The following is a 144179-nucleotide window of genomic DNA, read 5'->3' as shown; positions in this document are numbered from 1 at the left end:
CGTTGACTTCAGCATGTGCCGCGTGTAAGTCTGTACTGCAGGGTCAGGACTTTACAGTGGCGACGAGTTATGGAATCACAGAATCCACAGAATGGCTACCAACGGCTCAGATGAGAAATATAATGCTGGAGACAATTGGGAGGACTTTATAGAAAGGCTCCAGCAAAGCTTTGTAATCAAAGACTGGTTGGCTGATGATAAGGCAGACGAGAGAAGAGCCCATCTCTTGACCAGCTGTGGGTCGAAAACATACGCCTTAATGAAGGACCTGCTGGTACCCGAGAAACCAGCAAGCAAGTCGTTTGAGGAGTTGAGCACACTGGTGAGAGACCACCTGAATCCAGCGAGCAGCCTACACATGGCCAGACACAGTTTCTACAACTACAGATGCTGTGTGGGCCAGAGCATACCCAACTTTGTGGCGGAACTTGGAGGCTGGCTAGTTTATGTGAGTTCTCCGATGAACAAAGGAAAGAAGTACTGAGATACTTTTTTATTGAAGGAATAGGCCATGTAGGCATATTCCGAAAGCTTATAGAGACCAAGAACTTGACCCTAGAGGCAGCAACACTAGTCGCACAGACATTCTTGGCAGGAGAAGAAGAAACGAGGTTGATCTACACTGTGGGTACGACAACTAACGAAACATCGGAACAAGGGGTTCACAGCGTGAAACAAGCCGCTATCCCCACACACAAAGGCAGGAGAGCAGGCCTTCAACAGCAGGCAGTGGTGCCAGAAGCCATCAAGGGCCACATGAACGGCCGTTCACACCTCATCAACCCACAATGCGAGCAATCAACTACAGACTGAGAGAAGCTCGAGAGATCAGCCAGACGCAGCTCATTCCTCGGAAACAATGGAAGCGGTCTGTGCTGGAGATGTGGGGGAAGGCACTCAACAAGGGGATGTCGATTTAAGCATACGATTTGCAGAAACTGCAACTATACAGGGCATCTGGCTCGCATGTGCAGAAAAACAGCAGTTCGGCTGGTATACGAATCGGAAGGGTCGGAAAGTGGACCAGAAGACGGTTGGAACAGTGCCCGGGACACCGAGGTACAGTGGGTCAACACAATCAATGTCCACCGTTCTTACAATAAGACGCCTCCAATAATGATGAGGGTCCTACTCAACGGGATACCAGTCAACATGGAACTGGACACGGGAGCTAGTCAACCTCTCATGAGCGTCCAACAATTTGAACAGCTGTGGCCGCACAAAAGCAACAGACCAAAACTCACAAGGATCGACTCCAAACTAAGGAGCTATACCAAAGAAATCGTCCCAATCCTTGGCAGCGCCATGCTCTGTCACACACAAAGGGACGGTGAACCGACTTCCTCTGTGGATTGTCCCCGGAGATCTCCCAGCACTGTTGGGGAGAAGCTGGCTGGCAAAACTAAATTGGAAATGGGATGATGTTCACGCCATGTCGTCAGAGGAACGGACCTCCTGCTCAACAGTTCTAAGTCATTTTGAACACCACTTTCAGCCAGGTGTGGGCACCTTCAAAGGGGCTGAAGTTAAAATCTACATCACACAGGATGCCAGACCGGTCCATCACAAGGCTAGAGATGTGCCTATGTGATGAGGGAAAAGATTGAACACGAACTGGACCGGTTTCTGCGGGAAGGCATTATCTCACCCGTGGAATTTAGCGACTGGGCAAGTCCCATCGTCCCGTCATGAAGCCTGATGGATTCGTACGAATCTGTGGGGATTACAAGTCTACCATAAACAGAGTCTCCCTACATGACCAATACCCGCTGCCCAGAGCAGAGGACCTATTTGCCACATTGGCTGGAGGAAAACTTTTCTCGAAACTTGACCTCACATCTGCATATACGACGCAAGAACTGACCGAAGAGTCGAAGCTACTCACCACCATCAACACATATCGAGGCCTATTATGTACAATCGATGCCCATTCGGCATCAGGTCGGCAGCTGCTATATTCCAGCGCAACATGGAGAATCCGCTCAAGTCCATCCCGGGGACGGTTGTGTTTCAAGATGCCATACTCATCACGGACAGGGACACCGACTCCCATCTCCGCAATTTGGAGGAAGTACGAAGTCGATTGGATCGGGTAGGCCTAAGAATTAAGAAATCCAAGTGTCTGTTTCTCGCACCCGAGGTTGAATTTTTGGGCAGAAGGATTGCCGCTGATGGAATCCACCACCGAAGCAATTCGTCTGGCACCCAGGCCCCGGAATGTCTCGGAACTGCGCGCCTTTCTCGGGCTACTCAATTACTTTGGGAACTTTATGCAGAACTTGAGCATGCTGGTGGAGCCTCTCCATGTGCTACTCAGAAAGGGGTGCGATTGGTTTTGGGGGGACGCCCAAGAACACGCCTTCAATAAGGCACGCAACCTTCTATTTTCCAACAGTGTTTTAGCCTTTTTTGACCCAGGTAAAAAGCTAGTTCTTACATGTGATGTGTCAGCGCACGGTGTCGGGTGCGTTTTACAGCATGTCAATGATGCGGGTAAATTACAACCCATTGCTTATGCCTCCAGGTCACTTTCGCGGGCGGAGCGCAGGTACGGTATGGTTGAGAAGGAGGCGCTCGCGTGTGTGTGCAGTGTCAAAAAGATGCACCAATACCTTTTCGGGGCCAAGTTCGCGTGAGAAACCGACCACAAACCCCTCACGTCCCTGCTATCCGAGTGCAAGGCAATAAACGCCAACGCCTCGGCGCGCATTCAGCGGTGGGCACTCATGCTGGCGTCTTACAACTACACAATAAGGCACAGATCAGGCATAGACAACTGTGCCGACACGCTTAGCAGGCTACCCCTGGCGACCACGGAAGGGTCCGACGAACAGGACTGTGAGATGGTCATGGCGATCAATGCCTTTGAATCCACAGGTTCGCCCATGACGGCTCGCCAAATCAGAGCCTGGATGACCAGCGACCCCACGTTATCCTTCGTCAAAAGATATGTTTTAACTGGTGACTGGGCAGAGGCTCGCGATGCCTGCCCCGAGGAGATCAAACCTTTCCATAGGCGCATGCATGAACTATCACTCCAGGCAGATTGCCTGATGTGGGGCAGCCAAGTAATTATGTCCTTGCGAGGCAGAGAGGCATTTGTCCGGGAGCTCCACCGCGAGCATCCGGGGATCGTCCTTATGGAGGCCATAGCCAGATCCCACGTCTGGTGGCCTGGCATTGACGCGTACTTGGAGCTCTTTTGTGCCCAACTCAGTAATGCCCCCAGGGAGGCTCCACTAAGCCCCTGGCCCTGGCCCACCAAACCATGGTCGCGAGTGCATGTAGACTATGCGGGCCCATTCATGGGCAAAATGTTCCTCGTAGTCGTCGATGCATTTTCAAAGTGAATCGAGTGCATCATATTAAACTCGAGCACCACCTCCACCACTGTGGAGAGCCTTAGAACCATGTTTGCAACGCACGGAATTCCTGACATATTGGTCAGTGATTATGGTCCGTGCTTCACCAGCGCAGAATTTCAAGATTTTATAGTTGACCACGGCATAAATCACGTTATGACGGCACCGTTCAAGCCGGCCTCCAATGGCCAGGTGAAGCGAGCAGTGCAAATTGTTAAACAAGGTATGCTAAAAATCCAAGGTCCCACGCTGCAGAGCCGCCTGTCGCGACTGCTGCTGGCATACCGATCTCGTCCGCATTCGTTGACTGGGGTTCCCCCCGCGCAACTATTGATGAAACGGACCTTAAAGACTAGGCTCTCATTAATCCTCCCAGACATGCATGAAATTTTTGAGGCAAAGCGCCGGAAGCTAACTGAGTACCATGACCGAAATTCGAGGGGGAGGTGGAATGAGATAGGGGACAAAGTTTTTGTGCTAAACTATGGCAGGGGTCCCAAATGGCTTGCAGGGACAGTAACGGGCAAGGAAGGAAACAGGCTACTGGCAGTACAAATGGACAATGGCAAAACCTGCCGGAGGCATGTAGACCAAGTAAAAATAGATTCACCAACAACACTGCAGAACCAGAGGCAGACTACAATGTGGAACTCACACCACACCTGGTGGACAGACAGAGGGAACAACCTGAGGAAAGAGCAGTCTCAACAGACAGTCCAGGCGAGATACCAGCAATCATACTGAATGAAACAGACAGCCCAGGCGAGATACAAGCAATCACACCGAAAGAAAAACAGGCACCAAGGCAAACAACTGAACCACAACTAAGATGCTTCACGCGAGAGCATAGCCACCTGAGACTGAATCTATAAAGACAATAAGACCTTGGGGGAGGGTGATGTCATGTATCTCACACTACTGTATATAACTATCTTACCATGCTATACATGACTGTAACTAGATATGACCTGTAACCACAAGCATACTTTACCACCAGGGGTGCACTTGCAGGAGACACTGCATACCTATTCCACACAGGTATATAAAGGCAGGTCTCAGGCAAGTGTGGCACTCGAGAGCTGTGAAATAAAGGTGCAGGACCAGAGTGATGTTGACTTCAGCATGTGCCTCGTATAAGTCTGTACTGCAGGGTCAGGACTTTACAGAAATAGCCTTGGGTTCCTTCGTTAAACAGGAGGTATTGAGACCAATAGCTACCCATGTGAACTCTCCATTGTGGCCAGTTAAGAAACCGGACAACTCCTGGAGAGCCACGGTGGGCTATCGAGTACTCAACCGTAACATCCCCGCCTGTGCACCCACTGTTGCTGCTGTCGTCGACCTCATTGGAAGTATCCCAGCCTCCTCGACCACCTTCACGGTGCTGGATATTTACAACGGGTTCTGGTCCATACCTTTAAGAAGGGAAGATCAGTATAAGTTTGCTTTTACCTTTAAAGCACAGCAATATACTTGAAACCGTCTCCCTCAGAGCTTCCACAACAGCCCCAGTATTTTCCATCAGTGTATGGCCACTGTTTAAAGAGTTTCAGCAGACCCCAGCAACTAGCACAGTATGTGGAGGACCTGCTCCTGTTCACCAATGAGGGGGGAGGAGCATGGCCCACTGCTGGCTGAGCTGCTGGAACTGCTGAAAGAAGAAGGATTTAAAGTAAACCCCAAGAAGGCACAGATCGGCCTGAAGGAAGTAAAATTTCTGGGACTGACTGTGCGCGCTGGGGAGAGAGCCAGACAAAGCTAGAAGGGAAGCAGTGCAGAAGTTACCCGCCCCCAACACAGTAACAGGAGTAAGATCTTTTCCAGGGCTAACCGGGTATTGCAGAGATTTCATTGAGGATTATGCAGCCACAGCAGTTCCTCTGCTCCGACTCCTACACAAGGAAGTGGAGTGGGAATGGGACGAAAGTTGCGAGGCAGCATTTGTCAAACTCAAGAAAGACCTGTAGACTGCACCAACTCTAGGGGCCATAGATGGGAGTAAAGAGTTTTTCCTGGAGGTAGCAGCCAGTCGGGACAGCCTGAGCACAGTACTGCTCCAAGAGCGGCACGGCCGGCTGAGACCAGTGGTCTACTCCGCCAGGATACTTATGGATGTGGAGAAGGGATACTCCAACTGTGAGCGGCACCTCCTAGCCACTCACTGGGCTGTGAAAAGATCACTGATCTTCACAGGGGGATCCCCTATCACACTCCTTGCCAACCATACGCCCACCGAAATGCTCCTGGACAGGAGAATTAAGGACAGGATAGTGAGCAGTGCCCGCATTGCTCGCTGGACCCTGTTCCTCTCCCAAATGGACCTAAGGGTAAAAGGTCTCTGCGAGCCAAGACTCGCAGCCAACATGATTTATCCAGGGACAGCCCACCGGTGTTCCACAGAAGGGATATGGGAAATTAACATAGGCTTTTGGGCTGGGTTCCACCCCACAGGCCGAGAGATCTACATGGACGGTTCAAGCACAGTATCTGCGGGTGAACGACTCACAGGCTGTGGAGTTTATGACCCCGAGGCAGGCATTGCCCTGGCGATTAAACTCTCCAGTACTATGAGCGTCCAGCACGCTGAACTGTCTGCGGTGGTGTACATAAGTCTTACACCCCGAAGAATTCCCTACCCCATACACAATTCGCTCCGACAGTATGTTCACATGCAATTCATGTACGGAGTACCTGGCTGTCTGGTCCCGCTGCGGATACACATCCGCAGACGGGAGACCCCTGGCATGACCCACAGGGGATGTGGCAGACCCACAGACTGCACCTAGAGGAGCAGTGGACTGTGTTACTGGAGGAGCTGTCTCCCAATCATTTGGGACTCGGACACACCCCCAGCAGCCGGAGCCTTAAGAAGGACTCCCTGCACACCGCAGCCAAAGACACCGTGGTCACCAGCGCTCCAATTTGAATGGTTCAGCCCTGGGAAAGGGAACAGCCGCAAAAGGGCACCTAAGGTCAGAGACCAGCCCGCGAGCAGTGACACCCAGCCGGTAGCCTCGGGCAACAAGGGACCCCCAGAAGAGATAGCGGTAGAACAGCCACCAAGTGAGAGTCCCCAGCCCGTAGCCCTCAGCCAGGCAGAACCCCCAGGGGAAGAAAGGAACCAGGCAGCCACCCGCAAAGGAGCGGTATGCTGCAGCACCGGAGGGTACATTCCCCCCGATAGTGTGGGACTCAAACCCACATCCGGTCAGGGTACTTAGGGTTAGACGGTGCAGACTGATCAATTACCGACCTCGCTGAACACCCAGCAGAAGAAGAAAAAGAGAAGGCAGGAATTAACCTGGCCACCCGGAGATGGTGGCAGATGTACATATATAGCGATGTGAATTTAAGGATGTTTAGCAATATCAATTTAAAGTATGTTTAGTGAATAAGTTTAGAATAGTGTAAGGTTTATTTGTGTAATGTTAAGTATATATGTGTTAGTTAACTGGGGTAAGGAAAATAATCTACCTGTGCTGCTATTAAAAGAAGCACAGGCTGGGTAATAACCGGGAGTAAGAAGAATCTGCCGGTATGGCTATTAAGGAAACACCAGTAAGATAACAAGCAGGACGACTGTGAGATAAAAGTAAAAGCAGACATCAGTCCAGAAGGAACTAAATAAGACAGCCAGTCAACTAAAGACTATGAGCCCAATTTAGAACTCGGTCACCTTTGTCAAGCCAGAGAACTTTCTCAGGGCAAGACAATCTGTTTTATGTGCCCTACAGGAGAGAGAGCAGCATGAGAAGGATCCTGTTCCTGCTCACCCTGATAAGGATGAGCAGCAGTGACTGAGGAGACGTGGAAGAATCCCTCATTTACAGGTGTTCAGGAGGAAGAGCACCGATCGTAACTGCCGGAGGTAGCCCCCGCGACGTGGAAGAACTCGCCGTTTACGCCCAAGAGGGAAGATGGCCAGGGTGGCTGGGATCTAATTCTACGCGCTACTCCAGCCAGGAAGGTTTTACCTACAGGGAGGCCTCAGTTCCATGCCCCTGGAAGCGGATCAACGCTGCCCGAGTCAGTGTTACAGAGGGAAAACGTGTATGTTTGACTTGCAAAGGGAACATTCATCTGGGAAGATGGTGGTGGCTCAGAAAACTCAGCAAGATGGGGCCAGGAATCGGACTGGGAAAGACTCGGTAATGATACGTACCACACCATCACGGGGACACGGAGAGGAGTAAAAGTGTGTTGGGACAAATGGTGGGAAGCCGAACAAGGAATTTATGTTTGCATGTGGGGATCAGAGAATAGTTGTCCCGCAGGCATATCGATCGCCTTCGCCAGGCAATGGCAAGATGAAGGGGGAAGGAATGGGGTGGGATTCTAGCCGACACGGGTGTGCGGTCCCACACTCCCTACTCCCAATTAACGCCACCGAACTAAGAGCACACATTAAAAAATCCCTGCCCACAACCCCGCCAATACGCATAGTAATAGAAAGGTGTTCTATCACCACCAAGGGACCTGGGAATGGATTAGTATTGGTACCGACCGAAAAGGTGTTATATCAGGGGGGTACATTATGCAGTAGCTTCAGTAATATTTAACCTTACCGAGGTACACCTGCCTGCATGGTGTCCAAAGGAAACAGAGCTGCTATACCAGGCCTTACTTAGAGACATGTTCAAGAAATTTTTATGAGTTAGACTTTGGAAATGTAGACAAAGCAGACCTATACACCCTAAATGCTAGGGACACCATGGGCTCAGGGAGACCTAGAAGGGGAATCATAAACAACGTTTTCACTACCTACAATACAGCATCCTCTGTGATAAATAGCCTAGATGATATCGAGCTGCAAACAGATAAACAGTTTAAAGACCCAATTGAGAAAAATCCTGAAACAGGAGAATACCATAGTAGGATCAGAACTACACGAGGACCAGGCTCGGACTGTCCATTTAAAAGAAATAGTGGCCGAGCTGGAAAAACATGCACAGACAGTGAGTGCAGTTATACGGGAGGATAGAAATGCTTCTGACCAGGCTGCACAGAACGAGGTGTGCGTACTACATGGGGCATGGTTGTTGGGCGAGGGCTGAAACAACCTGGAGGATTTAAAACAAGGTGTAGTCCCCTCTTGATCAGGAACAAGCACCTCGCAGCCCTCCACCCGTACAGCAACTCACTAAGCCCATGCCAGCTTCGCCTAGCCTCTGAAGCCTACCCTGTCCCAGTAGACTGTGGGAAATCTAACCACACTATTATGGGGATAGTATTAAAGATGCCGGTCATGGATGGGACAGCCTGATCCGCACCAGTATACCGGGTGGAAAACATTGGAGTTATTCAGGGAGGTGCACACATTCTTTTCACCGTGGTCTCACCTTATGTCAAAGTGGGAGCACGCTGTAACGGGTACTGACCTCTCTGGGTGCCAGAGCTGGGGTACACACGTAATACTGTGTACCCAGTACTTAAGTGCCCATTCTAAGTCACAGTGTGGGTTTAAAGCTGCTGGTGCACAGCCTATTAACTGCACCATGGAGGTAATGGCACAAGACCAAGTCCCTCCACAGGTAACATACATAGGGGGTGGGACATATTGTGTCACCACCAGTGCACCCCACTACCAACATGGACACTTCTAGTGTCCGATAAGTGACAGCAGTTTTTGCTTCAAACCTGAGGCATCAGTTCAAGTGGCCCGGGAACGGATTGTCCCCATTCCTGAACCCTCCACTGTCCACCTCACTGTGAAGGAAAACATTACAAACCTGCAGGATTATGTTGTACATTTTGGCTATGCAATTCCCCTTCTACCCGAACATCTTACCGCTCTGCTAAAAGCTGTAATTATCTCACAAAAACATTTATATACTGTAGAACAGAAAATCATTGAGATAGGGAAAAAGATCCTTGAGATCAGCATTCCACCTTGGTGGGACCTTTTCAGAAATATAGAGGTCCCAGTCTGGATCCAAATCGCTTCCCCCACATTAGTTAGTTGTCAACTCGCGATTATACTTTACTTATGGTGTCCCACTTGCCGAGTGAAACGCAGAGGGCGTCAGGTCAGGCACCAAAGTGTGCTATACGCTCCTTGGTCGAACTTGGGAATCGCACAGGGAGGGGTGACACCATACTACCTTGTTTAATTTGTGTTTGATTTTACCTGCTGTAAACCGCAACATCGCGAGTGTTGTAAGATTATTTCTTAAATGTTTTGACTATGTACCTTTATTTTACTGAACTTAAAACGTGTTTGACTGTGGACCTTTATGCTATTTGAGAATGTGTTACTATGTGTTTTTATTTTACTCGACTTAAAGTTGTGTATGACTGTAAAAGAGGGACATCATACCCCCTTCTATGCTATAACTGAATTGTAATGACTGTATTCGCCTGTATATTGCATTGCATTTCAACGGGGATGCAGGGTAATGTTTAGCTAGTATAAATGCAGGGAAGGTTGACTCTCGGGAGCAGGAATTTTGCTTCCCTTGATTGACATTCAAGGAGTGTAGTGTGTCAACAGGGGGGACTGCAGAGAGCAAAATTCACCAGAACCCCCCCGCCCCCCGCCCCCCGCCCTGTGTTTGGGCTCATACGAAAGGAAATTTAATTTGGAAATATCTACCGAAAAGTTTGGAACTCTAAAGTGCTTATGGAAGAAACTATGAACTTTAATAGAATTATGAACTTTTACAAGACAAATTCAAGCCTGTGGGCGGACCTCGGGAACAAAGGAAGCCCACTTGATTATTGGAACTGTCTGGTTGAGAGGAATGAGGTAACCTGTCTGGAAGAATGAGTATTTGGAAATCTTCCTCCACAAGAGATATTACCATCACAAATCACCCAGAGGTGGCTCCCCATCAACATGGGTCTGGACAAACCATTTTCAGCATATACATCACAAAGAGGCCCAATCCAGCCTGTATGCGAAAGACTAAGCACAAAAGGACATTGCAGTTACCAAACTAATTTTTCCATCAGGAAACAGTTTTTCGAAGATCAACCCACCCAAGACATATCAACTTTAATGAGCCCGACAAAATATTACAAAGAAGAACCAAACCCGCCAAAACTATACAAAGGATTGTGAAGAGATTTGGTGGCAAGATTAGAACACTGAAATTGTATAACTGGCCACTGTTTTCAACAGAGGTTAGACAAGGTTAGAGAGACAAGGAGAAAAACCAACGTGACAGTTGTAAAACTAACTTCTCCAGCCTCGAAGTCTTGAAGTCCCGAAGGAAGAAAGAACATCACCATCTACCATTCACTATTAAAAGGATTGGTAAGCATATATCCCTGCCGCCCTGGAGTCTAACCTAACTAGAATTAGGTATTGGGAGGTGGGAGGTATAATTTTACTGCAACCCCCTTTGAATGTGTAGTATATGGTACTTTATTAGATTGATTTTAAGTTTGACCTTGTACCTTTCCTTGTATTGTTCTTTATTAGAGTGATTTTAAGTTTGGCCGTGTATTTTCTTATGAGAGTAATACGCCTGTATTGCCTTGAATGTAATAAAAGCAAAGTTCTTTGCATCAAACCAGCGTCCTCTGCACTTTTGTCACACCCCCCAAATAAATCCAGAGTACAGAACACAAGGGAGGGGGAGCAATTCGAAACCACTCAAGTTGGCCAAAAGGGAACCTGACCCCCTCAGAGACCCACACACCAAGCAACCCACCCCCCCACCACCACCTTACATTACAGTCTGCCAATCCGAAAATTATCCGTTTATTCCTACTCTCTGATTTCTGTCTGTTAACCCATCCTCAATCCATGCTTGTATATTACCCACAATCCCATGAGCACTAATTTTGTTTAATAACCTCTTGTGTGACACTTTATAGAATGCCTTCTAAAAATCCAAATACATCACATCCACTGGTTCCCCCTTATCCATTTCGTTAGATCTAAACTCAAATCATCAAACATGATTTCCCTTTCATAAATCCGTGTTGACTTTGCCCAATCCTATTATTATTTTCTAAGTGCCCCATTACCATGTCCTTAATAATAGATTCTAACATTTTCCCTACTACTGATGTCAGGCTAACTAGTCTGTAGTTCCCCGTTTTCCCTCTTTTTTTTTAACCTTCTAATACATGGGAACTGTTCTAGAATCTATGGAATGGTGGAAGATGACAACCAATGCATCTACTATCCCTATACTACCTCTTTCAAAACCTTAGGATGTAGGCCATCCGGTCAAAGGGATTGGTCAGCTTTCAGTCCCATTAATGACTCCAGTACTATTTTTCTACTAATACAAATTTTTTTCAGTTCCTTGTTAGACCCTTGGTTCTCCATGATTGCCGGCAAGTTTGTTGCATCCTCTTCCGTGAAGACAGACGCAAACTATTGGTTTAATTTGCTACCATTTCCTTATTCCCCATTATAATTTCTCCTGTCTCAGCCTGTAAGGGACCCACATTTACTTTAGCTAATCTTTTCCTTTTTACATCCTCAAAAAATTCTAGAAGATTTGTCAAGTATGATTTCCCTTTCATAAATCCATGCTGACTTGGACTGATCCTGTCACTGCTTTCCAAATGCGCTGCGATTTCGTCTTTAATAATTGATTCCAACATTTTCCCCACCACCAATGTCAGGGTAACCAGTCTATAATTCCCCGTTTTCTCTCTCCCTCCTTTTTTAAAAAGTGGTGTTAAATTAGCTACCCTCCAATCCATAGGAACTGATCTAGAGTCTATAGACTGTTGGAAAATTATCACCAATACATCCACTATTTCTAGGGCCATTTCCTTAAGTACTCTGGCATGCAGATTATCAGGCCCTGGGGATTTAATGGCCTTCAATCCCAGCAATTTCCCTAACACAATTTCCTGACTAATAAGGGTTTCCTTCAGTTCCTCCTTTTTGCTCGAACTTCGGTCCCATAGTATTGCCGGAAGGTTATTTGTGTCTTCCTTCGTGAAGACAGACCAAAGTATTTGTTCAATTGGTCTGCCATTTCTTTGTTCCCCAATATAAATTCACCTGATTCGGACTGCAAGGGACCTACATTTGTCTTCATGAATCTTTTTCTCTTCACATATCCACAGCCAGATAGGGAATGGAAGACCAACAGGAAGAGCAGTGCAAGGAACGTAGTGCAGGGTCCCCTGCGGTCATTCCCTTGCAAAACAGATACATCGCTTTGAGTACTGTTGAGGGGGATGACTCATCAGGGGAGGGCAGCAGCAGCCAAGTTCATGGCACCGTGGCTGGCTCTGCTGCATAGGAGGGCAGGAAAAAGAGTGGGAGAGCGATAGTGATAGGGGATTCAATTGTAAGGGGAATAGATAGGCGTTTCTGCGGTCGCAACCGAGACTCCAGGATGGTATGTTGCCTTTCTGGTGCAAGGGTCAAGGATGTCTCGGAGCGGGTGCAGGGCATTCTGAAAAGGGAGGGTGAACAGCCAGTTGTCGTGGTGCACATAGATGCCAATGACAGATAAAAAACGGGATGAGGTCATAGAAAACATAGAAAATAGGTGCAGGAGTCGGCCATTCGAGCCTGCACCGCCATTCAATGAGTTCATGGCTGAACATGCAACTTCAGTACCTCATTCCTCCTACATGATGAATTTAGGAAGCTAAGAGTTAAATTAAAAAGTAGGACCTCAAAAGTAGTAATCACAGGATTGCTACCATGCCACGTGCTAGTCAAGAGTAGGAATTGCAGGATAGCTCAGATGAATACGTGGCTTGAGAAGTGGTGCATAAGGGAGGGATTCAAATTCCTGGTACATTGGAACCGGTTCTGAGGGAGGTGGGACCAGTACAAACCAGACGGTGTGCACCTGGGCAGGATGGGAACCAATGTCCGAGGGGGAGTGTTTGCTAGTGCTGTTGGGGAGGAGTTAAACTAATGTGGCAGGGGGATGGGAACCTATGCAGGGAGACAGAGGGAAATGAAATGGAGTCAGAAGTAAAATATAGAAAGGATAATAGTAAAAGTGTAGGGCAAAGAAACACAGGCAAAAAACAAAAAGGGCCATATTACAACAAAATTCGAAAGGGGCAAAGTGTGTTAAAAAGACAAGCCTGAAGGCTCTGTGCCTCAATGCGAGGAGTATTTGGAATAAGGTGGATTTGGAATAAGGTGGATGAATTAACTGCGCAGATAGCAGTTAGCGGATACGATGTGATTGGCATCACGGAGACATGGCTCCAGGGTGACCAAGGCTGGGAACTCAACATCCAAGTGTTTTCAGCATTTAGGAAAGATAGACAGAAAGGAAAAGGAGGCGGGGTGGCGTTGCTGGTTAAAGAAGAAATCAATGCAATTGTAAGGAAGGACATTAAGCCTGGATGCTGTGAAATCGGTATGGATGGAGCAGCGGAATTCCAAAGGGCAGAAAACGCTAGTGGGAGTTGTGTATAGACCACCAAATAGTAGTAGTGAGGTTGGGGACAGCATCAAACAAGAAATAAGGGATGTGTGCAATAAAGATACAGCAGTAATCATGGGCGACTTTAATCTACATATTGATTGGGCTAACCTAACTGGTAGCAATGCGGTGGAGGAGGATTTCCTGGAGTGTATTAGGGATGGTTTTCCAGACCAATATATCGAGGAACCAACCAGGGAGCTGGCCATCCTCGATTGGGTGATGTGTAATGAGAAAGGACTAATTAGCAATCTTGTTGTGCGAGGCTCCTTGGGGAAAAGTGACCATAATATGGTAGAATTCCTTATTAAGATGGAGTGACAAAGCTAATTCGGAAACTAGCGTCCTGAACTTAAGGAAAGGTAACTTCGACGGTATGAGGTGTGAATTGGCTAGAATAGACTGGCAAAGAATACTTAAAGGGTTGACGGTGGATAAGCAATGGCAAACATTTAAAGATCACATGGATGAACTTCAGCAATTGTACATCCTTGTCTGGAGTAAAAATAAAACTGGGAAGGTGGCTCAACCATGGCTAACAAAGGAAATTAAGGATAGTGTTAAAGCCAAGTAAGAGGCATATAAATTGGCTAGAAAAAGCAACAAACCTGAGGACTGGGAGAAATTTAGAATTCAACAGGAGGACTAAGGGTTTAATTAGGAGGGGGAAAATAGAGTATGAGAGGAAGCTTGCAGGGAACATAAAAACTGACTGCAAAAGCTTCTATAAAAATGTGAAGAGTAAAAGATTAGTAAAGACAAACATAGGTCCCTTGCAGTCGGATTCAGGTGAATTTATAATGGTGAACAAAGAGATGGCAGACCAACTGAACCAAAACTTCGGTTCTGTCTTCACGAAGGCAGATACAAATATCCTTCCGAAGATACTAGGGGACAGTGGGTCTAGTAAGGAGGAGGAATTGAAGGATATTCTTATTAGGCGGGAAATTGTGTTAGGGAAATTGATGGGATTGAAGGCCAATAAATCCCCGGGGCCTGATAGTCTGCATCCCAGAGTACTCAAAGAAGTGGCCCTCGAAATAGTGGATGCATTAGTGATCATTTTCCAACAGTCTATCGACTCTTGATCAGTTCCTATGGACTGGAGGGTAACTAATGTAACACCACTTTTCAAAAAAGGAGGGAGAGAGAAAACAGGTAATTATAGACTGGTTAGCCTGACATCAGTAGTGGGGAAAATGTTGGAATCAATCATTAAGGATGAAATAGCAGCACGTTTGGAAAGCAGTGACAGGATCGGACCAAGTCAGCATGGATTTATGAAAGGGAAATCATGCTTGACAAATATTCTAGAGTTTTTTGAGGATGTAACTAGCAGAGTGGACAAGGGAGAACCAGTGGATGTGGTGTATTTGGACTTTCAAAAGGCTTTTAACAAGGTCCCGCACAAGAGGTTGGTGTACAAAATCAAAGCGCATGGTATCGGGGGTAATGTACTGACGTGGATAGAGAACTGGTTGGCAGACAGGAAGCAGATGGTCGGGATAAATGGGTCCTTTTCAGAATGGCAGGCAGTGACTCGTAAAGTGCTGCAGGGCTCAGTGCTGGGACCCCAGCTCTTTACAATATACATTAACGATTTAGATGAAGAATAGAATGTAATATCTCCAAGTTTGCGGATGACACTAAACTGGGTGAGCTGTGAGGAGGACGCTAAGAGGTTGCAGGGTGACTTGGACAGGTTACGTGAGTGGTCAAATGCATGGCAGATGCAATATAATGTGGATAAATGTGAGGTTATCCATTTTGGGGGCAAAAACATGAAGACAGAATATTATCTGAATGGCGGCAGATTAGGAAAAGGGGAGGTGCAACGGGACCTGAGTGTCATGGTTCATCAGTCACTGAAAGTGGGCACACAGGTACAGTAGGCGGTAAAGAAGGCAAATGGTATGTTGGCCTTCATAGCTTGGGGATTTGAGTTATAGGAGCAGGGAGGTCTTAATACAGTTGAACAGGGCCTTAGTGAGGCCTCACCTGGAATATTGTGTTCAGTTTTGGTCTCCTAGTCTGAGGAAGGACGTTCTTGCTTTTGAGGGAGTGCAGCGAAGGTTCACCAGACTGATTCCAGGGATGGCTGGGCTGTCATATGAGGAGAGACTGGATCAATTGGGCCTTTATTCACTGGAGTTTAGAAGGATGAGAGGGGATCTCATAGAAACGTAGAAGATTCTGACAGGATTGGACAGGATAGATGCGGGAAGAATGTTCCCGATGTTGGGGAAGTCCAGAACCAGGGTACATAGTCTTAGGATAAGGGGTAGGTCATTTAGGACTGAGATGAGGAGAAACTTCTTCACTCAGAGAGTTGTTAACCTGTGTAATTCCCTACCGCAGAGAGTTGTTGAGGCCAGTTCATTGGATATATTCAATAGAGAGTTAGATATGGCCCTTACAGCTAAAGGGATCAAGGGGAGAGAAAGCAGGAAAGGGGTACTGAAGGAATGATCAGCCATGATCTTATTGAATGGTGGTGCAGGCTCGAAGGGCCGAATGGCCTACTCCTGCACCTATTTTCTATGTTTCTATCTATAGAAGCTTTTGCAGTCAGTTTTTCTGTTCACAGCAAGCTTCCTCTCATACTCTATTTCCCCCCTCCTAATTAAACCCTTTGGCCTCTGCTGAATTCTAAATTTCTCCCAATCCTTAGGTTTGCTGCTTTTTCTGGCCAATTTATATGCCTCTTTCTTGGATTTAACACTATCCCTAATTTCCCTTGTTAGCCATGGTTGAGCCACCTTCCCCGTTTTATTTTTACTCCAGACAGGGATGTACAATTGTTGAAGTTCATCCATGTGATCTTTAAATGTCTGCCATTGCCTATCCACCGTCAACCCTTTAAGTATCATTCGCCAGTCTATTCTAGCCAATTCACGCGTAGTTTGCTTTGTTTACATTTAAGACCCTAGTTTTGGATTTCACAAAATCATTTTCAAACTCAATATGAAATTCTATCATATTATCACTCTTCCCTAAAGCCCCCTTTACTGAATGGTTATTAATTAACCCTTTCTCATTGCAAAATAGCCTGTTCCCTAGTTGGTTCTTCAACTTACTGATCTAGAAAACTAACTTGTATACATTTCCATACCTCGGGAGCCTACTATCAGCAAGGGCAGACATCAACAACGCGGTCCAACACCATCTCCAGTGTGCCAGCACAGCCTTCGGTCATCTGAGGAAGAGTGGTTGAAGACCAGGACGTCAAATCTGGCACCAAGTTTATGATCTTAGAGGGCAGTAGTGATACACGCCCTCCTATATGGCTCAGAAACATGGACCATATACAGTAGACACCTCTATTACTGTCTCTGCAAGATCCTACAAATCCCTTAGGAGGATAGACACACCAACATCAGTGTTCTCGATCAGGCCAACATCCCCAACATCGAAGCACTGACCACACTCGACCAGCTCCGTTGCGCGGACCACATTGTCCGCATGCCCGACATGAGACTCCCAAAACGCTGTACTCGGAACTCCCACACGGCAAGCAAGCCCCAGGTCGGCAGAGGAAACATTTCAAGGTCACCCTCAAAGCCTCCTTGATAAAAGTGCAACATCCCCACCGGCACCTGGGAATCCCTGGCCCAAGACGGCCCTAAGTGGAGGAAGAACATCCAGGAGGGCAATGAGCACCGTATCTCGTTGCCAGGAGCATGCAGAAACCAAACGCAGACAGTGGAAGGAGGGTGCGGAAAACCAGACTACTCACCCACACTTTCCTTAACAACTGTCTGTCCCACCTGTGACCGAGACTGTCAGTCTTGGACTGTAGTCACCTGAGAACCCAGATTTCGAGGGACTGCCTCTGATGATGATTACCCTTGTTACATGCGCCTGTAATTTCCTGATTTATTCTCTTACATTACAACTAATATTTGAGGGCCTATAAACAATCCCCACCAATGTTTTCTGCCCCTTGCTGTTTCTTAATTCCACCCAAACTGATTCGACTTCTTGATTTTCAGAGCCAAGTTCCTTTCTCCCTACTGTCTTTATCCCATCCTTTATCAGAGCTATGCCTCCTTCTTTTCCATTTTGCCTATCTCTTCTAAAAGTTAAGTATCCTGGAATATTTAGTTCCCAACCTTGGCCACTTTGCACCACGTCTCCGTAATGGCTATCAGATTAAACCTACTAATTTCTATTTATGCTATTAATTCAGTTATTTTGTTGCGAATGCTTCATGTATTCACATGTAGACCCAGAAATTGGTGGCCCTCCCGTCCACTGCCGCCGGTGTTGCCTCTGTGCCAGTTTCCATTCAGGCTGCAGCCGGCGGGAGGGGAGTACTGGCGGGAACCGCCCGCTGACAGCCAAGTAGCGCAAGGGTCCTCCCGCCCACCGAGCTGCCAGTTTGGTACGGGCAGGTGTCGGCGGCAGCAGGGGGAAGGACTGCTGCATGGAGGCAGGTCTCACCCCAACGGTAAGTACAAAGACCTGCAAAAAAAAGGCTAGTGAACATCTTTTAATTATTTTTTATTTATTTGTGTTTATTTTATTTATTTAAGCAGCGTTTTACCTGTATGGGCTCTCCTTAAGGTTCTCCGGTGGATTTTTTTGGTGATTATTTTCATTTTCAGGTCTTTCACCCTCCTTGGGCAGCAATCGCATTTGCCGCCGAGATTGAGAGCTCCCACCTGCTGCCGCCCAGATTGACGGTGTAAGCAGTTATTTGGCCGCTGGATTGTACTGTCACCTCTCTTAGAGGAACCTTCCTGACAAAGTACCACTCGGTCGCTCGGCGGCCATCGGTGGTCCTTTGGGCGGCACTTGGCCTTCAACAATTTCAGGCCCATAGTGCCTTTAGCTTCGACTTATTTCTATTTTTCCCTGATGTCACCGTCGTCACTGATGCCTTATTACCTTTGTTTCTCTGTCCCTTCCTGACCCACTCTGCTTATTTTTACCCACATCACGGCTCTGCTCCAGAGCCTTGACATTTCTCTGGCTGTTTTAAATTTACTCTTTCCTGAATCCTCCCACCCCACTTCATTAGTTTAAAGCTCCATCTGCTGCCCTAGTTATTCAGTTCACCAGGACACTGGTCCCAGCCCAGTTTAAGTGGAGCCTGTCCCAACGGAACAGCTCCCTCTTTCCCAGTGGTCCATGAACTGAAACCTCTTCCTCCCACACCACTCTAAGCCAAGCATTTAAACCTCTAATCGGTTTGTCCCTATTCCAATTTGCAAGTAGCTCAGGTAACAATCCAGAGCTCATTACCTTTGAGGTTCTGCTTTTTAATTTGGATCCTAGCGCTTCAAACTCCCTCAGCAGAACATAATTTCCGGTTCTACCTATGTTGTTGGTTGCTACATGAACCAAGTAAACTGGATCTTCCTCCTCCCCCTTCCACTTCAAGTGGGAGATATCCTTAACCCTGGCACCGGGCTGGTAACACAACCTCCGGAACTCCCCGTCACTGCTGCAGAGAACAGTATATTTCCCCCTGACTAGACTGTCGCCTACCACTACCACATTCCCTTTTACTCCCCCTACTTGAATAGCCGTGGTTAGTTTGCCCATCCTCCCATCAGTCCTTGTTCAAATCCATACAGGCAGCAATAACCTTGTACCTGTTGGTAAGGTCAAGGGCTGAGGCTCCTCTATCACTATATCCGGGATCGCCATACCTTCCTGACTCGCAATTACACCCTCCTGTCCCTGACAATTAGAAACATATAAAATAGGTGCAGGAGTAGGGCATTCGGCCCTTCGACCCTGCACCACCATTCAATAAGATCATGGCTGATCATTCAACCTCAGTACCCCTTTCCTGCTTTCTCTCCATACCCGCTGATCCCTTTAGCCGTAAGGGCCATATCTAACTCCCTCTTGAATATATCTAGCGAACTGGCATCAACAACTTTCTACGGTAGAGAATTCCACAGGTTAACAACTCTCTGAGTGAAGAAGTTTCTCCTCATCTCGGTCCTAAATGGCTTACCCCTTATTCTTAAGACTGTGACCCCTAGTTCTGGACTTCCCCAGCATAGCCAACATTCTTCCTGCCTCTAACCTGTCCAATCCCGTCAGAATTTTATATGTTTCTTTGAGATCCTCTCTCATTCTTCTAAACTCCAGTGAATACAAACCCAGTCGATCCAGTCTCTTCTCATATATGTCAGTCCTGCCATCCCGGCAATCGGTCTGGTGAATTTTCGCTGCACTCCCTCAATAGCAAGAACGTCCTTCCCCAGATTAGGAGACCAAAACTGAACACAATATTCCAGGTGTGGCCTCACCAAGGCCCTGTGCAACTGCAGTAAGACCTCCCTGCTCCTATACTCAAATGCTCTAGCTATGAAGGCCAACATGCCATTTGCCTTCTTCACTGCCTGCTGTACCTGCTTGCCAACTTTCAATGACTGATGTACCATGACACCCAGGTCTCGTTGCACCACCCCTTTTCCTAATCTGTCACCATTCAGATAATATTCTGCCTTACTGTTTTTGACACAAAAGTGGATAACCTCACATTTATCCACATTATACTGCATCAACCATGCATTTGCCCACTCACTTAACCTGTCCAAGTCAACCTGCAGCCTCTTAGCATCCTCCTCACAGCTCACACCGCCAAGCAGCTTAGTTTCATCTGCAAACTTGGAGATATTACATTCAATTCCTTCATCTAAATCATTAATGTATATTGTAACAGCTGGGGTCCCAGCACTGAACCCTGCGGCACCCCACTAGTCACTGCCTGCCATTCTGAAAAGGACCCATTTATTCCTACTCTGTTTCCTGTCTGCTAACGAGTTCTCTATCCACGTCAATACATTACCCCCAATACCATGTGCTTTAATTTTGCACACTAATCTCTTGTGTGGGACCTTGTCAAAAGCCTTTTGAAAGTGTAAGGGTGAAAAACCTTAATTAGGGGTAAAGTAATTCGGTGTAATTAAAATGAAGAAAGACTAAGAGTAAGGTTTAAAATGCGTTCATGGTAGAATAGCTGAATTAGACAGAAAAACTGTCAGAGAAATTCTCGTAGGAGATAAGAACACCCACAAGATTTACGTAGACAGCTCACAGAAATAATGAGAAGGCCACGATGTTCCAGACACAGGAGATAAGAGGATGAAAAGCCTCTTTAAAGCAGAGTGTAACCAGACTCTGGCAAAGATAACAAGCCTGGGAAGACGTTCCCAGGAAAGTACACATAACCTGCAGGGGCTGTTCCCTAGCAACAGCTGTCAGAACTGAATGTACCAATAGAATCATTAGAAATTACTGTAAGCAATGAAATTGCCTGCAACCTGTATCAACCAATGTATTAGTAGTAGGTGGGTGGTCGGTGGGCAAATAACCAATGGAACACTTGCCCGCCTAGTTTCTGTATTTCGACTCCATAAACATGTAATTGCACCACCTGTCCTGTGAGATTGGCGTGGAGAGCACTCCGTAACGGTACTGATGCGGCCAGATCTCCCTTGATGAATCAGGTTTTAATAAATAACTCTTTTCTCTATAAAAGACCTTTCGTGTGGGTTATATTTTTAATACTCCTCAACATAAGTCCAAATACACCACATCCACTGGTTCTCCTTTGTCCACTCTACTAGTTACATCCTCAAAATACTCTCGAAGATTTGTCAAGCATGATTTCCCTTTCATAAATCCATCTGACTTGAACCGATCCGGTCACTGCTTTCCAAAAGCGCTGCTATTGCATCTTTAATAATTGATTCCAACATTTTCCCCACCACCGATGTCAGGCTAACAGGTCTATAATTTGCCTGTTTTCTGTTTGCCTCCTTTTTTAAAAAGTGGTGTTACATTAGCTACCCTCCAGTCCATAGGAACTGATCCAGAGTCAATAGACTGTTGGAAAATGATCACCAATGCATCCATTATTTCTAGGGCCACTTTCTGAAGTACTCTGGGATGCAGCTTATCAGGCCCTGGGGATGTATCGGCCTTCAATCCCATCAATTTCCCTAACACAATTTCCTGACTAATAAGGATTCCCTTCAGTTCCTCCTTCTCGCTAGACCCTCGGATCGCTAGTATTTCCGTAAAGTTATTTGTGTCTTCCTTAATGAAGACAGAACCAAAGTATTTGTTCAATTGGTCTGCCATTTCTTTGTTCCCCATTATAAATTCACCCGATTCTGACTGCAAGGGACCTACGTTTGTCTTCATTAACCTTTTTCTCTTCACATATCTATCGAAGCTTTTGCAGTCAGTTTTTATGTTCCCAGCAAGCTTCCTCTCATACTCTATTTTCCCCCCATCTAATTTAAACCGTGTCCTCCTCTGCTGAATTCTAAATTTCGCCCAGTCCTCAGGTTTGTTGCTTTTTCCGGCCAATTTATATGCCTCTTCCTTGGATTTAACACTATCCCTAATTTCCCTCGTTAGCCACGGTTGAGCCATCTTCCCCGTTTTATTTTTACTCGAGACACTGATGTACAATTGTTGAAGTTCACCCATGTAATCTACAAATGTCCGCCATTGCCTATCCACCGTCAACCCTTTAAGTATCATTTGCCAGTCTATCCTAGCCAATTCACGTCTCATTCCATCGAAGTTTCATTTTCTTAAGTTCAGGACTCTAGTCTCTGAATTAACTGTGTCACTCTGCAGCTTAATAAAGAATTCTACCATATTATGGTCACTGTTCCCCAAGGGGCCTAGCACAATAAGATTGCTAATTCGTCCTCTCTCATTACACAACACCCAGTCTAGGATGGCCAGCTCTCGAGTTGATTCCTCGACATATTGGTCTAGAAAACTATCCCTAATACACTCCAGGAAATCGTCCTCCATCGTATTACCACCAGTTTGGTTAGCCCAATCTTTCTGTAGATTAAAGTCGCCCATGATAACTGCTGGACCTTTATTGCACGCATCCCTAATTTCTTGTTTGATGCCATCCCCAACCTCACTACTACTGTTTGGTAGTCTGTACACAACTTCCACTAGCGTTTTCTGTCCTTTGGTATTCCGCAGTTCTACCCATATAGATTCCACATCATCCAAGCTAATGTCCTTCCTTACTATTGCGTTAATTTCCTCTTTAACCAGCAACGCTACCCCATCTCCTTTTCCTTTCTGTCTATCTTTCCTGAATGTTGAATACCCCTGGATGTTGAGTTCCCAGCCTTGGTCACCCTCGAGCCATGTCTCCATAATCCCAATTATATCATATTCGTTAATAGTTGCCTGCGCAGTTAATTGTCCACCTTATTACGAATACTCCTTGCATTGAGACAAAGAGCCTTCAGGCTTGTCTTTTTAACATGCTTTTTAACATTCTTTGTCCCTTTAGAATTATGCTGTAATGTGGCCCTTTTTGATTTTTACCTTGGATTTCTCTGTCCTCCACTTTTACTTTTCTCCTTTCTATCTTTTGCTTCTGTCCCCATTTTACTTCGCTCTGACTCCCTGCATAGATTCCCATTTCTGCTGCCATATTAGTTTAACCCCTCCCCAACAGCACTAGCAAACACTCCCCCCTAGGACATCGGTTCTGGTCCTGCCCAGGTGCAGACTGTCTGTTTTGTACTGGTCCCACCTCCCCCAGAACAGGTTCCAATGTCTCAGGAATTTGAATCCCTCAGTCTTGCACCATTCCTCAAGCCACATATTCATTTTAACTATCCCGCTATTTCTACTCTGACTAGCACTGGTAGCAATTCTGGGATTACTACCTTTGAGGTCCTACTTTTAAATTGATGAATTCTAACGTACTGCTTAACCTAAGGGGTGTGACTGCCTCCTGGAACATAGCATCGAAGTAATTCTCCCTCTTCCTGATGCATCGCAATGTCTGCAGCTCAGACTCCAGCTCAACCACTCTGAGCTGAAGTTCCTCAATCTGCAGGCATTTATCACAGATGTGGTTGCTCGGAATCTCATTGATCTCCACCAGCTCTCACATCATCATCATCATAGGCAGTCCCTCAAAATCGAGGAAGAGTTGCTTCCACTCCAAAAGTGAGTCCTCAGGTGACTGAACAGTCCAATACGGGAATTACAGTCTCTGATGCAGTTGGAACAGTCGTTGGAGGAAAGGGTGGATAGGGAGTCTGGTTCCGCTGCCTGCGCTTGTTTTCTGCATGCTCTCGGCGACGAGACTCGAGGTGCTCATCGCCCTCCCGGTAGCTCTTCCTCCACTTCGGGCAGCCCTTGGCCAGGAACTCCAGGGTGTCGGTGGGGATGTTGCACTTTATCAAGGAGGCTTTGAGGGTGTGCTTGAAATGTTTCCTCTGCCCACCTGGGGCTCACATGCCATGTAGGATTTCCGAGTAGAGTGCTTGCTTTGGGAATCTTGTCGGGTATGCAAACAACCTGGCCCGCCCAATGAAGCTGGTTGAGTGTGGTCAGTGCTTCGATGCTGGGGATGTCGGCCTGAAGAGAACATTGACGTTGGTGTGTCTATCCTCTCAGTGGAGCTGATCAAGTGTGGTCAGTGCTTCAATACTGGGGATGTTGGCCTAGTCGAGGACGCTCACATTGGTGCGACTATCCTCCCAGGGGATTTGCAGGAACTTGCGGAGACATCGTTGGTGGTATTTCTCCAGCAATTTTAGGTATCTGCTGTATATGGTCCATGTCTCTGAGCCATACAGGAGTGTGGGTATCACTACAGCCCTGTAGACCATAAGCTTGGCGCCATATTGCAGGGTCTGATCTTCGAGCACTCTCTTCCTCAGGCGCACTGGAAGCGGTGTTGAATCTCGTTGTTGATGTCTGCCCTTGATAGTAGGCTCCCGAGGTATGGAAAGTGGTCCACTTTGTCCAAGGCCAAGCTCTGGATCTTAATGACTGGGAGGGGGGGGGGGGGGCAGGCAGGGCAGTGCTGTGTGGCGGGGTCAGGTTGGTGGAGTACCTTTGTCTTATGGATATTTAGTGTAAGGCGCATGCTTTCGTACGCCTCGGTGAAGATGTTGACGATGGCTTGGAGTTCAGCCTCTGAATGTGCGCAGATGCAAGCGTCGTCCGCGTACTGTAGTTCAACAACAGAGGATGGGACGGTCTTGGATCTAGCCTGGAGGCGACAAAGATTGAGGCTGAGATTGAGGTTTCCACTGGTTCTATAGTTTAGCTCCACTCCAGTGGGGAGCTTGTTGAGCGTGAGGTGGAGCATTGCAACGAGGAAGGTCGCGAAGAGAATTGGCGCAATAAAGCAGCCCTGCTTGACCCCGGTCCGGACGTGAATTGGGTCTGTAGTGGATCCGTTGGTCAAGATCACTGCTTGCATGTCATTGTGGAGCAGGCGGGGGATGGCGACAGCTCCCACATGCTGCAGTTATGAAACACCACCTGCACTGCCATCGCTTTCAGAAGAACATAAGAAATAGGAGCAGAAGTAAGCCATTTTGCCCCTTGAGCCTGCTCCACCATGTAATGAGATCATGGCTGATCTGATCATGGACTCAGCTCTACTTCCCTGCCCACTCCTCATAACCCTTTATTCCCTTATCGCTCAAAAATCCACCCATCTCCGCCTTAAATATATTCAATGACCCAGCCCCCACAGCTCTCTGGGGCAGAGAATTACATGGATTTACAACCCTCATAAGAAATTCCTCATCTCAGTTTTAAATGGGCGACCCCTTATTCTGGGACTATGCCCCCTAATTTTAGTTACTCCTATGAGTGGAAATATCCTCTCTGCATCCACCTTGTCAAGCCCCCTCATTATCTTTTATGTTTCAATAAGATCACCTCTCATTTTTCTGAACTGCAATGAGTACAGGCCCAACCTATCTTCATAAGTCAACCCCGTTCTTGCTATTGAGGGAGTGCAGCGAAGGTTTACCAGACTGATTCCAGTGATGGCTGGACTGACATATGAGGAGAGACTGGATCAACTGGGCCTTTATTCACTGGAGTTTAGAAGGATGAGACGGGATCTCATAGAAACGTAGAAGATTCTGACGGGACTGGACAGGTTAGATGCGGGAAGAATGTTCCCAATGTTGGGGAAGTCCAGAACCAGGGGACACAGTCTTCGGATAAGGGGGAGGCCATTTAGGACTGAGAGGAGGAGAAACTTCTTCACTCAGAGAGTTGTTAACCTGTGGAGTTCCCTGCCGCAGAGTTGTTGATGCCAGTTCATTGGATATATTCAAGAGGGAGTTAGATATGGCCCTTACGGCTAAAGGGATCAAGGGGTATGGAGAGAAAGCAGAAAAGGGGTACTGAGGGAATGATCAGCCATGATCTTATTGAACGGTGGTGCAGGCTCGAAGGGCCGAATGGCCTATTTTCTATGTTTCTATCATTGGAATCAACCTAATGAACCTTCTCTAAACAGCCTCCAATGCAAGTATATCCTTCCATAAATACGGAGATCAAAACTCAAGCAGTACTCTAGGTGTGGCCTCACCAATACCCTATACAGTTGTAGTAGGACTTCTCTGCTTTTAGACTCTACCCCCCTTGCAATAAAGGTCAACATTCCATGTGCCTTCCTGATTAATTGCTATTCCTGCATACTAACTTTTTGTGTTTCATGCACAAGGACCCCCAGGTCCCTCGTTATTGCAGCACTTTGCAATTTTTCTCTATTTAAATTATAATTTGCTTTTCTATTTTATCTGCCAAAGTAGATAACCTCACATTTTGCCACATTATACTGCATCTGCCAAATTTTTGACCACTCACTTAACCTGTCTATATCCCTTTGCAGATTTTGTGTGTCCTCCTCACAGTTTGCTTTCCCACCCATCTTTGTATCATCAGCAAACTTGGCTACATTACACTCGATCCCTATTAATATAGGCTGTAAATAGTTGAGGACCCAGCATCGATCCCTGCGGCACCCTACTAGTCACTGTTTGCCAATCGGAAAATGACTCATTTATCCTGACTCTCTGTTTTCTGTTAGTTAGCCAATCTTCTATCCATGCTAATATATTACCTCCAACCCAGTGAGCTTTTAGCTTGTGCAGTAACCTTTTATGTGGCACCTTATCGAATGCCTTCTGGAAATCCAAATACACCACATCCACTGTTCCCTCTTATCCACCCTGCTCGTTACATCCTCAAAGAACTCCAGCAAATTTGTCAAATATGATTTCTCTTGCATAAAACCATGCTGGCTCTGCTTGATTGAATTATGCTTTTCCAAATGTCGTTATTTTATTTATATGATTAGTTACAGTATTGTTAATTTTACTTTTAATTTGTATTTAAGTCGTTAATTTCATTTATGTTATTAATTCAATAAAGTTATAGTAGTTCATACGCTCCGAGTTCTGAATTTAATCCGCTTACCTAACCTAGAGAGCAAAAGAGCTATAATAATCACCTACCTGCTGTCCTGTGATACCAGTCCTTGTTTTCTGTTTTTTTTAAAACTAGCTGTTCAGCTCTCTTTATGCTGCCGCCGCTCCCGTATAAGTCCGCCTGAACAAGTAATAAAACACATGCATAGCTACGTCCAAAGATCTCCAACGCAACAGTAAGAAAATAATGAAATGGGTGCAGCATATTAAAACATTGTGCAAACTAGAAGCGAGATTCTGAAAAAAATCCTTGGGCCATCTTGAGGCTGGAATGCTCAAAATAAAGCAAGCACACTGCTCCACATAGCTACTCAAAACAGGACAATGTCTTGCCTAAAGAATCTCCATAAACTGGCCCGAGAAATAGCCACACACCAAATAGAATGGTCTCTAATCCAAGGTTTTCTTTTCATCCTGGAAATCTAATTGGCTAAGTGAAACTTCAATTATCAAAAAGGTGATAATTTCTTTTAACAAATTCAAATTAAGCCTGTCAAATACATATATTTAGGGTCATACAAACGCACAAGTTCCAAATAAATTGACGTGACGTTGTTCAAGACCAGATTCAAATTCCAATGGAAGCTTAAATTTCTCTTTTTACTTTCCTGAAGCTGTTGACTTACAGGAAAATATTCAGGAAAATATTCTATTAAGTCTAGAGAGGGCATGGCCTTCCTTATAATTTCACTCATCCAATTAGAAAAAAATTAAGACCATCAGTTATAATTCACTTCCCTTTCCACTCTAAAGAAAGAAAAAAATCTTGATTGTGCACAGTACTGTATCAAGAGCTGTAAGTGAGTGACATTACTGCTTTGTATAGGAGAAATTGGAGACCTTTCTCAGATACAGGCTGTTGTCGACTATATCCAGTCTTTTTAGCTGTTGGGTATAACCTATCCCAAGTATGAAAGAAAAGCCATTTCCCTCGATTGTGGACACCTCTCAACAAACACTGGTCTCTTAGGCATATCAGGAATATCACACTAAAAGGGCAAGTAATGCCAAGAATTACAGTGGGTTTTACACATTAACCCACTTTAAAGAGGGCTCCATGTCAAACCAAAGTACCTTTACCCAACTTCCCCCTTCCCTTTCTGACTCTGAACAGACTAAATAATAGAAATTCTGTGGTGCTGGAATTACTTCACCCACAGACAAATGCTGATCTCTGTAAAGTATTGGTGACTTTCATAGGCAGATGCTACTAGATAAATGTCACTTCTCGTCAAATTCTACAGGATTATAATTTCATGTCTTTCAGGACTACAAATGGGTGTACAACAAATCTCTAAATAATAAGCACACATATCTTCATCAAGTCATTGTATTTATCTTTCAAAAGAAAGACAATTCACAGTACATAATTTAAAAAAGGATGCCAAAAATACTTGGCCAGCATAGTACAAACCTACATTCTTTTCAGAGTTAACAGTCAGAGCATTGGTTTATACCACTGTGTTGTATTTCCTGGCTAATGCCAGGAAATCATATAAAACTAACAATTTTTGGTTTGAAGTAGATAAAAATGTTCTTGTTACAATATAAATAATAGAACAAAAAACCGAACACAAATACAATTTAAACAGACAACCAATGATAAGATTAAACTGATAGACGATTTCACATCTTGGAAACTACAAGAAACTACTTCAAATGCGTGGCTTTGATATCGTGGTGCATACATGAAACTTTTTCAGTAGGTGGGCATCGCTTCCCCAAACACTTCTGGGTATGCCGCAAGTTTGAGAAAGGGCACACACCATAAAATGGATTTTCATATCATAAGGTAGTTTGCTTTATTAACAATTATTCTGAAATAAATTTACATTTCAAATAAACCATTATTTCCAGAGAGGTCAGCCCAACACAAAGTGTGAAAATGATGCACCAACCTACATTTTGCATTCTCTACAATGCATCGGTGAGCTGAGAGTGGTGGTGATGGTCACCTGATTCAGACACAACTGTTTTTTCATAGTAGCATCCACTAAAGTATATTAAAAAATTAATTACAAACATAAGCAAATGTTTTCTTTGAAAAAAAAAGGACAGAATAAGAGGACAGTATAAACAGGACACACACCAAAGAGCAGGAGTTTATAAACAAAATAAATCAGCAAGTAAAGGAAATTCTACAATATATACTTTCACCTCGTGGGAATGGGGTGATGCTGGCATGCATACCCTGGAGATTGCAAGTATGACCGGTTTATAGCACTGAAAAGTAAAGGATGAAACCACGAATCATGTGTTACAATGTAAATCCAACTATAATCACTAATACACAACAGAAAAGTTCTCATTCAGTTTCCATCACATTGGTGAGGACTTTATTTAATCTTCACATAAAATGAACTTTACAACGATTATAGCCGATTTACTTTACTAAGAGTTATTGAAGTAGATAAAAACATGAATATAAAGTTTTTTGTCATTCTGTAATGTGCAGATGTGCTTTAGCACTGTCTGCACCCGACACCACTATACACAAGATATTTACAATTTGGTTTCTAAACACATATATAAAGTTTATTGTAAATGATCAATTTCCATCCAAGTTTGAAATTGACCATGATATGAAAGTGGGTCGGCCACTACAGGTTTATAGTCACCACTACACACTCCAATATGGTGGTGCAGTAGGATGCCTTTAACTTACAGTATAACACACTGCAATATGTGGTCTATTCCATGACTTACAGAAGATACCAACCAGCTGGTTGTCACCGTCAGTTTCAGCAGTTAATACTTACTCGCCATGAAGATACCACATGGCCCACAGCTTTTTCTTTCTTTCTGGCAATTATGGTCTTATACTTGGCTGGGATGTGGCAGCAATTCAAGGAATAGGAATTAATTTAAAAAAGGAAATGAGAATGAATCTCAAGTTAATTTTAGCATTGTATTTACCAGAAATAGCCAAGGAAATCAGACTAAAAGTGCGCGCAATTGTTGGCAAACATATGCAGCACTTGGACTGAATGCAATCCTAATGGACTTCTGATCAAAGTGCCTGATCATTGTGCAATTGATTTGCTGTATGAAAGCAGCACTACACCACAAGTGATTAGATGGTCACACAAGCTGAAGACAAGCTCAATTAGTCCCATGCGCTGATTCAAAATGGTAACTGTAACTTTTCATTTTCAAGATGTAGCGGTTCCATATTTGCTCATCATTTCCAACCTCAGTACATTGACAATACTGGATTTTCAGGTCATAACCAAGTTATTTGTGATTAACACTGGCACTCTATGCAACAGATAATAGTTATCAGAAATGTGTGCTCCCAGCAGACTGACAAGTTTGGTGCCAAAAGTTGCTTTTAAAAAAAAGATGATTGTTAAAATAGGGGAACTTGCACTTCTGAGTTTGGTGCTGTCATTAGGGAGAAATAGAGCTTTTAATAGGGACAAAAATGCTGAAGTAAGGCTTTCATTATGACTATACATCACTTACTGATAATGGGCTGATTGCCACTACCTAGTAGTATTAAAGTAAGCACCAATGCAGCTGTCTGCATACAATTAATTACAGTGCTATTAGCCTCAAGTCATATTTCTTTATAATATACAAATTTGGGCTTTCATTTACTGTTGTCAAAAAATCTAGCAGGCTAAGATACCTGGAAGACAGACAAAAAAGGGTCCGAATATTTTCCTTCAAGGTTAATTTGAAATGCTACTTTTACTGGAGACCACAGAATTTCTAGCGCCCTATAACCGCTACACCATTTCAGCGAGCTTCATAATGAGGCGTATTTATGTACTTAACCAGGAGAACAGGCTGCATACTCTAACCTAGGTGTCAGTTTTGAATATAACGATAAAGACTCATCTCACCACCCCCTCAATTTTTTTCCAATTCTACAAATGCACATCCAAGTATCTCAGAATTGGAGCTGGGAAAAGAATCTGCGACAATCACATGACTTATTCTCCCAGTTTATTACAGAAAACCTATTGTTGATGTTACTCATTTAGTCTTTGCTGTATTGCTGAATCGCGTAGCAAGAGATAACTTTGTCTACTGGCCACCTTTACTGAACGTCTCACGAGACATTCCCAGGACAGCACTTACTACACATCTCTCGCCACAGGGGACTAGGTAAAGCTACTCCTTCATGGCAGTGCAAAATTTGAGATGTTAAATATTTTATTTGATCTTTATGCTGGCTGATTTCACTTAGAATTACGAGTACGATATTCTCCTAAAAGTCAGTTCCATAATAGTTCACGGGTACAAGAGATACATTTCACCTTTTGTAAGTGCCATGAAATGTGTCTGCCCTGTCTTACTGTCACTTCGATAGACAAAAAAAATCCTATTCCACATTTCATCTGACTCTTTCCCACAAAAAAACATTTAGGAAAATCAATTGTCCAACTTTAAAATTCTGTGTTATTGGATTCTACTGAAATTCAGACTTGCTCCACTGGTGTCAGCACTATTGACAAACAATTTCTCACAATGACCATAAAGCACAATAAACCAACCCAAGAGATAATTGTGCCACCCAGTTAGAAACGTGCACTTCTTCTGGCTAAGGCACTGGTTGTGGATGACATCACAGCAAGTTGTTTATACATCACAGCAAATTGCTTAGGGTTGGGACAGCAGGCCGATACCCATTACAGTAAGGAATGTGTTAACTGCGGGACAATTCCAGTTTTCGATAGGCAAGAGTGTGATGCCTTCTTCAATGAGCTGTATTTGGACCCTTTTTCAGGCTAAAGTTAGACCAGTTTACAGAGACCTTTGGCCTTGTCTGTTTGGCAGAATCAAGGCAAAACCTACAAAAAAGAAAGAAAATAAATGTGTCAGAACATCATAAGGAAGGAAAGAATGTCAGGATCACTGTCAAGTCATTGCTTTGTTACACGAATCTGATGTCCACAAATGGGTTTCTGAAATAGCTCAGCTTGCTGTATACTACAAGATAAAAATGCGTGCATATAAAAATGGACAATGAAAGGTAGAGCTTGGTTGTTTTCAACCAAATAAAGTGTAAAACGATTATCTGAATAAAGGGAGAAACTTAAGCCATGAAAGCAGAAATGAGTAAGAGTAACAACGTTCTAACATGACTTGTACTCAATAGCGATCAATCATGACTTCAATTTATATTTGCAATGGATATGGTGTTTTTTGTTAAATATTACTTTCAACTTGTAACTAAATTGTTTGATTTAAAAGATGTGGCTCCATTCTAGATTCATAGTATATGGTTAATAGCAGCCCTGTTGACATACAGATCATTGTACACATTTTAAAATTCCTCTGCCCTGTGCAAGCATGAGCGAGAGCAAGTGTGTGCAACTCAGTACCAGCACAAGGAAAAGGCAGTCAACGGGCAGGAGTGTGAGGGCAAGCAAACAGGCACGAGATAGTAGGAAAGAGAGGAAGAACAAGAGCAAGCAAGCATGCGTGCGACGGGAAGAGCACGTACCTGAGGGAGAAAGTGAGTGAGCACGTGGAAGAGGTGGGGTGGGGGGCGGAAAAGAGAGGGAGAATGTATATGAGATAGTACATGCGCAGGAGAGAGAGACTGCATGAGGGGCAATGAAGACAGCACATGCGCAAAGGGGTTTGAAGCGAGCAGGAAAGAGACAGGGAGACTGAGAGCAAGAGACCCAGAGAGAGAAAGAGTGCAGGCAATGGAAAGAGTGAGAGAGAGAGACTAAGTGAATGAAAGCAAACGGATGCTTGAGAGGGAGAGATAATGAGCACGTGCATGTGGGGAGTGCACGAAAGTGAACGAATTTGAGATATTGAAGAGAAAAAGCACGAGAGAATGAGAAAGAAAGCGAGAGTGCACACTCACACAGTGCGCTTGAGCAACGGAATAAAAGAGCGCATGAGGGACAGAGTAAACACAAAGGGAAAAAATGAGAGAGGTACACACAGAAACTGAAGACAGCTCAGTACAAGCACTGCATTTCTGCAAAGAAAAATGCAGTGGACAAGAATGGTCTCCCATCAGCAAAGCAAAAATGGGTACAGGTCACCAACAGGGATTTTGTTCTGTTCTCCCACAGGAGAATGATCATCTCTCCACTTCAGGATTGTAGGCAGGTATGATTCCTGAAAAATGTTGATTTTTCACATTAAAACTAGCGTATTCTGGTGAATTTAAAATAGTTAAGATTTAACAACTGATCATTTTTAATCTAACAAATTATAGTAGAAGTATATGGATTCCTAACCAAACCATCACTTTCCCAGAAACTACCTAAACAGTCACTCTCCCCTTTACAGAAGGATTTCCTTCACTCCTTCAGCCCCCAATCCACAGAAGCAGTTTATCCCCAACCCCATTCAATTCACAGAAGCACTCTCCCCTTCCAACCCACAGCACAATCCACAAAGTTGCTCTAAGCACTTCCAGTACCACCCCCATCAGATTATACTCTCCTTCCTTTGACGATCTTCCTACAGCTGTGCCTCGCTGCTGTCCAAAAAGCTGCTGCTTCACTCAGGGAACAGATTCTCCACTGTGGGTAGGAATTCCAAAACTCTCAAGACCAGAACTTCTCACTATCAGCTTGCAACATAAAGCCCAGCAAGAAGATTATCAAGGAGTACTGCAGCAATTGCTTTCCACCCAGACCTCTTGCAGCAGAGCTCACCATTTTACTGCTCCTGGCCAAAGACGACCCTAAGTGGAGGAAGAGCATCTGGAAGGGCGCTGAGCACATTGAGTCTCGCTGCTGAGAGCATGTAGAAAACAAGCACAGGGAGCGTGCGGCAAACCAGTCCCACCCACCCTTTCCTTCGGCGACTGTCTGTCCCACCTGTGACAGAGACAGTAATTCCCGTATTGGACTGTACAGTCACCTGAGAACTCACTTTTAGAGTGGAAGCAAGTCTTCCTTGATTTCGACGGACTGCCTATGATGATGATGATGCTCCGAGAATAAAAGTTATACCGATCTGTGTACAGTGTGTACACTTGGCCATGCTTCTGGAAGGAAGCACTTGGCGAGTCTGGAAAACCTGTGCCGCATGGGCCAGGGGGGAAAAGGAAGAAAAAAAAAAAGAGGGCTGAGAATAGGAGTTTGTGCTTCACACACCTTCACCCTGCTTTACCAGGCTCAGAGTTGGGCGTCCCGCTTTGAGTACAAAGATGCCCTCCCAACCCACTCTCAATTTAAATTCAGTGGGGGAGAAATTGGGCTCCTTCGCGTCTCCGGTCGGTGATAATGTGGCACAAATGGGTTTGCGACTGGGCGCAGCAAGATCAGCGATTCCCGCTAAGTCCAGCAGGAATTTTGCGACGGCGGCGGCACAACATTGCACCTGATCTCCTTCGCCCGGAGATCGCAATGTCATCACCATGCATAAACCCGGACCCAAACTTGCGTTCCGCCCCCGGGCAAAAACACCGACAACTGCAGGAGATGCCCATTGGGAGGCCGGTTGCTTCGGAGGCAATGCTTAACGGCGAATTGGCCGAGGTAAGTAAAAAAAAATTGCAAATCTCTCTTTCCAATTTTTTTTTACCTTGTTTCCTGCCCATGATCGATCAGCACTCTGCTGCAGTGCATCGGGCTGAATGGACCGGATAGCAGCTGCCGTCGGGGAGAAGTTAAGTCTTCTTTTGCAGAGCCTGCAGCGATGGCCCTTCCCTTAAGGGAGGGAAGGAGTCTTCCAACACAGCAGCACTGCACGGCCCATTGTGCAGCACTGCACACCTACCGCCCCGCCTGCTGCCTCTTGCACTCCAGGAAGGAAGTGGAGCGCTTGATTTAGTGCTCCACTTCCTTTCTGGAGTGGAACCGCCGAATATTAAAAAAATGTGAAAACATTAGCGCCTGCCGCTAACTTTTCAAACTTTTAATAGTTAGCACCCCGTCCCCAATTTCTCTCCCAGTGTATCTTATATCTTCTCATCCTAAAACGTTCCTTAATAAATCTGGTAATCATTGCATCAAACCAGATTAAAGAAGTCTGCGGTATTTACTTCTCATCTTCAAGTAGTCCCCTTGCCCACCACACCACAGCCCCAAACACACCCAATCTGGTTCAGGTCCAGACTAGGTCCTTGCATGAGTTTGAACAGAGAGAGACAGACAGGATGAGAGAGAGAGAGAGAGAGAGAGAGAGAGAGAACGCAAGAAATAGGAGCAGAAGGAGGCCATTCTGCCCCACGAGCCTGCTCCACCATTCAATAAGATCATGGCTGATCTTCAACCTCAACTCCACTTTCCTGCACTATCACCATAACCCTTGATTCCCTTAATATCCAAAAATCTATCGATCTCTGTCTTGAATATACTCAAAACCTGAGGCTCCACAGCCCTCTGGGGTAGAGAATTCCAAAGATTCACTACCCTCTGAGGGAAGAAGTTTGTCCTCAACTCAGTCCAAAATGGCCAACTCTACAGCCAGGGGAAACATCCTCCCTGCATCTACCCAGAGAAGCCCTGTAAGAATTTTGTATGTTTCAATGAGATCACCTCTCATTCTTCTAATCTCTAGAGAATATAGGCCTAGTCGACTCAATCTCGCCTCATAGGACAATCTCCCCATCCCAGGAATCAGTATGATGAACCTTCATTGCATTCCCTCTGTGGCAAGTATATCCTTCCTTAGGTAAGGAGACCAAAACTGTAGACAATAATCCAGGTGTGGTCTCACCAGAACACTATATAATTGCAGTAAGACATCTTTAGTCCTATACTCAAATCCTCTTATAATAAAGGCCAACATACCATTTGCGTTTCTAATTGCTTGCTGTACCTGCATGTTAACTTTCAGATTCGTGTACGAAGACACCTCGGTCCCTCTGAACACCAACAGTTCCCAATCTCTCACCATTTAAAAAATACTCTGCTTTTCTATTTTTTCCACCAAAGTGGATAACTTCATATTTCTCCACATTCTATTCCATTTGCCATGTTCTTGCCCACTCACTTAGCCTGTGTATATCCCCTTGAAGTTTATTTGCAACCTCCTCACAACTTACATTCCCACCTAGTTTTGTATCATCAGCAAACTTGGATATATTACATTTGGTCCCCTCATCCAAATCATTGATAGAGATTGTGAATAGCTAAGGCCCAAACACCGATCCTCGCAGCAACCCCACTAGTTACATCATGCCAACCCGAAAATGACCTGTTTATTCCTACTCTCTGTTTACTGTCCATGAACCAATCTTCAATCCATGCTAGTATATTATCCCCAATCCCATGAGCTTTAATTTTGTTTAATAACCTCTTGTGTGGCACCTTATCGAATGCCTTCTGAAAATCCAAATATACACATCCACTGTTCCCCCTTATCTATTCTGCTAGATACCTCAAAAAACATTTAACAGATTTGTCAAACATGATTTCCCTTTCAAAGATCCATGTTGACTCTGCTCAATTCTATTATTATTTTCTAAGTGCCCTGTTACCACATCTTTAATAATAAATTCTATCATTTGAACTACTACTGATGTCAGAAAGAGACCGAAAGAGAGCAAAAGAATGTCAAATAACGAGCAAGAGACAGACAGTGACAGAAAAACACAGCAACAGAACACAAGTGAGGGCAAGACAGAGAACGAGGCAGTGCAAGCAAGAGCTCGAGCCAAAGCAACAAAGCGAGAGAATGAGAAAGAAAAAAAAAACAAGAGATGGAAAGATGCGAGAGTGGAAAGGCAGTTACAAGAACAGACATTTTTTTTTAAATCGGTGAACAATGCCACAAGATACCAACTGATGAAGTGTCAGATTAATTGGAAGTTTCTGGTAACTAGGAAAGCAGCAATGGATTTTTCCGTTCTCACCTGCAGAACACCAGGATCAAGTTTGGCCCTGTCCTAATCTCTGTTGAAGTACTCATGCTGATCAGTTTGCCCTCTCTTCACTTACCTCTTAAAATGTTCCACCTCACGGTCTGTCTCATCCATCTCCACGCTGTCAAGATCAATGTCTTTGGGAAGAAATACATCATCTGAGCGACAGAAAGAAAAAAGCTGCTGAGTACGATTACACAGCTCAAATGATAAATAAGCTCCATAATAAAATGTTATTAGCACACTTAAATTTTAACTTGACTAGTATAACATGCACTAGTTAAAATGACCAGAATTCAGGAACTTATTACAATCCTATAATGCTGGTGGTGTGTTAGCTTAAGTAAGGATACAGACAACAAAAGCAAATCCCAGTGTTCACAGACTTAATTTACATAGCTGTGAAACTATCAATGTGGGGCCTAGTTATTCAGCAGCCGTGGAAATTTGTTAATCCAAGTTAATCTTTTCATAAAAATGGGCAACTGTTCAGTCATTAAGATACTGGGAAGGTTGTTTTTCTTTTAAATACACAAAAATAACAGTCAAAGACATTGAGAAACTCCTGTTATCGGCGACTGCTTACCACTATGTTTGGGTCTTGGAGTACCAGAGGATGCCGGCACATTGTCCTGCCCTTCAGCATTTTCATCAGTTCTCAGTACTAGGGATAAAGAAAGAAAGACTTACATTTATATAGCACCTTTCACAACCACCGGAGGTCTCAAAGTGCTTCACAGCCAATGAAGTATTTTTGGAATGCAGTCACTGTTATGATGTGGGAAACGTGGCAGCCAATTTGCGCACAGCAAGCTCCCACAAACAGCAATGTGATAATGACCAGATAATCTGTTTTTGTTATGTTGATTGAGGAATAAATATTGGCCAGGACACCGGGAATAACTCCCCTGCTCTTCTTCGAAATAGTGCAAGAGGATCTTTTACGTCCACCTGAGAGGGCAGAGAAGGCCTCGGTTTAACGTCTCATCCGAAAGACAGCACCTCTGACAGTGCAGTACTCCATCAGCACTGCACTGGACTGTCAGCCTAGACTTATGTGCTCAAGTCCCTATAGTGGGACTTGAACCCACAACCTTCTGACTCAGAGGCGAGAGTGCTACCCACTGAGCCACAGCTGAGAGTCATTAAAACAGTAAAAAAATGAATTACAGGAAATATCATTGTAATTCACTTCATGAAATCACGACAACTTTTGTTAACATGCTACTTTGGTTATGTTAACAGGTGAATTCATAATGAGGAATAAAGAAATGGCAGACCAATTGAACAAATATTTTGGTTATGTCTTCACGCAAAAAGACACAAATAATCTCCCGAAAATACTAGGGGACTGAGGGTCTAGCGAGAAGGAAGAACTGAGGGAACTGAGGGAAATCCTTATTAGTCAGGAAATGGTGTTAGGGAAATTGATGGGATTGAAGGCCGATAAATCCCCAGGGCCGGTGAGTCTGCATCCCAGAGTACTTAAGGAAGTGGCCCTAGAAATAGTAGATGCATTGGTGGTCATTTTCCAACATTCCATCGACTCTGGATCAGTTCCTATGGATTGGAGGGTAGCTAATGTAACTGCACTTTTTAAAAAAAGGAGGGAGAGAGAAAACAGAATTATAGGCCGGTTAGCCTGACATCGGTAGTGGGGAAAATACTGGAATCAATTATTAAAGATTTAATAGCAACGCATTTGGAAAGCAGTGACAGGATCGGTCCAAGTCAGCATGGATTTATGAAAGGGAAATCATGCTTGACAAATCTTCTAGAATTTTTTGAGGATGTAACTAGTAAGAGTGGATAAGGGAGAACCAGTGGATGTGGTGTATTTGGACTTTCAAAAGGCTTTTGACAAGGTCCCACATAAAACAGATTAGCGTGCAAAATTAAGGCACATGGGATTGGGGGTATTGTATTGACGTGGATAGAGAACTGGTTGGCAGACAGAAAACAAAGTGTAGGAATAAACAGGTCCTTTTAAGAATGGCAGGCAGTGACGAGTGGGGTACCGCAAGGTTCAGTGTTGAGACCCCAGCTATTTACAATATATATTAATGATTTGGACGAAGGAATTGAATGTAATATCTCCAAGTTTGCAGATGACACTAAATCTGGGTGGCAGTTTGAGCTGTGAGGAGGATGCTAAGAGGCTGCAGGGTGACTTGGACAGGTTAGGTGAGTGGGCAAATGCATGGCAGATGCAGTATAACGTGGATAAATGTGAGGTTATCCACTTCGGTGGCAAAAACAGGAAGGCAGATTATTATCTGAATGGTAACAGATTAGTAAAAGGGGAGGTGCAACGAGACCTGGATGTCATGGTACATCAGTCATCGAAAGTAGGCATGCAGGTACAGCAGACAGTTAAGAAAGCAAATGGCATGTTGGCCTTCATAGCGAGAGGATGTGTGTATAGGAGCAGGGAGGTCTTGGTGAGACTACACCTGGAGTATTGTGTGCAGTTTTGGTCTCCTAATGTGAGGAAGGATATTGAGGGCGTGCAGCGAAGGTTCACCAGACTGATTCCCGAGATGTCAGGACTGACATATCAAGAAAGACTGGATCGACTCGGCTTATATTCACTGGAATTTAGAAGAATGACAGGGGATCTCATAGAAGCATATAAAATTCTGACGGGATTGGACAGGTTAGATGCAGGAAGAATGTTCCCGTTATTGGGGAAGTCCAGAACCAGGGGTCACAGTCTAAGGATAAGGATAAGCCATATAGGACCGAGATGAGGAAAACATTTTTCACCGAGAATTGTGAATCTATGGAAAGTTGTTGAGTCCAGTTCACTGGATATATTCAAAAGAGAGTTAGATGTGGCCCTTACGGTTAAAGGGATCAGGGGGTATGGAGAGAAGGCCGGAGTGGGGTACTGAAGCTGCATGATCAGCCATGATCATATTGAATGGTGGTGCAGGCTCAAAGGGCCGAATGGCCTGCTCCTGCACCTATTTTCTATGTTATATCCCTGCATTTGTCACTTTTAAAGACGGGCTGCAAGTAGGCCCATGCTTTCACAAATGTGACGTTATATACAGCCTCCGGGAGACACAGACCTCCAATTGGGATAAACAGTTCTCCAACTTTATTCTCTCCTTGTGGTTAAGTATCAAACAGCACCAGACTGTTCAAATCACATATTTTGTTTTAGATTACAAAGGAAAAGATCAAATATCTATTCCCATTGGACAACAGGTCTGAAGTGTGAATCTCAGCCAATTGTGCTGAAATTTCAATTTTCTCAGTCATGAACCTTGCACCATTGCTCATTCAAGTGACCAGATACTGCAGCTGTTTATATTAAAACAAATATTATTATACTGTATTCTACCTGGTTATTCACAGCTCTTTGTGCATGGTGCAGCAATAAGTTTTCAGACAGCATGACTGTAGATTCTGTAGCTTCAGTTTGGTTACATTGAGAGCTTAAGGCTCTCCTCGTCTCCACTATATCACATTTTCAAATTCCCACTTTGCATGTCTCATTGGCAAAAACAGAATGACTACATTTAGGTTGAAGAAACATGTATTACGATTCAACCATAAAGTTCCACAAGTATATGCACCCTCTCCCTCAAATGAGGAGTCAAATCCAGTAGAGGGTGCTTCCACGAGTCCAGCATACAAGTAATATGTCAAAATATTTTAATAACATGGGATGTAACAACAACTTCTATTTATATAGAAGTTTATATAGATCTATTTATAAAGGAGATATTCGTAGAGGTGACCAAAAGCGTGATCAGAGTTAAGTTTTAAGGAGGTTCTGAAAGAATGATAGGGAGGTGGAGAGGCAAATAGTTTATGGCTGGGATTGAAAATGATGACTTTGGTCTTCCTAATGTTGACCTGGAGGAAATTGCAGTTCATCCAAGACTGGATGTCAGACAACTGGTCTGACAGCAGAGAGGCAGTGGAGCGGGTATTTCAGGTAATGCAGAACTAGAGCTGGGTCCAGTCACATGTCTGTGAATGATGTTGCCAAGGGGCAGCCTGTAGATGAGAAGTGCAAGGGCTAAGATGCTAGGGGGCCTCCAGATGTGGCGTCAAAAAGAGAAGGCATTTTTGGAGATGTGCTGGCTCTGACTGGACCGGCAAGAGTGGAACCAAGTTGGACAATATGAGAGAGGCGTTGGAGGAAGGTGGTATGATCAACCATGTCAAAGCTGCAGAAAGATCGAAGGAGGATAATGCACCACGGTCACAATCATAGAGGATGTAATTTGGACTTTGGTTAGGACCGCTTCAGGTTTCTGTCCCTACCACACAACACTGAAGAGAGAGTTTCAAACCTGGAGTTTGCAGGAAAGATGAGCATAGATTTGGGAGGCGACAACTTATTCAAGGACTTTTGAGGTTAAACCATGATTGAGATGGGTCAATAGTTTTCAAGGAAGAGCCGGTTTTCTTTTGAGGAGGGAGTGATGGAAGTTTTGAAAGGCAGGGAGACAGTACCTAAGGAAAAGGAACTATTTACAATTCCAGCTAACATGGGGCCATGAAGTTGCATTATCAGCATTTTAATGGGAATGAGGTTAAGGGAGCAGGAGATAGGTCTCATCAATGAGATGTGCTCAAAAAGGCTTTGAGGGGAAATGGCAAAGAAAGTAAAGAGATGCAGGTTCAGGGCTATGGCAAGAGGAAAGGTTAGTCTTGGTTGGCAAGGGGAAGGGGGCAGGATGTGGCAGAGGCAGCTCAACTGTGGTGTCAATCTTAGTGAGCTTCTCATTGGAAGCAAGGCCGGAGGGAGGAGAGGGGTTTAAGGAGAAGGTGGTAAAAGCAAAGTGTTATCTTTGCTCTCGAAGATGATGATGATGGAGTAATGGATGGTTTTGGCAGAAAGCGAGACCCGATATCGCTTGATGTGATCCAGTTAAACTAGTTGTGTGCAAAATACTCTGAAGTCTGAACCCCTTGCACGAGGGAATGAAGATAGGGGTATCAGGGAGAGGGAGCAGGATGAGAGCGCGCAAATATTTTGCTGGGGTCAACAGCATCAAACTTGGAGGCGAGTGAGTGGTTGAGCAAATTGGTAGCAACCTTCTTAATTGAGAATATTCTTGGTTTATATAATTCTCTGCTTTGTCATGGCAATGCCATAAGATACAAGTACCAGCTTGAACCATATTGCTATAAAAAAGTTAAAACAAAAAAAGTGCCAAGGAGATTTCAAGGGTGTAATCTAACTTCAGAGCTACTGATGGCATTATGAACTGTTCTAAACTCTTTTACAGGGCTGAAAACCTAAATGTGTCTGTTTTACTACATTCTCCAGCCATATCATGGTGGACCTGGTTACTTGTGTGTTTACTTTGCTGCCTTTATATGCAGCTCCAGTCAGGAGGATGACAATCCGATTTTCCCTTCATCAACCAGCAACTGAAAGTGAAGATGGGTTGTAAAAGCATTTCTCCTCCCACACTTTCCCATTAAACAGCCTGTTGAGCATCTGAACTCCCACTGATCTCGGTAAAATGCAGTACAATTCGTAGCTCTGGGCTTTTACTTGAAGAAAAAAGTGCCTGGTCTGTATATGACATCGTCTTTATAGTCAGCTATTAATGTTTGTTGCTTCCACCGAATGGTTTTCTTCTGGTAACATACATATTTCTACTTACTGTATTTAAATGATAAAGTGGAGGTGCCATAACATGCTGTCACTTCAGACACTTTCCACATACAGGATATATTCAAATTCCAGCTCTGCCCACTTTAGAATTTCACTAATTGCCCACTTGCTCAGTTAGTCACAGGAGCCTTTGAGGGGCTAAACATGCAAAACAAAATATACACTGATTAAACTTACCAACAGAGTTGTTGGTCTTGTCTTGTTTCTTCTTTTTGCCTTTCTTGTTCTTGCCCTTTGACTGAGAGATGTCAGTTGTCACTTGCTGCTCTTCTTTGACTCCCCTAGTTTCAGATCCTTCCACCTTCTCAGTATTTGAATTTTTAGCATTACATTTCCTGTCTTCACCAGTTTCAGAGTTGCCAAGAACATTGACTCCTTTCCACTTGCCTTGCCTGGGCTCATCACATTTGACAGTCACGGTCTTTGCAGTCTCTGCTGACTTACCATCGTGATTCTGGCCATTCTTATGTTTGGCAGCAGGCGCATGCTGCTTGGAACCCTGCATTTTGGGAGCTGTAGGATGTTCGTGCTCTTTTCTTGAAACCACGGTTTTGCCCTTGGTCTCCTCAGAGGACTGTTGCTTGGGTTGCCTTGGTTGTTTCCCATTTCTTGATATCTGCTGCGTCACTTTCGACTCTGATGGTTTATGCAGCACCACTGCGCCAGCGTCCTCCAGTCGGAGTGTGGAAATATTTTCAGCCTTTGAACAGCTGCCCCTCGATTTCTTTCCTAATGAGTTTTCCAGTGCAAGCATATCAGAGCCATTGTACTCCTGATTTGTGATGACTGCATGCTTATTTCCATTCAACAAATGGTTCTGCACAATTCCTGGTGTCGTTAAGGACAAGTTCAATTTGAGTTTCTGATGGTCTATTATTCTTGTCTCTTCTTTGTCCACAGTGCCATTGCTTTCTATCAGTAAGCCCTTCTCCACAGATGTCAACTCTGGAAAGTCATCCTTGGGTAGATCACATAGATTGAAGTTTGCTTTGATGGAATCTCTGATTCGGTCTTTAAGCTGCTCCAGCCTGCTGGTTAAGATGCTGCTTACACGCTGCAACTCCACCTGGTGCCATAGCTCTTGTTGATTAAGTTTCTCCTCTATATCTTCTTGAAAATGCTGGTTGAGCTTTGATACTTTCTCCTCGATATCCTCTTGGACATGCTGGTTGAATATCAAGACTTTCTCCTCTATACCCTCTTGGATGTGCTGATTTATCACAGAAACATTCTCCAGATCCTGAATATGCATTGTAGATGGGCATGGTTTCTCTGGTCTTTGATCACAAACCTCTGAACGGGCTTTCTCCTGCTGGAGCACAAACACATGGAGCAGTAAAGTTAAGCGTGCACCTTGTTATCAGCTGCACAATTAAAATTAGACAAGAACTCCTAGTGTAGGCTAGAATTTCTACGAGCAGTACATATAAATGTGATCATTTGTACCACCACCCATTTAAATCATAGGATACTCCAACCTAAAACAATAATAAATTGTACTTGTATAGCACTGCTAATGTCGGAAAACATCCCAAAACGTTTCACAAAGGTGTAAAAAAAAATTTTTATTGAGCCAGTGAGTGAGAGATTAGGAGGGTTAACCAAAAGCTTGGTCGAAGAGGTGGGTTCTAAGGAGGGTCTTAAAAATGAGGTAAGGGAGGTGGAGAGGTTTAAGAGAGAATTCCAGTTTGAGACCTAGGTGACTGAAAGCACTTGCCAAAGGTTGGGTGATGATCAGGTGTGGGTGTGGGGGAAGGGGGGAATGATACACAAAAGGCTGAAGTGTACAAGGGGTGAGATTTGTAGCGCTAGATGAGGTTATTGGGTGAAAAAATAATATGGAAGGATACACAAAGCGTTAATGTAGATTAATAAGGATGGGTGTGATGGGCAAGCGGGACTTGATGCTGGATAATATACACAGTAGAGTTTTCGATGAGCTGAACATTTTACATTTTAATTTGGAAAAAACATAAAATCTGTTGACAAAGTTTCTATTTTACCATGTAAATGATCCCAGGGATCAAACGACTTTCTGACAAAGTTAAAACAGCCACTGGCCTTGTGTAGCAAGACTAGTCGAGGACTATGGATGTCAAGGTTTACATGGAATGAAAAACAATTTAGTTCACTGAAATTCAAGACAGGAGTGAAATAATGTCAAAAGTGAGTTTAATATACAGCACCATTCGTATTGCTTTTGCAGTATGCTCCTGATAACTGTCATTTTTTGTACTAAAAAACTAGGAAGAATTCAGTGCTTCAAAATGGAATTAATTAAACCAGTAACTTCTGACTCCTATTCAATCAACAAATCAGGCTGGCTGATAGATATAGTAGCGAGCATATCTTATTTGTTCCTAATCTACGATTTACCTTGAAATAAATCCAGGCTGCAGTTGGGTGAAAACTCAAAGGGTAGCAGTTTCTCAGCCTGCCCATGTTTAAAGCAACTGTCAGAGGATTGCTAACTCTCAAGAATTGGTGGAATAGACTTCTACCAATACCAACTTACAGGTTCTTTTGGTACAAACTTGGAATGAAGCTAACACAGCCGAGTTACCCAAGTGTTCCCCACGATCAAACAACTCCACTCAGCACATAAAGTGGATTCCTCTTTTGACCCAATAACTAATCATCCCTTTCCTAAGCTCCTCCCACATTGCTAGCAAAACAAAGGCACAAACCGTACCTTTTTCTGCTTGTGCCGTGCTCTTTTGGCTGCTTTGGCACTGTTGACTGGTTTCTGTTCTGAGCTGTTGATGTAGTTTAACAGGTCTTCAACATTCCTTTCATCTACTGGTGGTTCTCGGATGGATCCATTACTCGATTTCTGTGGGAGCTCCTCTTTGCGTTTTGTCAGCCGTGTCCTTAGCTTCTCCCGGATTTCAGTGTAATTTCTACTGGTCGGAGCTGCAGGAGGCTTGAACAGAACTGTAAATGTAACTATTTTGTCAATGTGCCAAAAATATTGTTACAGTGCACTGCAAGTGTGACAGAGTCTATGATTTTGACATGTGCTCTTGTTTTTTTGAAATTAGTCGCACAAAACAGAACTTCAATCATACACTAAACCTGTTCATTCTTTACTGATTCATCAACATTTCATTTACAATTTAGTATGTGTCTTTTCTCTTTCCTCTCCCAGTAAATAATCTTTACACCTTCAGCCTCAACCACTCTAAACACGTCAATTATGCACAACAAACAAATTGTAACAGCATCCATGGATCCAAACAATCCTTTTCCGAGCAGTTCTTCAGTAGTTCTACCTTTACCACACTATCATTATAATCAGATTTGGAAGGAAAGGTTGGGGATAATTTGCTGTTTTGACAAATAGAATAGGTGAATACATTATGACAATCATGAGACTTGCACAATTATCAGAATAATGTTTTGCTTGAAATTTACTGGAGTATCTCACAAAATAGCTATTGCAATAGCTATTCTTGTGAAGCCTCCCTGAAATTTGAATTTATTGGTCCAAGTGAAAGGAAGAATGTGCAATTTATGTAGTGTTTTTCACTTATTCAGTATGTCCTAAAAACCCTTCACACTCTACGAATTGCTTCAGAATTGTATACAATGTTTTGTAAACAAATTCGGTAACCAATAATCTCCTCTCGCTCATGAGAGAGCAATGTGCCTCATGTCAGCTGAACAACTTTACAATGTTAACTTCCTAACTGGGTTGCACTCACCGGCCCGTGACCAAAGAACTCGCAATAGCAACAATCACAGTATTTTCCTTCCTTCTGATTGGCAGAGTGGGATGTACATGAGCTGTGCTCTGAACAGCTGTCGTCTTCTTCCAGACTTTCATCTGCATTGTGCATCTGTGTAGGGCTGTAAGCAGTTTCATTTGTGCACAGACGACTCTTACAAGACTGGTCCCTAGAAAGAGGCAACACACCAAGTTTCAAAATAATGAAAAATTGCAATTGCAGCAGCACTTGCACCTCCAGCATACTCTAGAAGCGTTGCTGATTTTAATTTCTAACAAATACTTCAGGATGCACGAACAAAAGCTTATCTTGACTTTAACAGACAATTGCACAGCTATTCAAAAAGCACTGTTTATTCTCGTTAGACATTTTTATCTTTCCATTAAGTTTTGTTGTGTCATACATTTTTCTCCCCTTTTTCAGGTCTCTACACTTCTCATTACCTATCAGACTGACACGTTACATATCTTGCTTCTATACAGCACCACCTACAGGTGGGAAACTGGCACAACAGAAACAGTTTAAATTTACAACATCCCCACTTAGAGGACAGAATTGAGTATTACAGTACAATACAAGTATACTAGAACTCTTATCAACTGCTTTGGAAGAGAAAAAAAGTGTTCATAATCCTTAAGGCACTGAACATACCGCAGATTTGAATTATGTGGGAGGAAATTATGTAAAATGAGTGTTGAGAATCAACAGAAACACATAAGTGATAAAATAAACACTTAATCCAGTAGTGGATTAGTTTAGATTTTTTTTAAAGTTTAGACAGTGAGCAGATAGTTAATGAGAACACCTCAAAACATTTGAGTGAAATAAATCCATTGAAATTTTTAAAAATATTTAAAAGATAGAATGCTTGAAATGGAATTGCTGTTCAATTAATAAAACTGTCTATTCCCGAGACCATCCTCTCCCTGCCACCACACATATTGCGAACAGCCCCTCCTTTCAAGTTTGTCACAGCTAATGATAATGAGGTAATTGATTGCAGAATCATCTGGAGAACCAATCCAGTTAAGACAAAGGTTAAATTAAGGTTTGCATGTCTGTTCTGTAAATTCAAGCCCACAACTAATTCAGTCCTATACCACAGACTGTGCAATTCACACCCCCTGGGAACAATTGAGACAGTATTATTTTATATCCTTATAAAAACAGTAAACTTCTAACAGTCGTTCCACTTTCATCTCGACACTATAGAAAACCCCACACTAAAGTAAACATACCCATTTCAAACCAATGACCAGGAAGCCGAAACTAGCCAATCAAAATGCCCCCTGTTGTCACAACCTTGAAGATATTTTTAAAGCTATGAGAACAGAAAAGGGTTGTTCTCTCAGCAGAGCATTTTAAACAATTTTTGTCACCAATCAAGGGCAGCCTTTATCAGTTGTCCCAGCATGGGAGTTTTAAATGGGCTTCCTAGTGTTTTCAGAGATTGGAGTTTAAGAAAACCTCAGACAGCAGCAGGCAAGGAGATGGAGCTCATAGCAGGGAGCAAGCAAAGTGAAGAATAGCAGAGGACCAGACCGACAGCAGAAAAGAACAGCAGAGGGGCATACCAAATCAAACAGAGAAGTGAACACGCAGCCAGTCAAGAGAGGTTTGAATTTTGGTGTATGGAAGGCTCGGATGTTTTTGGAAGTACTTTGTTGAAGAGTTTGAAATTCACATGAAAAATGTAAAACTTAGTTTTCTACATGTTTAAGTTTTCAAGTGAATATTAATAAAAATGAAATCATGGGACTCGCACATAAGTCACAAATATTGACAATGCTGATACTGTGAAGGTATGTGTTAAAAGTCTCTCCAATAAATGTGGCAATGTTTTCATATTAAATAAAGTGATTATGTTGAGCATGGTGTTTAATCATGACCTGACCTCACGTGTTTTCCACTCACTGGTTGCAGCACATGGATCTGGCCCCCTGCGTAACTCTTGCTGTACAAGCTATTGCTATATTCAAAGTACAATCCAAGCATTTAAATTAGAGACCTCGGTACTTAGTGCAGGTTTCACCAAGGCTGAGAATAATTTCCTCATTGTGTATTACTTTCAGAGAGAAAGGCAAGAGCTTTGCTGTTCTGGTTTTGTCAATGATTCCTTCAAATTGAAACATCCATTCACACCTAACTGCAATCCCCAATATCAGTGTCAGTGGGAGACATCTTAGGAAGTAAAATATCCAGATTTGAGAGCAAATACTAACCTGCAGACACCACTGCCTGGAACAGCTGGGTTTGGTGTGGCGGTTACTGGGCAAGCTCCATTATAGTGGCTGGTACAAATAGGGGCAGCTGCTGTAGTCTTTGGAAAAGGAGATAACCCACTGTTAGGGATATGAGGGCTAGCACTTGGAGGCACTGGGGTCACAAGTACACCTGTAGAAGCAGCAGCAGAGGTTTTTGAAATCAAGGACACATCTGGAGATGCAGCAGTAGTCATGGCAGCTGCAGAAGTCTTGGGTACATGAGGCAGAACTTGTGGGATACCAGATGCCACAGGTGGTCTCCGATTTGAATTTGTGGAGGTTACAGTGCTGTGTGGCAGAGTACATGGGGTTGTAGAAGTTGAATGTCCGTGCTGATGAATGGAAACCGCTGGCTCATTAATAACTTGAGAAGGAGACTTTGGTGCTGCAAGAGGATGTTGATGGGAGGACAGCCCAGTGGGACTGTTGGGAGGTGCCGCTAGGACAGAATACCTGTGATCTTCTGAGCAGTGGAACTCTCCGCCTGGAAGACAAAATCCTGTAGGTTATACAAAGAGTGCAATCTGAACATCAGTTTCAGCCAAGAATGGGAACACCCAATAATTTAGTCAAAACATTGATTTTGCATCTGTACATAAGATACAGGAGCAGGAGTAGGCCAAACGGCCCCTCAAGCCTGCTCCGCCATTCAATACGATCATAGACTCAGGTCCACTTCCCTGCCCGCTCCCCATAACCCCATCATCATTTAAGAAACGGTCAATTTCTGTCTTAAATTTATTCAATGTCCCAGCTTCCACAGCTCTCTGAGGCAGCTAATTCCACAGACTTACAACCCTCAGAGAAGAAATTTCTCCTCATCTCAGTTTTAAATGGGCGGCCCCACATTGGTGCACCACATTACTGAAATTAAAACAGAAAATAGAGATGTCCTTGTGCATTTTGAAACAGATTTAAAACAAGCAGTACAAGAGAAATATACACCAGATTCAAATACATACTTGTAAACACAACAGTGGTTAAAATGGGAAATCAAGAAGAACATTAACTGACCTAAAAACTGAATTCCCATTTTAGCCCCTTGTGTGACCTGCAACCACCACATTTTCATCTTCAGAAGAGTGTAGAGTAATCTATCAACTGCTAGCCTTCAAACTAAAATACAACAGGATCCCCCACAGGTATGCTATGCTCAGCTGAACGATGCATTTCTGTAAATAACAGTGTCCAAATGGAATAAAATATGAAGATTTAGGAGTGCTCCATTTAGGATCCTTAATGAAACGTAATGAAGTTCAGCAACTGAGAACAGGCAAGTCTGAGTCAAATTACTCAACTTCAGCCCAGTATAGCTGGGGCATTCTACTCGTTAGAGAGGAGTTTCCAAATTTGTCTGAGGAATAATGCAGTTGGGCCCATTTATGTCGCACGAACGTAGTTTTCTCTAATTAATTTGCTGATGTAAATTGGACATTTTCACACTGGAAAAAGAGTTGGCTGAGAGGTGATATGCTGGATGTTTTTAGGATTCTAAAGGGACTAGATAAAGTAAACCATGACAAGCTATTTCACCTTGTCCAGAAAGTAGAACCGAACACGGCCTGTGCTCGAAGGGGAATAAATTCAAAACTAATCTGCGGAAACAATATTTCAGCGAGCAAGTGGTCAATCTACGGAAAGGACTCCCTTAGGACACAGTGGATGCGGTTAGTATTTATCCATTTAAATGCAAATTAGATAGATTTCTTTATGAAAATAATATTTTGGGACACAGTATACGAGTAATTTGAGACATGATGTGGTAAGTGTAGCACGCTTGAGGGGAATAGGTGACTTTGGGCCGATGGTTCCCAAAGCTCTCCGCCATTGGGGTTTTCCTCACGTTATGCCCGAGTCTGTTGTTGACTAATAAAGATTGATTGCTATGATTAGTCAACAACTCCATTATCATTGTATCATGTGACTATCAGGATGATGGAAGGCAAACAAGACTACCTTGGTCTTTCTTGTCCTGCAATTCTCGTTTTCCCAATTAATTCTTTCAATTCTCTGTTCATATTACAGCCATTTCCTTTACGCATTTACTCTGGTCAAGCAATTCTGTTTTGCAGCCAATGACCAGCACTTTCTACCGTTATGGATGTCAAATTCAGAACTAAAATATACCATATGGAAACCATCACAGCCTCATCCCCTTTAATCCAGTGTCTGATTTTGATTTACGTTAAAATATTTTTGTCTTAGTCTGGGATTCGATATACATGATGAATTGGACAGATGCAGGACAATTCAAACCTACATAACACTGTATTAGTTACAAATTAAATAGGAAAAACTCTTCCATTCAAGTCAAAAATGAGCACGTTTTGTAAACAGTTTATTATTGCCAAAGCTCACATGCAGTCTGTACAATTCACCTTTGCATGCGCTGCCAATGACAATCTGCAAGAATTCAGAAGAGCCACCTGCACAGTTCCACCCAATGGAAGTATCTTTGAAAGGGTGAGCTTGAAATATTCCTGGATAGGAGTTTTGCATTCACATGCAGACTCATGGTACCAGTATTATTTTCCCCAAAGAACTACAATGCAATATTGATATCATGCATGACAGCTACAAAAGTAACCTTTAATTTCATTTTAAGTCAGTTTCACTGTACCTTTGATCTGTTCCAACTCCAGGACAGAATGCATTAAACAAGGTAGCCGATTGCAACGTAACAGGGCATCAATAAATACCATTCGACAGGACTCCGGTTAAGAGTTTACAGGACATTACCTGGTGGCGTTGGCCTTCTGGACATGTTCTTACATTGCACAGAACTAGCTTTTACAGAGACACAGGAGGGCGATCTGGAACAGTCGCTAGTTACCCTGTTGAATTCCTAGAAAGGCACAAATAGGAAAGTCAGAGGAAAAACTCTTAAAATTAAAATTTAATCAGAATATACAAACATGTAATCAGTAACTGAAAGATAAATTGTTCTGAGGCAAACAGCTACAAAGGTAAATATCTAAAATATGCACAATGGATAGGAATCACAGAAACAGTTCAACACTTGTAGCACTGTTGCAATATGCAAAACGACTATCAGTGTCAAATGTGCAAATCGTTGAAGACCAAATCCAAATGAATCTGTGGATGAATCACTAATATAAAAGCTAATTCTGTTGCAATGTATTTCAAATGCAAGGAATGGGATTAAGCCCATCACCAGAGCTATATAGAAAATTCCATAGATTCTAGAACGGTTCCCACAGATTGGAAGGTAGCTAATGTAACCCTGCTATTTAATAAAGGAGGGAGAGAAAACAGAGAACTACAGACCAGTTCGCCTGACATCAGTAGTAAGGAAAATGCTAGAATCTATTATTAAAGACATGGTAATAGGGCAGAGTCAACGTGGATTTATGAAAGGGAAATCATGTTTGACAAATCTGTTCTGAGTTTTTTGAGATTGTAACCAGCAGAATAGATAAGGGGGGTGGACCAGTGGATGTGGTGTATTTGGATTTTCAGAAGGCATTCAATAAGATGTCACACAAGGTTATTGAACAAAATTAGGGCTCATGGGATTGGGGGTAATATACTTGTGTATGTATAATATAAGTATACTCCCTGTACACTCAATGTACAGTTACATAAGACTACTGAATGTATCTTCACACTGTATACACTATGCTTGTACCACCAGAGGGTGCAACTGGTAGAGACCTAGGGGTCACCTGTACATGACAGGTAACTGGGTATAAAAGGGAGCTCACCATGCTGTATCCTCACTCAGGAGCTGTAATAAATGGACTAAGGTCACCACAGTTCAAGTGCAATCCTTGCCTCGTGGAGTCATTACTAGAGTGCTTACAGATACAATGGCCCAAAGTTTCGTGCCGCGGCGAAAACGGCGCACCTCCAAGCTGGGCGCTTGTTTATCGCGCCGGAAAAAAAATCCGATATTCTCAAGCTCCTTGGAGCTCGATGTCTGCTCAGCGCGGCGCGCTCTTCGCAGCAGGGGGCGGTGCCTAACACTCGCACCGATTTTCTAAGCAGCAGGGGGCGGGTACAATTTAAATTAGCCTTCGTGGTGCCGGCAACACTGCGCGTGCGTGTTGGAGCCTGCGTGCATGCACAGTCTCACACAAACATTGGCACTCGCCCATTTTTAAAAATACTGCAGAAAAAGTGAAGATTTGTCTCTTGGACCCCTGCAAAGGCTTGTAATGTAATTTTTTTTGATATTTCTGTGTGTGAGGGAGTGCTTTTAGCAGCACTGCTGAATAAATCACCTGCTGAAATCAGTGAGTTCAGCTTTTCACGACTAAACTTGCAGAACCAGTGCTACATTGGTGCATGCAAATTAAGGACTGTGTGTTTGGAGAAATAAGAGTGCCAATTCAACTTTGCAATGGATCAACGTCCACCAAGAACAAAGAATTTCTTGCATGAGGAAGTGGAGATATCAATCAACGTAATTGAGCAGAGATGGCAGGAGCTAGATACCAGCAACAGAGGTCGCATAAAAGTGCCACCAAAAGAAATGAAGAAACGCTGGAACCAAGTTGCAGAAGATTACTGCGCAGTGGTGCATACCAGGAAATCTGGAAGTCAGTGTAAAAAGAAATGACACGACCTTGGTCAAGTAGTTAGTGCAAGTAATATTTCCCATTTTTAATTTAATCGTAATTGTAACCTGGCTATCTGTATGTCCTACCTTGCAGACTGACACACTCTCTAAAAAGTTATATTTTACTCTTTGCAGAAGAAATTGGCCCACAACAAAAGGGAGGCAACTCGGACAGGAGGAGGCGTGTCCAATCTGCATCCACTGACACCCTTGGAACAAAGGGTAGCTGCTATGATGAGTCGGACATGGAGAAAAGCAATCGGTACAGCACAAGCTGGCCCGCACGCGAGGAAGAGGGTAAGTCCTGAAAATGCATCATGGCCCTTTAAATCAACCTGCTGCCTGGCCTGCTATGTGTGAGAGTACTCATGCCACCCACCCGGCCCCCTCCCTTGCTGTTAAGCATTTGACTGTTCTGATGTATTTTGCAGAACATGATGATGATGATGATGATGATGACGATGCTGCTGCTGCCAACCCTGAGGATCCTGAGGGTACAGAACAAGGACCAGTACAACCAGCTGCAGACTGGATGATGGCAGCGATGACTGAAATATCTTCAGGGGAGAGCTTCCAATTTAATGTTTATGAGCCCCCATCAAGGGGCATCAGAGTTTCAACCCCTAGCATCGGTCTTAGTTCCACCTTCCATGGTTTCGCTTCCGATGTTGCGGGTCCCAGTGGTGCTGCTGGTATAATGCAGCATTCTACAGTCAGTGCACTACCATCCCAGCCTGCGCCTCCCTCTCGCATAGGTTCTGGTTCCACCGACTATGGTTTTGATTTCGACGCTTCGGGTCCCAGTGTTGCTGCTGATATCATCGAGCAGTTTACACCCATTCGTCCAACATCCCAGCCCACTGCTCGCACTCGAGTGCTGTCGTCTGGAACACCGAGCATCCTACCGTTCCAGCCCGAGCCTCTCCCTCCAGTTCAGCCATCTGGAACACAGAGCGTCCCACAGTCCCAGCCTGCACCTCCCTGTGTAGTGGTGCCATTTGCAACACCGAGCATCCCACCGTCCGTGCCCGCGCCTCCCAGTGTAGTGGTGCCACAAGGCAGACCCAGGCAGAGGAGAAGGAGATTGGAGACACGCTCTCCTGAGATGCAGCGTGCAACAGATGCAACTCAGGTTGTGGCATTGGATATGGAGACCAATGAGCTTACCCGATCACTCATCGGTGGCGTCAATGCAGTAGGTGAAGAGTTGACGGTCCTGACGGGAGAAATAGCAGTAATGACACGGGAACTTAGGGAGGGAATGTCCGAGGGAGTGCAATCGACAGCACAGGCCGTCAGGGAGTGCATGCAAATTACGGCACAGGCCATCAGGGAGGGCATGCAAGTGTCGGCACAGGCCGTCAGGGAGGGCCTGGTTGAGGTAGCTGCTGCAATAAGGGCATACAGCCCAGCCAATCAAATGACACCCCCATGAGGAAGTGAACGTTCCCTGAGATGTGGATGAGACATGGTTGCAGCCTTTCTTTGCTGCTTTTGTTCTTGTTCTTGATGTACCTGTAGTAGCGTTTTTCAAATTGAAATTGTTTTGTAAGTTTTGTAACTTTACAACTTATAAGGGATCTTATGGTTTTTAAGTGATCTTATAGTGTAAATGCTCTCACTTTTTTTTGTATCTTATTTAATTTTGCACCTAAAAAGTGATCCTGAAGTGTAAGTGATCTTAGAGTGTGACATTTTTCACATAGAAAGTGTTTTGTAACTTTACAAGTTTATAAGTGATCTTAAAGTTATTAAGTGATCTTCAAGAGTCATATTAAAAGTATAGTTTGATACAACAAATATTTTATTAGAGTGACATTAACTTTTCAATAAAATATTTTTTCATTAAAACTGTTTCATGTTCCATTAACACAACACAACGTAGGAACAACTGCAAAGAATAAACATGTCCATGCGCAAAAGTGGTCGCAGAGCCCTCAGGCATCAGTAGTTGAAGCGTTCATGGATGAGCTGCTGGCACAAGTCTCGAGCAATCGTTAAAGGGGCACGATGGACGGCCCTCCTCCGACCTCATGCTCCGGCATCAGGCACTTGCATGTTTTCCTGATTGTCGTTATCATCCACATCCTGGTCTTCCGTAATATTATCATCATGCACTGGACCCTCACGTCGGTCTTCGGGTTCCACTACCAGCTCCTGCTGCCTCATGATGGCCAAGTTATGGAGCATGCAGCACACAACAGTGAAGTGACCGACAATCTGAGGAGAGTATTGCAAGTGGCCTCCGGAATGGTCCAGGCATCGGAATCGCTGTTTCAATATGCCAATGGTCCTCTCAATGATGCTGTGCGTCGCAATGTGCGCCATGTTGTATTGACTGTCAGCTTCTGTCCGTGTCACGCGTATGGGCGTCATGAGCCAGGTGGTCAGGCCGTACACTTTGTCTCCCAGTAGCCAGCTCTGCCCTTCTGGCTGCTGCTCAAACATGTCAGATAGAATGCTGTCGCGTAGGATGAACACATCGTGGGTGCTGCCAGGGTATCTCGCATCGACTGACATGATGCGCGGCTTGTCGTCACACACGAGCTGCACATTGATAGAGCGGAAACCTTTCCTATTTCGGTACTGCTCAGATTCCTCCACGGGTGCTCGCAAGGCTATGTGGGTACAATCAATGCAGCCCTGTACCTTTGGGAAGCCGGCAATCCTGAAGAAGCCCACAGCCCTCTCATGGATCGCTTGTGCGGTCATTGGGAAATTGAAGAAGTCATTCCTTCACGCATAAAGTGCAGCCGTGACCTGGTAAACGCAGGCATGTATTGCACGTTGAGAGATGGCACACACATCTCCAGTTGTAGCCTGAAACGATCCCGAGGCATAGAAAGAAAGTGCAGCTGTTACCTTCACTTCAACAGACAAGGCAGTTGTCCTTCTGCTTCAGGGCTGCAAATCTGCTCTCACCATATCACAGATCTCAGTGACAACTTTTCTGCGAAAACGCAGCCTTTTCACACAATCAGCCTCGCTCATGTCCAGGTACGAGCGCCTGGTTCGATATTGGCGACACGGGTAAAGGTCTCCTGCCCATCAACCTACAGGCTACGATGTTCCTGGTGCGGTGAGCTCTAATCAATTCTCTCCTATGGAGTGAATTGATGGCAAATCATTGCATAATATGTGGTGTTGACAATGCAGCACCCATTCTGCAAATTTAAATATAAAACTGTCTATGTGGCTGCCTCTCCCTGTCCAAATGGCCTCAGTCCCCCTCACAGCTCGAAGGCTGCTGCTGTATCTTTGGCTGCCGGCCAGCCACTGACACCGCCCCTAAAGCGTGGCCAAATGCCCTCAAGAACCTTCATGAGCTGCGTGTGTCCTGCGTTGATTCTTTGGCTGCCGGCTAGCCACTGACGCCGCTGCTATCTCATGGCCGAATGGCCTCACATCGGTCCGCTGATTCTTCGGCTACCAGCCAGCCACTGACGCCGCTGATACCTCATGGCCGAATGGCCTCGGGTCCGTCCGGTGCTGCTTCTTCGCGGCCAACCACGAAGTGAATGAAGACCTGCCTCAAGCACTGCAGCTCAGCTCGAAGCTTGCTGCGCTGCCGTCGAGACACTGACGCCACACCGCTGCCTGTCTCCAACATGAAAGGCCTGCCTGAAGCACTTTCACACAGGTAGGAACATGGTTTATTTAATCTTTTCTTTGCTTATAAATTTTTATTCAGGTTGGATTTATTTGTATAATATTTGTATAAGTATAACTAAGGATTGATTGTAGAATTTAATGACTTCCCTTCCCCCCCTCCCCTCACCTCGTTCCCTACGCCTAATTTGTAACCTACGCCTGATTTTCTAAAGTGTAGACAAGGTTTTTTCGAGCGTACAAAAATCTTCACTTACTCCATTCTAAGTTAGTTTGGAGTAAGTTTTCACTCACGAAACTTTGAAATCAGGCGTCAGTGGCCGGACACGCCCCCTTTTGAAAAAAAAATTCTGTTCCAAAGTGAAACTGTTCTACCTGACTAGAACTGGAGCAAACTAAATGTGGAGAATTCCGATTTCAAAGATACTACGTTCTACACCAGTTGCTCCTAAAAATCAGGAGCAAATCATGTGGAAACTTGGGGCCAATAACTGGCGACGAGATTATGAATTTCCACGCGAAAATGGTTAACCTTGGCACCTTTCAACAATTCGCCAATGGGGAAGATTGGGAGGCTTTTGCGGAAAGGCTCCAACATTCTTTATTGCGAACGACCTGGCGGGAGACAACCCGACCTCGCTGGCTGATAAGCACAGAGCTATCCTGCTCAGCAGTTGTGGGCCCACCGTCTATGGCCTCGTCAGGGACCTGCTAGCCCCAGAGAGGACAACAACCAAAACATATGCGGAACTCGTAACGATGATGCAGGAACAGCTCAAACCTAAAGAGAACATCCTCACAGCCAGACACCGGTTCTACACCCACCAGCGGCCCGAAGGCCAAGAAATCGCAAAATATGCTGCAGACCTCAGACCGTGTGATTGGAATCGGCCACGAGGGCCTTCTCCACAGGCTGCTTTCTGCAGACACCACGGTCACCCTGCAGAAGGCAATTAACGTGAGCCAGTCGTTCATGGCCTCGGCCTGCGATTCCAAGCGGATGACTCACCCCCAGGACTCTAACCAGGCAAGTACTGTGAACCGACTGGCGCCTTTTAGAGGCAAGGCTGCTGCAAGCAGTCTCTCAGTGCAGAGAGAACAGAACCCCGAGTCACGCAACCGAGTCCACCGGCCAACCCCATGCTGGCACTGTGGAGAAAATCACAGGGCCCACCAGTGCCGCTACAAAGACTATACTTGCAAAGGCTGTAACACGAAGGGCCACCTCCAGCGAATGTGCAAGAGAAATTGTACTCACCGAGTCGATGAAGAGTTGGTCGATCATCCGGACTCCAGTGATGACAGAGTCCATGAGGCGGCTCAGCCCCACGATGAGGTGTACGGAGTGTTTACCTGCTCCACTGAGAGTTCTCCGTTGAAAATGGAAGTTGAAATCAATGGTGTTCCAATCACGATGGAGGTGGACACCGGGGCGATCCAGTCACTGATGAATCAGGCGGCCATTGAGAAACTTTGGGGCAATCCAGTCGAACGACCTAAAATCATCCCGATCCAAGTGAAGCTGCTCACCTACACTCACAGCACCATCCCAGTCGTTGGCAGCGTGGATGTCCAGGTGTTCCATGATTGCGCAATGCACAAGTTACCTTTGTGGATCGTTGCTGGTGATGGTCCAACGCTGCTAGGAAGAAGATGGATGAAACAGATCCGTTGGAGTTGGGAAAATCTCCAACCTCCGGCGATCGATGTCCTATGCGGCCCCGAATTTGGATCCAGCACAACACCCGAGAAACCAGCCACTCAACTCGACTGCGTGGAGATGACACAGACCGCTCAAACCCATCGGCAAGATGATCCAGCCGAAACGACCAGACCTCATCTTCCAGGCTCCAGTGGCAAGACTCCGGAGGAAGAAAATCGGTGCAGGAGGCAACTTCCCTGCTTCCTAGGCAGAACCTGGGGAAAAAAGGATCACCGCAGCCTATTTCGTGGAGAGAAAGAAGATGGCGCCCACACCACGAGGTGAAGCGCCTGAAGTAAAGATGGCAGCAACCAGACCATGAGGGGCAGCGTTGATGGAGCAACACGTGATGTCAAGCAGTGAATCGGATTGGGGTAAAGATTGCAAGGCCCTCTGAAAGGAGACCGGCATCCCATCACAATTAAAGGGACAATTCCACTCTTTGTATCGTGATGCCGGTGATACACATGTAAGCGATGTAATTGACAAATGCAAGTATGTAAATGTAACTAACCATGTTGAGTCGGGCGATTGCGGTCGGAGCCAATGTATTATGACAGTAAATGAAGTAATGATGTGCGATGCCGGGTTCTACATGTGCGCCGACAAAACCAAGGGCAACCTCCCGTCGGAAGCACCCAGGTCCAGCGGGCAACCCGATCATGTAGCCTGCACCTCCGGGACCAATGTGATGCCCCAGGGAGCGTGGCCACACACAGAGGGAGCACACCAGCTGCAGGGCCAGCGATCAGCAGATGGCAAAGGCACTACTACCGGTACCCTGCCCCAGATCGGCTCGACCTCTCTGGCCACCAGGACCAGTACCGGGAGCAAGAGGCTAGCACCCTCCAGCTCTCCCAATGGAACCTGAGATGACCAGGCTCCCACTACCACTGAAGGGTAGCAGGGAGACACCGCAGCTCTCAAAAGGAGGGCAGTGAGGCCACACACTCCTATGGCTCTGCCCACCATTAGGCAACGGCAAAGGCCCTGAGACTCAGCCAGGTGAGCGATCCGAACCCATCCAGCTAGCAGGGGACGCAGCGCCGCCATCGGACAATCTGGACAGAGTCCGGTCACTCTGGAACTAGCGCCCTCACCCACCTGCACCTACACAACCCAGGGGCAAGACTGTGATACCACGTATGTACCTTACCTGTAAAATGTACTTGTTCCAATACTGCAGAACCCAAACAGTGATGTAATTAATCCGATGTTCCTTTTTTTTGTTCTTTCTTTCTGTACATGTATGCAGATGCAGGTGTTGAGCCACACACATGGTCTATGTATGGGGGGGGGTGGGGGCAGGAAGCAGTGGGGAGAATGGATGTATGTAGCCATGGCCACACATGGATTATACCCAGAACCCACACAACCCCCACTGCAACGTCTAACCGTCCACTGCTGACCACTTCCCAATGGTGTGGCAATAAGGACTTGGGGATCTACAGGGAGAGCGCCAAGCCAAAGCATAGACAAGCTACAAGGGTTTTGGGCACTCAAGTCTCGGGCCAGAGCACACAATGCAAAGGCCAGTGGCACAAGACTTAGGGGAGAGTGATGTTGTGTATGTATAATACAAGTATACTCCCTGTACTCTCAATGTACAGTTACATAAGGCTACCGATTGTAACTTCACACTGTATACACTATGCTTGTACCACCAGAGGGTGCAACTGGTGGAGACCTAGGGGTCACCTGTACACGATAGGTAACCAGGTATAAAAGGGAGCTCACCATACTGTACCCTCACTCAGGAGCTGCAATAAATGGACTAAGGTCACCACAATTCAAGTACAATACTTACCTCATGGAGTCATTATTATAGTGCTCACAGACACAAAAATACTAGCATGGATTGAGGATTGGTTAACAGACAGAAAAGTGAGTAGGAATAAATGGGTCATTTTTGGGAAGGCAGACAAACTAGTGAGGTACCGTGAGGATCAGTGCTTGGGCCACAGCTAGTCACAATCCATATCAATGATTTAGATGAGGGGACCAGATGTAATATATCCAAGTTTGCTGATGATACAAATCTAAGTGGGAATATAATTTGTGAGAAGGATGTAAAGAGACTTCAAGAGGATAGAGACAGGCTGTGAGTGGGCAAGAACATGGGAAATGGGATATAACGTGTAGAAATGTGAAGTTATCCACTTTGGTCGGAAAAATAGGAAAGCAGAGTATTTATTTTTTTTTAAAAACAGTGTGAGATTGGGAAATGTTGGTGTTCAAAGGGACCAGAGTGTCCTAGTGCACAAATCACAAGGTTAACATGCAGGTACAGCAAGCAATTATGAAATCAAATGATACGTTGGCCTTTAGAGGATTTGAGTATAGTTGTAAAGATGTCTTGCTGCAATTATATAGGGCCTTGGTGAGTATTGTACAGGTAAAGTGTTAAAAATCCGGAGTTGCGGACTCTGGAATGTTCCGGAATCCGGACCGATTGGTGGCAGGGTCGTCCAGAGTCCATAAAATGTTCCGGAATCTGGACCCGGCGACCCTGCCTTACCATCCCTCACCTCGCCCACCGCCCTTACCTTGGGGCCTCCTCGCCAGTTGGCCCAAACAACTCATCGACGGGGCCAGTGGCCCGAACAGCTCCTCGGTGGCGAGGCCCGCCCGACAACCTCATCGACGGGGCTGGCGGCCTGAACAGCTCCTCAGCGGGGACACCCCCACCACCCTTTCTGACGTTCTGAAATCCGGAAATACTCGAACCTGGGCTCAGGTGTTTCTGGATGACTTCAGAAAGACGATCGAAAGTCCGGAAAAGCCCGCAATCCAGAACGGCCTCGGTCCCGAATTCTCGGCGCTGCACCTATATACAGTTTTGGTCTCCTTACCTAAGAAAGGATATATTTGCCATAGAGGGAGTACAACGAAGGTTCACCAGACTGATTCCCTGGGATGGGGGGGGATTATCCTATGAGGATTGATTGAGCAGACTATTTATATTCACTCGAGTTTAAAAAAATAAGAGGTGATCGCACTGAAACACATAAAAGCATTACAGGGATTGACAGGGTAGATGCAGGAAGGATGTTTCCTCTGGCTGAGGAGTCTAGAACCAGGGGCTACAGTCACAGAATAAGGGGTTGGCCATTTAGGACTGAGATGAGGAGAAACTTCTTCACTCAGAAAGTGGTGAATATTTGGAATTCTCTACCCCGGAGGGCTGTGGAGGCTCATTTGAGTATATTCAAGATAGAGGTCGATAGATTTTTGGATATTAAGTGAATCCAGGGATCTGGGGATAGTGCAGGAAAGTGGAGTTGAGGTAGAAGATCAGCCATGATCTCATTGAATAGCGGAGCAGGCTCAACAGTCCAAATGGCCTACTCCTGCTCGTAATTCTTGTTATGTTCTTATGACAAAATTGTATGATAGGTGATAGAATTTCAAACTAAACCCATCACCTATCATATGGTGATTGTTGACCCAGAGACAAAATCCAATGGACCATCAAACTGGAATTTATTTTAGGCTTAAACCAGCAATGTAAAACTTCTCTAGTTTCAGTTAGAGTTAGTTTAAGCTCTATATTTCCAGAATATGTTCAGTCAGTTCATAGTCACTGAGGAGAGTGGGCTATGATTTCTACATTACTTGCCACTCACTTGAGTGGGGCAACAATGCAGTGTCTCCCAAACCATCAAGAACAAAAGTTTCCTGTAAAGAAACATTGATTAAAGAAAAGTGCCCCAGCCCATGCTTTGCTGGATTAGCTGACCTACCTTACAGGGACTCATTTTTACAAATTCATTTGCTACCCATGGGGTACACAAAACATTATAGCAAATCAAGCTTTAGCATTCCACAGGGGAAGAAAACACAATATACATATTAAGTTTTACTTTAGTTCTACCTTGAGCCACTCTATCCCCAAATAAAACCTGCTACATTATATATGGACTTGAAATGTAATGCCAGATAGGGTGCTGGAAACAGATTCAAAGTTAACTTTCAAAAGGGAATTGAGTAAGTACTTGAATGAGATAAAATTGCAAGGATATGGGCAAAAAGCCAGGGAATGGGACTAACTGGATTGCTCTTCGAAAGATCCGGTGCAAACTCGATGGGCTGAATGGCCTCTTCTGTGCTATACTATTCTATGATTCTAATTCGGTTATACATACTGAAAACACATTTGCTCCTTCAATTCAGGTTGTATAGAACAAAAAGGAATGATTGAAAAAATCATTTTTCTTGCCAATTTTATTCCCTCCCCTCCTCAAGTTATTAACTCCTTACTGAGGTATGGTTCTGTGAGCACTGTTCAACCTTCAGTCTCTCGCTCAAGCGGCCATCATTCACATGCAAGCCTCAACTATAATCTTCAATTTCCATAAAACTTCACATCTAAACCCGATCCTGTGCTTACCTGATATTCACAAATGCACACTTCTAGCAAATCACAACTGGATAGCAATCAGGAACAAGAACTCGTCTGATTTCCCTGCCCCCTCCCCAATAGCCCCGGGGTCAGCTGTCGTGCCATCTCAGCTGAAACCAGTCTGGAAACTGAACCTGCAACTTTTCTGCATTCATGGTTCAGCTACTTACTGAAAGAGCCCAATTCTAAATATGTAGTATAGAAAAATGCAGCATTACACCACATTTTACCCCAAGCACAGACTATATGTAAACAACTGTGCACCATGATAAAGAGTCAGAGGTCCAATCAATTTGAAAGACCTCAAAACTGGTGCATGAATCCTTATGTTCCAGCTCATTTTTTTCTAGATAGAATACACATTCAAATTACTAGCCAAACTGTTCCAGTACAAAGCCGAACAAAGTGAAAAATTGCCCAGGTATATCCTGTCTACAAAAAGCAGGACAAATCCAATCCGGCCAATTTCCACCCCATCAGCCTACTCTCAATCATAAGCAAAGTGATGGGGTCGTCGACAGTGCTACGAAGCGGCACTTGCTCACCGGTAACCTGCTTACCGATGCTCAGTTTGGGTTCTGTCAGGACCACTGGACTCCAAACCTCATTACAGCCTTGGTCCAAACACGGACAAAAGAGCTGAATTCCAGAAGTGAGATGTGAGTGACTGCCCTTGACATCAAGGCAGCATTTGACAAAGTGTAGCATCAAGAAGCCCAAGTAAAATTGAAGTCAATGGGAATCAGGAGGAAAACTTTCCATTGGCTGGAATTATATCAAGGACAAAGAAAGATGGCTGTGGTTTTTGGAGGCCAATTATTTCATCCCTAGGACATTGCTGCAGGAATTCCTCAGGGCAGTGTCCTATGCCCAACAATCTTCAGCTGCTTTACCAATGACCTTCCCTCCAACATATGGTCAGAAGTGGGGATGTTCGCTGATTGTACAGTGCATGATAAGGGAGAATAGGAACAGATTAGGAGAGAAGCAATTCGGAAGGAAAAAGGAACTATGAAATTAAATTATCAAAGAACATAAAACAAAATAGTAAAATATGCACATAAATAAAAAAGGCAGGTCGGGATGGGAATAGGACCACTAAAGGATGGACAGGATAATACACCAGGTAGTGATAAGAGAGATGGCAGAAATATTAAATAATTACTTTGCTTCAGTATTTACATGGGAGATAGAACAGGTGGATCTGACATTGAATGATGAGATTAGTAATGAGATAACTGCATTTAAAATGAGATATATTAAATAAACTAATCAAACTCAGAGGATTAAAAACCCCTGGTCCGGATGGATGACATCAACGCATTTTAAAAGGATCTCGGGAAGAGTTATCAGAGGCATTATTACACATGTTTAATAATTCGTTAGAAAAAGGTGTAGTGCCAGAGGACTGTCGGATAGCTAATGTAATACTTATATTTAAGAAGGGAGATATAACATGTCCAGGGAACTATAGACCAATCAGCCGAACATCGGTGGTAGGAAAAAATAATGGAATTCCTACTAAAGGAAAAAACAAAACATCTAAAAACCAAAAATATAACGATTATTCAGCATGGATTTCAAAAGGGGAAGTCTTGCTTGACCAACTTCATTGAATTTTTCGAAGAGGTAGACAAGGGTAATGCAGTAGATGTAATTTATCTAGATTTTCAAGTGGCCTTCGATCAGGTACCACTTAATCAACTAACGAATAAAGTCAGAGAATGCGGAGTCAGGAGACACGTAGCAGAATGGATAGCTAGCTGGCTTCATGACTGAAAGCAGCACATTGGGGTTTGGAATCCAAAATACAATTTATAAATTTGCAGATGACACTAAATTGGGGTGGGGGGGGGCAAGTCAACATTGAGGAGGACTGCCACAAAAGACAGGAAGACATTGATAAACTTGCAGAATGGGCATAACAATTGGCAAATGAATTTCAACACAGATAAATGTGAGGTATTACATTTTGGTAGGAAGAATAGGGAGGTCATTTAATACTTGGAGGGTGGGAGTCTGGGTGAAGTGTAGGAGCAAAGGGATCTCTGAGTACAAATATGAACTGGAGGGTAGCTAATGTAACACCACTTTTTAAAAAGGGAGGGAAAGAGAAAGCAGGTAATTATAGACCGGTTAGCCTGACATCAGTTGTGGGGAAAATGTTGGAATCAATTATTAAGGATGAAATAGCAGCGCATTTGGAAAGCAGCGACAGATCGGTCCAAGACAGCATGGATTTATGAAAGGGAAATCATGCTTGACAAATCTTCTGGAATTTTTTGAGGATGCAACTAGTAGAGTGGACAAGGGAGAACCAGTGAATGTGGTGTATTTAGACTTTCAAAAGGCTTTTGACAAGGTCCCACACAAGAGATTGGTGTGCAAAATCAAAGCACATGGTATTGGGGGTAATATACTGACGTGGATAGAGAACTGGTTGGCAGACAGGAAGCAGAGAGTCGGAATAAACGGGTCCTTTTCAGAATGGTAGGCAGTGACTAGTGGAGTGCCGCAGGGCTCAGTGCTGGGACCCCAGCTCTTTACAATATACATCAATGATTTGAATGAAGGAATTGAGTGTAATATCTCCAGATGACACTAAACTGGGTGGCGTTGAGAGCTGTGAGGGGGACGCTAGAAGGCTGCAGGGTGACTTGGACAGGTTAGGTAAGTGGGCAAATGCATGGCAGATGCAGTATAATGTGGATAAATGTGAGGTTATCCACTTTGGGAGCAAAAACGCGAAGACAGATTATCTGAATGGCAGCAGATTAGGAAAAAGGGAGGTGCAACGAGATCTGGGTGTTATGGTTCATCAGTCTTTGAAAGTTGGCATACAGGTACAGCAGGCGGTGAAGGCGGCAAATGGTATGATGGCCTTCATAGCTAGGGGATCTGAGTACAGGAGCAGGGAGGTCTTACTGCAGTTGTACAGGGCCTTAGTGAGGCCTCACCTGGAATATTGTGTTCAATCTGAGGAAGGATGTTCTTGCTATTGAGGGATTGCAGCGAAGGTTCACCAGACTGATTCCCGGGTTGGCAGGACTGACATGAGGAAAGACTGGATCAACTGGACCTTTATACATTTGAGTTTAGAAGGATGAGGGGATTTCATAGAAACATATAGGATTCTGACGGGACGGGATAGGTTAGATGCGGGTAGAATGTTCCCGATATTGGGGAAGTCCAGAACCAGGGGACACAGTCTTAGGATAAGGGACAGGCCATTTAGGACTGGGATGAGGAGAAACTTCTTCATTCAGACAGTTATTAACCTGTGGAATTCCCTACCGCAGAGAGTTGTTGATGCCAGTTCATTGGATATAGTCAAGAGGGAGTTAGATATGGCCCTTACGGCTAAGGGGGATCAAGGAAAGCAGGAAAGGGGTACTGAGGGAATGATCAGCCATGATCTTATTGAATCGTGGTGCAGGCTCGAAGGGCCGAACAGCCGACTCCTGCACCTATTTTCTATGTTTCTAAATACACAAATCACTAAAAGTAGTGACACTGGAGAGGATTTACAAGGATGATTCCATAAATGCGAGCGTATGCCCACCAGGAAAGGATGAACAAGGCTGGGTCTCTTTTCTCTTGAAAAGAAAAAAAAATGACCGAATCGAGGTCATTAAAATTATGAATTTTTGAGAGAGTAGACAGTGAAAATATTTCCACTTGTGGGGAAGAGCACAACTTGAGGCTATCAATATAAAATAGTCACCAAGAAATCAAATAGGGAAATCAGAAGAAACTCTTAACCCAGAGAGTGGTGAGAATGTGGAACTCGCTACCACAGGGAGTGGTTGAAGCGAACAGTATAAATGCATTTAAGGGGCAGTTAGATAAGCACATGAGGGAGAAGAGAATAGAGGGTTATACTGATAGATTTAGATGAGGAAAGACGGGAGGAGGCTTGAGCGGAGCATAAACGCATGCATGGACTGACTGGACCGAATAGCCAGTTTCTGTGCTGTATATCCTATGTAATCCAATATCAAAGGAAATCCATGAAAAGTAGATACACAATTAGATATCACCTTGCAGTTTTTTTTTTTAATCTGAGCACATCAAAATATTTTCAATCAATTTACTGAATTCATATTTATTGGCAAGTCACTAATATTTATTTTTAACAAACCCCATTCATAAATCACAATGGTTTAATCACAATGTGATATTTACTTCTTATGCTGTTTTATATAATGGTTCAGTTGCACTTCATTATTTTTTTAAACTCCGACATATAAAAGAACTGTGCCAGTGTCGAATACAAATCCACATACTGCTGCATGGCACTCTTAGTCCAACAATGACCACTCTTTCTGAAGCATAGTCACACTCCTGCTTTTCTCTCAGTTAAGAGATTTCTATTAATATATCTATGAAGTAAAATTATGTTTTGGAAGTTGAACAAAAATTTATTTCACTTGTTTGTAATTGTGAATACCCGTAAGAAAAACAACACTTTTCTTTCACTGTTTAAAATAAAGACGTTACATTTTGCTTCTAAGCACCCCATTTCCCAACTAAGTTTCCCTCGGGTTCTGGGTTACTGTGAAAAATCAATTTTTGTCTCCAGGTAGATTTTCACAAATCGATAATGTTGTCAATGTGATTTTTCAATGCCAATGCAGCCCCTTCACATGGACAACACTCCTACATCGGTTTCAAAACCCCAACTAGGTATCCTGGGATAAATCAGTAACTTACTCTTCCCATTCGGTCCATTTCCTCACATTCATCTCCCAATCCAAGGTCCTTCATTTTGAATACAATCTGTGAACAGTGAGATGCTGAATCAGGGATGATGTAGGCTTCACGTCAAACCTACCAACACTACAGTGGTGGGCTTCTTCATAGAGAACTTGGCCTTCTGTAGCGAATCCCTCCCTTTAATCCACGAGAGCAAGATGGATATCAGATTGTATATCATGCTGTAGGAGGTTTCCCTTTTCCCCCACTCCATATTTCCTGCATTTCTCTCCCTTCTAATTCCAATATATATCCATACCTTTGTACATGTGCCATTTGGAGTGCCTGTGCATGGCTGAAGTTGCTGTAGCTGTTGTGGATGAGGATTACTGGATGCCAATGTCTGTCTATGCATTTGATGGCAGCAGTGGATTGCAGAGTGGTGACATTTTTCTGTTGGTAACCTGTGAAGATTGGAGACTCCATCTCCTTCTGCCATTGTTCTCACTGACTCATCAATCACATCTTCATGTGCCTGACATTCATCTTGTCCTACCTGAAACAACAAAATAAGGCATGTACTTTCAATTATTCATATCCTACCACACCTGCAGGGTGCACACCAGAAAACATTTACAAATTATATAAAACTATAAAACCACATTAACCCTGTTGCATACCAAGGTCAAGTTAAAATGAATTACAGCTGAACAGGGTGAAAAATTAAAACTTGGTAACGATTTCTATGTTAACAGTCAATGCGTGCATCAGCATTACATTCAACTTTCTACCACAAGTGCATATCTGAACTTATCATATATGAAACCAGTGCAATATCTATTGTTTTCTCATATGTTGAAAACAAGAGTGTATACCACAGAATTGTGCCACTGCCCTTTCTAGTTCTTCCCTCTAGGTCGTACATCATCATAAGCCCTGGTACAAAAAGACTCTAAACCAACAAATACAGAGCATTATAGCGGCAGTGTTGCAATTTATGAGCACCGGTGCACTGAGCACCGGTGCACTGCCTAGATAGCCACACTCTCAGATAACTTGTGCAAATACTGACACACTCTCTTGTTATTGCTTCTGAAAGGCTATCAATGGCACAAATGACATTTGCAAATATGTTTTTTCATTAGTATACAACAGAAACAACACAAGTTGAATATTGAAAAAAATCTAGAATACACAATTTTTATTGCATATTCTTGTGGCACATGATAAACATAGCCTCAGACGGACAGAAATCAGATAACCTCGCACATCCACGGGAGACTCTTGAGGGCCCTTAGGGTCCATTTAGTACCCGTTTGAAAACCTATTTGTTAGAGCAATAGTTAAATCATCCTAATTCAGATATCAAGTAAAATTGAACCCAATACAACAGTTGATACTGAAACACCCCTGCATTAAAGGTGTTTTTCTAATAGATTCTGCTCCTGAAGCTGAGATTAACACTGCTGAAAATAAAAATATTTCAATTGACAGACTAAGGTGGATGTTAATAATTCTCCAACTATTTAAGAGGGTTACTAATCACAATGCTCCATTATTCCTTTCTGCTCTCTCTACTTAATTGTCCCATCCCCTCAGCCAACCTCATGCCCATTTTGCTTCTGTAAAAACATGTACAGACTATTCCCACCTGTTACAAATTTATATTCACTAAACGCACTCAGTTGGAACATCTAATCCTGAGAACACCAGCTACCTTCGAACAGGAGACATGGAGCCCAGCAGAGCCATTTGATAACACTAGCAAACTCAAATGACTGAACGAGAAACACTTTACTGGAACATAAAAGAATAGAAATATAAGGTTCGTTCAAGTCCTATTATTATACATCTAAAAAGACAACCCACTGACACCATTACCAAATGCCAAAATAAACATTTAAGCACTGTAACGTGTCACCTGGCTTAAAACAAAAGAAAATACTCCATAGCCACACATCCTGTCACACTGTGGTTCAAACGGCACAGGTTGCCTGGAGGAATGCCATGGCTGGCTATCGGCTCTTTAGATGGGAACCTGTAGGTTAGTCTGAATCAAGTGATCTAAAATCAAAGGGAAATGCTGTCAATCAGCACACCTACCAATTGCTAATAAATAACTGGACAGGTTTATCCAAAGAATGAATATTGCAGATCCATCCATTTCAGCTGCTGATGCAGTGTTAACATGGTGCTTTATATTCAAAGGATATGTGCAGAGCAGAGAGCCATCTGTTGGATACAATTATTGCAAACAAAACTCACTATTTATGCATTTTATGCTCATTAAGGTGATGGATGTCAATGCTGAGAAATGCAACACTTTATCTTAAACACCGTGTCAGCATCAAGGTAAAATATACACAATACAAAGCCTTTTCCCTTGTCCAACAAAATGCTTTACCTGCAAGTTTAGAAAAGCACCCTTGCTGGAGCAACATCGTGCGTTTCTACAATGCCATTAATTCAACCAAACATCTTGATGTGCTTCACATAGGAGAGAATGGACTAAACGGTAGTTTGAGAGTTGACCATGAGCAAGGTCAAAAAGATTTTGAGGAGGCTTTTAAATGTCAAGAAAGCTCAAGAGGGTAGGACATAGATGACTGAAAGCTCTGCCATTAGCAGTGCTGCATGTGATGCACAGCTCTCAGAAATGGATTACTGTGGAGCACAGCCTGGGATATAGCTCTGGAGAAGGTTGCAGTGGAGCAAGGATATGGAGGGATTTATAAACAAGGATAGGAACTTTGGATTTGGTGTTTTGGAAGGATGGAGTCAGTGAAAGCTGACAAGGAAAGGAATAATGGGCATGCAGGGCAGGATGCAGCCAGCAGAAGTTTTGGATAAGTTGAACTATATGTAAGAGCAGCTCAGAAAGCCAGCAAAGATGGTATTCAAAGTGTGGATAAGAGTTATACTGACAGTTGGGGGGGGGGGGGGGGGGGAGGGGGGGGTGAAGGTTGAAGTATGTAGTCTTGGTAATGAATAGGATCTGTAGTTTAATGTTCAGTGCTGAGTTTAACAGGACACCAAAGTTGAACATTAGCTATTTCTACCCAAGAGAGCACTGAAGGAAACAATGAAGTCAGGAGGAGGAGTATGGAGTTTTTGCCAGGAGTCTAGTCGAAAAAGATAACTTTGGTTTTCCTAATGTTCAACTGGAGAAAGTCTGGCTCACCCACAACTCGATGTCAGACAGGCAATCTGACAACAGAGCCGGTCATGGAATAGAAATAAATGGTAGGCAGATAGAGTTATTAGAGTTACTACACCAATGAGGCTTTATCTACCTTGTGATAAGACTGCCAATTAGCACCAAATTAGGAGTTGTTTAGATTGCTTAAACACATTTCACTCACAGTCAAGACAGAACAAACTTTAATGACATCTTTTTGGACTGGATGAAAGTTGAGGTCCAGAAGTGAAATGTCAGTCAGTCCCCTGCTTTTTCCAAAAGCATAAAAAAAATGTACCTAGCCTCCAAAACTTCACGTGTAGATATCCAATTCTAAGTGAACGTTTCTCTTCATACCCATCCTCAACCACCATGTATCTGAAAGCTGTACAGAAGGTTCCTTCTTCCCCTATCCAGTCGTAAGATATCAGTGAAAGTCTTCTTTCTCCTACCCTCAATCTGGAGATGGTCCTTCTTCTATTTCCCCAGATTTATACCTCATATTTAGTCAGTCAGCCTTACACCTTGCTAATATGTGCCAAGTCTCTTCCTGATATAACTGAAGATCCTGCTTCTGGTACAATGCTTGACTAACTTAAAAGAATGAAACAGCAAGCAGAGAACAAATACTGGAGAAGTTGCAAAGGGAGAGGGATCAGGACAAGTGTGATATGTTATAGGGATGTCCAAAATTAGAAAAATTCTGATCAAAGATGTACGGCAAATTAGAGAAGCATGAATATTGGTGGAGTGTACAGAAGTAACCCTTAAATTTGTTTTTTTTACTTTTTAAAAAAAATTCCTGTTTTTTTGCAAGATGGAGTAATGTTAAAAATCGATTATGTCCCAAGATTTGATTTTAAAAATGTCGTTCTGATATAGGAGATGAATGCATAGTTGGTGAGGACAGGTTTGCACTCATTAAAGTAACGGGTGCTATTATGTCGTCAACATATCGGGCTCAAGTTTCCACCGAACCTTCGAACGGGTCACCTCCATGAGGTGCGCCGACTTTCTAGAATAAAAAGGATGCCGAAAACTTACCTTGTAATTCTCCATGCTTCTCGGGACGTCTTTGGGCTCGACGCAGCGCAGCACAAGGGGTGGGGGAGGCGGAGCCAGGTCCCGGCGCTGAAAACAGTGCTGGGACCTCTGCACATGCACGCTAGAGTGTGCACGCATGCGCAATAGCTCCTGACAGCCCGAATCTCTGTGACGCTCTGCAGGCTGTGTGGGAGGGGCCTGAAGCATGCCCGCCCTATCCCGGGTCGAGTGGCCTGCTGCACAGGCCAGCCGCTGCCTTCTCGCACTGAGGGCTACAAGAGACAGGTTAGTGGGTAGAAGATTTTTGATCGGGGGGGGGTGAGGGCAGAGTTTTGATGCGGCTGGGGGGGGGGGGGAGGGTCTTCAAAGATTTTCTAGTACTTTAATATCTAGCTAACTAGCGATCTTTACTAGAAATATACTCAGTTTAATTAGGCTGATAGTATCTACACCCTGTCCAGTCTCGCTGCTTGGAATTTAAAAGAAAACTAGCATTCCTATCATAACACTGTCATATTGATGATGGTTCTTCATTGTTAAAAGCAAAGTGTTTAATGATTTGGAAAGTCCTCTAACTTTCCTTCCCCCCTATCTCTGGCTACCTGCGCCCAATTTCTAAAGCGTCCGCAAGGTTTTTCTGAGCGTACAAAAGCGGACACATTCACTGGCCGAAGTTAGTTTGGAGTAATTTTTCACGATCTAAACTTGCTTAAATGGCCAAAACAGGCGCAAGTGGCTGGTATCGCCCCGCTTTGAAAAGAAAACTGAACTAAAAAGAAACTGAACTAACTCACTGAAACTGCAGCAAACTAAATGTGGAGAATTGCGATTTTTAGGATACTCAAAAAAAAACACTAGTTGCTCAAAAAAAAATAGGAGCAATCCTGTGGGAACTTGGGCCCATAACCTAGAAATTACGGTTACCGACATCAGCAGACGAAAGCGCGATATATTCATAAGAACATAAGAATTAGGAACAGGAGTAGGCCATCTAGCCCCTCGAGCCTGCTCCGCCATTCAACAAGATCATGTCTGATATGGCCGTGGACTCAGCTCCACTTACCCACCCGCTCCCCGTAACCCTTAATTCCCTTATTGGTTAAAAATCTATCTATCTGTGACTTGAATACATTCAATGAGCTCGCCTCAACTGCTTCCTTGGGCAGAGAATTCCACAGATTCACAACCCTCTAAGAGAAGAAATTCCTTCTCAACTCGGTTTTAAATTGGCTCCCCTGTATTTTGAGGCTGTGCCCCCTAGTTCTCGTCTCCCCGACCAGTGGAAACAACCTCTCTGCCTCTATCTTGTCTATCCCTTTCATTATTTTAAATGTTTCTATAAGATCACCCCTCATCCTTCTGAACTCCAACGAGTAAAGACCCAGTCTACTCAATCTATCATAAGGTAACCCCCTCATCTCCGGAATCAGCTGAGTGAATCATCTCTGTACCCCCTCCAAAGCCAGTATATCCTTCCTTAAGTAAGGTGACCAAAACTGCACGCAGTACTCCAGGTGCAGCCTCACCAATACCCGATACAGTTGCAGCAGGACCTCCCTGCTTTTGTACTCCATCCCTCTCGCAATGAAAGCCAACATTCCATTCGCCTTCCTGATTACCTGCTGCACCTGCAAACTAACTTTTTGGGATTCACGCACAAGGACCCCCAGGTCCCTCTGCACCGCAGCATGTTATAATTTCTCCCCATTCAAATAACATTCCCTTTTACTGTTTTTTTTTACCAAGGTGGATGACCTCACACTTTCCGACATTGTATTCCATCTGCCAAACCTTAGCCCATTCGCTTAACCTATCCAAATCTCTTTGCAGCCTCTCTGTGTCCTCTACACAACCCGCTTTCCCACTAATCTTTGTGCCATCTGCAAATTTTGTTACACTACACTCTGCCCCCTCTTCCAGGACATCTCTGTATATTGTAAACAGTTGTGGTCGCAGCACCGATCCCTGTGGCACACCACTAACCACCAATTTCCAATCCGAAAAGGACCCATTTATCCCGACTCTCTGCTTTCTGTTAGCCAGCCAATTCTCGATCCATGCTAATACATTTCCTCTGACTCCGCGTACCTCTATCTTCTGCAGTAACCTTTTGTGTGCCTTCTGGAAATCTAAATACACCACATCCATCGGTACACCTCTATACACCATGCTCGTTATATCCTCAAAGAATTCCAGTAAATTAGTTAAACATGATTTCCCCTTCATGAATCCATGTTGCGTCTGCTTGATTGCACTATTCCTATCTAGATGTCCCGCTATTTCTTCCTTAATGATAGCTTCAAGCATTTTCCTAACTACAGATGTTAAACTAACCGGCCTAAAGTTACCTGCCTTTTGTCTGCCCCCTTTTTTTAAACAGAGGCGTTACATAAGCTGCTTTCCAATCCGCTGGTACCTCCCCAGAGTCGAGAATTTTGGTAGATTATAACGAATGCATCTGCTATAACTTCCGCCATCTCTTTTAATACCCTGGGATGCATTTCATCAGGATCAGGGGACTTGTCTACCTTGAGTCCCATTAGCCTGTCCAGCACTACCCCCCCTAGTGATAGTGATTGTCTCAAGGTCCTCCCTTCCCACATTCCTGTGACCAGCAATTTTTGGCATGGTTTTTGTGTCTTCCACTGTGAAGACTGAAGCAAAATAATTGTTTAAGGTCTCAGCCATTTCCACATTTCCCATTATTAAATCCCCCTTCTCATCTTCTAAGGGACCAACATTTACTTTAATCACTCTTCCATTTTATATATCTGTAAAAGCTTTTACTATCTGTTTTTATGTTTTGCGCAAGTTTACTTTCGGAATCTATCTTTCCTTTCTTTATTGCTTTCTTAGTCATTCTTTGCTGTCGTTTAAAATGTTCCCAATCTTCTAGTTTCCCACTAACCTTGGCCACCTTATACGCATTGGTTTTTAATTTGATACTCTCCTTCATTTCCTTGGTTATCCACAGCTGGCTATTCCTTCTCTTACCGCCCTTCTTTTTCACTGGAATATATTTTTGTTGAGCACTATGAAAGAGCTCCTTAAAAGTCCTCCACTGTTCAAGTGTGCCACCGTTTAGTCTGTGTTTCCAGTCTCCTTTAGCCAACTCTGCCCTCATCCCACTGTAGTCCCCTTTGTTTAAGCATAGTACGCTCTTTTGAGACACTACTTCCTCACCCTCAATCTGTATCACAAATTCAACCATACTGTGATCACTCATTCCGAGAGGATCTTTTACTAGGAGATCGTTTATTATTCCTGTCTCATTACACAGGACCAGATCTAAGATAGCTTGCTCCCTTGTAGGTTCTGTAACATACTGTTCGAAGAAACAATCCCCTATGCATTCTATGAATTCCTCCTCAAGGCTACCCCATGCGACTTGATTTGACCAATCAATATGTAGGTTAAAATCCCCCATGATTACTGCCGTTCCTTTTTCACATGCCTCCATTATTCCCTTGATTATTGCCCGCCCCACCGTGAAGTTATTATTTGGGGGCCGATAAACTACGCCCACCAGTGACTTTTTCCTCTTACTATCTCTAATCTCCACCCACAATGATTCAACATTTTGTTCATTAGAGCCAATATCGTCTCTCACAACTGCCCTGATATCTTCCTTTATTAACAGAGGTACCCCATCTCCTTTCCCTTCTTGTCTATCTTTCCGAATTGTCAGATACCCCTGTATGTTTAATTCCCAGTCTTGGCCACCCTGCAACCACGTTTCTGTAATGGCCACCAAATCATACCCATTTGTAATGATGTGTGCCGTCAACTCATTTACTTTATTTTGAATGCTGCGTGCGTTTAGGTAGAGTGTTTTAATACTAGTTTTTAAACCATGATTTTTACTTTTGACCCCTCCTGCAGCCCCTTTTTATTTGTACATATTGTCCCTTCCTATCACCTTGTGGTTTACACTTACCCCAGTGCTACTCTGCTCTGTTGCCTCCTGCCTTTTGCATTCTTTCTTGGGGTCCTGTTCATCTGAGCTCTCACCTATTCTAACTAGCTCAGAGCCCTCTCCTGTGTTCCGAATACTCCTTGCATTGAGGCACCGAGCTTTCATGCTTGTCTTTTTATTACACTTTGACCCTTTAGAATTTTGCTGTTTTTTGCCTTGGGTTTCTCTGCCCTCCACTTTTACTCATCTCCTTTCTGTCTTTTGCTTTTGTCTCCTTTTTGTTTCCCTCTGTCTCCCTGCATTGGTTCCCATCCCCCTGCCATATTAGTTTAACTCCTCCCCAACAGCACTAGCAAACACTCCCCCTTGGACATTGGTTCCCGTCCTGCCCAGGTGCAGACCGTCTGGTTTGTACTGGTCCCACCTCCCCCAGAACCGATTCCAATGCCCCAGGAATTTGAATCCCTCCCTGCTGCACCACTGCTCAAGCCATGTATTCATCTGAGCTATCCTGCGATTCCTACTCTGACTAGCACGTGGCACTGGTAGCAATCCCGAGATTACTACTTTTGAGGTCCTACATTTTAATTTAGCTCCTAGCTCCTTAAATTTGTCTCGTAGGACTTCATCCCTTTTTTACCTATATCATTGGTACCAATGTACACCACGACAACTGGCTGTTCACCCTCCCTTTTCAGAATGTCCTGCACCCGCTCCGAGACATCCTTGACCCTTGCACCAGGGAGGCAAAATACCATCCTGGAGTCTCGGTTGCGGCCGCAGAAACGCCCATCTCTTCCCCTTACAATTGAATCCTCTATCACTATCGCTCTCCCACTCTTTTTCCTGCCCTCCTGTGCAGCAGAGCCAGCCACGGTGCCATGAACTTGGCTGCTGCTGCCCTCCCCTGATGAGTCATCCCCCTCAACAGTACTCAAAGCAGTGTATCTGTTTTGCAGGGGGATGACCGCAGGGGACCCCTGTACTACCTTCCTTGCACTGCTCTTCCTGCTGGTCTTCCATTCCCTATCTGGCTGTAGACCCTTCGCCTGCGGTAAGTCCAACTTGCTACACGTGCTACTCACGTCATTCTCAGCATCGTGGATGCTCCAGAGTAAATCCACCCTCAGCTCCAATTCCGCAACGCGGACCGTCAGGAGCTGGAGGCGGATACACTTCCCGCACATGTAGTCGTTAGGGACACTGGAAGTGTCCCCGAGTTCCCACATGGTACAGGAGGAGCATATCACGTGACCGAGTTCTCCTGCCATGACTTAACCCTTAGATACACTTAAATTGGCAACAACAATACTAAAGTTTACTCGCTGTTATAGAAGAGAAAAAAGAAAAACTACTCACCAATCCAACCAATCACTTACCCCCTTGGCTGTGACGTCACCTTTCTGTTTCTTTCTACTTCTTTTTTGCCTTCCCCTGTAGCTGCACAAGCTGGCCTCTCGCCAAACTCACGCTGCTCCTGGTCTCACTGGCCTTTCGTAGGCCTCTCCGATCCCCGGAACTCCCGCCTCTCGCCGAACTCGCGCTGCTCCTGGTCTCACTGGCCTTTCGTAGGCCTCTCCGATCCCCGGAACTCCCGCCTCTCGCCGAACTCGCGCTGCTCCTGGTCTCACTGGCCTTTTGTAGGTCTCTCCGATCCCCGGAACTCCCGCCTCTCGCCGAACTCGCGCTGCTCCTGGTCTCGCTGGCCTTTTGTCGGCCTCTCCGATCCCCGGAATTCCCGCCTCTCGCTGAACGCGCGCTGCTCCTGGTCTCGCTGGCCTTTTGTAGGCCTCTCCGATCCCCGGAACTCCCGCCTCTCGCCGAACTCGCGCTGCTCCTGGTCTTGCTGGCCTTTTGTAGGCCTCTCCGATCCCCAGAACTCCCGCCTCTCGCGCTGCTCCTGGTCTCGCTGGCCTTTTGAAGGCCTCGCCGATCCCCGGAACTCCCGCCTCTCGCCGAACTCGCACTGCTCCTGGTCTCGCGGGCCTTTTGTCGACCTCTCCGATCCCCGGAACTCCCGCCTCTCGCGCTGCTCCTGGTCTCGCTGGCCTTTTGTAGGCCTCTCCGATCCCTGGAACTCCCGGCGAACTCGCGCTGCTCCTGGTCTCGCTGGCCTTTTGAAGGCCTCACCGATCCCCGGAACTCCCGCCTCTCGCCGAACTCGCGCTGCTCCTGGTCTCGCTGGCCTTTTGTCGACCTCTCCGATCCCCGGAACTCCCGCCTCTCACCGAACTCCTATAACATTGTTTGCTATTACAGAAAAGGTGCTAACCTGTTTATTTTAAATGGGTTAAAAAAATGGACACCAGAATGTTATATGTTTCACACTGATCTGCTAACACTGCCAACAGTAACTTTTAAACTTCAAATACATTTATGTGGCATATCAAAGTTGATGTGCCACTAAGATTATATTTTGGATTTTGTAGATACAGCCAAATAACTACATTACTAGAGAAAGGAGGCAGGCTGCAGGCAAGCTCAATCTCCACTGGCTCAGTTCCAAGACAAGACTAGCACACGGATAGCAGTGACATTTATTCCTTTGGCAGCTTTTTGACAAATGTTAGTTTTAGCTATTCATGTGTGTTATAGAATCAGAGATTTATGGCAAAGGCGGCGGCCATTCGGCCCATCGTGTCTGTGCCGGCTGAAAAAACGTTATCCAGCCTAATCCCACTTTCCAGCTCTTGGTCCGTAGTCTTGTAGGTTACAGCACTTCAAGTGCATATCCAAGTACTTTTTAAATGTGATAAGGGTTTCTCGCTAACCACCCTTTTAGGCAGTGAGTTCCAGAACCCCGCCATCCTCTGGGTGAAAAATGTTCTCATCAACTCCCCTCAAATCCTTTACCAATTATTTTAAATCTATGCCCTCTGGTTATTGATATCTCTGCTGAGGGAAATAGGTCCTTCTTATCCACTCTAACTAGGCTCATTATAATTTTATACATCTCAATTAAGTCTCCACTCAGTCTCCTCTGCACCAAAGAAAACAATCCCAGCCTATCCAATCTTTTCTCCGAGCTAACATTCTCAAGTCCTGCCAACATCCTCGTAAGTCTCCTCTGTACCCTCTCTCGTGCAATCACATCTTTCCTGTAATGTGGGTGACCAGAACTGTACGTAAACACCAGCTGCAGGCAAATACTAAAGGATGCAGCAAGCAACTGCAGTGGAGTTACGGCCATCAATATGAAACTAGAAAATCTGCTGTTTCCCCAATTGAATCAAGTGCACAAAAGGAACCAAGAGAAAGCACGACAGAATATAGGAAAAGCAATGATGATAATTTTATAATATCTATGTTAACTGGGACTCTTGCTATTGAGGGAGTGCAGCGAAGGTTCACTGGACTGATTCCTGGGATGGCAGAACTGACAGATGAGGAGAGACTGGATCGACTGGGCCTGTATTCACTGGAGTTTAGAAGAATGAGAGGGGATCTCATAGAAACATATAAAATTCTGACGGGACTAGACAGGTTCGATGCAGGAAGAATGTTCCCAATGTTGGGGGAGTCAAGAACCAGGGGTCATAGTCTAAGAATAAGGGGTAAGCCATTTAGGACCGAGATGAGGAGAAACTTCTTCACTCAGAGTTGTTAACCTGTGGAATTCTCTATGCAGAGTTGTTAATGCCAGTTCGTTAAGATATATTCAAGAGGTAGTTCGATATAGCCCTTACGGCTAAAGGGATCAAGCGGTATGGAGGGGTACTGAGGTGAATGATCAGCCATGATCTTAATGAATGGTGGTGCAGGCTCGAAGGGCCGAATGGCCTACTCCTGCACCTATTTTCTATGTTTCTATGTAATTCTCAAACTGGGAGGGGAAAACTTAAGGGGAACAATTTAATTAAAAAGTTATTTCAATTTGAAAACAGTTAATATCCCCCAGTAGAATATTTGAAGGAAAAAGCTGTCACTCTGTAAATGAAGTTCGTGTTACAGTCAGACAATACAACCTAAAGATGAATCAAATAACCTGTTTTCACTAATTGTAGTTTTAACTGAGGGAACTGTTGACTTTGATACAGCATACATTTCCAAGAAATGTGTCTCTAATTGGGGCTATAAGTAATGGAACTATACCTTACCTCAGATTTTCTTCCAAGCAGAGGTACAGGTACAACTTCTGAAATCTGGAATCCTCGGGATAGAGTCCACGCCAGTTTTGGGGTTTTGCTGGACTTCAGATAAGAAAATCAAGAGTCTAAAATCCGGAATCCTCAGGACCAAATGCGTGCTGGATTTCGGGTTTTGCCGGATTTCGGACCTCGTCACTTCCCGCCAATTCACGCCGATCCTCTGCTCCTCGCCGATTCACACCACGCTTGTTACTGGTTTCCTCGTCCCTCGCTGACCGATGTCGCCATCTTGGCCGCCTGAAAAAGGTCCAGTTTTCGGACATTTCTGGTTTTCAGAATTCCAGATACTGTCCCTGTATTTCCCCAAAGACAGTGTGCCCAGCTGCAGTACAATTAACAGCACATTCCTATCAATTCTTGCTATCATCATCATCATCATAGGCAGTCCCTCGAAATCAAGGAAGACTTGCTTCCACTCTAAGAGTGAGTTCTCAGGTGACTGTACAGTCCAATATGGGAATTACAGTCTCGGTCACTGGTAGGACAGACAGTGGTTGAAGGAAGGGGTGGGTGGGGAGTCTGGTTTGCCGCAAGCTCCTTCCAGTGTCTGCGCTTGATTTCTACATGCTCTCGACAACGAGACTCTAGGTGCTCAGCGCCCTCCCGGATGCTCTTCCTCCACTTAGGGCGGTCTTAGGCCAGGGACTCCTAGGTGTCGGTGGAGATGTTGCACTTTATCAAGGAGGCTTTGAGGGTGTCCTTGAAACGTTTCCTCTGCCCATCTGGGGTTCGCTTGCCGTGTAAGAGTTCCGAGTCGAGCGCTTGCTCTGGGAGTCTCGTGTCAAGCATGCGGATGACATGGCCCGTCCAACGGAGCTGGTCGAGTGTGGTAAGTGCTTCAATGCTGGCTTGAGCGAGAACATTGATATTGGTGTGTCTATCCTCCCAGTGAATTTGCAGGATCTTGTGGAGGCAGCGTTGGTGGTATTTCTCCAGCGTTTGAGGTATCTACTGTATATGGTCCACATCTCAGCCATATAGGAGGGCGGGTATCACTACTGCCCTGTAGACCAGAAGCTTGGAGCCAGATTTGAGGTCCTGGTCTACGAACATTCTCTTCCTCAGGTGACCGAAGGCTGCGCTGGAGCACTGAAGGCGATGTTGGATCTCATCATCGATGTCTGCCCTTGCTGATTGTAGGCTCCCAAGGAAAATGGTCCACATTGTCCAAGGCTGCACTGTGGATTTTGATAACTGGGGGGGGGGGCAGTGCTGTGTGGTGGGGTCAGGTTGGTGGAGGACCTTTGTCTTACAGATGTTTAGTGTAAGGCCCATGCTTTCGTACGCCTCTGTGAAGATGTTGATGATAGCTTGGAGTTCGGCCTCTGAACGTGCGCAGACGCAAGCGCCGTCCGCGTCCTGTAGTTCGATGACAGAGGATGGGACAACCTTGGGTCTAGCCCGGAGGCGACGAACAGGTTTCCATTGATTCTATAGTTGAGTTCCACTCCAACGGGGAACTTGTTGAGAGGGAGATGGAACATTGCAGCAAGGAAGATCGAAAAGAGCGTTGGCTGCTTGACCCCGGTCCAGATGTGGATTGGGTCTGTGGTGGATCCATTGGTCAGGATCACGGCTTGCATGTCATCGTGGAGCAGGCGGAGGATGGTGACAAACGTTTGGGGCAGCCGAAATGGTGTGGCTTCACTCCTCTCCAACAGTGTGAAATTAAATATACATGCCAACCATCAGAATTTCATGCAAATGATGTTTTGGAGGCCTAGTCCATGTATTAGCTTTATTTGGCAAAAATCAGCATGCATCAGGCCCCTTCTCCCCTCAGTACCCCTCCTACCAGAGTACTACTGCAAATGGAAGTGATCCTTGCTCGTATACTGTGGGCAAGAATTTTCGCAAAAACAAGAATTCCTGTCTACAGCATGCAGTGTCCAGTACCGCTTCCATTACCAGCAGCATTAAGGAGAGGGAAAAGGGGAAAGCTGGAGGAAGAACAGATGGTAATGAAGAGGAGAGGGAAGAGGGCAGAAGTTGGGAGCAGTGCTTCGGAGGGTCGATGGTCAAGGCAAGTGCCAGAATCAACTGAGGGGCTGGAAATAAAATATGCAAGTTTGAAAGTAGAAGGATGGACAAATGGAAGAAAAATACCAATTTGAATTCAGTAGCAAGGGAATAAAAATACCAGGCTGAATTGCGTGCAGATAAGAGGGAAATAGCATCAGCTTGAACATAAAGTAGGAGGATGATGTCAGGTTGAATAGTGGGGGGAGAGGTGTAAAAATAATTTTTCCAGGTTAAAATGAGAGGGCAAGGCCAGTAGGAACTGCCAGAGTCGGAGAAGTAAAGTGTAGAGTGCGAAAAAAATTGCGACTTGAATGGGTACAACTGCTCTGTGAACTGGGCAGGAGTTGGATATGGGGAGTTGAATTGTCCTATTCAAGTAACTTGTGCGGAAGTGGTTGGTCTAATGAAAATCCAATTGTTACTTTATTTTACCTTTTTTTTTTAAGATTAAAAATTCAACAATTGAGAGTTACAAAAGTGCTTAAAATTAACCAGAGACCACCATTTTTGATAAAGTTGAACATTTTCCCAAACTCTCGTAGAAATGCACCAATCTTACCGCCTTTAACATTATTATTTCCCCCATTGTGCTTTCATTTACTTTTTCCCCCTCCAATTTAAGAGAAGGAACGCTGCATATACCTGAAGGTTAAGTTACAAGTCTGTGTAATTGTTTTTATATCTGATAGAATTTTAGTCAAGAGCCATTCTTGAGTTACCAGCTTTGAGAACTGTTGGTCAGCTTTTGCTAGCTTTCTAGATTTTCAGTGAAATTTTAAAAAGCTGATACAACACATTTTGTCTCTCAAACACCTCAATAGCAACTTTCTTTCCCAACTTCAGTCTTGGCTCATGCTGCTTTAAAAAACCCTCTCTCCATGCATCTATCCCCTAGACTGTCCAATGCAAATTAGCAGTTTTAGCCTGCACTATAGTTAGGGAGCAAAGATGTCATTTAAATAGCACTACTCTCAAAGAACAGAGCAAATTCTTGTCCAGCACTGTGATTCCTCAATGGCATCTTTCTCGACTCCTGTTGCTGACTTAAAATTAGGGACAGCCAAGCAGGATAGGTTTCAAATTTAAAAAGTAGGAGCCGAAATTGAGGGAGGAATTTCAGAGTCATCATATACAGTCTATAGATTCTACATGAAAGAAAAGCTTGCATTTATATAGGACCTTTCAAAACATCTGGACATCCCAAAGTGCTTTCTTTACAGCCAAAGTACTTTTGAAGTGTAGTCACTGTTGTAATATAAGAAACGTGGGAGCCAATTTGTGCACAGCAAGCTCCCACAAACAGCAATGAAGTAAATGACCAGATCATGTGTTTTGGTGTTGGTTGAGGGATAAAGCTTGGACAGGACACTGAGACCGCCTCTGATCCTCTTTGAATAGTGCCAAAGGATTTTTTACATCCACACAAGAGTGCAGATGGAGCCATGCTTTAATGTCTCATCCGAAAAATGGCACCTCCAACAGTAGAGCACTCCCTAGATTATCTGCTCATATCTCTAGAGTGGGGCTCCTGAATCAAGGCGACAATGCTACCACTGAGCAAAGGCTTACCCTCAAGGAAGTATATACTTGCCTTAGAGGGGGTGCAATGAAGGTTCACTAGATTGATTGAGGATGAGAGGGGTGTCCTGTGAGGAGAGATTGAGTACAATGGGCTGATATTCACTCGAGTTTAGAAGAATGAGAAGTGATCAAATTGAAATGTACAAGATTCTGAGAGTGCTTGACAGGGTAGATGATGAGTGTTTGTTTCCCCTGGCTGGAGAGTCTAGAACTGGGGGTCACAGTCTCAGGATAAGGGTTAGGCCATTTAGGATTGAGGTGAGGAGAGATTTCTTTACTCAAAAGGGTTGTGAATCTTGGAGTATTTACAACCAGTATAAGTCAGCTGAAGTAATTAAAATGGGAAGTCTGTTATAATAAATTATCTGTAAATTAAAAATTATTGATAATCTTTAGCATTATGGCTGGAATCGAAGAATTTAAAAGAATTTGTAAGAAAAGTTAAAAGACAGACAGTTACCCTGATCTCATGTTCACAAGGGTATTGAACTGAAGTTGGCATAAATAGACCTGTTAAATTTGTAAACTGTTACACAAATTGCTTTACAATAGCTGTTCATCTTGAGGTCAATAACAATTACCCTAAAATTATGTTTAACCTTCACAGTTACCTCTTTCCAATCAAACAAAATAAGCTAAAGATCCGATTACAATTCCCAAACATTTAACATTCCAAGGGAATCACTGCGTAAATAGTCAAGATGAAAAGGGAGGGTTGGATATTGAGAGCACACTAGGGAGCGAACAGGGGTAGCTCCCTGGTGGAGATATGGGAGAATATTGCTTGATCCTGCTGTAGCAAGAAACAAGTAAATTCTCAAGAAACAAATGAGATTACATTGCAATACAAAGTTTGTAATCCCAGTCTCACTTCGTTAATAGCTCTGAGCAGCTATTACAGGTTTTACCAGGAACTATAGTGACTGGACAATATATGATCAGCAGTCTCACAAATATTCATTCAGCTTATCCTGGAGGGAGAGGGGGTAAAGAAGTGAATGATGAAGAGTGGGGAAGATGAGGAGGAAGAGGAAGAAGAGAGGGATGAGGAAGAAGAAAAGGAATGATGAAGAAGAGAAGGATGAGGAAGAGGAGCAGGGAAGGAAACAATCTCTCAAATGTCCATTCAGCTTATCCTGGAAGGGGGGGGGGGGAGAAGAAGAGAGGGATGGGGAAAGAAGAGAGGGATGGGGAAAGAAGAGAGGGATGGGGAAAGAAGAGAGGGATGGGGAAAGAAGAGAGGGATGGGGAAAGAAGAGAGGGATGGGGAAAGAAGAGAGGGATGGGGAAAGAAGAGAGGGATGGGGAAAGAAGAGAGGGATGGGGAAAGAAGAGAGGGATGGGGAAAGAAGAGAGGGATGGGGAAAGAAGAGAGGGATGGGGAAAGAAGAGAGGGATGGGGAAAGAAGAGAGGGATGGGGAAAGAAGAGAGGGATGGGGAAAGAAGAGAGGGATGGGGAAAGAAGAGAGGGATGGGGAAAGAAGAGAGGGATGGGGAAAGAAGAGAGGGATGGGGAAAGAAGAGAGGGATGGGGAAAGAAGAGAGGGATGGGGAAAGAAGAGAGGGATGGGGAAAGAAGAGAGGGATGGGGAAAGAAGAGAGGGATGGGGAAAGAAGAGAGGGATGGGGAAAGAAGAGAGGGATGGGGAAAGAAGAGAGGGATGGGGAAAGAAGAGAGGGATGGGGAAAGAAGAGAGGGATGGGGAAAGAAGAGAGGGATGGGGAAAGAAGAGAGGGATGGGGAAAGAAGAGAGGGATGGGGAAAGAAGAGAGGGATGGGGAAAGAAGAGAGGGATGGGGAAAGAAGAGAGGGATGGGGAAAGAAGAGAGGGATGGGGAAAGAAGAGAGGGATGGGGAAAGAAGAGAGGGATGGGGAAAGAAGAGAGGGATGGGGAAAGAAGAGAGGGATGGGGAAAGAAGAGAGGGATGGGGAAAGAAGAGAGGGATGGGGAAAGAAGAGAGGGAGGGGGAAAGAAGAGAGGGAGGGGGATCTACCCTTCTAAAAATATCACAATACGTGATTTCCCTTTTGTCTGCTATGACATCTCACTTCAGTGCTTTTATTCGCCTGGAGGCTGGTGTAGCATTTAATTCTTAATTGGAATGTAGTCAGCAATACTGGAATCAACTATTCTGCGTCACTCAAATTTACACTGACTATACAATCACTGACCTTTCAACAAGGTTGGTGGAGTGCATTAACACCATCAGGAAAAAAAAATAAAACACAGACTTCACAATGTACTTTTAAAACATACCCTGGGGTGATTTCAAGGCTGTGATCTCATTTCTCAATTCAAATTACAGGTGCAGTTTAGGGCTTCAATTGAAACTTAAAATGAGATAAGATCTTTGATAATTTCCAAGCAGCCATTATTCACTTAACAAAGGCCAGAGTTCAGTGTTTTAGTTTAAGAACATAAGAATTAGGAACAGGTGTCGGCCATCTAGCCCCTCGAGCCTGCTCCGCCATTCAACAAGCTCATGGCTGATCTGGCCGTGGACTCAGCTCCACTTACCCACCCGCTCTCCATAACCCTTAATTCCCTTATTGGTTAAAAATCTATCTATCTGTAATTTGAATACATTCAATGAGCTAGCCTCAACTGCTTCCTTGGGCAGAGAATTCCACAGATTCACAACCCTCTAGAAGAAATTCCTTCTCAACTCGGTTTTAAATTGGCTCCCCTGTATTTTGAGGCTGTGCCCCCTAGTTCTAGTCTCCCCGACCAGTGGAAACAACCTCTCTTCCTCTATCTTGTCTATCCCTTTCATTATTTTAAATGTTTCTATAAGATTTCTCTTTGATCTGGCTAAATAATAATTACGTGCCCTGTTCATATATACACACACACACAGTAGAATTTACACTCCAAACCTCTACACAAAGATATGAAGTGTCATCTCACAAGCCAAGTTAAGTTCAAATATTGCATTTAGCAATTGAGATGCTAGAAAACCCTTTCTTATTCCAAATAAGTCAAAATTGAGGAACTACTTACACCAGAGTATGCAAATTTACCTGCCCTGATAACCAAGGCCTTCAAAATATCGAGAGCACGAACCTGTCATTACCAACACCTTGTTCCATCAGAGTGACAAATACAAGGCATCATGACAACACTCTGGTTCCAAGCACTGGCACCTGCTCGACTATGTCAGTCATCGCCAGAGCCAGGGATCGCAAGGATGTGCGCATCACCCGCACCATGACAGGAGCCGACTGCTGGACGGACCACCCCCTAATCCGATCCATCATTGACAGCAACATAGCCCCAAAGTGGAGGGGGCAGCAGAAGCAGTGCCGCAAAAAAAGTCAATGCCCGAGCACTTAAGGACCCAGCTAAGACAGCCCGATACAGCCAGCGCCTCACAGCTAATCTGGCGTGCCTTGACGATCCAAACACGCAGAATGCCCACAGTGCTTGGTCTGCCTTCCAGGCCTCCATAACCAGTGCCTGCAAAGAGACACTCGGTTACTCAACCAGGAAACACCAGGGCTGGTTTGATGAGAATGATCAGGAGACCCAAGAGCTAATAGATTACAAACGCAGGGCATTTCTGAGCCTTAAACAACAACCCAACGCAGGAGCAGCAAAGCAGCATTACAGATGGCTCATGGCTGAGGTCCAACAAAAAACCCGGGATCTAACAAACAGGTGGTGGATGGAGAAAGCACAGGAGATACAGCAGCTGGCCGACAACCATGTTGTGCGAGGATTCTTCATCGCAGTCAAGGCCACCTACAGGCCAAACACCCAAGGCCCCACCCCAGGCCAAGAACAGGGAAACACTCAAGGACACTGAGGCAGTCAGGGCCCGCTGGAAGGAGCACTTCGAAGATCTCCTCAATTGAGACTCTGCCTTTGACTCGATGTTCTTGACTCCATCCCGCAGCATGCTATCCGCCACCACCTCAGTGAGATCCCAACACTGTATGAGGTAGAAAAAGCAATAAGACAGCTTAAAATCAACAAGGCTACGGGTGCGGACGGAATCCCTGCTGGGCCATTGAGGTATGGCGAGAGGCACTGCTGACGCGAATACACAACCTCATCTCTCTCATCTGGAGAGAGGAGAGCATGTCGGGAGATCTGAGATGCAGTAAACGTGACCATCTTTAAAAAAGGGAACAAGTCCTACTGCGGTAACTACAGAGGAATCTCCCTGCTATCAGCCACTGGGAAAGTCGTCGCTCGAGTCCTCCTCAACCGACTTCTTCCCGTGGCCGAGGAGCTCCTCCCGGAGTCACAGTGCGGATTAAGTCCCCTACTGGGAACAACTGACATGATCTTTGCAGCGCGACAGCTACAGGAAAAATGCAGGGAACAGCACCAGCCCTTATACATGGCCTTCTTCGACCTTACAAAGGCCTTTGACACTGTCAACCGCGAGAGTCTATGGAGCGTCCTCCTCCGTTTCGGATGCCCCCAAAAATTCGTCACCATCCTCCGCCTGCTCCACGACGACATGCAGGCCGTGATCCTTACCAACGGATTCATCACAAACCCAATCCACGTCCGGACCGGGGTCAAACATAGCTGCATCATCGCCCCAACCCTCCTCTCAATCTTTCTCGCCGCTATGCTCCACCTCACAGTCAACAAGCTCCCCGCTGGAGTGGAACTAAACTACAGAACCAGTGGGAACCTGTTCAATCTGCGCCGTCTCCGGGCCAGATCCAAGATCACCCCAACTTCTGTCGTCGAGTTACAGTACGCGGATGACGCCTGCATCTGCGCACATATACAGAGGCTGCACTCCAGGACAGAGTAGACGTATTTACTGAGGCATCGAACGCATGGGCCTTACGCTAAACATCCGTAAGACAAAGGTCCTCCATCAGCCTGTCCTCACCACACAGCACTGCGCCCCAATCATCAAGATTCACGGTGCGGCCCTGGACAATGTGGACCACTTCCCGTATCTTGAGAGCCTCCTATCAACAAGAGCAAGCATTGACGACGAGATCAAACACTGCCTCCAGTGCGCCAGTGCAGCCTTTGGCTGCTTGAGGAAAAGTGTGTTTGAGGACCAGGCCCTCAAATCTGCCACCAAGTTCATGGTCTATATGGATCAGAGGCATGGACAACTTACAGAAGACACATCAAGTCGCTCGAGAAATATCACCAACGATGTCTCCGCAAGATCCTACAAATCCCCTGGGAGGACGGGCGCACTAACATCAGCGTCCTCGTCCAGGCTAACGTCCCCAGCATTGGAGCACTGACCACATTCAATCAGCACCGCTGGGCAGGCCACGTAGTCCGCATGTCAGAGACGAGACTCCCAAAGTAAGTGCTCTACTCGGAGCTCCTTCAGGTCAAACGAGCTAAAGATGGACAACGGAAAAGCTACAAGGACACCCTCAAAGCCTCCCTGATGAAGTGCAACATCCCCACTTACATTTGGGAGTCCCTAGCCCAAGACCACCCTAAAAGTGGAGGAAGTACATTCGAGAGGGCGCTGAACATCTCGAATCTCAACGCCGAGAGCATGCAGAAATCAAGCGCAGGCAGCGGAAAGAGCGTGCGGCAAGCCAGTCCCACCCACTCCTTCCCTCAACGACTATCTGTCCCACCTGTGACAGAGTCTGTGGCTCTCGTATTGGATTGTTCAGCCACCAAAGAACTCACTTCAGGAGTGGAAACAAGTGTTCCTTGATTCCGAGGGACTTCCTATGATGATGATGGATGGACATTCTGGGTAGCATTGCTACAGTCTCCAAATGGGAAAAGGGGGATGGAATACATGAGCTTGTATAAAACTAAGTAACGCTCAGGCAAGGTGTCTTCTTCTTTGGCAGTCCCTTGGAGTTGAGGATGACTTGCTTCCACACAAAGGTGGTTGATGAGTCCAATGCAGGATCTACAGACTCTGTTACAGGTGGTGAAGAGATGGGTGGATGGGGTGCCTGGTTTGTCGAACGCTCTCTCTGCTGTTTGTACTTGACTTCCGTGTTCTCCCGGAGGCAAGGTGTCGAGACTTGGAAAAAGGTCTTAGATCTTTAGAATATCATTGATAAGCATTGTTTTACAAACAGAAACGCCCTCCATATAAGCAGAAAACAGTCTTTCTCCACCAGGAAGCAGATTAGTATAACTCATATTCTTGGCCAAAGAATGAAACTCTAGATCTACTTTCTAGATTTTCCACTCTTTTGTAATACAGGTACCGACTTTACAGCTCCAGCCAGGTCACTTGTGAAAGCGTTAATCACCTGGGTTTACTTGGCTCTGAATAAAAAGTGTTGAGATTCTTGAATGCTGCCCAAAATTTACGATAGGTAACTTAGAGGGAAAGTACCATTACCTTCCTACAACTAAGATTTACAATCAATTGGTTGAAAACATAATTCAAATTATGACAGGACCAAAAGGGGAAAAGACAGACAAAGAGATCAACAACTCAAGGACTGAACGGGTAAAGAAATAACCTTGTCTTTTGTAAATGGAATAAATAAGCAGAAAGATTTTCCCTGCAGCAGTTCTATGTACTGTCGGAACTAATTGAAGAGGGAAACGGTGTATTTCTATATCACACTTGGCCCAAGGAAAAGGTCCAGATGCAGTAAACTGCAACTCTGGTTGAGAGATCAATATTAGTTTGACAGCTTGATGATTTTGATAAGCTATAACACTTGATTCATTTCATTCCAAATAAAGGAGCTTTTTCCATTCGTCACAAATTGTATGTATAATAACATTTTTGCATGACTTAGAAAGATATGCAAGCAAATTTGTCATAAACATTATCTATGTGCACCATTTCTGACCTCAGTAACACAACTGCAGATCTACATTTTTCACACAATGCAATTTCAGTTCAAAAAAGATGTTAAGGCTCATTTATTTGTAATGCCCCAACTACAGAAAATTTAAAGAGAGTCTTCATAAACTAAGCAGTGGAAGAGCGTGTGATCCAGCATTAGTTGACTATCTACTTTTGTCAGGTAACTACAAAGTAGTTAAATAGATCCACAGTCAGCGATAAAAATCTGGCAGCAATATTCAGAGAAACAGAAGTTGCTGCAAACAGATAACCAAGAACCAGATTTTAAAGAGTGGCCCAATTAGCAGCCTTTGGGCTCAATTTTCCCAGGTCATTCACACCGTTTATTTTCACGTTGGTATTTAAATCAAAGTTTCCCATGGGAATCTGCGCCGGCATTAGTTACGATTTTTTTACGTTAGGTTTTTTGGACGTCAGTTTTGATGATTTTTCAGTTTGGCCAAAAAAAAATTCTGCTCGGTCAGCGTATCTGGCCACTCCCTCAAAAACTTTGTGAGTTAACAGAAAGCAGCGCACATTGAGAAATCGACACAGAAAGACACCATTGTTTATCATCAAAGTTTTTGGAGGGAGTCAAGAACACTTTAAATATCCATGGTAAAGATTAATTTTTTTTACCTTTCAACGGAGTACATGGAAGTTTCATAGAATTCTGAAGTTCTCATTGTTTTTTTTTTAAAAATCACACGCCACCATCACACATCACACGTCTTCACGGGGCTGGAGGGTCGCAGCGTCGGCCAGCAGAATTGACCCCACGCCTGGACACAGAGGCTCGAGGCTTGGCTGCAAAACAAGCCCAGGGAGGGGCCGGGGGGAAAGAGGGGACGATCGGAAGACTGCACTAGGCAGCAAATGAGCCCGAGAGAAGAAGTCACAAGATTCCAATGAGCCCGTGGGGGGGGGGGGCGGGGGCAGGAGAGGAAGAGAAGTCACAAAAGACACTGCTGATACCTGGGTGTGGTCCATATAGACCTTGGGGAGAGACAACAAAGAACCTCTCCTGCCTGCCTTCCTGCCGTTTTGAACTTTTTAAAAAAGGTCAAATTTAACCATGAAGGCAATACCGACAATGCCATACCTTGTGCAAGCCTTCTGCATCATGGTGCTATGGAGGAGACAAATGATTCGACATCATCGTATGAGGAATCTCAGAGCCCGTAGGGTGATGGGCAGGAGGCCTTACCCACCTTGGGTATATTGAGACAGGTGTTTGTATCTGCACCTGAGTGATGCAGACTGTGTCAGAAGGCTGCTTTTCCACAAAAAAGTTGTAACAGATCTCTGAGTTGATGAAAGAAGACCTACAACCTAGAAGTGTCAGGAGGGCTGCTTTGTCCGTTGAAGTGAAGAATACAGCTGTACTTTCATTCTATGTCTCCGGATTGTTTCAAGCTACATCTGGGGATGTGGGCGCCATTTCTCAACATGCAACACATGTCTGCATTCGGCAGGTGACAGCTGCATTATATGCCTGCAGGAATGACTGCATAAAGGTCCCCATGACTGTCCAGGCAATGCATGACAGGGCTGTGGGATTCTCCAGGATTGCTAGCTTCCCAAAGGTACAGGGCTGCATTGATTGTACCCACATCGCCTTGCGAGCACCTTTGGAGGATTCCAAGATGTACAGGAACAGAACAGGCTTCCACTCCATTAATCTACAGCTAGTGTCTGACAACATGCATCGCATCATGTCAGTCGATGCAAGATACCCTGGGAGCACCCATGATACGTCCATCCTACGCGAGAGCGTTATATCAGCCATGTTTCAGCAGCAGCCAGAAGGGCAGAACTGGCTACTGGGAGACAAAGCGTATGGCCTCACCACCTGGCTCATGACGCCCCTACGTGTAATCCAGACGGAAGCTGACCGAGAATACAACATGTCGCACATTGCAACGCGCAGCATTATAGAGGACCATTCACATCTTGAAAGAGCATTTCCAATGCCTGGACCATTCCGGAGGCTACTTGCTATACTCCCCCGAGATTGTCAGTTCACTGTTCTGTGCAGAATTCTGCATAACTTAGCCATCATGAGACAGCAGCAGCTGGTAGAAGACCCATCTGCGGTAAGAGTGGCTGATGATAATGATGAGGAAGATGCAGATGACGAGCAGGAGGAAGCCATGCAAATACCTGAACTCGGAGCACGACGGCAGAGGAGGGTGGGCTGCCGTATCCCTTTAACGATTGCTCGAGCCTTGCATCAGCAGCTCATCCATGAACGCTTTGCTGCCTGAAGGCTCAGCAGCAACTATTCCACATGGACCATGTTTACTGTTTGGATCTGTTCCATAATGTTGTGTTGATGGAACAAATGATGGAAATGATTCTTGTTTACTTCAAAAGTTGTGTTATCAAACAAATAATGTAAATGATTCAGTTTTAATGTAAAATATATTTTATTCAAAAGTTTAACGAACAGCTCTTTGTACTTAACTTTAATAAAATTATTCTTGCATCAAACTTTAAAGTTTTCACTTACGATCACTTACAAACTCTAAGATCACTTACAAACTTTTAAACTTGTAAATTTACATAACTTACAAAAAACTTTTAATTTGAGAACAGTTACAACAGTAACAATAATAACAGCAGCAAAGATAGGCTGCACCCATCTCTCCTCCACGTTATTCTAAGACCGCCCGCCGCGCTTGTTCTTGGTGACTTCACCACCCCAGCCCACAGGCGGTGGCGCAGTGTTTCTGGGGTTGGTACCAAGCTTACTCGTTCCAAGATCTTGGGTAGTGCGCATCAGTTGGCGGGGGGCGGGGCAATGTGGCAGGTCGCAATGTGGAGGGCCTGGCTTGGGACTCTACAGAGGCTGGTGTGGGGATTGGAGAGGGAGTGGCAGTTGATTCTATCAATGGGCGCGGGGTCTGGGCGTGTTCCCTTATTGCAGCAGCTAACTCCAACATGCCGTCCTTCATGCGCCCTGACAGTGTCTCAACGACCTGCAACATTTCATGGTTTCAGCTAACTGAGATATTCCCTCACTCATAGTCCCGGACATCGTTCCCATTTCTCGTGAGATTGCTGTTACTTCTCCCGACAGTCCCACTACCTCATCACCCATCCCACTGATGGTGTCCAGGAGTGATCGCGTGAGGTCAATGCTCTCACAACTAATTGCCATCATCTGAAGCACGTGTTAGATCCTGCACCTCAGGAGAGCGCGATTGAGCTCTCCTTCCCCTCCTCCCTACGGGTGTGGCTCGCACCCCACCACTGGGACCCGCAGCCTCGGAAGGTGGGGCCCTGGGTGTGTCTCGCTGCACCCCACCACTGGGACCCACAGCCTCGGACGGCAGGAAACATAGAAAATAGGTGGAGTAGGCCATTCGGCCCTTCGAGCCTGCACCACCATTCAATATGATCATGGCTGATCATGCAACTTCAGTACCCCATTCCTGCCTTCTCTCCATACCCCTTGATCCCTTTAGCCGTAAGGGCCACATCTAACTCCCTTTTGAATAGATCTAACGAACCGACCTCAACAACTTTCTGTGGTAGAGAATTCCACAGGTTCACAATTCTCTTCGTGAAGAAGTTTCTCCTCATCTCGGTCCTAAATGAGTTACCCATTATCCTTAGACTGTAATCCCTGGTTCTGGACTTCCCCAACATCGGATACATTCTTCCTGCATCTAACCTGTCCAATCCCGTCAGAATTTTATATGTTTTTATATGAGAGATCCCATCTCATTCTTCGAAATTCAAGTGAATATAAGCCTATAGTCGATCCAGTCTTTCTTCATATGTCAGTCCTGCCATCCCGGGAATCAGTCTGGTGAACCTTTGCTGCACTCCCTCAGTAGCAAGAATGTCTTTCCTCAGATTAGGAGACCAAAACTGCACACAATACTCAAGTGGTGGTCTCAGCAAGGCCCTGTACAACTGCAGTCAGACCTCCCTGCTCCTATACTCAAATCCCCTTGCTATGAAGGCCAGCATGCCATTTGCCTTCTTTACTGCCTCCTGTACCTGCAAGCCTACCTTCAATGACTGATGTACCATGCCACCCAGGTCGCGTTGCACCTCCCCTTTGACTAATCTGTCACCATTCAAATAATAATCTGCCTTCCTGTTTTTGCCACCAAAGTGGATAACCTCACACTTATCCACATTATATGCATCTGCCATGCATTTGCCCATTAACCTAACCTGTCCAAGTCCCCTGCAGCCTCCAAGCATCCTCCTCGCAGCTCGCACTGCCACCCAGCTTAGTGTCATCTGCAAACTGGGAGAAATTACATTCAATTCCTTTGTCTAAATCATGAATGTATATTGTGAATAGCTGGGGTCCCAGCACTGAACCTTGCTGCACCCCACTGGTCACTGCCTGCCATTCTGAAAAGGTCCCATTTATTCCCACTCTTTGCTTCCTGTCTGCCAACCAGTTCTCTATCCACGTCAATACATTACCCCCAATACCATGTGCCTTAATTTTGCACACTAATCTCTTGTGTGGGACCTTGTCAAAAGCCTTTTGAAAGTCCAAATACACATCCACTGGTTCTCCCTTATCCACTCTACTCGTTACATCCTCAAAAAACTCTAGAATATTTGTCAAGCATGATTTCCCTTTCATAAATCCATGCTGACTTGGACCGATCTTGTCACTGCTTTCCAAATGCGCTGCTATTACATCTTTAATAACTGATTCTAGCATTTTCCCCACTACTGATGTCAGGCTAACCGGTCTATAATTCCGTGTTTTCTCTCTCCCTCCTTTTTTAAAAAAAGTGAGGTTACATTAGCTACCCTCCAATCCTTAGGAACTGATCCAGAGTCCATGGAATGTTGGAAAATGACCACCAATGCATCTACTATTTCTAGGGCCACTTCCTTAAGTACTCTGGGATGCAGACTCTCCAGCCCTGGGGAATTATCGGCCTTCAGTCCCTTCAATTTCCCTAACACCATTTCCTGACTAATAAGGATTTCCCTCAGTTCCCGCTTCTCGCTAGACCCTCGGTCCCCTCGTCTTTTAAGGTGGTTATTCGTGTCTTCCTTCGTGAAGACAGAACCAAAGTATTAATTGGTCTGCGATTTCCTTGTTCCCCATTATGAATTCACCTGATTCTGACTGCAAGGGACCTACGTTAGTCTTCACATATCTATAGAAGCTTTTGCAGTCAGTTTTTATGTTCCCTGTTTACTCCCATACTCTTATTTTCCCCCTCCCAATTAAACCCTTAGCGTCCTCCTCTGCTGAATTCTAAATTTCTCCCAGTCCTCAGGTTTGCTCCTTTTTCTGGCCAATTTATATGCCTCTTCCTTGGATTTAACACTTTCCCGAATTAGCCATGGTTGAGCCACCTTCCCTTTTTTATTCTTACGACACACAGGGATGTATAATTGTTGTAGTTCATCCATGTGACATTTAAATGTCTGCCATTGCCTATCCACCGTCAACCCTTGAAGTATCATTCTCCAGTCTATCCTAACCAATTCACATCTCATACCATCGAAGTATCCTTTCTTTATGTTCAGGACCCTAGTCTCTGAATTAACTGTGGCACTTTCCATCTTAATGAAGAATTCTACCATATTGTGGTCACTCTTCCCCAAGCGGTCCCGCACGACCAGATTGCTAATTAATCCCCTCTCGTTACACAAGACCCAGTCTAGGATGGCCTGCGCTCTAGTTAGTTCCTCGACATATTGGTTTAGAAAACCATCCCTTATACACTCCAGGAAATCCTCCTCCACGGTATTGCTACCAGTTTGGTTAGCCCAATCAATATGTAGATTAAAGTCACCCGTGATAACTGCTGTATCCTTATTGCACGCGTCCCTTATTTCCTGTTTGATGCCATCCCCAACCTCCCTGCTACTATTTGGTGGTCTGTACACAACTCCCACTAATGTTTTCTGCCTTTTGGTGTTTCGCAGCTCTACCCATATAGATTCCACATCATCCATGCTAATGTCTTTCCTTACTATTGCGTTAATCTCTTTAACCAGTAAAGCTACCCCATCTCCTTTTCCTTACTGAATATTGAATACCCCTGGATGTTGAGTTCCCAGCCTTGGTTACCTTGGAGCCATGTCTCCGTAATCCCAATTACATCATATCCGTTAACAGCTATCTACGCAGTCAATTCATCCACCTGATTACGAATGCTCCTCGCATTGAGACTCAGAGCCTTCAGGCTTGTTTTTTTAACACTTTGTCCTTTTAGAATTATGTTGTAATGTGGCCCTTTTTGATTTTTGCCCTTGATTTCTCTGCCCTCCACTTTTGCTTTTCTCCTTCCTACCTTTTGCTTCTGCCCCCCTTTTTACTTCCCTCTGTCTCCCTGCATAGATTCCCAACCCCCTGCCATTTTAGTTTAAACCCTCCCCAACAGCACTAGCAAACACACCCCCTAGGACATCAGTTCCGGTCCTGCCCAGGTGCAGACCGTCCGGTTTGGACTGCCCCACCTTCCCCCAGAACCGGTTCCAATGTCCCAGGAATTTGAATCCCTCCCCCTTGCACCATTCCTCAAGCCACGTATTCATCTGAGCTATTCTGCAATTCCTACTCTGACTAGCACGTGGCACTGGTAGCAATCCTGAGATTACTACCTTTGAGGTCCTACTTTTAAAATTTAACTCCTAGCTCCCTAAATTCAGCTTGTAGGATCTCATCCCATTTTTTACCCATAATCGTTGGTACCGAAATGTACCATGACAGCTGGCTGTTCACCCTCCCCCTCCAAAATGCGCCACAGCCGCTTCGAGACATCCTTGACCCTTGCACCAGGGAGGCAACATACCATCCTGGAGTCTCGTTTGCGGCCGCAGAAACGCCTATCCATTCCCCTTACAATAGAATCCCCCATCACTATAGCTCTCCCATTCTTTTTCCTGCCCTCCCGTGCAGCAGAGCCACCGACAGTGCATGGCTGCTGCTGCCTTCCCCTGATGAGCCATCTCCAACAGTACCCAAGATGGTGTATCTGTTTTGGAGGGAGATGACCGCAGAGGACCCCTGCACTACCTTCTTTCCACTGCTCTGTCTAATGGTCACCCATTCCCCATCTCGCTGTGTAACCTTTATCTGCGGTGTGACCAACTCACTAAACATGTTATTCATGACATCCTCAGCATCGCAGATGCTCCACAGTGAATCCATCCGCAGCTCCAGTGCCGCAATGCGGTCTGTCAGGAGCTGCAGCTGGATACACACTTCCTGCACATGCAGTTGTCAGGGACACTGGAACCGTCTCTGACTTCCCACATAGCACAGGAGGAGCATGACACGTGTCTGGGCTCTCCTGCCATGACTTAATCCTTAAATTAACCTAATTGGTAACAACTCCAAAGGAAATCATGGAATGTCCCACCAACACTCAAACCACTAGTCACGGAATGGCCTGGCACCTGCACCTCTTCCAAAGACAGTAAAACAGTGGGGGCTTCATCCATCTCTATCCCCATCCCCATCCCCTCCCCCTCATGCTCTTGGTCTGGAGGGTGGAATTGGAAGATGTTCTCTTCAGGCTCGTCCTCGTCTGAACCTTCTTCTGCATTGTCAGGGTTGGCCTCAAGTTCTGCAAAATATAACAGAACACAGACAAATGGTTAGCAGCAGAGGAGGGGCAGGATGCGTGGCATGAGTAGGCTCTCACAGCGCAGGCAGCAGGCTCATTTGAAGGACCACGATGAATGATAGCACATTGCATCAACCCAAGCACAGCTGACGAAGACATCCCCATGAACTAAAGAATGGCTAGCCCGCGCAGTACTTAACATATAGCAAAGCCAGACTCTGTATTTTGCAGGACGTACCCTCTCCCTCGAGTGTGGGCCCAGGTTGTGCAGTGGTGGCTGCTTTTCTCCAGGCAGGACCCATCAAAGCAGCAACGCTCTCTTCCAAAGGTGTCAGTGGCTGCAGATTTGCCAGGCTTCTTCCTGTTCAAGTTCCTACCCTTTTGTTATGTGCCACCTTCCTCTGCAAAGATGAAAATGCAATTTTTTCTTTTTTTTTTAAAGAGAGAGGGTGTCTTTCTGCTGGGTGGGACATGCACAGCTGGTCACATTTACAATTGCAATTCCATTGAATAAATTAAATTACTTACACTAACTACTTGACCAAGGTCCTGCCACTTCTTTTTACACTGGCCTCTAGATCTTGTGGTGGTCACCATTGCACAGTAATCTTCTGCAACTTGGTTCCACCATTTCTTCATTTGTTTGTGTGGAACTTTTATGTGACCTCTGCTGGTGTCCAGCTCCTGCCATCTGGCCTCAATCACAGTAACTCATGCCTCCACTTCATCCTGTAAGAAATTCTTGGTCCTTGCAACACGTTGCATCTTGTATTGCAGCTCCGATTTTTCCAGTGCTCTCATACAGCACTCAACGTTCTCACACACACAACTGGCTCTTCAAAAATGGCCGATTTCAGACCCGGAGCTCTACTGCGCATGTGCACCCATTGGGATCACGTCAAAAACAAACTTTAAAAAAAAAAAAAAAAATCGCACATGCGCAGAAGGTGCGGCATCACTTTTCCGGTGTAGATAGCAGGCTCCACTCCCTGAGGCAACTGGACAGGCTGTGCGGCGTCAAATTTGAAAAATACAGCAGGGAAACTTTGGATAAATATTTTTGCCGCATTTCTGTTCGAGAAAAACGGGCGTAACTCTGGCAATATGCCAAAAAAACGGGCTTGTGCAAAATTGAGCCCATTGTTCTAGCACAGTATTTCCAATAAAGGGCACAGGGGAAAATAGACTAAGTTTGATCATAACTATCAACAGCCACTGCACAAGGAATTACTTTGAGACTGAAGAGCCCAAAATCCCATTACTGTAGAATATAAATACAAGGGTTATTTCTCTTGAATCAACTCAGTAGGAAATAGTTTGTTTTATCCTCACTGTGAAAGACACACCAATACTTACAACATGCTAAATAGAAAGCATAACACTGTGACTATATGAAATTCCACAATTACCATTCAGTGTAAAGGCCAAGAACCAAACTATACTCATGACAAATAACACATGGCGATTCCACCACTGAAGCAAGAGCCTGATGAACTTGCAGCAGAAGCAAAGGCAGACATCAGCTTGTAGGAAGAAAGTTAGATACTTACAACCAGAGAACATAGGCCCATGACATCTGCCTGCCCTGTTCAATATCTAGGTTTCTGGTCTAGCATCAGGGGCCCAAACTTTCCCGAATTAATGTCTCAGATTCAAAACTGAAGCTGGGACGGTTGTCAAAGAGTCTATGGAAAGCAATACACCAGAAATGACAGTGGCAATATGAGTTCTACATATTTTGGAATTTTCTTTGATTACCGCTTTAAGTATTTGCACAGAAATTCACCTCAGGAGACTGGATAAGGTATAACCGAAGATGGATTAAATGTACATGGTCTGTTAAGGAATGGATTTGAAAGACTAAATTGCCTTTGTTGTTCCATGCTTCAAGTTTTAAGTTGAATCCAGTAACTTTACCAGGTATATTAGCAAGTTCAGCTAAGAAGTCTCCTATCAGAGTCAAAAAAGATGGTACAAAAACAAAGGGCCATAATTTCGATGAAACAGTGAATTCAACAGCATCTGCATGTTTAGGTTTTTTACATTTTTGTGCAAGTTGCTGAAAGTACAAGCTGATAACGGCGAGAGAAACCTATCATCTGGGACCTGAGTGAATCGAGCAAGTAACTGTGTATCTCCTTAACAAATCAGATTGAAGGATTGTGAAATTAACAGGACAAGGAATGAGAAGGAAGTGTAGATTACTGTGGGTGAAATCAATGTCAAATCAGGTACAAAAAGAGAAATAAAGTGGGAAAGAAAGATTGGATTGAGAGAGAATAAAGAGACAGAAAGGAAAAGTTAAAAGTGTCATTTTTTAAATCTCCAACAATTAAAACCTGAAGGAATGAGACTTTTAATTTAATTAAATAGAACAAAGGCATAAAGGGATGGGAGTGCAGGTGCTGTGCTGTGGGAGGTTGTGGAGAGCGTCCCAGATAACCACATTTGGAGTAAGTGCCTGCATCCTGAGGAATTTCAGCTCAGAATTGTTGAGCTGAAGTCTGAGGTGCAGACATTGCGCAGCTTCAGGGAGGGGGAGAGTTACATGGACACTTGGATCCAGGAGGCAGTCACACCCCTTAGGGTAGGTAGTGGTATAGACCTGGTTAGTGGTCAGGGACAGGAGGGTGACTGCAACTCAGGCAGATAAGGCGACCTCAGCATTCGTCCTTATCCAACAGGTATGAGGCTCTTACTGTCTGTGTGGATGAGGAAAAAGCCTGCAGGATAGATGAGCAAGCTGACCATGGCACCATGGTGCAGGAAGCCATTCAAGTGGGGGGAGTGAAAGGGAATTTAGATGTGGTAGGGAAGTATAGTCAGAAGGATAGATACTGTTTTCTGCAGCCACAACCGGGAGTTCCGACGGTTGTGTTGCCTGCCCGGTGCCTGGGTTAAAGATATCTCCTCGCGGCCGGCGAAGAACTTGGGAGTACGAAGAGGAGGATCTAGTCATAGTGGCCCACGTGGGAATCAATTACATAGGTAGAACTAAGAATGAGGTTCTGATGAGAGAGTTTGAGAAGTTGAGGTCCAAATTAAAAAGCAGAACCTCAAAGGTAATAATCTCTGAATTGTTACCTGAGCCACGCGCCAATTAGCAAAGGAAAAGCAGATTAGAAGGTTAAATGTGTGGCTCAAAGAGTGGTGTAGGAGGCAGAGGTTTTGCTTCATGGGGCACTGGCATCTGTACTGGGGAAAGAGGGAGCTGTTCCGTTGGGATGGACTCTACTGAAACCGGGCTGGAACCTCATGAATCGAATAACTAGGGCAGTCGACAAGGCTTTAAACTGATGAAGGGGGATGGGAAAATTCAGGAAAGACTAAATTTTGAAGCAGCAAGAGAAATGTCAAGGCTCTAGAGCAGAGCAAAGTTTTGGGTAAAAATAAGCAGAGTGGGTCAGGAAGGGACAGAGTAACAAAGATAATAGGGCATCAGTGACTACGGTCACATCAGGGAAAAATAGAAAAATGTCAAAGCTAAAGGCACGATTGGGCTGCATTTTCCCTATATTGCCACCTCTGTTCGCGCCCCAGATGCGTGGTAATGGCGGAGGGAATGGTTTCCAGGCGAGCGGCCAGTTCCCAGTGCCCCGCCAGGAAATTAGTTGCCGGTTTTGAAGGGACAACTAAGAATGAGGTTCTGCTCAGAGAGCTTGGGGAGTTGGGGTCTAAATTAAAAAGCAGAACCTCAACAACTTATATTTATATAGCGACTTTAACGTAGTGAAACGTCCCAAAGCATTTCACATGAGTGATATGAAACAAAAAATTTGACACCAAGCCACAAGGAGAAATTAGGGCAGGAGAGAGGTAGGTTTTAAGGAGCGTCATGAAGGAGGAAAGAGAGGTAGAGGCACGGCGAGGTTAGGCAGGGAATTGCAGAGCTTAGCCCCTCGGCAACAGAAGGCACAGCCACCAATGGTTGAGTGGTTATAATCAGGGATGCTCACGAGGGCAGAATTAAAAGAGCACAGACATCTCGGGGGGGTTGTGGGGCTGAAGGAGATTACAGAGATAGGGAGAGGCGAGGCCATGGAGGGATTTGAAAACAAGGATGAGAATTTTGAAATCAAGACGTTGCTAAACCGGAGCCAATGTAGATCAGCGAGACTTGGTACGAGGGGTGATAGGTGAGCGAGACTTGGTACGAGTTAGGACAAGGGCAGCCGAGTTTTGGATCACCTCTAGTTTACATAGGGTGGAATGTGGGAGGCCAGCCAGGAGTGCGTTGGAATAGTCAAGTCTACAGGATATAAATGAATGATGAGGGCTTCAGCAGCTGATGCAAGGGCAGATACGGGCGATGTTACGGAAGTGGAAATAGGCAGTCTTAGTTATACTGTGAATATGTGGTCGAAAGCTCATTTCAGGGTCTTATATGACACCAAGGTTGCGAACAGTGCGGTTCAATCTCAGAAGTTGGAGAGAGGAATGGAGTCAGTGGCTCGGGAACAGAGTTTCTGGCGGGGACCAAAAACAATGGCTTTGGTCATCCCAATATTCAATTGGAGAAAATTTCTGCTCATCTCGAACTGGATGTCGGACAAGTAGTCTGACAATTTAGAGACCATGGAGGGGTCGAGAGAAGTTGTCATGAAATTGGGTGTCATCAGCGTACATGTGGAAACTGACGCTGTGTTTTCGGATAAAGTTGCCATAGGGCAACATGTAGATGAGAAATAGGAGAAGGCCAAGGATAGATCCTTGGGGAACACCAGAAGTAACAAAGCAGGGGCGGGAAAAGAAGCTGTTGCAGGTGATTCTCTGGCTACGATTAGATAGGTACGAATGAACCAGGCGGTTGCAATCCCACCCAGCTGGATGACGGTGGAGAGGTGATGGAGAAGGAGAGTGGTCAATCGTGTCAAAGGCTGCAGACAAGTCAAAAAGGACAAGGATGGATGGTTCGCCTTTGTCACAGTTACAAAGGATGTTATTTGTGACTTTGATGAGAGCCATTTCGGTACTGTGGCAGGCGCGGAAACCAGATTGGAGGGATTCAAACATGGAGTTGCGGGAAAGATGGGCACGGATTTGTGAGGCGACAACGCCTACAAGGACATTGGAGAGGAAAGGGAGGTTGGAGATGGTACCATCAAAGGTAATAATCTCTGGGTTGTTACCTGAGTCACACGTCAATTGGCATAGAGATAAGCAGATTAGAAGGTTAAATGCGTGGCTCAAAGAGTGGTCTGGGAAGCAAGCGGTGTTGCTTCGTAGGGCACTGCCACTGGTACTGAGGAAAGAGGGAGCTGTACCATTGGGACGGTCTCCACTTAAACCAGGCTGGAACCAGTGCCCTAGCGAATCAAATAATCAGAGCAGTAGACAGGGCTTTAAACTAATGAAGGGGAAGAGGGTGGGGCAATCGGGAAAGAATAAATTTAAAAGCAGCGAGAGAAATGTCAAGGCTCTAAAGCAGAGCAAAGATTTGGGTAAAGATAAGCAGAGTGGGTCAGAAGGAAGAGAGAGTAACAAAGGTAATAGGGCATCAATGACAAATGGAAAAATAGAATAAAGTCAAAGCCAAAGACACTGTATCTGAATGCGCAAAGCATTCGCAATAAAATATATGAATTAATAGCACTGATAGAAATTAATAGGTTTGATCTAATAGCCATTAGTGGTTGCAAAGTGACCAAGGTTGGGAACTAAATATTCCAGAATACTTAACTTTTAGAAGAGATAGGCAAAATGGAAAAAGAGGAGGGGTAGCCCTGATAATAAAGGATAGGATAAAGACAGTAGAAAGAAAGATCTTAGCTCGGAAAATCAAGAAGTAGAATCAGTTTGGGTGCAAGGGGCAGAAAACATTGGTGGGAGTTGTTTATAGGCCCCCAAAACAGTAGTTATAATGTAGGGCAAAGTATAAATCAGGAAATCAGAAGCGCGTATAACATGGGTAATACAGTAATCATGGGGGCTTTAATCTACATATAGATTAGGCAAACCGAATTTGCAGTAATAGTGTGGAGGACGAATTCATGGAATGTTTACAAGATAGTTTCTAGATCAGTATGTTGAGGAACCAATGAGGGAAGGGCTATTTTAGATCTAGTATTGTGCAATGAGAAAGGGTTAATTAATAACCTTGTAGTAAAGGGCCTCTTAGAGAAGACTGACCATAACATGATCGAATTTTATATCAAGTTTGAAAGTGATTTAATTCAATGCGAAACTTGGGTCTTAAATCTGAACAAAGCAAACTACGTAGGTATGAGGGGTGAGTTGGCTAAGGTAGATTGGGAAACTATATTAAAAGGTATGACTGTAGACAAGCAATGGCTAGCATTTAAAGAATACATAATTTACAACAAGCATACATTCCTTTAAGGCACAAAAACTCCACAGGAAAAGTGGTCCAACCGTGGCTAACAAGAGAAGTTAAAGATAGTATTAGATCAAAGGAAGAAACTTATAATGTTCCCAAAAAGAGCAGTAAGCCTGAGGATTGGAAGGATTTTAGAATTCAGCAAAGGAGGACCAGGAAATTGATAAAGGGAAAAAAGAATGACAGTAAACTAGAAAAAGATATAAAAACAGATTGTAAAAGCTTCTATAGGTATGTAAAAAGGAAACAGTTAGCAAAAGTAAATGTGATTCCCTGATAGGCTGAGACAGGTGCAATTATAATGGGGAATCAGGAAAAGGCAGAGAAATTAAATCAGTACTTTGTGTCTGTCTTCAAAAAGAAGATGCTTAAAAACCTCCTGGAAATAGTGGAGAACCAAAGGTCTAGCGAGAATGAGGAACTGAAAGAAATAAGTATTAGTAAAAAAAATAGTACTGGAGACATTAATGGGACTGTAAGCTGATAAATCTCCTGGACCTGATGGCCTACATCCTAAGATTTTGAAAGAGGTGGCTTTTGAGTTAGCGGATGCAATGTCATCTTTCAAAATTCTATAGATTCTAGAATGGTTTGCGTGGATTGAAAGGTAGCAAATGTAACCCAACTATTTAAGAAAGGATAGAGAGAGAAAATGGGGAACGACAGACCAGTTAGCTCGACATCAGTAGTAGGGAAAATGGTAGAATCTATAATTAAGGATGTGGTAACAGGGCACTTAGAAAATAATAATAGGATTGGGCAGAGTCAACACAGATTTATGAAAGGGAAATAATGCTTAACAAATCTGTTAAGAATTTTTTGAGTTTCTAACTAGCAGAATAGATAAGGGGGAACCAGTGGATGTGGTTAATTTGGATTTTCAGAAGGCATTCGATAAGGTGCCACACAAAAGATTATTAAACAGAATTAGGGCTCATGGGAGTGAGGTAATATACTAGCATGGATTGAGGAATGGTTAATGGACAGAAAACAGAGAGTAGGAATAAATGTGTAATTTTCGGGTTGGCAAACTAACTAATGGGGTACGCAAGGATCAGTGTTTGGGCCTCAGCTATTCAATGATTTGGATGAAGGGACCAAATGTAATATATTCAGGTTTTCTGATACAATGCTAGATGGGAATGTAAGTTGTGAGGAGGATGCAAAGAGACTTCAAGAGGATATAGAAAGTCTAAGTGAGTGGGCAAGAATATGGGAAATGGAATGTGAAATTATCCACTTTGGTAGGAAGAATAGAATAGAGTATTTTTTTTTTTTTAAAACGTTGAGAGATTGGGAAATATTTATGTTCAGAGCGACCTAGATGTCCTTGTACACAAATCACTGAAAGTTAACATGCAGGTACAACAAGCAATTAAGGAAGCAAATGGTATGTTGGACTTTATTACAAGAGGGTTTGAGTGTCAAGAGTAAAGCTGTCTTACTGCAATTATATAGGGCCCTGGTGAGACCACACCTAGAATTTTGGTCTCCTTACCTAAGGAAGGATATACTTGCCATAGAGGTAGTGCAACCAAGGTTCACCAGACTGATTCCTCGGATGGAGAGATTGTCCGAAAAGGAGAGATTGAGTAGACAAGGCCGATATTCAAGAGTTAAGAAGAATGAGAGGTGATCTCATTGAAACATACAAAATTCTTACACAGCTTGACAGGGTAGATGCAGGGAGGATGTTCCCCTGGCTTGGGAGTCTAGAACCAGGGGGTCACAGTCTCAGAATAAGGAGTCAGCCATTTAGGACTGAGACGAGGTGAAATTTTTTCACTGAGGGTGGTGAATCTTTGGCATTGTCTACCCCAGAGGGCTGTGGATGCTCAGTCTTTGATTATATTCAAGGCAGAGATCGATAGATTTTTGGATATTAAGGGAATCAAGGGATATGGGGATAGTGCCGTTGAGGAGGAAGATCAGCCATGATCTTATTGAATGGCAGAGTAGGCTCGAGCGGCCAAATGGCCTACTTCTGCTCCTATTTCATATGTTCTTATGTTCTTCGAAAGGAACGCCTGATGATACTATATTTTGTCTGCTCATGCATTTGCCATTTCAGTCCAAGCAAAGGACAAGGCGCTACAACTTTTATTGTGTTATGGCTTTTTCCAGAAACATTTGAAAACTCCTAAGACAAAGTTCATGGTTGAATGGAAAAAGCCACAGGAAATATTCACAGCTGGTAATAAAGAAGAATTTCTCACAGTTGGTGAAAATGATCAATAAAGAACACTACTGGGGTTTCAAATAATGATTCAAAACAATTCATTTACAATTTCCAGGCATGTAATAATGCACCACTCTTAAGAGATTTCTCCTGCAACATAGCAGATGGCCAAAAAAAACAAGTAGATACTTTGAGGTTTTTTTGTTTTGTAGTGCAGGAAAGGAAAATTATGCAATTCAGGCTTAATTCAAGCTGTGTAAAAGGGAGAAGGCTGACTATCTTATGTCGAATAGAATGAGTAAAAGAAAGGAGACAAAATCTTAATAAAGGTCTTAATATGTGATTTCTCAGATCATTTTCTATTCTTTAAGAATTTTATTTAAGTTATCAGCTTTGGCTCAGTGGTAGCTTCCAAGTCAGAACGTCGTATGTTCAAGTCCCACGCCAGGACTTGAGCACATAATCTCAGCTGACAGCTTAGTCACTGAGGGAGTATTGCACTGTCGGAGATGCCATCTTTCAGGTGACATGTTAAACCGAGGTCTCATCCAGCCGGTCAGATGGAATTAAAAAATCCCATGACATTATTCGAAGAGGAGCAGGAGACTTCCACCAAGGTCCTGGCCAACATTTGTCCCTCATCCAAAGCCACTCAACAAGTTAATTGATCATTTATCTCATTGCTGTTTGTGGTACCGTGCTGTGTGCAAATTGGCCATCATGTTTTCCTATATTGCCACAGTGGCCACACTTGAACCAAAAATGAATTCATTGGCTGTGAAGCACTTTGCGATATTGAGGTATGAAAAGCGCTATATAAATAGCTCTTTCTCTCCAAGCTAAATGCTATATCGTAGCAGCTGTTGACACGCAAGCATCACAGTTTCTTGTCAGCTTCAATTAACTGCTATGCAAGAGAACCTCCTAAATTCACACCAGAGTATCTATTGACACCACTGTATCAGTAATTGAGTTACATTATCAACCAATTTATTTGAGGCGGGGCGAGATATACAGCAGAACTCACACCAGTCTATTCTGCAACAAAAAAAGTCCATTTACTCAGCAAATAGAATCTATTTAAAAAGAGTCTCTGTGAACGACAGCAAACAGAACTAGTGACCGAAACTACAGCCAATGTCTCCCAAAAAAGCACCCGGATTCCTCCAGCAAAATGCAGTGAGTCTACGAGGATATTTACATAATATAAATTATTTCCCCAGCAAAATGCAGAGCATGGAAGATAGTAACATATATGCGTAAAATCAATCCCAGTTACTCCAGGCGTGATTGATGGGAGAATTACCCAATCATCTCCATTTTGGCTGGGAATAGTAGTGTCACTATATGCAGCCCAATTCTCACGGCTACAGCGTTAAGACAATAGACTACAGCAAACAAAATAAACTTTTCATACAACACAGCAGATGGCAGAAGAAAAATAACAAGTTGACAGGGCTTTATAAACACCATACGGAATATAAACTTTTTTTTTCAGTTTTGATGAAGGGTATATATCCAGACTGTTAATATTCTCTTTATACTGACTGATCTGCTTTCCATTACCAACATTTTCTCTGTATATGTTAATGTTAAAAAGTTTGTTTCAACAACAAGCACTGCAAGTTATCATAAAGATTTGCAGAACTCAGAATGGAAAGCAAGTTCATGAATAATGGTTACCAATAAATGATTGGCTGATGATTTTTATTAACTGAAATAAAGAGGCAAGTCCTATAGTGCAGGACATTGGCATGGTTGAAAAGAGCAAGTGGATAGATCGGGAAAGATGGGAAGTAGAGATAGATGATAACCTGAGAAACAAAAAATTATTTTACAATGACCCTGATTTCAACAGTGAAGATTTATGGAGAGAACTGCGTATAGGACAGTGTCACTGCAGCTTAGAAAAACGAAGAACCAAAATTTCAGAGCATTGACCAGAGCAATCTTGATAGAGGGGAGGAGAGAAAGAGGAAAGGGGGACGAGGGAGGTGGAAGAGAAAGTCAAGGGAAACTACGAGATCGGTATTCAAGCCTTCAATAGACTTGGATTTCAAGTTAAGAATTGAGGGTAAAATTGTTTGCCATGAAAGAGAAACCAGGTTTTTATGAGGACATTTTAGGAAGAACCGAGTTACACTTTAGGTCAGATTAGATAGCGAGACCAAGAATATGGATAAACGAGGACCAAGGATGGAGACAAAGATAAAAGGTGGTAGCTGTTGATTTCACTTACAAGAGACATAAATGAGCCATAACTTTGTTAGAACTGGAAGAACATATAACTTTATTGCCCCAAATGGCATGGAGGAGATTTACTGATTTAGTCAGTGCACCGCAACACCAATGGAGGTTGTATGTACAAGGAGGGAGTACAATCTGTAAAACAAACAAATGTGGAGTGGAATCAGAAGAATGGATAGGGGTGGATGGTGAGTGGAGCTCGACTGATAAAGGGAGAGGGGAAATGACAGAGTCCCGTAGAACCCCTTGTATTAATGGAGATGGGGGGTGGGGGTGGGGGAAGAGAAGAGAATACTAAAAGATGCACCATCACAGATAGTGCTATTTGGGCAGAAAATTGGATGCCAATAAAGAGTTTTGGTGGGAAGCTATATGATAACTAGTTCAAAATTGCATGACGCCAAACTGTGACAATGATTTTGCAAGTGTCCAGGCAATGATAGATGATTCAGCAAAGTTGTCGGGATCAATGTTCCTAAAGTGCATAAAATTGGCACTCTGTCATCAGTGAAATAGCCATGCCATTCTGGCAATCATGGATTAGGCCACAACTTCCAAGATGATGAGAGTTAACAGCAGCTGTGAGAAATGGAAATGTCACTCTGGTACATTACTGTGTTCTGCTCTGATGGAGGGAGGGAGGGAGGGAGGTGTAAAGTGCATTAAGGGCACAGGAATGGGAGCTTTACAGTGCTTACATCGCATGGTGTACTTGACCTGGGAGCGCTTGAGGCTGACACTGGAAAAAATAGAAACATGTTTTATTCCCTTATGATCTCAAATGTCACCATAAAATAAAATGTTAAAACATATTAATTCTGTAGAAGCAAAAAGAAATGAGATTTAATTTTGAACTTCACTGCACCAATTCATATACAACAGTCTGAACTTCAGAGTACTTGACAAGTTTGGAACTCCCACACGCACTTTCTCCTCCCCTTTCCTCAAAGCAGCATACAACAGTATCTCCCTGTCAAAAGCAATTAATACATTCTGAGTGCTTTAAAAAGCCTAATTTCGAGCCGAGTGATAAAGAGCAAAATCATTCACATCTGCACTCTCCATAAAAAAAGGAGAGTAGTGATTCGCATAATCTGATTACATTGAGCTTTGCAAATTGCTTTAAGGAGAATCCACTGCTTATACAAAAAGTAAAAAAATATACAATACCAAATTACTGCCACCCCAACAAAGACAATTACTTTCCATTAAGAGTGGTGAAGGAAACTGACTCATATTACCATCCATTACTGCTGTGAAAAGATAGTAACATTCCCTATCACAGCATAAGTTAGACATTACTGTATTCAACATAATAGCACTTTGTAACCTCATGCAAGTTCTGTGGCATGCACACAAGCTAAATAGCAAATAAACATTTAAGATGACAACTGCAGACATGACAGTTACAAATATTTCATTGATTTTGTGACCTAATCCTGCAATTGAATGACCCAGAGGAAGAGAAATTTGCGATATTCACAGGCGTACTCCAGAATTCAAGTAACAATACTTCTGATAGCAATATTAAATAGAACATAAACCTTTCCCTTTACTTCCTGTACAGAACCACAGACATTTTAGGTTTACACAGATTGTAATAAGAATATTCATTTTTACCGTTAAGGCCTGTTCAAGGATGGCCCGCTGCTCCTCTTCCTCAACTCTTCTTTGACAGGTCTGACATATCCAGAGTGGCATGTGCTCCAGCAGACCATGTGTCAATGCAGGCACCGAATGTGCCAACTTCTTTAGATCCACAATCCCATTCTGTTGTGTTCCCCAGTCTTTACGTTCATGGTGGCACAACAAACAACAGTCCTTTGTTGGCTGGTGGACAGTAAGGGATGGCTGAAATTAAATAATCAAATGTAACCATAGAGTTTAAAAGCTTTGTTATTGAGCATTACAGGAAGTTAATTTTAAAAGAATTGAACATAACAAGAATTAGGAGCAGGAGTAGGCCATTCGGCCCCTCGAGCCTGCTCCACTGTTCAATACGATCATGTCAGATCTTCTACCTCAAATCCACTTTCCTGCACTATCCCCATATCCCTTAATCTTCAAACATCTATCAATCTCCGTATTGAATATGTTCAAAGGCTGAGCATGCACAGCCCTCTGGGGTAGAGAATTCCAAAGATTCACCACCTAGCTTTGTATCATCAGCAAACCTGGATATATAGGTGCAGCGTTGAGAATCCGGAACCCTCAGGACCAAAGCTGTTCCGGATTTTTCCGGACTTTGGGTCGTCTTTCTGACGTCACGAATCCGGAAACACCCGAGGCCAGGTTGGGGCGCCGAGGAGAGAGGGGGTCAGGAGCCCGCCGAGGTGATAGAAACATAGAAACATAGAAAATAGGTGCAGGAGTAGGCCATTCGGCCCTTCTAGCCTGCACCGCCATTCAATGAGTTCATGGCTGAACATGCAACTTCAGTACCCCATTCCTGCTTTCTTGCCATACCCCTTGATCCCCCTAGTAGTAAGGACTTCATCTAACTCCTTTTTGAATATATTTAGTGAATTGGCCTCAACAACTTTCTGTGGTAGAGAATTCCACAGGTTCACCACTCTCTGGGTGAAGAAGTTTCTCCTCATCTCGGTCCTAAATGGCTTACCCCTTATCCTTAGACTGTGTCCCCCCGGTTCTGGACTTCCCCAACATTGGGAACATTCTTCCTGCATCTAACCTGTCTAACCCCGTCAGAATTTTAAACGTTTCTATGAGTTCCCCTCTCATTCTTCTGAACTCCAGTGAATACAAGCCCAGTTGATCCAGTCTTTCTTGATAGGTCAGTCCCGCCATCCCGGGAATCAGTCTGGTGAACTTTCGCTGCACTCCCTCAATAGCAAGAATGTCCTTCCTCAAGTTAGGAGACCAAAACTGTACACAATACTCCAGGTGTGGCCTCACCAAGGCCCTGTACAACTGTAGCAACACCTCCCTGCCCCTGTACTCAAATACCCTCGCTATAAAGGCCAACATGCCATTTGCTTTCTTAATCACCTGCTGTACCTGCATGCCAACCTTCAATGACTGATGTACCATGACACCCAGGTCTCTTTGCACCTCCCCTTTTCCTAATCTGTCACCATTCAGATAATCGTCGATCTCTCTGTTTTTACCACCAAAGTGGATAACCTCACATTTATCCACAATATATTTCATCTGCCATGCATTTGCCCACTCACCTAACATATCCAAGTCGCTCTGCAGCCTCATAGCATCCTCCTCGCAGCTCACACTGCCACCCAACTTTGGAGATACTACATTTAATCCCCTCGTCTAAATCATTAATGTACAGTGTAAACAGCTGGGGCCCCAGCACAGAACCTTGCGGTACCCCACTCGTCACTGCCTGCCATTCTGAAAAGTCCCCATTTACTCCTACTCTTTGCTTCCTGTCTGACAACCAGTTCTCAATCCATGTCAGCACACTACCCCCAATCCCATGTGCTTTAACTTTGCACATTATTCTCTTGTGTGGGACCTTGTCGAAAGCCTTCTGAAAGTCCAAATATACCACATCAACTGGTTCTCCCTTGTCCACTCTACTGGAAACATCCTCAAAAAATTCCAGAAGATTTGTCAAGCATGATTTCCCTTTCACAAATCCATGCTGACTTGGACCTATCATGTCACCTCTTTCCAAATGCACTGCTATGACATCCTTAATAACTGATTCCATCATTTTACCCACTACTGATGTCAGGCTGACCGGTCTATAAATTCCCTGTTTTCTCTCTCCCTCCTTTTTTAAAAAGTGGGGTTACATTGGCTACCCTCCACTCCATAGGAACTGATCCAGAGTCAATGGAATGTTGGAAAATGACCGTCAATGCATCCGCTATTTCCAAGGCCACCTCCTTAAATACTCTGAGAAGCAGTCCATCAGGCCCTGTGGATTTCTCGGCCTTCAATCCCATCAATTTTCCCAACACAATTTCCCGATTAATAAGGATTTCCCTCAGTTCCTCCTCCTTACTAGACCCTCCGATCCCTTTTATATCCGGAAGGTTGTTTGTGTCCTCCTTGGTGAATACCGAACCAAGGTACTTGTTCAATTGGTCCGCCATTTCTTTGTTCCCCTGTTCAGGCAGGCAGACGAGGAGGCCCCGAGGTAAGGGCAGCGGCAGCAGGGCGAGGCCCCGAGGTCATTAGGTCCGGATTCCAAACCATTTTACAGATTCCAGACGACCCTGCCACCAATCGTCCCGGATTCCGGAACACTGGATTTTCGACGCTGCACCTGTATTACATTTGGTCCCCTCATCCAAATCATTGATATAGATTGCGAATAGCTGTGGCCCAAGCATTGATCCTCACGGTACCCCACTAATGACCTGTTTGCCAACCCAAAAATGACCCGTTTATTCCTACTCTCTGTTTTCTGTCTGTTAACCAATCCTCAATCCATGCTAGTATATTACCCCCAATCCCATGAGCCCTAATTTGATTTAATAACCTCTTATGTGGCACCTTATCAAATGCCTTCTGAAAATCCAAATACACCACTTCCACTGGTTCCCCATTAGCTATTCTGCTAGATACAAGCTCAAAAAATGCTAATAGATTTGTCAAACATGATTCTCCTTTCATAAATCCCTGTTGACTCTGCCCAATCCTATTATTATTTTCCAAATGCCCTGTTACCATATCCTTAATAATAGATTCTAGCATGTTCCCTACTACGGATGTCAGGCTAACTGGTCTGTAGTTCCTCGTTTTCTCTCTCCCTCTTTTCTTAAATAGCGGGGTTACATTTGCTACCGTCCAATTGCATACATTATATGCACTAAATTTGGCTAGTAGAAAACTGCTTGCACATAACACCAGTCACTGTAATCACCATACAATGATTAAATGGCGGGGGAGGAGTTAAATAACCTATATTCATCTATCTATTAAATATTGCATATTGGGCACACATTTCTTCACTTCCTGTTGTCACAGTTTTTGATCGTATTTGTGCATCAATAATCCCCATTCAATTTTGCTCTGTCGACAATCCCAATGCAGTTGCAGTCCTCCCATCAGCATATATTTCATATCTGTAATTACCAAGACTGGACAACACTTGTTTCACCAATACTTTCATCACTGTCACTTACTTGGTCTTGTATTTTGCAGAGCTATTTATACACCAACATCCTGGTTCCCTCAGTAATCATTGTAATACAACACTGCAAATGTTCAGTCAACTGGCACACCTGGAACGCCTGTTCCAGATTATCTAATGATAATACTCTACCTTTTAAAATGTTTGGCTTCAATATACATTACCATATTTTTATCAATATTAAATGTCATTTTCCTGCCTAATTACTTTCGCATACCTTGATATAACCCAAAATTGTAAAACATTTTACTTCAATGATATTCATGAGGATATCAACAATGACTACTATGAGCCTCAGAACCAACTGCTGGGGGACTTCACCAGTAAGTTTAGACGGTTGAGGAGTGATCGAATCAAAATGTTTAAAATGACAAAAAGATTCAATGAGGCAGATGCAGAGAAACTATTTGCTCTGATGGGGGAATCCAGAGCAAGGGGACACAATCGTAAACTTAGAGCTCGGCTATTGAGGAGTGAAATCAGGAACCACTTTTTCAACATGAAGTGCAGTGGAAATATGGAACTCTCTCCCATAAAAGGCCGTTGATGCTGGGTCAATTTAAATTTTCAAGACTGAGATCAATAGATTCTTGTTTGGTAAGGGTATCCAAGGATATGGATCAAAGGCAGGAAAATGTAGTTGAGTACAGATCAAACATGACATGATTGAATGGCGGAACAGTCTTGGGATACTGAATGGCCTACTCCTATGGCTGTTATCCTACTAGCTCTATTACCAAATTCTAAGCTTCCCATCTAACCAGTTTGTTATACAATTTAATGTTTCTTCATGGTTTTCATTTCAGGCACAAGTTTCTGCTCAACAACCTCACCAAATGCCGGTAGTAATGCAAGTGCAAACTAGTCACATTCGGCCCTAATTTTCTGTCCAAGTAACAGTGAGGCTGATAACGCTCACCGTTATTTATGTACAAATGGCACGGCAACTTCAACCAAGGAGCAAATGCGCGGGTCCAAAAGTTGCTGTCCGACTGGCACCACTCTGCCATTAGCTTTGCGAAAATGACAACTCGCTGACGGCTTCATCTTTGAAATGCATTGAATAGCAAGTTGCTGTATTTGGACGGTAGATACGAACCAACCACGCCACAGAAAGCCTGACCAATTCACTCTAATTATCCTTTTAACAACATAATAAATATTACTTCCAGTCAACAACTCTGGTACTGAAAATTAACTATTACAAGTGCGGAGTCTCATTCCTCCAGGTTTTAATTGTTGTAAATATATAAAATTTACATTTTTTTCAAAAAGTGTTTTAATTTTCCTTTCTGTCTTTTTTTTTCCCTCGCTCTCAATCCAATTTTTCTTCATTTCTCTTTCTGCACCTGATTTGGCACTGAATTCAACATAGCCATCAACTCCATTCTCTCCGACAACTTTTAGACTGAACCAACCTTGGTATCATATCTGATCCTGAGATGAGCTTCCGACCACATATCCACGCCATCACCAAAACCGCCTACTACCACCTCCGTAATATCGCCCGACTCACCCCTACCTCAGCAACTGCAGAAACCCTCATCCATTGGTTTGTTATGTCTAGACTTGACTATTCCAATGCTCTCGTGGTCAGCCTCATATCTTCCATTCTCCATAAACTTGAATTCATTCAAAACTCTGCTGCCTCCACCAGCCCGACAACCCTCTGAGATCTCTGCGCTTGTCGTCCAATTCTGGCCTCTTGGGCATCCCCTATTTCAATTGCTCCACTACTGGCGGCCATGCTTTCAGCTGTCTTGGCCTCAAGTTCTGGCATTCCCTCCCTCAACGTTTCCACCCCTCTCATCCTTTAAGACACTCCTTAATACTGACCTCGTTCTTGTCATAATATCTCTATGTGGCTCCGTGTCAAATTTAGTTTGATAACACTTTTGTGAAGTGCCTTGGGACGTTTTACTACATTAAAGGCAAGTTGTTGTTGAATTCACCCTTTCTTCAGTCCTTGAGCTGTTAATTTCACAATCCTTCAATCTGATTGGTTACGGAGATGCACAGTTGCTTGTACTGTTCACTCAGGTCCCCGATGACCGGTTTCCCCCCCTGCGATGTTATCAGCTCGCACTTCCAGCAACTTGCCATGCAAAAAATTTAAAAACCTAAACATGCAAGGGCAAGTCTAACATTAGCTGCCATAACAAAACAAATTATGGCACACTACTTCCATCCACTGACTCATCTCTTGAAAGAGCACCATTAAATGTATTGGGCATAATTCACCTTTCACAAAACTGTGTGGGATTAACTCTTTTACTCTTGAAAATTATATTGAATTGCTTCTTTAATAACATGTCGACCCAATAACTGGGATGATTCTTGTAATTTTCTTTCCAGGTTGGGTGAGGGGGGGTGGAGAAGAGAGAGACAAAAGTGAATCTGTTTGATATACTGCTGTTAATGAGTTTACCTAAACATATAACTGCTCTTTTTAAAGCTTTGTGCTGAGATGATTGTGCACTGATCAGATGGAGTGAATATACCCAACAGTTTGAAAGAGGGAAAGATGGACCACAGCAATAACCCATTGTTTTGTTATGTTTCTTTAACCTCTAGTGAAATGATCATGTTCAATGCTATAATATATGGACAAATAAGTGGGTTGCAATGGCAAATCACCAAGCACTCGGCCAAACGGTGAAAACTTTGATTTTTTTTTAAGAGCTCTGAGCATCTTGGGTTCTTGAGAAACTCTCAGTGATTGCTCAAAGGGAATAAAGAGTCAAATTGAAAGTGTGTGGAAGGTTTCCACCCCCAAGGGGGACGAAGAGTTAAAAAGCTCCACTATATCTAGCTATGAATGCAAGTTGTAGGATACCAGTGTTCCTGAATTTTTTTTTACTTGGGCAGCAAACACTATAAGGTAACAGATTAAAGAATATATCTCCCCCGACTTTGTTGCAACTTAAAAAACACACCCATATCCTACATGAGCTAGTCTTATGGATTGAGCAAAATTTCTAAGTTACACACCAAATTGTAGGCACACCTGTGCTGTCTCCCCATACCAAAAAGGAACTGGGATCAGGCAGCCCAAATTCATCTCTCTAAAATCTCGTGAGGAAACGTTACACCAAATTTGGACATACAATTAACACGGTGGAACAATGTGACAAAATAGAAGACGACGTTAATAAACTTACAGAATGGATGAGTCAATGGCAATTGAATTTCAATACAAATAAGTGTGAGGTGGTGCATTTTGGTAGGAGGAATAAGGAGGCCACATACTTGTTGGAAAATAAGAGTACAAATGGGGTAGAGGAGGAAAGGAATCTTGTGGTACACATTAAAATCATAAGTAGCAATGCAAGTTAAGGCAGCCATAAAAAATGCAAACAAAGCACTGGGGTTAATTTCTAGAGGAATCTATTTGAAAAGCAGGGAAGTTATGTTAAACTTGTATAAAATCTTATTTCGACTACGCTTATGTATGGTTATGGTCTCCATATTACAAAAAGGATATATAGGTACTGGAGAAGGTGCAAAAAAGATTTGCAAGGATGATCCCAGAACAGAGCTCATAACTATCACGAAAGACTCAACACGCTAGAAAAGGGAAAGCTGAGGGGTGACCCCATAATTCAAAATTATGAAGAGATTTGAAGAGGGTAGACATAGAGAAAATGTATCCACTTGTAGGCGAGTCCAAAATGAGGGGCGATCAATAAAAGATAGTCACTAATAAATCCAATGAAGAATTCAGAATCAGCTTTACCAAGAACATAAGATACAGCAGTTATCATGGGCGACTTTAATCGACATATAGATTGGGCTAACCAAACTGGTAGCAATACGTTGGAGGAGGATTTCCTGGTGTGTATTAGGGATGGTTTGAGACCAACATGTCGAGGAACCAATGAGATGGCTGGACATCCTAGACTGGGTGATGTGTAATGAGAAAGGACTAATTAGCAATCTTGTTGGTGTGAGACCTCATGGGGAAGAGTGACCATAATATGGTAGAATTCTTTATTAAGATGGAGAGTGACACAGTTAATTCAGAGACTAGGGTTCTGAACTTAAGGAAAGATAACTTCGATGGTATGAGACGTGAATTGGCTAGAATAGACTGGCGAATGATACTTAAAGGGTTGACGGTGGATAGGCAATGGCAAACATTTAAAGATCACATGGATGAACTTCAGCAATTGTACATCCCTGTCTGGAGTAAAAATAAAACGGGGAAGGTGGCTCAACCGTGGCTAACAAGGGAAATTAAGGATTGCGTTAAATCCAAGGAAGAGGCATATAAATTGGCCAGAAAAAGCAGCAAACCTGAGGAGGGAGAAATTTAGAATTCAGCAGAGTAGGAAAAAGGGTTTAATTAGGAGGGGAAAAATAGAGTATGAGAGGAAGCTTGCCGGGAACATGAAAACTGACTGCAAAAGCTTTTATAGATATGTGAAGAGAAAACGATTAGTGAAGGTCCCTTGCAGTTAGAATCAGGTGAATTTAGAATGGGGAACAAAGAAATGGCAGTCCAATTGAACAAATACTTTGGTTCTGTCTTAATGAAGGAAGACACAACTAATCTTCCGGAAATACTAGGGGACCAAGGGTCTAGCAAGAAGGAGGAACTGAAGGAAATCCTTATTAGTCAGGACATTGTGTTAGAGAAATTGAAGGCCGATAAATCCCCAGGGCCTGATAGTCTGCATCCCAGAGTACTTAAGGAAATGGCCCTAGAAATAGCGGATGCATTGGTGATCATTTTCCAACAGTCTATCGACTCTGGATCAGTTCCTATGGGCTGGAGGGTAGCTAATGTAACACCACTTTTTAAAAAAGGAGGGAGAGAGAAAACAGGGAATTATAGACCGGTTAGCCTTACATCAGTAGTGAGGAAAATGTTGGAATCAATTATTAGAGATGAAACAGCAGCGCATTTGGAAAGCAGTGACAGGATCGGTCCAAATCAGCATGGATTTATGAAAGGGAAATCATGCTTGACAAATCTCGAACTTTTTGAGGATGTAACCAGTAGAGTGGACAAGGGAGAGCCAGTGGATGTGGTGTATTTGGACCTTCAAAAGATTTTTGACAAGGTCCCACACAAGAGATTGGTGTGCAAAATTAAAGCACATGGTATTGGGGGTAATGTATTGATGTGGATAGAGAACTGGTTGGCAGACAGGAAGCAGAGAGTTGGGATAAACGGGTCCTTTTCAGAATGGCAGTGAGGTGCCGCAGTGCTCAGTGTGGGACCCCAGCTCTTTACAATATACATTAATGATTTAGATGAAGGAATGGAGTGTAATATCTCCAAGTTTGCAAATGACACTAAACTGGGTGGCAGTATGAGCTGTGAGCAGGATGCTAAGAGGTTGCAGGGTGACTTGGACAGGTTACGTGAGTGGGAAAATGCATGGCAGATGCAGTATAATGTGGATAAATGTGAGGTTATCCACTTTGGTGGCATAAACATGAAGGCAGACTATTATCTGAATGGCGGCAGATTAGGAAAAGGGGAGGTGCAACGAAACCTGGGTGTCATGGTACATCAGTCATTGAAAGTTGGCATGCAGGTACAGCAGGCGGTGAAGGCGGCAAATAGCATGTTGGCCTTCATAGCTAGGAGATTTGAGTATAGGAGCAGGGAGGTCTTACTGCAGTTATACAGGGTCTTGGTGAGACCTCACCTGGAATATTGTGTTCAGTTTTGATCTCCTAATCAGAGGAAGGACGTTCTTGCTATTGAGGGAGTGCAGCGAAGGTTCACCAGACTGATTCCCAGGATGGCAGGACTGAATATGAGGAGAGACTGGATCGACTTGCCCTGTACTCACTGGAGTTTAGAAGGATGAGAGGGGATCTTGTAGAAACATATAAAATCTAACGGGACTGGACAGGTTAGATGCAGGAAGAATGTTCCCAATGTTGGGGAGGTCCAGAACCAGGGGTCACAGTCTAAGGATAAGGGGTAAGCCATTTAGGACCGAGATGAGGAGAAACTTCTTCACTCAGGGAATTGTTAACCTGTGGCATTCTCGACCACAGAGAGTTGTTGATGCCAGTTCGTTAGCTATATTCAAGAGGGAGTTAGATATGACCCTTACGGCTAAAGGGATCAAGGGGTATGGAGAGAAAGCAGGAAAGGGGTGACTGATCAGCCATGATCTTATTGAATTGTGGTGCGGGCTCGAAGGGCCGAATGGCCTACTCCTGGCACCTATTTTCTATGTTTCTAAGAACATTAGAAATAAGACCACGAGTAGACTATACAGCCCCTCGAGCCTGCTCCGCCATTTAATACAATCATGGCTGATCCGATCATGGACTTAGGTCCACTTCCCTGCCCACTCCCCATAATCCCTTACCGGTTAAGAAACTGTCTATCTCTGTCTTAAATTTATTCAATGTCCCAGCTTCCACAGCTCTCTGAGGCAGTGAATTCCACAGATTTACAACCCTCTGAGAAGAAATTCTTCCTCATCTCAGTTTTAAATGGACGGCCCCTTATTCCAAGATAATGCCTCCTAGTTCTAATCTCCCCTATCAGTGGAAACACCCTCTCTGCATCCACCTTGTCAAGCCCCCTCAATCTTATACTCAATTCCAATGAGTCGAGGCCCAACCTACTCAACCTTTCCACATAAGTCAACCCCCTCATCTCCGAATCAACCCAGTGAACCTTCTCTGAACTGCCTCCAAAGTATATCCTTTCGTAAATATGGAAACCAAAACGGTACGCAGTATTCCAGGTGTGGCCTCACCAATACTCTGTAAAGCTGTAGCAAGACTTCCCTGCTTTAACACTCCGTCCCCTTTGCAATAAAGGCCAAGATTCCATTGGCCTTCCTGATCACTTGCTGTACCTGCATACTAACCTTTTGTGCTCCATGCACAAGTACCCCCAGGTTCTGCTGTACTGCAGCACTTTGCAATTTTTCTCCATTTAAATAATAACTTGCTCTTTGATTTTTTTTCTGCCAAAGTGCATGACCTCACACTTTCCAACATTATACTCTATCTGCCAATTTTTTGGCCACTCACTTAACCTGTCTATGTCCTTTTGCAGATTTTTTGTGTCCTCCTCACACGTTGCTTTTCCTCTCATCTTTGTATTGTCAGCAAACTTTGCTATGTTACACTCGGTCCTTTCTTCCAAGTCATTAATATAGATTGTAAATAGTTGGGGTCCCAGCACTGATCCCTGCGGCACACCATTAGTTACTGATTGCCAACTCAAGAATGAACCATTTATCCCGACTCTGTTTTCTGTTAGATAGCCAATCCTATATCCATGCTATTATATTACCCTCAACCCCATGAACTTTTATCTTGTGCAGTAACCTTTTATGTGGCACCTTGTCAAATGCCTTCTGGAAGTCCAAATACACAACATCCACTGGTTCCCCTTTACCCACCGTGTTCGTTACATCCTCAAAGAATTCCAGCAAATTTGTCAAACCTGCTTCCCCTTCATAAATTCATGCCGACTCTGCCTGACCAAATTATGCTTTTCCAAATTACTGCTACTGCTTCTTTAATGATGGACTCCAACATTTTCCCAACCACAGATGTTAGGCTAACTGGTCTATAGTTTCCTGCTTTTTGTCTGCCTCCTTTTTTTTTAAAAAAAAGGGTCAGAATGTGGAATTGCTACCACATGGGGTAATTGAGGCAAATAGCATAGATGCATTTAAGGAGAACAACAAGTTGTATTTCGATAGCACCTTTAACGAAGTAAAATGTCCCAAGGTGTTTCCCAGCAGTGTTATAAGACAAAGATTTGACACCAAGCCATACAAGGAAAAATTAGGGCAGAAAAGAGGTCAGTTTTAAGGACCGCCTTAAAGGAGGAAAGCATGGTAAAGAGTTTTAGGGAGGGAATTCCAGAGCTTAGGGGCTGTGCAATTGAAGGCGCAGCCACCAATGGTTGAGTGATTATAATCAGGGATGCTCAAGAGGGCAGAATTAGTGGAGCACAGATATCTCAGGGGCCGGGCAGGGGGGGGCGTTGTGAAGCTGGAGGAGATTACAGCGATAGGGAGGGGCGAGGCCATGGAGGAATTTGAAAACAAGAATGGAGAATTTTGAAATCAAAATGTTACATAACCGGGAACCAATGTAGGTCAGCGAACACAGGGGTGATGGGTGAACAGGACTTGATGCGAGTTAGGACAAGAGCAGCTGAGTTTTGGATGACCTCAAGTTTACGTAGGGTAGAACACGGGAGGCCAGCCAGGAGTGCGTTGGAATAGTCAAGTCTAGAGATAACAAAGGCTAGATAGGTACATGAGAGAGAAAGAAATAGAACTATCTGCAGATAAAGTTGAAGAAGGTTGGGAGGAGGCTCTTGTGGAACATAACGCCAGCACAGACCACTTGGGCTGAAAGGCCGGCCTATGCAATTCTATGAAACCTTCATGAATATGCTATGAACTTTCACCAAGAAATTGGTTTCCACAACGCCTACAAGGATTTGTTTTCCCGGGTCTCTTTCTTATCTCCATTATAGTTTTAATAATGGAAAGTATATAATATAAAATACATTTTTCTTTCCCTGTTACTTTTATACTTACTCCATTATAGTTGCTCCAAGCCTTTATTTAACAGTTCACCTTTAAGTGTTACATAGGATTACATAAGATATATGACACAGAAACAGGCCATTTGGCCCAAACAGTCTATGTTGGCGTTTAAGCTTTCCTCATCTAAATCTATCAGCATAACCCACTGTTCCCTTCTCCCTCATACACTTGTTTAACCTCTCCATAAATGCATCTATATTATTCGCTGGAATCACTCCCTCTGGTAGCAAGTTCCACATTCTTACCACTCTTTGGGTAAAGAATTTTCTTTTGAATTCCGTATTGGATTTCCTGGTGACTATCTTGTATTGATGGCCTCTAGTTATGCTCTTCCCCACAAGTGGAAACATTCTCTCTGTATCTACTCTATCAAAGCCTTTCATAATTTTAAAGACCTCTATTAGGTCACCCCTCAGCCTTCTTTTTTGCCAAGAGAAAAGAGACCCAGTCCGTTCATCCTTTCCCGATATGCGTAACCTTGCACTTCTGGTATCATCCTTGCACATCTTCTCTGCACGCTCTCCAGTGCCTCTATATCCTTTTTATATGATGACCAGAACTGTATGCAGTACTCCAAGTGTGGTCTAACCAAGGTTTGATACAGGTTTAGCATAACTGACATATGAAGACTGGATCGACTAGGCTTATATTCACTGGAATTTAGAAGAATGAGAGGGGATCTCATGGAAACATAAAATTCTGACGGGATTGGACAGGTTAGATGCAGGAAGAATGTTCCCGACGTTGGGGAAGTCCAGAACCAAGGGTCACAGTCTAAGGATAAGGGGTAAGCCATTTAGGACAGAGATGAGGAAAAACTTCTTCACTCAGAAAATTGTGAACCTGTGGAATTCTCCACCACAGAAAGTTGTTGAGGCCAGTTCGTTAAGATATATTCAAAAGGGAGTTAGATGTGGCCCTTACAGCTAAAAGGATCAAGGGGTATGGAGAGAAAGCAGGAATGGGGTACTGAAGTTGCATGATCAGCCATGATCATATTGAATGGTGGTGCAGGCTCGAATGGCCGAATGGCCTACTCCTGCACCTATTTTCTATGTTTCTATGTCCTTACTTTTCAATTCTATGCCTCTAGAAATAAACCCTAGTGCTTGGTTTGCTTTACTTACGGCCTTTCTATCCTATGTCGCAACGTTTAGCAATTTGTACTCTGATCCCTTTGTTCCTCTACCCCACCTATACTCTCTCACGCTAAGTAATAAGTGACCTCCCTATTCTTCTTACCAAAATGTAATACCTCACATTTATCTGTGTTTAACTTCATTTGCCTATGATATGCCCATTCTGTGAGTTTATTAATGTCCTCCTGTAATTTGTTGCAGTCTTCCTCAGTATTGACCATCACCTGCAATTTGGTGTCATCCACAAATTTAGAAATTGTGTTTTTGATTCCAAGTGCTAAATCGTTAATATAAATTATGAACAGTGGTCCCAGCACTGATCCTGTGGAACATCACTACTCACCTTCTGCCACTGTGAATAGCTACCTTTTAACCCCTACTGTCTGTCTTGGAAGCCAGTTACCTATCCATTCTGCTACTTGTCTCCTGACTCTGCATTCTTTGACCTTGTTCATCAGTCTATTATGGGGTACCTCATTGAAGGCCTTTTGAAAATCTTGATTAATTACATCTACTGTATTACCCTTGTCTACTCTCTCCGTTACCTCTTCAAAAAATTCAATGAGGTTGGTCAAGCAAGACTTTCCCTTTTGAAATCCATGTTCACTATTCATTATTATATTGTTAGTTTCTAAATGTTCTTCTATTTTCCCCTTTAGTAGGGATTTCATTATTTTTCCTACCACCGATGTTAAGCTGACCGGTCTATAATTCCCTGGACATGTTCTATCCCCTTTTTTGAATATAGATATTACGTTAACCATCCACCACTCTTCTGGCACTAAACCTTTTTCTAATGGATTAATAAATATGTGTGGTATTGCCTCGGCTATCCCTTCCAGAGATTGTTTTAAAATGCGTGGATGCATTCCATCTGGACCAGGGGTTTTAGCCTCTTTGAGTTTGATTAGTTTCTTTAATATATCCCCTCTTTTTATTGTAATTGTGCTTATCTCATTACTAATCTCATCATCCAATGTCATGTCCACCTGTTGTAGCTCCCTGGTAAATACTGAAACAAAATCATTATTTAATATTTCTGCCATCTCTCTATTGTTATCTGTGGTATTATCCTGCATATCCCCTAATGGCCCTATTCCCATCCTAACCTTCCTTTGTCCTCACCTTTCACCCCACCAGCCTCCACGTTCAACGGATCATCCTCCACCATTTCCGCCACTACCAGCATTATCCCACCACCACCAGCATTATCCCACCACCAACCACATCTTCCTCTCCCCTCCCTTCTCAGCATTCCGAAGGGATCGCTCCCTCCGCAACACCCTGGTCCATTCCGCAGTCACCCCCAGCAACCCTCCCCTTCCCACACCACTTTCCCGTGCAAGCACAGGAGATGCAACACCTGCCCTTTTACCTCCTCCCTTCCCACTATCCAGGGCCCCAAATACTCCTTCCAGGTGAAACAGCGATTTACTTGTACTTCTTTCAATTTACAGTATACTGTATTCGCTGCTCACGACGTGGTCTCCTCCACATTGGGAGACCAAGCGTAGATTGGGTGACCGCTTTGCGCAGCACCTCCGTTCAGTCCGCAAGTGTGACCCTGAGCTCACGATCGCCTGTAACTTTAATTCTCCACTCCAACCTCTCCGTCCTCTATCTCCTACACTGTTCCAACGAAGCTCAACGCAAGCTCGAGGAACAGCACCCCATTTTTCGTTTAGGCACTTTACAGCCTTCTGGACTCAACATTGAGTTCAACAATTTCAGAACGTAACCACTGTCACTCTCTTCCCCCCCCGCCGCCCACCCCCCGAGCCTGTTTCCTTTTTTCTCCTTGTCTCTAATGGCAGCTGGTCATTATTCTGCCATTCACACCCGATCTTGACTAATGTTTTTCGAACTCCTGGCGTTACCATTTCAATTCGGCTCATCATCCCTTTTGTCTCTCTAATCGCTCCTGCCTTCCACCCTATCACAGACCTTCCCTTTTGTTCTTTCTTCCCCTCCCCCTTTCAGTGCTGGTTAAGAATGTGTTCTTTCTGAACATTCTCCAGTTCTGACAAAGGGTCATCAACTCAAAACATTAACTGTTTTTCTCTCCACAGATGCTGCCTGACCCGCTGAATTTTCTCTTTTTATTCCTTTTTTTATTGATGTGTCTGTAAAATATTTTACTATTTTGTTTTATGTTCCTTGATCATTTAAATTCATAGTTTCTCTTTGCAGATCCCAATGCAAGATATCTATATAGCTCTATGTGCTATATATTTAATTTGCACTATTCCTAGTGTCTTCACAGTATTCTTTCCAATTTAATTTGCCTTAAAAGTGTTATTCTGACTACCGAGTACCCGAGACCAGATATGCTGCAGTTACTTTTGTTACTTTTCATGCAACCTACATTTCAAAATAATCTAATAAAGCTCATTTTATCCTCCATTTTCTCTGATGGGTCAAAGCATCTCCCAGTGTAGCCCCAAAAAACGGCTTTCAATTCAGTCTCAGTTAGGGTAGCGGTTGAGTGCTTACATTCGCCTCACCGAGCTGGGCTTTGGTTTTGTTGGGGGGAGGGGCAAGAAAAATACAATATGAAATTACCTCAACTGCTATCTAGTAACGCTCCTAGAAAATGAACATTCATGGGCACCAGATAATTTGAACTCCACTGTGTGAACACCTACATGATTGAATAGTCTACCAACCCTGTCTAGGTTTTTTTTTACATAAAGTGTGGCCACTTAAATGAGGTACCAGGGAACTATAACCTAGCAAGAGTTTGCACCTTCGGGTGATGTGAGAAAAAAATGTGGGGGGGGGGGCCGATGTGAAGGGACAAAGAAGGGAAATAAAAAATACTGCAGATCCGAATGCGAGACACTTACACAACTCACATATCCAATTATGGTGAACACTTTTGTTACTTTGCATGCACCATGAAACTACACCCACTACATTAACATAATACAGGTTGAACCTCCCTTATCCAGAACTCTCTGATCCAGAACCATTCCCGGCCACCGCATGGTGCATGCGCAGAACTTCAACATGAACAAATTGAACACACTGAAGTCCTTCCCCTCTGCCGATTCCCGCAATCGCTAGCCTGACCCTGCGATCCACCGCCCCCCCCTCCCGCCCCCATGATCTCTCTGCCATATTCCCAGCCCCGATAACCCCTTGCTCAGTACCTATCCGATTCAATTTAACGTGACTACCCCTCATCCAGAAAAATCCCTTATCCAGAACAGACCAGGTCCCGAGGGTTCCGGATAAGGGAGGTTCAACCTGTATCCTGGGGCTGGCATGGCATCCTGTATGTATGCAGTGTAAGCCAGCTAGTCATTCATAACTTGTTCATAACATTCTGATTAACTAGTAAAACGTTTTAGCCAATCAAAATGACTAAAGCAATGAACTTGTAAACAATGCTTTGAGCCAACATATAGAAAATACGTCTTGCATTCGTTTTTGATCTAGGCACCATGTAAAAGCATTTGTGCAAAATCTTTCCATTTGTGTGGGGGAGCAGTAGGAAACATGCATACATTCATTAGCTACCACTGAAATGCTGCTAAATGTACTGAGCTCAGTTTAACACAGTCGACTTATCCCACAGAATTGTTACATGTACTGGGTGTTCAATCGGTCAGACCTATAGTACCTCTGAGCCCAATTAACAACAAGATGACTTGTTCATTTAATTCTATAAATAGAATCCAGTTCACAAGTTTAAATCTATGGGAATATTTTATACATAAATGCATATACATTTGCAGAATTGTATTTTGCTTATTTCCTACACAGAATACATAATTTAAATCATAGAATTACTGTAATTTCCTATAAGCTATAAACAGCTTAAAAATCAAAATCAAAATTTCAACATTACCATACCATAACCCGGTGATGACTTCCTCCAAGTATTCTGAACTGACTGCTTTACAACTGAGATGCAAATATGGGGGCGGGGAAGGGGCAGAGGGCGAAAACATTTCCGTGAACACCATCTAAAGAGATGGTTTGTGTAACTTAAAGTACCAGAGGATGCTTGAATAAGGAAGTATCAACAGTTTGGTTCTATTTCTGAAAGTCTTTAATTTACCTGAATGTGTCACAAGATTCATCTGAGGTTGGGCAACCATCTTAGTACACACTGTACATCAGTGGCTTTTAAACTTTTCTGTGGGGGCATCCAATGAACAATGGTGCACTTCTGGAAGCCCATCCCTCCATCCATCCTAAGTTACAAAAGACTGTCAGCTGCCCAAAAGTATGCAGCAATAGAAATAATATTCTATTAAGTCAACCATGAAAGAAATCTCATCAACTTGGGACTCCGAGGATCCCAGTTTGCTGCATTCTTTTGAGATTTTCCTGAGTTACTAAACTGCACAAAATAAACTTTGACCTTTAAAGATAAATGTGAAAGACATGATGGTATATATTTGAATCAAAAATCCCTCATCTGCTGTGAATTACTGCTGAAGCCAGCACTGAATCTCAAAATTGCACATCACATGATGCACACATGCAAAAACAATGAAGACAATTTCTTAAAGCAACCTAGATCACACCAGCAATGGAAATGATTTAATCTTTGTGGTTTTAAGTTTACTGTTGACTCATCTATTGATTTGGTGGGAGTCTCAATCACTTATTAATTTATTGTTCTGAGAATTGTCTGCTTATTTCTACTGCTCTGCATATGTCCACCAGTTCCATTCTTTACTCATTACAGCAACTCTTATCACAGAAAAAAATAGCAGCTTCTGTGACATTACATCCCAACAGAACAAAAAGTCATTTTCTGGATCTGTTTATGGTATGGTATGGTATAATGAAAGCTCCAATATGCCCAAATGTTGCTCTTGTGCATATGGAACAGCATTTATCAGGCACTGGAATGAAGAGAAGTAGAGTACAAATAAACTAAATGTAATCTTTCATTCACTGTGAAACTGATTTATGTCAGGCAGGAGAAAATTAATGTTAGTGGGCTGTACAACACGGCAACATCACATGCAAGTCTTTATTCCACAAAAATTTATGATGGCATTAATGGAGGTTCTAGTACATAAACAACGTATGCACTGGAACTTACTGGGTTTCTGGAAAAATAACTGCCATGCAAGTCAAGCAGTGCATGCCGAAACCCGGAACTTGGAGGGCCTTTTAGAAGACTTATGACAACGTATACTTCAGCATACGGTGTCAACGGGACCCCAAATTCCGGGCGATTAATAACAGCACAATCATCTTCTCCACTTGTGAGAAAACAGTGGTGAAATAAAGGGGGTGAACCACCTACTCTCTCTCCCCTCCGTATCTCTTCACCCTTGCCCTCACCTTTTCTACCACCCCTCACTAGAATTGATGAATACCAATTCAGAAATCAACAGATTAACACATTACAGTGGATGGAAAAGTTCTGCCTCCCCTGAGAAAACACTTGTAAACAACAGTTGAAGTGAAGCCACACAAGTTCCACTAAAGATTGGTCCTTCAAGCATCTGCCATCTAGTTGCAGTCACTGTGTCAGCCAGTGACTCAGTTGGTAGAACCTTCACCTCTGAATTGGAAGGTTGTGGGTTCAAGTCCCACAAAAATCTAAGCTAACACTACAGTGCAGTACTGTTAAGAGATGCCATCTTTCAGATGAGACATTAAACGGAGACGTTGTCTGCTCGCTCAGGTGGACTTAAAAGATCCCATGCCACTATTTCGAAGAAGAGCAGGGGAGTTCTCCCCGGCGGTGTCCTAGCCGATATTTATCCCTCAATCAACATAACTAAAAACGAATTACCTGATCATTATCACATTGCTGTTTGAGAGTTTGCTGAGTGCAAATTGGCTGCCGCATATCCTACATTACAACCGTGACTACATTTGGGATGGCGGGTGGTCATGAAAGGCACTATATAAATGCAAGTCTTTCTTTTAGTTAACCCCAACACAGTTGGTACCTCGAGCACACAACATTGTTTGAACGCCTGTTTTCCCCCCCAAAACATTAAGTTGCAGAAAACATTCATTGGTGAGTTTTAACAATAGATAAAGCATTGAATCGAAGATTTCTCATTCAGGAACGAAAATTCCATAAGTCTCTGATCTACATTAAGTGTGGAAATCCCTGACCCAAGTCCGCCCAAAATGGAAGAAGAGCATCCGGGAGGGCGCGGAGCACCTCGAGTCTCGTCACCGAGTGCATGCAGAAATCAAGCGCAGGCAGCGGAAGGAGTGTGCGGCAAACCAGGCTCCCCACCCACCCTTTCCTTCAACCACTGTCTGACCCACCTGTGAGAGACTGTAATTCCCGCAGTGGACTGTACAGCCACCTGAGAACTCACTTTTAGAGTAGAAGCAAGTCTTCCTCAATTTCGAGGGATTGCCTATGATGATGATGTTGTAATGCTGCTGCTCAAATACACCCATGTGTATGAACAATGGAGTCTTCACAACTTCATTTGGAAACAGTAAAATATCATTTCAGTGCACCTCAACTCTTGTAGTACACTTGTCAACAAGCCATAAAATGTAACATTTTATTAGGGTGGATGTCAGGCAGTGCAGGTTCAATATCCGATGTGCAAAAATGCTTGATATTCCCCTGAACCCTCATTACAGTGACAGGATCAGCAATCTGTAACTTATGGTCAACAGAGGTGGATCTGAAATCTGTTCTCTGCGTGTCATTAAAAATCTCAAAGTCAACTAGACCCAATTCAGCGATGCCATTTTGGACAGTTAAATAGCCCCAGACAAGTTGTAGCACTCCTCCTCTCATTCATTGCTTTTCCTCCACCACTCTGTGCTTGGACTGCCATTGGAAATGCAAACAAAAATGTAAACATCTGCACGTGCACCAACGTTGGACACACACATCTGATGTAAACACATTTACAGACTGATTAGAACAATAGAATTACACCTATTTAAAGTAGTGAAGTTGTACTCAAACAACCTTGGCCAATTCAAACACAGTCAAGATTATGTCACAGGACCTCTCTAATAAAGAGACCGTGACTACAATACATCAACCATACTTTAGCATTCTGGAATCCAAAGTTATGTATGACAGCTTGATACAGATGTTGGTTGAGCATCACTAATGAGCCACTAATCTAACGCCTCCCTGTGTGGAAAAGCTAATCTTTCAGAGGTTACACTATGGGGTTCTGTAAAATTATGCATAACATTATTAAAATCCTCATTTTACAAACAAATTAAAAGGTGGGGATTATTTCAGCATTTGTTTCATTTAATTAGTTATTCTGTTGAATGTCCAAACCAAACTCAGCGGGCACAACACAATTACTTGCAGATGATTATTTCCAAGTGTGGAAAAAATACACCAAAATTACTATTTCCACCCTCCCCTGCGGATCATTCGACCTCACCCTCTGCACAACCACCCCCACACACAACATAAATAGCACATAGCAAGTTACTTCCTTCCTTGCACGTTAGATCGGATGCCAGCAATCACTTTGCAAAGTTTGGTTTAGTTTTCAAGATACACACTAGGGCTAGGACATGGTGCGTTGAAGTAGAAACAAATTATACCATAGAGTGAGAGGACCTCAGCAATTTCCTGGTTTCAGCCAAGTTCTCAGAAGTTGGAAGGTGCTGCAAAAAGGCCATGTGCTTTGCCACAAAAACACGGTCACCGCAGACTGACCTTTTTCACGCTATGTTGTGCCATTGTCTGAGGACCAGGCGAATGCTTCCATCCCATAGCTTTAATAGAGATGGTACATGTTTTGGCAAGACTCAGAAGGTGGTAGAGGAATAAAAACTTGCTCAAAACAAAGTTGACATTGTGCTTCAATATACCAGGAACCACTACTTGGTGCTCAAAGTTAAAAGGGAGGCAGAGCTCTTAGCTCAGAAGCAACAATTCAATTGCATCCTTGTGGACAAGATAGATGTAGCTTTTGTATCGACTTTGTAAAAAAAAATGTAATGCACACGTGTCCCCTGCAAAACATTTCACTGCCTGAAAACCAAGCTAAAATTTGGTCCCCTGAAAGACTGGCTACTGGACTGAAACCAATCTCTATATTGCAGAGCTAAAGATAGTGCAATCAAACTTATGGTCTCTAATTTAATGTTTCCAATCCAGTCAAAAAGGAGACAACAAACCAATTTGGATATAGTTGACCAGGTACCAAATACACACCCACCATGCTTGTCCCAGACTAGCTTTGTGTCACCATCCCATCACTAAGTAATGCCCACACCGGTCTTGTGCTTTCGAACACCAATCTATGGTGCATCAACAGAGGAACATTGGTTTGATCTCCAATCTCAGAGTTGTTAACTGTAAGAACTTGTTAAGCTGAAGCAAGGTACCACCGCACAGCCATGTTGCTGTCACACACATTCCAACAGCTTACTCATACAAGCATTGGCAAAGGTCTGAAAGCAGGCCATCGTGATGAGCAAGTGATTTAACACAGCACAATAAGGTAAAAAAAGATCATAAGGCAGCTATGGGGCATCATTTTCTTCGGTCTAAGTCACTGCCAGTCAGGTCTTCTCATCAACAGCAACCTCATTTGAATTGGGCATGAGTTTTGAAGTGCCACTCTTCCATGTCTCTGCCAACCTAACAGCAAGGAAAGTTACCAGCTGGTACAGCTGGTCTTACAATCAGCAATGATTGTACTGCAGCACTGTTTAAAATCAAGAATTGGCATTCAAGTTTCAATCAGTAAATCATAACTTAATTTACAGGCTCAATCCATGGCATTTGCTTTAAAGTTAAGAGTTTGAATTAAAAAGTGCATGGACAAAACATGTTGAGTCTGCCAGACCAGCTGTTGTGGTAACCCAGCTGGTGTTGCAGTCAGCAAGCACACAGCTCCACATCACTCACTGATTAAAATACCAATGAGTGAAGTTGTTGTTGGGAAAGAATGCTGCAAAAACTGTGCTTGTGGTGTGAAAACTGGGCAAGGATGCTGCACCTTCCTTGACGAATCACTTGCCTTAACTATAGCACGTGTACGGCACAGGCAAATTTAAATAGAAAACCAACCTGGATCTCACTAGTTCAATTCAACAGTTTACACAGAGGTTTAAAAAAAATAACCAACCTGAAACAGACCAATCTATTGATACTAAGTTGATCTTGCCACAAACCAATTCTGTGCTTACTCGAACTCGGGACCAAAGGTTGCTACCCACCCGGAGATGGAAACCTACTTAGGCAGAGAATTTACACAAGATTTAAATATCAAAGTGAGAGTGTAATTATTTAATTAATGTACAAAATGAGTTTCTGTATGCAAAATGCAGAAAAAATTTACAGATTCTTACAAGGCTGTCTCCATTTAGATGCAGGCAGCAACTTGACTGTCAGACAACCTGGATTTGCTCGCAACAGTCACCCTAATCTTTAGTCAAGGAGTTAAGAGGCAAATACCTGCACATTCTTTACTTCAGTCACTTCTGTTTAAATAGAGTGCTAATTCGGGACAGCAAAGCTAGTTACATTAGACTTACAGGATACCATCTTGCTACTATAAACAGACATAATGGCAAGTTCAGAGCATGGCAACGATATCAGGCATACATCTAAATTCAGTAAATCAATTCATTATTCCTTTACCAGTTTTATTGACTTGGATAACGCTTAAAAACAGAAGTCATCTATTTCCATTATTAAAGTGACAATAATAATCTAAAGTATAGCAAATACGATGGAACGAGGGTGAAGCCAGTACACAGCATGGTATGATATGCTACAAGGGTCACACTCTCAATCATCCGACCCCTGAAATTACCTCTTAATCTCATTTCCATGATGAGAAAGAGACCAAATGCTTCAAACTTGGAATGAGGGGAGAGAACGTAGGATTAGAAATATTATGGTCCATCAGACTGATCTCAAAGTCCAGAAAAAACAACACACCAGTCTACATTTTCTCATATCCTTAACACCATAATATTGTTGCACACCTCTCTCAGTATCCAGTTACAGAACAGCACTGGCAGAGACCTGGGAACAGGTCTATAGTCCGCTTGGCTAGTTGAAGTACATGTTTCAAAAGGTTCGCTTGAGAGAATCTTACCAAAGCAAAACGAAAATCTTTTATTATTTTGTGGAATTTTCAATTACAAGTGAACTCAATAATTTTGTAACATCCACAGCCAGACAACCTGAATGACTGTCCCGTTATTTCCAGCCACAAGTTCTGACTTGAAACCATTCCTGAATGATTCACTGACAGATTTGCATGTGTATTTGTCTGTATGGGCACTCCAATTATCATACGGTGTGTGCCATGATATTCAATAGGTTGTTTGCTCCTTGTTTAATAACCTAAAAGCAACAAATGTCAAATGACTGATTAATTGGGGGGGGGTCCGAGGGATAGAGAAGAAAAATAAATTTCGGCATAGACCACATTATTATTGTAAACATTCAATATAATATTGTAAAATCCAAACCTGTGGTTTAAATGATTTGAAAATTAGGGATTCCAAGAAAACATGTCAGGAAGGATGTTACATGTTCAACCTACTGGCTCTAAGGATTAATCGTCCATCTGCACATTTTACATTCTGCTTGTCCAAGTCAGCAGCTCTCATCAGATACTTTGGTCCACCTGCTTAAGAAGTCAGCTGTGGCTCAATGGTAGCACTCTCGCCTTGGGAGTCAGAAGGTTTTTCGACCCCTCCACTCCTCCAATTTGTCACACAGCTTGTCCAACATCCAGTGTTGAATGAGCAGAAATTTCCACCAATTAAATATTGGCAAGATCGAATCACTGTCTTTGGTCCCCGCCACGAACTCCATCCCTCTCCCTGGCTGAACCAGAACATTCGCAACCCTAGCTGAGCTTCCAACTCTATATCCTCTAAATCACCAAAACCACCTACTTCCACCTCCTTAACTTCTCCTCTCCTTTAAGATGCTCCTTAAAACCGACCTCTTTCGACAAAGCTTTTGGTCATCTGTCCTGAAGTGTCTTTGTGGGCTTGGTGTCTAATTCTGTTTGATTACACTCCTGTAAAGTGCCTTGGGACGTTTTACTACGTTAAAGACCGTATACAAATGCAAGTTGTTGCTGTTCAAGTCCCACTCCAGAGACGAGTACAAAATCTAGGCTGACACTCCAGTGCTGTACTGAGGACGTGCTGCACTGTCGGAGGTGCCATTTTTTGTATGAGATGATAAACCGAGTCTCAGTCTGCACTCTAAGGTAGATGTAAAAGATCGAATGCTGCTATTTTGAAGAAGATTTGCGGACTTCTCCTCAGTGCCCTGGCCAATATTTATCCCTCAACCAACATCACAAAAAATAGATGATCTGGTCATTATCCCATTGCTGTTTGTGGAACCTTGCTGTTTGTGGAACCTTGCTGTGCTCAAGTTGGCTGCCGCCTTTCTTACATACAACAAGGACTACACTTCAAAAGTATTTAATTGGCTGTAAACTACTTTGGGATGTCCTGAGGTTGTTAAAGCGCTAGTTATTTCTTTCTTTAAACCAACTGCCAAGTATAAACTAATACCATCACACACCAGTAATTTCATACATCAAAAACATACAATACCTGCTTAGAACTAAATAGCCAGTATCCCTTATAGCCATCACACATTGTTCTATCAATTACAGAGATTCACTGCAGAATTCAGCACCTTCATTACCAGTAACGTCAGTACTGCTCGTCTTTCAGCCATATCGAAAGACTGCAGAGCTCCTCATAACTACTTGGAAGAGCCACCAAATAAATGGAGCTACAAAAGTGGGTGGAAGGAAAGACACAGAGCAGAGAGTTTGAATGCCATCCGAGATTACAACTATCAGGAAAGATTGAACAGGTTGGGGCTGTTTCTCTATAAAAGTGAAGTCTTAGAGGTAAACTGATAAGAGGTCTTCAAAATTATGAATGGGTAGACTGGGTAGATGTGGAAAGAACAATGGGTTGGACTGAGTAGATGTGGAAAACATATTTCCATTTGTGGGAGAATTCAAAACTCTGGGCCATAAATACAAGATAGTTTCCAATAAATCCAATAGGGAAATAAGGAGAAATTTCTTTATTCAGAGTGGTTAGAATGTGGAACTTGCTACCACAGGAAGTGGTTAAGGCAAATAGCTTGGATGTTTTCAAAAGGAAACTAGACAAGTACATGAGAGAAAAGTGAGTAAAAAAGCTATGCTAAAAGGCTGAGATGAGGCAGATGGAATGGGAGGAGATTCATGTGGAATATAAACACCAGCACAAACTAGTCGGGCCAAATGACCTCTCTCCATGCTGTATATTCTATGTAATTTTATGTAACTCATTACTGACACCTGTTGATCTATTAACACCACATCCAATAGCATTAAGCTTTGTTTCTGTGACATCAAGGAAAGCAACCTCTCATCCATTGTGCAAATATATACTGCCACCTGTCAGTTTTCTAGTTTTCACTGGAGCTGCTTTGATCACAGAAGTTAGAACAAGCAACCGTGAGACACAGCTAAGATAATCTGTACATGGCCAGAAAGGAAAGACAGGACAGAGAATACAACTAGAATAAAAGGGTTAAAATTAAATGAAAAAACATTAAATGGCAGAACCATAACAAAGTTGGGAATGACAAAACCCCAGAGAAAATAAATGAAAATGAGCCACTGATCAAGAAAATGAAAACAGAAAGCCACAAGCCAAAGGAGGGGAGACAACAAAGACAATACCCCAATTCATACAGAAATAGGTTATGACAAGTGAAGCATCATCACCTTGGGTTCATGTAGGGCCAAGTTTGAGACACTGGGTGCATTCCATACATGGCCCGACACCGTTCATTAATCAACACTGAAGAGGAAATTTTAATATACAATGTATTCAGTTCATTTACAATTACTCCAGGGAAGCCATATACAATAGTTTTTCTCTTCTGTACAGGACTCCATTTATGATATTCCACCCCTTTAAAAGGAGGCTTTGTACACACCACAATTTCAATAGGTGTACTGGAATACCATTCAGCACTACAAACTGTCCACAAGCAAGGGTATCTACAACAAAGGAAATACTTAGACAACTGATGATGCCCATTACAATTTAATTTACCTCTGCACGTTTACACCCAAGTGCGTATGGAGAAACAAAAATGAAAAACTGAACGCTACAAGTTCAAAATTAAAACAAACTTTGGAAACAGACAGCACTGATTAATCAGTGCCTGAAAGAACAAATGGTTAATATTAGAGTATAAACCTTCATTGGAATTGGTTATTCAGCTCTGAAGGCCCATACCCAAAACATCAAACTGTCTTCCACGTTCAGATTATTATCTACCTGCTGTGCATTTCCAACTTTTGTGTTTTATTTCTCACCATGGATATCACGTTGTCAATCCAAAGCAGTATGCTTTGCGGGGCTCAAAATCCACGGTTCTATTAAAAATAATCCACAACTAGCAGTGCATTGATAGGGCGCAATTCATTTCGTAACTGGCTGATCAGAAGAGATTGTCCTGCTCAAGCGAACCGAGAACAGCACAATAACGAATTGACAACAGTAAGCAAGACTGTGCCACCAAACTACATTTATCAACACACCGATGGGCAAGAGTGCTCCAACACTGGTCAGTTTCATGTCAACGTGATGACAATAAGAATGGCCATTGAGTGGACCAAATGCATACATCCCATCACCATGCTTGTCTGCACTTTACAAGTTGAAAGGCACACACACCGACAGTGTATTTAAGGTGCGGAGAGTGCGGTTTCAGTTTCTATGATTTTTGCAGAGCAATAGTTTTTACAAAGGACAGCCAGCCACCGGTTACTGGCTCTAATACCTTAACTTATCAAAAACACTGAACTAATAGCATTTTAAGGAATAACATTAATGTATGTGGAATAACATTCAACAGACTTTAAGGGTGAAGTGGTTTAAAAGGTGCAATGTTGAGCAGCAGCATCGCTTCCATTTGCAGCAGGTAGTTGCGGCTCTCTCCATCAGTGAACAGACGAGTGCTGGCCCTGACCCCAGCCTCAGGCATTCAATGGAGACCCCCCAGCTGCCCAGCAGCTGACAGCCCGCCCAGCTTCCAGCACAAAACCATCCACACCGAAAGAAATTCAAATGTTGCTAAAGCGCGGCCCGGTGGGGGCTGCTTGCCGCAATCCGCTGCCCATCCCAACACACGGCCCCTCCTGCCTCTCCTCGCCCGGGGTCTCTCACCTGCTCCCCGGCCCAACCTGGGCCCGTCCCCGGCTCCGGCTGCTCGCCGTGTGCCGGGCTCGGCGCCTCGTCAGCCGGGCTGGGGCTGCGGCTCTCTCCCGGGACCGCGCTGGCGCTGTTGCCCGATCCCCGTTTGTTCTTCTTCCTTCGGCCGGCGACGCGTTTCTCCTCGGCGCAGCTCATCGTCGCTCCGCTTTGCTGCCCCGCTCCGATCCGGTTTCACTCGCTCGCTCCGCCCGCGGCTCCGCCACAAACCGCTCGCGCTCCAGGGAAACAGAATCCAATATGGCGGAGAATGGGGGGGATGGAGGGAGGGCAGATGTCAACCGGAAGCAGGCAAAAAAAAGGCACCCCATTTGTCACAAGGACATGCAGTGCGGCGGCCGCCATCTTTCATGCTGGCAGCAGGTGGCTCCATCCAGCTGCAGTTTTTGTCAGTGCTTTCACTTGAGCACACACAAACGCTTAGGTCACAACACAGAAACATTCTGCCCAACCAGTCCATGTCGGCAATTTTACCTTCCACGCAGCGAATGGCCCTAATCACATTTACCCACTCTCTTCCCATAACCATTTCCCCCCGACCTTTTTGTTTCAACCACGATCTAATCTTGAAGGCTGGCATCGTTTCTATCTCACCCACTAACCCTGGAAGTGATTCCACAGTCTCCTAACTCTGTAAAAGAGGTTTAACCTGACTCAATTTTCAATTTCTTATGTTTAATCTTCTACTTGTGGCCCCTTATTCAACTCTTCAACGACTGTAAGCAGTTCACTTCTAATTCCTTTTATAATTTTAATTTCTATCATATCACTCTGTAATCTGAAATGTTCAAAAAAAAGTAACCCCAATTTTTCAAGTCTTTCACCCTATTTATATTTCAACACTCCAGGCACCATCCTAGTGAATCTGTATTGTACCCGCTCTAACGTGTAAATATTCTTCCTACATTGTAGAAAATAAGAACATAAGAAATAGGAGCAGGAGTAGGCCATTTGGCCCCTCAAGCCTGCTCCGCCATTCAATACTGTTATATATGAATAAAAAGTCTGACTGGATACTGTGAGCTCAAAGTAAAGTGTGACCATAGTCTTTTATTGCTGGTCTCCAGAGTGCCTCTCCAGCCTGTGAGGCCTCCTTAAGTACCTGTGCTCCCAAGGGATTGTGGGATCCGTTGGGACTCCAGGGGATGAACCCTCTGATGGATGTACAAGGCCCAACAAGTTCACATACATAACAAATAAGATCATGGCTGATCTGATAAAGGGCTCAGCTCCACTTCCCTGCCCGCTCGCCATAACTCTTTACTCCCTTATCACTCAAAAATCTTCTGTCTCCACCTTAAATATATTCAATGACCCAGCCTCTACAGCTCTCTGGGGCAGAATTCCACAGATTTACAACTCTCTGAGTGAAGAAATTCCTCCTCGTTACAGTTTTAAATGGGCGACCCCTTATTCTAAAACTATGCTCCCTAGGTCTAGATTCCTCCATGAGTGGAAACATCCTCTCTGCATCTAACTTGTCGAGGCCCCTCAATATCTTATATATCTCAATCAGATCACCTCTCATTCTTCTAAACTCCAACGAGTACAGGCCCAACCTGCTCACTCTTTCTCCATCAGTCAACCCCTTCATCTCAGGAATCAACTGAGTGAACTTTCTCAGAACTGCCTCCAATGGACGTATATTCCTCCTCAAATAAGGAGACCAAAACTGTACGGTTGTAGCAGGATTTTCTGCTTTTATACTCCATCGCCCTTGCAATAAAGGCCAACATTCCATTTGCCTTCCTGATTACTTGCAGTACCTGCATACTAAATGTTGTGTATGGGGAAGAGTCACACTGAACACTGTGAGCTCAAAGTAAAGTGTGACTTTAGTCTCCAGAGTGCCTCTCCAACCTGTGAGGCCTCCTTAAATACCTGTGCTCCCAAGGGATTATGGGATCCCTTGGGACTCCAGGGGATGAGACCTCTGGTGGCTGTACAGAGTATATACAAGTTTACATATATAACAACACTCCCCCTCAAAGTCAATATTGTAACTATTTACAATGTGAGTCGATCTGGGGCCCTTCTTGCCCTGGTTGATCGTCTCGGTGTGAAAGCTGGTTTTGGTGAATCAATTGTTGGGCCCTCACTGGGCTGCTGTCCAGCTGGCCTTGCTGGACTGCCTGATGTGGTGGGTCCTGCTGGGCTGCTGTGGATGATGGGTTCGGCTTCATGGCCAACCGTGGTGTCGGTTGCCACTGGTGTGTGTGTTGGGGGGGGTCAAAGAAGATAGGGTCCAAAGTGGGTTGCTCAGGATAGTCGGTGAATCTGAGTTTGATTTGGTCCAAGTGTTTCCGGTGAATGAGTCCATTTGAAAGTTTGACCGAAAACACCCTGCTCCCTTCTTTGGCCACGACAGTGCCAGGAAGCCACTTTGGACCTTGTCCATAATTCAATACAAATACAGGATCATTGATTTCAATCTCGCGTGACACATTTGCGCTATCATGGTATGTACTTTGTTGAAGCCGCCTGCTCTCTATCTTTTCATGTAACAAGAGCCTTGTCTTAAGTGCTCTTTTCATGAGCAGTTCAGCAGGTGGGATCCCAGTGAGCGAGTGGGGTCTCATGTGATAACTAAGCAGGACTCGGGATAGGCGAGTCTGCAGTGAGCCTTCCGTTACCCTCTTCAAGCCTTGCTTGATGGTTTGCATTGCTTTCTCTGCCTGACCATTGGCCGCTGGTTTAAATGGGTCAGATGTGACATGTTTGATCCCGTTGCGGGTCATGAATTCTTTGAACTCAGCACTGGTAAAACATGGCCTGTTGTCGCTCACCAGGACATCGGGTAGGCCATGTGTGGCAAACATGGCCCGCAGGCTTTCAGCAGTGGCAGCGGACGTGCTAGCCGACATTATATCACATTCAATCCATTTGGAGTACGCGTCTACAACCACAAGGAACATTTATCCAAAAACGGGCCTGCATAGTCGACGTGTACCCTAGACCACAGTTTGGAGGGCCAAGACCATAAACCTAGCGGCGCCTCCCTGGATGCATTGCTTAACTGCGAGCATGTATTACATCTGTGCACGCAGGACTCTAAGTCCGCATCGATACCGGGCCATCACACGTGGGATCGAGCTATCACTTTCATCATTACGATGCCTGGGTGGGTACTGTGGAGGTCACTGATGAAGGTGTCTCTGCCCTTCTTGGGAACCATTACTTGATTGTCCCACAGAAGGCAGTCTGCCTGCACAGACATTTCACCTTTGCGCCACTGGAATGGCTTTATCTCTTCCTGCATTTCCACTGGGACACTAGATCAGCTCCCATGAAGCACACAAGTTTTTGACTAGGGACAATAAGGGGTCCAGGCTTGTCCAGGTTTTGATCTGCCGGGCAGTGACGGGTGATTGCTCACTCTCAAATGCTTCCATAATCATGGCTAAATCTGCAGCCTACGCCATTTCCAACCCAATGGCAGCCTACTGAGAGCATTGGCGCAGTTTTCTGTGCCTGGCCTCTGGCGGATGGCGTAGTTGCATGCAGACAACGTGAGCGCCCATCTCTGGACGCAGGCCGATGCGTTGGTATTGATCCCTTTACTCTCGGAAAACAGGGATATGAGTGGCTTATGGTCAGTTTCCAATTCGAATTTTAGCCTAAACAGATATTGGTGCATTTTCTTTACCCCAGAGACACACACTAACGCTTCTTTTTCAATCATGCTGTAGGCTCTCTCAGCCTTAGACAGACTCCTGGATGCATAAGCAACTGGTTGCTGTCTCCCAAAATCATTAGCTAATTGCAATACACACCTGAAGCCATATGACGACGCATCACATGCTAGTACCAAACACTTACATGGATCATATAACACAAGCAACTTGTTTGAGCATAACAATTTTCTAGCTTTTACAAAGGCATTTTCTTGGCTTTTGCCACAAACCCATTCGTCCCCTTTATGCAGTGAGACATGCAGTGGTTCGAACAGTGTGCTGAGACCCAGTAAGAAGTTAGCAAAGTAGTTCAGGCGTCCTGGAAGCGACTGTAGCTCCATCACGTTCTGTGGCCTCAGTGCGTTCTCGATTGCCTTAGTCTTCGAATCGGTGGGCCTGATGCCGTCCGCCGCGATCCTCCTCCCCAAGAACTCCACTTCAGGCACCAGGAAAACGACTTCCAGCATTTTAACCTGAACCCCATGCAGTTGAGTCGACTAAGAACCTCTTCCAGGTTCTGCAGATGCTCGACTGTGTCCCGACCTGTGACCAAGATGTCGTCCTGGAAGACTACAGTGCGCGGGACCGACTTCATTAAGCTTTCCATGTTTCTCTGGAATATCGCTGCTGCTAATCGAATTCCAAATGGGCACCTGTTATAAATGAAAAGACCTTTGTGCATGTTGATACAGATGAGGCCCTTCAATGATTCTTGCAGTTCCTGCATCATGTAGGCTGAAGTCAAATCCAGCTTCGTGAACGTCTTTCCTCCTGCCAGCGTTGCAAAGAGGTCATCGGTCTTTGATAGTGGGTGTTGGTCCTGCAGGGAGAAACGATTGATAGTTACTTTGTAATCGCCACAGATTCTGATGGTGCTATCTCCCTTGAGGACTGGGAAAATAGGACTGGCCCACTCGTTGAACTCGATCGGTGAAATGATGCCCTCTCGTTGCAGCCGGTCTAGCTCGATCTCTACCCTTTCTCTCATCATATACGGTGCTGCTCTCGCCTTATGATGGACGCGCCCCCGGAATTCGGTGGATCTGCACTTTTGCTCCTTGGAATTTCCCAATGTCTGGTTCGAACAGTGAAGGGAACTTGTTTAAGACCTGGGCACACGAAGTGCCATCAGCGGGCAATAGCGCTCGGACGTCGTCCCAGTTCCAGCGTATCTTTCCCAGCCAGCTCCTGCCGAGCAACATGGGACCATCGTCCAGTACAACCCACAGTAGTAGTTTGTGCACCGCTCCATCATAGGAGACCTTTACGGTAGCATTGCCAATTACAAGAATCAATTCTTTTGTGTAAGTTCTTAGTTTCGTACGAACTGGAGTTAAGACTGGCCTTGAGGCCTTGCTGCACCACAATCTTTTGAAAGTCTTTTTGCCCATGGTGGACTGGCTCGTGCCTGTGTCCAGCTCTATTGACACCGGGAGTCCATTTAGTTCAACATTCAGCATTATCGGGGGGCACTTTGTGGTGAATGTGTACATGCCATGTACCTCTGCCTCCTCGGTTCGAGGCTCTGGTTCGTCGTGATCCTCCGTGGATCTGTCCTCCTCTGCAACATGGTGGCTTGCAGGATTAACAGGGTTTACAGCTCACCTGTACATATGTTGGAGGTGTCCCATTGTTCCACAGCCCTTGCAAACGTACCCTTTGAAGCGGCATGAATGGAAACAATGATCACCCCCGTAGCGCCAACAAGGTGTTAATGGCCTTGCATTCATCACCCTTGAAGGTGGACTCTGAGTCATCTGCAGACGTGCAGCTGCAGGCATGTGTGACCTGCCCTGTACATTGCAATTTGAAAACAACATCACTTTTTTCACAGTACTTGTAGCAGCACTTGTGTGCTGAGAGATTTGCTTCATATTGTCACTGGTGACAATGAACGCCTGGGCTATCGCTATGGCCTTACTCAAGGTTGGGGTCTCTACAGTCAAAAGTTTGCGAAGTATGGTTTTCTGGCCAATGCCAAGTATGAAAAAGTCTCTGAGCATGTGCTCCAAATGTCCTTCAAATTCGCAATGTCCTGCAATGCGTTTAAGCTCGGCGACATAACTCGCCACTTCTTAGCCTTCAGACCTCTTGTAGGCGTAGAACCGATACCTCGCCATCAGAACACTTTCCTTCGGGTTCAAATGCTCTCGGACCAGTGTTCACAATCATCGTACAATTTCTCCGTGGGTTTCGCTGGAGCAAGCAGATTTTTCATGCGGCCATACGTTGGTGCCCCACAGACGGTGAGGAGAATTGCCCTTCGTTTGGCAGCGTTCTCTTCTCCATCCAGCTCGTTGGCTACAAAGTATTAGTCGAGTCGCTCCACAAAGATTTCCCAATCATCTCCCTCTGAGAATTTCTCCAGGATGCCCACTGTTCTCTGCATCGTTGGGTTCGTTATCTGTATTTCATCACCAGTTGTTATGTATGAAGAAAGAGTCTGACTGGATACTATGAGCTCAAAGTAAAGTGTGACCTTCGTCTTTTATTGCAGGTCTCCATCATATCTCTGCAGCCTGTGAGGCCTCCTTAATTCCAGGGGATAAGCCCTCTGGTGGCTGCACAGAGTATATACAAGTTTACATATATAACTCTAACTTTTGTGCTTCATGCACAAGGGTCCCCCAGTTGCCTCTGTACTGCAGTAATTTGTAATTTTTCTCCATTTAAATAATAATTTGTTTTTTTATTTTTTTCTACCAAAGTGGATAACCTCACTTTCGCACATTATACTCCATCTGCCAAAGTTTTGCCCACTCATCTCGCCTGTCTATATCCCTTTGCAGATTTTTTGTGTCCTCCTCACAACTTGCTTTCCCACCCATCTTTGTATCATCAGAAAACTTGGCTACATTACACTCAGTTCCTTCATCCAAGTCATTAATATAGTTTGTAAATAGTTCAGGCCCCAGTACTGATCCCTGTGGCCCCCTACTAGTTACAGTTTGCCAACCGGCAAATGACTCATTTATCCCGACTCTCTGTTTTCTGTTAGTTAGCCAATCTTCTATCCATGCTAATATATTACCCCCAGTCCCGTGAGCTCTCATCTAGTGTGGTAATCCT

At 44.1% G+C, this 144179-nt stretch overlaps 1 protein-coding gene across 2 annotated transcripts; it reads right to left on the bottom strand.

Annotated features, from left to right (window-relative positions):
- Window positions 1–28311: 28311 nt before the first annotated feature.
- fam193b (family with sequence similarity 193 member B) lies at window positions 28312–137680 on the bottom strand. 2 transcript variants are annotated; one of them, XM_070878379.1, is made up of 11 exons: window positions 137392–137680; window positions 110036–110266; window positions 67739–67975; window positions 51169–51274; window positions 48388–48913; window positions 46142–46334; window positions 45130–45360; window positions 42615–43749; window positions 37377–37454; window positions 36867–36948; window positions 28312–31796 (listed from the first exon to the last, which is right to left on the bottom strand). In XM_070878379.1, exons 1-11 carry the CDS (start codon window positions 137572–137574, stop codon window positions 31703–31705), a joined length of 3096 nt encoding a protein of 1031 aa, XP_070734480.1. In that variant the 5' UTR covers window positions 137575–137680; the 3' UTR covers window positions 28312–31702. The 2 variants fall into 2 exon arrangements, with proteins under 2 accessions (XP_070734480.1, XP_070734481.1); XM_070878380.1 differs by having other exon boundaries at window positions 42615–43746.
- Window positions 137681–144179: the final 6499 nt, after the last annotated feature.

This window comes from Pristiophorus japonicus, chromosome 4, assembly GCF_044704955.1.
Source record: "Pristiophorus japonicus isolate sPriJap1 chromosome 4, sPriJap1.hap1, whole genome shotgun sequence".
Classification (NCBI taxonomy): domain Eukaryota; kingdom Metazoa; phylum Chordata; class Chondrichthyes; family Pristiophoridae; genus Pristiophorus; species Pristiophorus japonicus.
This window is presented reverse-complemented; position numbering and strand designations above follow the sequence as displayed.

Coding starts and splice junctions, on each gene's coding strand:
- fam193b (XM_070878379.1), bottom strand. CDS start 137,574: ATGAGCTGCGCCGAGGAGAAACGCGTCGCCGGCCGAAGGAAGAAGAAC. Junction 51,275..67,738: donor CAAATGGCACATGTACAAAG/GTATGGATATAT, acceptor GTGCCTTTCTAG/GAATTCAACAGGGTAACTAG. Junction 36,949..37,376: donor TCCAAGACCCAAACATAGTG/GTAAGCAGTCGC, acceptor TCTGTCGCTCAG/ATGATGTATTTCTTCCCAAA.